General features: G+C 41.2%; 1 protein-coding gene across 4 annotated transcripts; it reads left to right on the forward strand.

Annotated features, from left to right (window-relative positions):
• Window positions 1–23035: 23035 nt before the first annotated feature.
• On the forward strand, window positions 23036–94674 carry GK (glycerol kinase; the record flags this gene model as incomplete). 4 transcript variants are annotated; one of them, XM_081115401.1, is made up of 20 exons in its annotated part: window positions 23037–23220; window positions 34387–34460; window positions 37022–37128; window positions 43106–43183; window positions 53907–53980; window positions 56603–56740; window positions 61477–61586; window positions 62052–62118; window positions 65718–65753; window positions 66130–66197; window positions 74198–74240; window positions 74676–74756; window positions 82947–83025; window positions 84062–84158; window positions 84979–85063; window positions 85584–85704; window positions 85828–85971; window positions 88836–88916; window positions 90739–90825; window positions 92655–93891. In XM_081115401.1, exons 1-20 carry the CDS (start codon window positions 23143–23145, stop codon window positions 92663–92665), a joined length of 1659 nt encoding a protein of 552 aa, XP_080971527.1. In that variant the 5' UTR covers window positions 23037–23142. The 4 variants fall into 4 exon arrangements, with proteins under 4 accessions (XP_080971528.1, XP_080971527.1, XP_080971529.1 ...); XM_081115403.1 differs by lacking the exon at window positions 92655–93891 and adding an exon at window positions 50318–50401 and having other exon boundaries at window positions 90739–90863; XM_081115402.1 differs by lacking the exon at window positions 90739–90825 and having other exon boundaries at window positions 23036–23220; window positions 92655–94674.
• Window positions 94675–144179: the final 49505 nt, after the last annotated feature.

The following is a 144179-nucleotide window of genomic DNA, read 5'->3' on the forward strand; positions in this document are numbered from 1 at the left end:
CCGCCCTTCTCTGCCGCTTCTCTCTGCCTCCACTACCTTGCTCCGTTGCTTCCTTCTACGGTGTCTTCAGTCTTCGCTCCCAGCCAGTATATGCAAATTAGCCGCCATCTTTGTTGGTGATTAATTTGCATATAACTCTGATTAGTCAATGGTGGCCATAGCAAAGGTGCAGTCAATTTGCATCTTTGTCTATTATTAGATAGGATAAGTCATATTTGTATATAATCTAAAAATTAATTTGCAACTGAGAAGTTCTGTGACTTTGAGAAGTCCTTTATCTTGCTGGGCCTCAATTATCAAAATGAAAAGGTTGGGCAAGATAATCTCTAAGAATACATGTAGTTCCAAGTCTACAAGTTGAGTTAAATTTTTTTTTTAAGTATCAAAAGAATCAAAAGGGCCCAGCCAGTGTGCTTCAGTGATTGAGCATTGACCTATGAACCAGGAGGTCATGGTTTGATTTCTAGTCAGGGCACATGCCCAGGTTGCTGGCTGGTCCCCAGTGGTGGGTGTGCAGGAGGCAGCCAATCAATGATTTTCTCTTATTATTGATGTTTCTATCTCTTCCTCTCCCTCCCTCTCTGAAATCAATAAAAATATTTTTTAAAGTATCAAAAGGTATCTACACTAATAAAAGAGAAACATGGTAATTGGCGTACGACCGCTACCCTTCCCATTGGCTAATCAGCGAGATATGCAAATTAACTGTCAGCCAAGATGGCAGCCGGCAGCCAGGCAGCTGAGAACAGGAGGCTTGGGTGCCCCAGCATGAGGAAGCCAAGGTTCCCCGTCTGCAGCTGGGGGGTTCTGAGCTCCTGAAGCAACAACTCCAAAGGTTACAATGTTTCAATTATAGAAGCTAAAAGATGGCGGTTAATTTGCATACTCAGGCTCCAAGCGGAGCGAAGCCAAACAGCCCTGAAGTGGCAGGGCAGAGAGGCCTCAGGGCCCCGGGATCAGCGGAGCAGTCAGGCCTCCCGCCCGGGATCAGCGGAGCCATGAGTCCTCCTGGCCCCGTCATCAGCAGAGCTGAGAGGCGACCCAGCCCCACGATCAGCGGAGTCGAGAGGCCTCCCAGCCCCGGTTATCAGAGGAGCCGAGAGGCCTCAGGACCCTGGGATCAGCGGAGCCAAGAGGCGTCCTGGCCCCTGGATCAGTGGAGCAGCGAGGCCTCCCAGCACCGGGATCAGTGTGACAGGGGGCAGCGACCAAACCCCTGATCGCCCTGTGGGCTCTGGGTGTGACAGGGGGCAGCGCCCCAACCCCCTGATTGGCCCTGCTCTGTGTGTGAGGGGGGCAGTGCCCCAACCCCCTGATTGGCCCTGCTCTGTGCGTGACAGGGGGTGGCGCCGCAACCTCCCTATCGACCCTGCCTTGAGTGTGACAGGGGGCGGTGCCCCAACTCCCCAATCGGCTCTGCTCTGAGCCCGACCAGGGGCTGCACCTAGGGATTGGGCCTGCCCTCTGCCACCCGGGAGCAGGCCTAAGTCAGCAGGTTGTTATCTCCCGAGGGGTCCCAGACTGCGAGAGGGCACAGGCCGGGCTGAAGGACCTCCTCTCCCTACCCCGAGTGCACAAATTTTTGTGCACCGGGCCTCTAGTCTTCTATATATATAAAAGCCAAGCAACCAGAATGGCCAGAATGACCAGAACGATCAGAATGACCGGAACAACTGGTCACTATGATGCACACTGCGGCAGCCAACCAGCCAACCAGCCTGATTGGGACCCTGATTGACCCCCCAACCTCCTGCGGCCCCTCCCCCTGGTTGGTCCAACCCCTGATTACCCCCCACACCATGATAGGGGGCAGGGCCAGCTGGCTAACCACCCATGGCCCCTCCCCCCAGGCGGCCCTGCCCCCAATTAACCCCCATCCTGATCAGGGGCGGGGCCAGCCGGCCAACTGCCCATGACCCCTCCCCCTGCCTGGCCCTGAACCCAATTGGCCCCCACCCCCATTGGGAGTGGGGCCAGCCAGCCAACGTACCATGTCTCCTCCCCCCCACCGACCGGCCCCCATCAGGGCAGGCCAGCCAGACCCCACCCATGCACAAATTCGTGCATCAGGCCTCAAGTCACATATAGTGAATGTTTTAGTCCAGTCAGGCTGCTATAACAAAATCCCATAGACAATAGTCACTTAGGCTTTTATATATGTACTAGAGGCCAGGTGCACAAAAATTTGTGCACTCGGGGGGGGGAGGGTGGGTCCCTCAGCCCGGCCTGTGCCCTCTCGCAGTCTGGGACCCCTTGGGAGATAACAACCTGCTGGCTTAGGCCTGCTCCTGGGTGGCAGAGGGCAGGCCCAATCCCTAGGTGCAGCCCCTGGTCAGGCTCATAGCAGGGCCGATTGGGGAGTTGGGGCACCGCCCCCTGTCATGCACAGAGCAGGATGGATTGGGAGGTTGCGATGCCACCCTCAGTCACGCTCAGGGTAGGGCCGATTGGGGGTTTAGGGCACCGCCCCCTGTCACACTCAAGGCAGGGTCTATGGGGAGGTTGTGGCACCACCCCCTGTCACGCACAGAGCAGGGCCAATCAGGGGGGTGGGGCGCTGCCCCCTGTCATGCACAGAGCAGGGCCCATCAGGGCGGTTGGGGTTCTTTACCCTGTCACGCACAGAGCAGGGTCGATCAGGGGGGTTGGGGAGCTCCCCGCTGTCACGCACAGAGCAGGGTCGATCAGGGGGTTCGGGAGCTCCCCCCTGTCATGCACAGAGCAGGGCCCATCAGGGGGTTGAGGAACTCTCCCCTGTCACTCACAGAGTAGGGCCGATAGGGGAGTTGGGGCACCACCCCCTGTCACACACAGAGCAGGGCCGATCAGGGGGTTGGGGCACCGCCACTCTCACACTCAGGGCAGGGCCGATGGGGAGGTTATGGCTCTACCCTGTCACACACAGAGCAGGGCCTGTGTGTGTGGGGGGGGGTGGGGGGTTGGGGCGCCGCACCCTGTCACACACAGAGCAGGGCTGATCAGGGGTTTGGGGCACCGCACCCTGTCACACACAGAGCTGCAGGGCGATCAGGGGGTTGGAGCGCCTTCCCCTGTCATGAACAGAGCAGGGTGGATAGGGAAGTTGTGGCCCTGCCCCCTGTCACACACGGAGCCACAGGGCAATCAGGGGGTTTGGGCGCTGCCCCCTGTCACGCTGATCCCGGTGCCAGGAGGCCTCTCAGCTCAGCTGATCCTGGTGCTGGGAGGCATATTACCCTTTGAATATATAGGATAGAGGCCTGGTGCATGGGTGGGGCTGGCTGGTTTGCCCTGGAGGGTGTCCTGGATCAGGGTGAGGGTCCCCACTGGGGTGCCTGGCCAGCCTGGGTGAGGGGATGATGGCTGTTTGCAGCTGGTCACACACCCTTCAGGGTGGGGGTCCCCACTGGGGTGTCTGGCCGGTCTGGGTGAGGGGCTGAGGGCTGTTTTCAGGCTGGGGGGTGACTGAAGCTCCCAACCGCTCCTTTTTTTCTTTTTTCTTTTTATTCTGGGCCAGCTTTAGCTCTGGCTCCAGCTCTGAGGCCTCTGCTGCTGAAAGCAGGTATCTGGTTTGTTTGGGTTCTATAATCGAAACAATGTATAACTCCAGCTCTGAGATCCTGGCTCAGCTCGCTGAAAGCAGGTTTCTGGGGTTTTGTTTAGCTTCTATATTTGTTAAAATGTTTCAAACTGCAGGCTCAGAGGCCAGCAAGGCAGGCAGGGAACGTTGGTTTCCTCCGTCACTGAAGCAAGCAAGCCTCATGTTAGTTTCAAGCTGCCTGGCTGCCGGCCGCCGTCTTGGCTGGCAGTTAATTTGCATATTGCCCTGATTAGCCAATGGGAAGGGTAGCAGTCGTACGCTAATTACCATGTTTCTCTTTTATTAGATAGGACTAGAGGCCTGGTGCATGAATTCATGCACCAGTGGGGTCCCTTGGCCTGGCCTGTGGGATTGGGCCAAAACCGGCTCTCCGACATCCCCCAAGGGGTCCCAGATTTCGAGAGGGCACAGGCCAGGCCAAGGGACCCCACTGGTGCACAATCAGGGCCTGGGAGGGACGTGGGAGGTTGGCCAGCCAGGGAGAGACTGTGGGAGGGCTCCAGGGTGTGTCCAGCCCATCTTGCTCAGTCCTGATTGGCCAGACCCCAGCAGCAAGCTAACCTACCAGTTGAAACATCTGCCCCCTGGTGGTCAGTGCACATCATAGCAAGTGGTTCAGCAGTCTTAGCATGTCATTAGCATATTATGCTTTGATTGGTTGAACAGATGACTGGACACTTAGCATATTAGGCTTTTATTATATAGGACTAGAATTTGTGCATGGGTGGGGTCTCTCTGGGTGGCCTGCAGGGATCGGGCAGAAACCCACAGTCCAATGCTGCCTGCAGCTCCTACTTGCCACTACTGCTCATACTGGCTCCACTGTGCCTGTCATGGGCTTGCACTCAATCAGTCCCAGTCGGGAGAGTCTTGCACTGCCCAGCCATGAGCCCTGCATCTGGTGCCCTCCCATGAACCCTGCGTCTGGCACCCTCCCAAGGAGAGTGGCCTGTGGGATCGGGCTGAAACCAGCTCTCCGACATCCCCCAAGGGGTCCTGAATTGTGAGAGGGTGCAGGCCAGGCTGAGGGACCCCACTGGTGCACAATCAGGCCAGGGAGGGACAGCGGGAGGACTCCAGGGCATGTCTGGCCCATCTTGCTCAGTCCCGATCGATTAGCCAGACCCCAGCAGCAAGCTAACCTACTGGTCAGAGCATCTGCCCCCTGGTGGTCAGTGCATGTCATAGCGACTGGTTGACCAGTTCACTGTCTGCCCCCTGGTGGTCAGTGCACATCATAGTGAGCGGTTGAGCAGCCTTAGCGTATCATTAGCATATTACACTTTGATTGGTTGGTTGGTCGTTCTGCCTTTTGGTCTATTTGCATATTACCCTTTTATTGTATAGGACTAGAGGCCCAGTGCATGAATTCGTGCACAGGTTGGGTCTGGCTGGCCCAGCTCTAATCGGGGCGGATTAGGACTGGGCCTGTCAGGGGGAGGGGCCACAGGAGGTTGGCCAGCTGTCCCTACCCCCGTTTGGAGAGGGGGCCCAATTTGGGGTGGGGCCAGCTGGGGGGAGGGGCCATGGGCTGATCAGGGTGGTGGGGGCCCTTTGGGGGCAGGGCCGGCTGAGGGGAGGGGCCTCAGAAGGTTGGCCGCCCAGCTCCACCACCTATTCAGGTGGCGGGGTGATCAGGGGTGGGGCTGGCCAGGGGGCAGGGCCACAGGGGGTTGGCTGGCTGCTCCACCATTGATTGGGGTAAGGGAGGCCAGTGGAAGTGGGGTTGGCCAGGGGGTGGGGCTTCAGGAGGTTGGCTGGAAGGCCCCGCCCCTGATCGGGCCAGTTGGCAGGCCACAGTGGGCATCATAGCAACCGGTCGTTCTGTTGTTATGGCATTCTGGTCACTGGCTCTTTAGATAGATAGATAGGTAGATAGGTAGATAGATAGATAGATAGATAGATAGATAGATAGATAGATAGATATCTCTCTTGCTTACATATTTTAGGTTTAAAATTTCTGTTCCTACATATGAATTACCTTTCTCACTCATTTGTTTTCATTTTATTATTCATTGTTGTGGGAAAACATTGCATTTCTTATTACATCCATTTTACCACAAATATTTTTATTATTTTAATTATCAAGAAATTATCTCTGCTGAAACCAGTTTGGCTCAGTGGATAGAGCGTCGGCCTGCAGACTGAAGGGTCCCGGGTTCGATTTCGGTCAAGGGCATGTACCTTGGTTGCGGGCATATCCCCAGTGGGAGATGTGCAGGAGGCAGCTGATCGATGTTTCTCTCTCATCGATGTTTCTAACTCTCTCCCTTCCTCTCTGTAAAAAATCAATAAAAATATATTTTAAAAAAAAAGAAATTATCTCCTTTCCACAACATATTTAAGATTGATAATTCCACTTTCTTCTAGATTTGGTTGTAGATGGCTTTTAAATTTAACTCTATAACTAATTTGAATTATATTTAGGATGTGATACAATATATTGCTATAAATTTCTTTTTCTCCATATTCATATCTGTTTTCTTTAACACATTTATAAGTGATTCATTTTTATTACTTTATGTCATTTGCTTTATAATATATTATCTTAAAATGTTATTAATCTTTTTTATATCTATTCTACTTCATCATTGTATTTTCTCTACTTATGACAGTACCAGAAAATTGCAACAATCATTTCAAAGCTTGGCAGAGTTAATCCTATGCTGTTACCTTATTTTCTAAAAAATATCACTTGGTTGCATGTTTTTCCATAAAATGTTCACAGATAGTTAGGTTCTGTTAAGTACTCTGTTGAGATTTTAATTGGTAATATATTGAATCTGTAAATTAACTTGTGAAATACCGCCCTTATTATATTGTCTTCCTGAACAGGAACCCAATATTTCTTCTTGTGTCTAGGAATATTGTTTCTGCTGTTAAAGTTGTCGAATCCTCCTTTATAAATTGCAGATGCCCCTCATTGGATTAATACCTAGACCATGTTTTTATTATCCCCTACATTTCTAAAGCTTGGGTGGTCCAGAATTTGTTTTCACCATATAATCACTTAACATTTTGTTGTTTACACAGTCCTTTCCCAACCATTATCTCATTTGAGCCTCACACCAACTCTATGAGACAGGTCAAGTTTCAGGCTTATGACTTCAGAGATGAGCACCTGTAAGAAGTTAGCCCAAGATCACTCAGCCAGTAACTGCTGGAAATAAATCTCAAGCTCTGATCTAAAACACTTTGCACCTTGTGATTGGATTACATAAGAAAACAGTGAAAATGCACATGTTTTTTTTGTTATTGTTCCTTACTATCATCTCCTTCAGAATAAAAATTCATGAAGGGTCACATGGTACAGGAAAACACAAAAATCCTGGCATGGTCAATTATTACCCTTATGCTAATTACCGAGGCTTAAACTCTTTGAGCTTTGTTTTCTTATTTGTAGAATTGGAATACCACCTGTCATGTTTACTTCAAAAGGTTTCAAAGGTAAAATGGCATCATGTATATGAAAATCCCAAAGAAATGTTACCTGGCAAAGTCACCAAATTTCTTGCCCTAGCTGGTTTGGTTCAGTGGATAGAGCTTTGGCCTGAGGACTGAAGGGTCCTGGGTTCGACTCAGGTCAAGGGCACATGCCCAGGTTGCAGGCTCGAACCCCAGTAGGGGGCGTGCAGGAGGCAGCTGATCAATGATTCTCTCTCATCATTCATCTTTCTATCTCTCCCTCTCTCTTCCTCTTTGAAATCAATAAACATATATTTTAAAAAGTTACCAAATTTCTTTTAATTTAATATTTAATGTAGAAAATGAGGAGTGATTTCCAAGGTTTCTTCCAACAAAAATATTCCATCATTCAAGGCTGTTAACTTAGGGGAGCAATTTGCATTTAAGGATCTGAGTCCTACTTGATCATGCATTTTCCACCTTTTACTGAAGGTGGCAGTGCCGGTCTCTGTAGAGACCAGAATTTTTAGACTTCCATCAAGCTTAGGTTTTACAAAATTCTTCTTACCTCTCCTAAATGTCATATATAGCACATGTATATGTTTTAAGTAGAAATGAAATGAAACTTTGTTTCAAATTAAAATATAGTGCTATTCTTTTTTTTTTTTTTTTAATGGTGCACCATTAGGATGCCACTGGTACTGAAGTTACAATTTCACTCTGGTGATTTGTGCAACTTCAAGCCAATCCTTTACACTTGAATGTTATGAAATTCTTGTGGGCTACCATCACTGCATCCACATCAGTTCTTTAAGTGGGTTAGAGGTCCTCTTGCACCTCCCTCTTTTTATTACCTATGGGAATGGCAATGTCAAGCATTGAAAGTAGAGGAGAGTCCATGGGAAGGAATTAAGGCACTCTGATCTACCTGCTAGACATTGGATTTTGTATACTTTACTAAGCGGAATTAGTCTCAGGCAAAAACTGTGAGGGTTATGTCATTTATCCTCCAGCTCCTAACTTTTCTTTTATAACCTCTCCTTGACCTTTTGCCCAGTTCTCTCCTACCAGGAGCCAGATCTGAGAAGCAAAATGTAGAGGAAAGAGCATGGCTTTGGCATGAAAAAACCTATGTTGTCACCCTTACTCTTCTACTTTGGATTTGATTGACTCCAGATTAATCATTAAACCCTGAGCCTGGGTTTCCTCATTTATAAATTGGGATTAATAATAGCTTATTGAAGGTTGTGAGAATATTTAACTAATAGGAAAGTATTCATGTAATATATACATTTAGGTTATTAATTTACCAAGATCTAAATATAAACATTTAATGTGTTGCTCCTTACAACAATTTGTGAATAATCCTAAGGTCTTTGCTTATGCATATGACTCTGCTAGAATGACTTCTTCCCATTACCCTCAGGATCTTGACTCTAAAAGGCTGGTTAAGATACCTCCTTCTTGGCCCTGGCCAGGTAGCTCAGTTGGTTAGTGTGCTGACCCAATATGCCAAGGTTGTAGGTTTGATCCCTGGTCAGGGCACATACAAGAATGAACCAATGAACACATAAACAAGTGGAACAAAATTTCAATGTTTCCCTCTCTCTAACATCAATTTTTTATAAAGCTTTCCATTCTTAGAGGCTCCAACAGTACTTATGCTTACTTCTGTATCATCTTTACCACATGTTACAATCCCCATTTACCTGTTTCCAGCTCCCTTTGCAGGGGTGGGCAAACTTTTTGACTCGAGGGCCACAATGGATTCTTAAACTGGACCGGAGGGCCAGAACAAAAGCATGGATGGAGTGTTTGTGTAAACTAATATAAATTCAAAGTAAACATCATTACATAAAAGGGTACGGTCTTTTTTTTTTTTTTTTTTTTTTTTTAGTTTTATTCATTTCAAACGGGCCAGATCCAGCCCGCGGGCCATAGTTTGCCCACGGTTGCTTTAGAGTCTAAACCAGTGGTTCTCAACCTTCTGGCCCTTTAAATACAGTTCCTCATGTGATCCAACCATAAAATTATTTTCGTTGCTACTTCATCACTGTAATGTTGCTACTGTTATGAATCGTAATGTAAATATCTGATATGCAGGATGGTCTTAGGTGACCCCTGTGAAAGGGTCATTCGACTGCCAAAGGGGTCGCGACCCCCAGGTTGAGAACCGCTGAACTAGCGTCCTTTGAGGACATACATTTTTATAGGCCTAGATAAAATGTAGGATGTCCAGTAGATAACTAACACAGAGGGAAGAGGAAGGAAAGGGTGGATAAAACAAGTACAGTGGGGCCTTGACTTACAAGTGTCCCGACTAACGAGTTTTTTGAGATACTAGCTGTTTCTCGGCCGATTTTTTGCATTGAGTTGATAGAGTAATTTGAGTTAACGAGCTCCTTAATGAGAAACTTAACAAGCTCGGTCTTGGAACGAATTAAACTCGTAAGTCAAGGCCCCACTGTACAGGTAAAATTAAAATACAAAGCAGACGATGAGATGGCCTATGGATGTTAAAGTAGGAACAAGTCATATTTGCTTAAGTAATCCACTTCATGGAAAAAGTGGAATTGAAGATTGGGTTGAAGGATAAGACTAATTTGAGCTCTAACCAGTTTGGTTCAGTGTATAGAGTGTCGGCCTGCGGACTGAAGGGTCCTAGGTTCGATTCCAGTCAAGGGCATGTACCTGGGTTGCGGGCACATCCCCAGTAGAGGGTGTGCAGGAGGCAGCTGAATTGATGTTTCTCTCTCATCAATGTTTTGAACTCTCTATCCCTCTCCCTTTCTCTCTGTAAAAAAACAATAAAATATATATTTTTTAAAAAGACTAATTTGATAGGCAAAAATTGAAAAGACATCATCTTAGGTGGTGGGAACAGCACAAAGATACAGAATAGGGAAAGAATGGGATGACTTTGGGGAATGGAAAGTACGGTCATTGGCAATAGGTAGAGTACAGATGGGGAAGTTGTGGGGTATGAAGCTGGAAAGGTAAACAGGAGCTTACTCTGAATTCAGAGATGAGGAAGTTGAAAGAGTTCCCACTGTTGCTTGGCCTATGTCCATTTCTTCCTCTAAGTGCTTAGAGCAAGCTCCTCCCCCATTTTTCCTAACACTTACAGTCAGGCCACAACCTCCTTTTCTATCATTAGTAGCTAGCTTGCATTAGGAGCCTCTTCTAGGGCTCTCAGAGTAAACCCCTGCTAATGATTCACTTCTATTGCCTCTCCCTCCTACTATCAGTTTACATTTACTGGGTCTTCTGACCTTGTTACCCTGATTTCTACTCCTTAAACAATCAGAATTAACTATGTAGACATGGGCCTCCTCTGAATTTTGTTTTTAAAAATAGTTATATGATTGTGTGGCTCAGTGGTTGAGTGTCGACCTATAGATCAGGAGGTCATGGTTTGATTCCCAGTCAGGGCACATGCCCGGGTTCTGGGCTCAATCCCCTGTGTGGGGTGCGCAGGAGGCAGCCAATCAATGATTCTCTCTCATCATTGATGTTTCTATCTCCCTCTCCCTCTCCCTTCCTCTCTGAAACCAAAAAAATATATTTTAAAAAATAGTTATATAATTTTTCACATGATTCACACACGACAAATTAAGGAAACAGATAAAGTGAAATATGATGAATTGCCAACCGAGTCATTTAGACAAGTGGTATGGTGGGTTAAGGGTGATAGGCAATGGGTTTAGAAGACAGAAAAGGCACAGTGAGCTAGCAGGATTAGTTCATGGTTGTTTTTCTTGCCAGGCCCTGAGTACCTTCAATAAGCTTTCATCTCTGGCCCTAGCCAAGCCTGACCAAAGCAGACCTTCTGGGGCTTGAAGTAGTCTTGTCTATTAGTCTTGGGCCAGTGCTTGCTGTCATGCTAACACCTTGCCTCTGACCTCTTCTGTTGGCCACTTATATGACTGTATATCTGTGTGGCTTTCCTGATGTGCACAGCAACTTTCTCATTCCAGGGAATATAGCTTTGCTCTGAACAACCTGGCTGGCTCTCTCCATTGTTGGGCCATGTTATGGCCTAGAGATTGCAGCTATAGTACCATATTGGACCTCCTGGAATAATAGCATTGATCAAGAGCAAGCCCATATCCATCATGTCCCTTTAAACTCTGCCATTTTGACAGCCTCAGAAGCCATTCCTATAGACAAGTTAGTTCCTGTAGGCCTGGACCCAGCTCTTTAACATTAGTCAACAACACTACCATCTCTGCTCATCCAAAAATGAGCATATCAAAGACATGAAAAGAGGAAAGTGTACTAGCTTGCATTACTGGCCCCAATTCTTCAGCCCTACCCACAGATAGACACTTGTCATGGTCTCATCATGGGTCTCTGCTTATGTCATAGCTACTATTGCTCCCTGAGGCAAAACAAGTCACCCGGTCAAGTTTAGACTAAGAAAGGTCTGGATACAAGGAGGAGTGAACACATTGGAAGCCATTATTGCAACAATATACCAAAAGCTACAATGGACAGGGTGGGAGAAAGGAGCACAGGTAAAGAAGAACCTGTGAGCAAAGGCCAAATGTCAGGGCAGTGGTATTTTTAAGGGAGTGAGTCTAAGAAAACCTTTACTTTGCTATGACTTGACCTACATACCCTTGGAAGACTACAGACTTTAATTCAGAGACTTGTGACTCTAAAGCCATAGAAATACTTATCTAAATAGTTATGAAACATACAATAAGTATCTGTAGTATTTTCACTCTCTTTGGAACATATAATCTGCCTTTCCTCTTTTAGAAAAAAGAATTTCAGTAGAATTAGCAGGGGGGAAAGTAACACAAGAATGAAAATGAAGTCTTTCCTGAATGTATTCCTCATAACAAGCTCTCATATACTTGATAGCAGAAAAGGTTCCCAAATATAAATGTAATTATAGGAGAAAAAATTATTCTGCTGCAAAACATTTCACTGGGCGTGCCACAGAAGGCACCAAACCCTTACTTGAAATGCAGCCTGTTCCTTTAAGCTTCATAACCACAGAGCTGTGAATCATAAGTTAAAAGTGATCACTCTGTTCCCTTTTCCTGAACACATGTGCCAGTCTGGGTGTACATATTGGAGAGACTGGCAGATTAGAGATCTCCAAAGATCACAGCAATATGGACTTGATCAGACCTGTGGGATATGCAGGCATCCCAAAGAGTCTAGGCATAGGCACTACATCAGATCCAATTCTCTTTAATAGGCAGAGAGATCATATCACCCCATTCAGAAGAAGATGGAGCCATGAGAGGAGAGTCAGACAAACTTATGGTTTCTTCATTGTACAAACACTAATTTACCAATAGAAGTTATTTCCCCTTTAACAAGGTTCCTCTTGCTGTGTTGCCTAACTGCCAACCAACGATTATGACACCACCTTCATTTCCAGGCAGCAGACAGATATAAACTACAAAGAAAAAAATTTCCATTTGTAGACTGTAGTGTCATTAACCAGCAATTAGGGAAAAGGGCATGAAGGGGAGTAGAGAATTAAGGTATATTTGAAAATGTTAGTACAAAGTGTACTTGAGATCTTCCTGAAGAGCAGGAATTTGGGGGGCAACTGTTTTAAAAAGGAGAAAAAACCTCTGATCTCCATAGTTAGTGCTTTCATACTATGCCAATATTTGACAAAATATTTTCAATAGACTTAACTTTTCAAAATTGTTAAATTCATAAGCTTATTTAAATACAACTAAAAATAATCCTAATAATTTGATCATAATGCAAGGAAATATAACAATAAAAGCAATGTGGCCAAAAGTAAAGGAAGTCAAGGCCACAGAATTGAAATGGCAATGGTGTTGTAATGTAGCCCGCGAATCACACAAGGACGCCTCAAGAAGTTGAATTAAAGAGTCACATTTATTGCAAATCCTAGACTATGAGGGGGCATTTCACTCTCCCACGTCTCATAGTGCCCACCCCAGCACCAACACCAGATTTATTTCTTTTATTTTTTTAATTAAATATTTATTGTTCAGATTATTACAGTTGTTCCTCTTTTCCCCCCATAGCTCTCCTCCACCCAGTTCCCACTTAACCATCTGCCCTTACCCCTCCCACTATCCTCATCCATAGGTGTACGATTTTTGTCCAGTCTCTTCCTGCACCCCCACACCCCTTTCCCCCCAAGAATTGTCAGTCCACTCCCTTTCCATGCCCCTGGTTCTATTATATTCCCCAGTTTACTCTGTTCATCAGATTTTTTATTCACTTGATTTTTAGATTCACTTGTTGATACATATGTATTTGCTGTTCATAATTTTTATCTTTACCTTTCTCTTCTTCTTCCTCTTCTTCATATTTTTTGGATGTTTTTTTCTTTTTGCTTTTCTGGTTGGGTATTTTTTGTTTCTTTGTATTTCAAATCTTTGACTTGATTCTTGGAATCCTCTTGTCTGCTGTTGTATCTCTGTATATTATTCTTTATTTCAGTCAGTGTATGCTTAATTTCTAGTTGGTCTTTTTTCATATCCTCCAGGGTCTCACTAAATTTATCAGTGGTTTCTAGAAAATTCTTGAGAAACCTTATAACCGTGGTTTTGAACTCTATATCCAGTCGTTTGCTTTTCTCCATTTCTGTCATTTGTGACCTATTTCTTTGTCTCCACATTTTTTATGCTTCCCTGTGTTGGTAGAGTGGCTTTGTGTGCTAGGCGTCCTATAGGGCTCAGTGGCTCAGCCTCTCCAATTACCCAAGGTGGATACTCTTGGTGCACCCCTTTGTGGGCTTTGTGAACAGTCTTATTGTAGTTAAGCCTTGATTGTAGTAGGTATCACTGGGAGGAATGGACCTCCAGGCCAATTGGCTGTGAGAATCAGCTGTGTCTACGGTGGGAGAACTTCTGTGCTGAAGACACCCTTCTGGGGCAAGACTTGCTTCAGTGGGGCTTTGGTGCTCACTGAGTCTGCCCCCTGAGTGACTAATCAACTAGCCACCTCCTGCATGTGCCCTGGTCTGGGGGATCAAACCTGCAACCAAAATACGTGCCCTTGACCAGGAATCGAAGGCACGACCCTTTCATTCATGGGCTGATGCTCTAACCACTGAGAAAACTGGCCAGGGCTACTTTGGTTTCATTTTTGTTGGTATCCATATTTTTAAATATATTTTTATTGATTTCAGAGAGGAAGGGAGAGGAAGATAGAGATAGAAACATCAAAGATGAGAGAGAACCATTGATCAGCTGCCTCCTGCACGCCCCCTACTGGGGATTGAGCCCACAACCAAGGCATGTGCCCTTGACTGGAACAGAACCTGGGACCCTTCAGTCCACAGGCCGATGTTCTATCCACTGAGCCAAACTGGCTTGGGCAAGTATCCATATTTTTTATACATCTATATACAGTGGCAAAAGGCAGAAAATAAAAAGAAACATACATCATTGTGTCTCTGCTATTAGCCACTAGAGGCTTAGAGGTGGACATATAAGAAAAGAAAGACAGAACAAACGAGCACACAAAACAGAAAACCTGAGGAAAATAAGAGGAATGTGAGACTGGAAAGCCAAGGGGATGCTGAGGGAAGGAAATAAAAACAGCCATAGACAATGGTCCAGCCTTAAGCACCACTTTGCCAAAATAGCCCAGGAGGAAACCAAGATGGCGGCATAGGTAAACACCGGAGTTTGCTGCCTCGAACAACCACTTCAAAAATACAACTAAAAGAAGGAACGGACATCGCCCAGAATCACAGAAAGGCTGGCTGAGGGGAAATTCCTCAACTAGAAGGAAAGAGAACAGCATACCGAGACTCAGAGGAGTCGCAGTGCGGAAAATACAAAGGTGCGGAGGTGCGCGCGGAGCGGGCTGGTGGCTGAGGGCACGGTTGTCATTTTCAATCGGGAGGGAATCTCAGATTCTGAGCTCCAGTTCTGGGCAAGTCTCTAGGGATCCAGACTCAAACGGGAGAAGTGGGACTATCTGGCTTCGGTCGGAACTCGAAGGCAGCTTTCTCTCCGAGGTTTGCAGCGGTTGCTGGGACTCTGAGAGGCAGAGCCTCTGGGGACGGGACTGAAAGCAGCCATAACTGCTCCCTCCACCTGCTCTGTTGATCCCGTGCAACCCGCCACGCCCAAGCCCTGTGCAGAGCCATTTGCCGGATAGCCTCAGGCAAAGGCTAGATTAGCACCTCCCTAGAGGACAGAAGTTTTCCCACTGCAGACACAGCTGATTCTCACAGCCAGTTGTCCTGGAGGTCAAATCCCCCTAGTATTAACTACAACAATCAAAGCTTAACTACAACAAGACTGCGCACAAAGACCACTAGGGGGTGCACCAAGAAAGCATAAAAAAATGTGGAGACAAAGAAACAGGACAAAACTGTCAATGGAGGATATTGAGTTCAGAACCACATTTTTAAGGTCTCTCAAGAACTGTCTAGAAGCCGCCGATAAACTTATTGAGATCTACAAGAAATCTAATGAAACCCTCGATGTTGTGATAAAGAACCAACTAGAAATTAAGCATACAAGCATACATGGACTGAAATAAAGAATATTATACAGATTCCCAACAGCAGACCAGAGGAGCGCAAGAATCAAGGCAAAGATTTGAAATGCGAAGAAGCAAAAACCACCCAACCAGAAAAGCAAAATGAAAAAAGGATAAAAAAATACGAAGATAGTGTAAGGAGCCTCTGGGACAGCTTCAAGCGTACCAACATTAGAATTATAGGGGTGCCAGAAGATGAGAGAGACCAAGATATTGAAAACCTATTTGAAGAAATAATGACAGAAAACTTCCCCCACCTGGTGAGAGAAAGAGACTTACAGGTCCAGGAAGCGCAGAGAACCCCAAACAAAAGGAATCCAAAGAGGACCACACCATGACACATCATAATTAAAATGCCAAGAGCAAAAGACAAAGAGAGAATCTTAAAAGCAGCAAGAGAAAGAAACTCAGTTACCTACAAGGGAATATCCATACGACTGTCAGCTGAATTCTCAACAGAAACTATGCAGGCCAGAAGGGAGTGGCAAGAAATATTCAAAGTGATGAATGCCAAGAACCTACAACCAAGATTATTTTATCCAGCAAAGCTATCATTCAGAATTGAAGGTCAGATAAAGAGCTTCACAGATAAGGAAAAGCTAAAGGAGTTCATCACCACCAAACCAGTATTATATGAAATGCTGAAAGGTATCCTTTAAGAAGAGGAAGAAGAAGAAAAAGGTAAAGATACAAAGTATGAACAACAAATATGCATCTATCAACAAGTGAATCTAAGAATCAAGTGAATAAATAATCTGATGAACAGAATGAACTGGTGATTATAATGGAATCAGGGACATAGAAAGGGAATGGGCTGACTATTCTTGGGGGGGAAAGGGGTGTGGGAGATGCGGGAAGAGACTGGACAAAAATCGTGCACCTATGGATAAGGACAGTGGGGGGGTAAGGGCAGAGGGTGGGGTGGGAACTGGGTTGAGGGGAGCTATGGGGGGAAAAAAGAGGAACAAATGTAATAATCTGAACAATAAAGATTTAATTAAAAAAAAAAAAGCACCACTTTGCCCTTAACAATATCTCAAGGGCATTTCAGGTATCATCTGGGCCCCAGAACCTTAAAAAACCTCTCAACTTGCATCAGTTTCAAGTTTCCAAACATGTTTGCAAAGTGAGAAAAACCTCTGTATGCTCATACTTTGATTTTTCCCAAAAGAACCAATGTCTTCATTGTAACCAAACATGACCAAGAATCAAACTCTGTGAGAAACAGAGATCACACCAAAATGTACACATCATGTCATTTATCTGTTGCTGCATAACAAACCACTCTGAAACCAAGTGGCCAGAAACAACAATTTCTTATTTATCATGACTCTGTAGACAAGCTGGGCTCAGCTGAGTGGTTTTTATGCATGCTAGGTGATACTGGCTTAGGTCACTCATTCAACTAAGTTATTGGTTTAGCAGTTACAATCAGCTGGTGTTGGTCAGCTAGGTTTCCTTAAACCAGTGGTCGCCACCTTTCACACCTTACGGACCACTGGGCTAGAGTGCTCCTCCACATAGCTTCTTATTTGCTAGTAGATTAAATTGGCTTTTTTAAAGCAGGGCAGCTGGCAGCTAGGTTCCAAGAGGGAGAGACCCACTTCTGTACATGCAGGTATCAATTTTCTGCTTGCATCATGTTTGCTAACATCCTATTGGCTATACAGGTCACAAGCCCAGTCTTCTCTGCGCCTGTGAAGGGACAGAAATGAGTTGTGACTAATAAGAGTGGTTGAGACTAGACCAGGTAGAGCAATTACAAGGAGATGGGAATGTGTGCAAGGTAATGAATGGATTTTGTCTGCTTATCAAGAGAAATGTTACTGTTTTGTACCAAAAGTATTCATATGGGCAGCCTTTGACACAATGTATTTCAAAAATCAGTTTATATTTTGAAATGGTTTTTACAGCTTAGACTTTGTAGGTACTGCCCTACTGTTGACAGTTTTATGCCTTTATTTTGTATCCAGCAGCAAAACCTACAATAAAACTTGAAAACAATAAAACATGCGTGTGGTTACAACACAAGGACATTATTACCAGAAGGCCTAATTCATCAGGAGCCACCTATGTAACAGTCTATCACATTCATTCATTCATTCATTCATTCATTCATTCATCCAACATTACTTATATAACACCCAGACCCTAGGGTTATAATAATGATCAGGACATCTTTGTCATCAAGGAACCTAGCTCTTTCATTTGAGGGGACGGGGTAGGGAGAAGGTAGCAGGGATTTGTATCCTTAACAAGTACCCTAGGCCAGTGGTAGGCAAACCGCGGCTCGCGAGCCACATGCGGCTCTTTGGCCCCTTGAGTGTGGCTCTTCCACAAAATACCATGTGCGGGCGCGCACGTGCAGTGCAATTGAAACTTTGTGGCCCATGTGCAGAAGTCGGTTTTCGGCCTGGGTGAGTCTATTTTGAAGAAGTGCAGTTAGAAGTGGGGGGCGGGATATGCAGCTCAGGGGAGGTGCGCGGGATTCATGCAGGAGTTGAGGATGGGAGAGTTGGAAGGGGTCGACCTCAGCGAACGTACCTCAATCAGACTGAGGACGTTTTTAGCAAAGGCCAGCTTAGGAGTACCCTAATTAAGTTAATAACAATGTACCTACCTGTATAGTTTAAGTTTAAAAAATTTGGCTCTCAAAAGAAATTTCAATTGTTGTACTGTTGATATTTGGCTCTGTTGTCTAATGAGTTTGCCGACCACTGTCTGCCCTAGGCGATTCTGACATAATGTTTGAGAGTCTCTGCCTTAAGCCTTTCTCTATCAATATTCTAAATAGATTACTTGTTAGCAGAGAAATAAGTTTTGTGACAAAAGAGTACTAACACAAATCATAACACAGATTTCTCTAACCACGCAGTTTTGTCAACTCCTAAAAAATAGGGCCCTAGCTGGTTTGGCTCAGTGGATAGAGCATCAGCCTGAGGACTAAAGGGTCCTGGGTTGGACTCTAGCCAAGGGCATGTGGCGGGGGAGATGGAGGGATTTGCAGGCTCGGTCCTCAGTAGGGGGCGTGCAGGATGCAGCCAATCAATGATTTTTCTCTCATCATTGATGTTTCAATCTCTCTCTCCCTCTCCCTTTCTCTCTGAAATCAATAAAAAAAATTTTTTAAAGAGTAGCACCCTTGAAGCTTATACTGTGGTTTTTGTTTTTTTTTAATAGAGATTCCAGCTCAATGGTTCTCCAAGTGCAGTCCCGGTAACAGCAGTATCAGTATCACTTGGGAACTTGTTAGAAATGAAAATTCTCAGCTCTCACATACTAAACCAAAAGTTCTGGCGTTGGGGCCCAGCAACCTGGGCTTTAACAAGTCCTCTAGGTAGTTCTGATGTAGGTAAAGTTAGGGAATCATTGCTGTATTCTAACTCTATTACAAGTGCAACATTACATAAAGTGACACATAATTTTAGGTCGGTACACTGAGATTTTTAACATACATGTGAGTAAATTCTCCAGTTTGCATGCAAGGAGGGGAAAGCTCCCAATTTGGCTATTTTTATCAACTATATTTAAATTCTTTAATCTTCTTTAGCCCCCTCTGCTAACTTAGGCAAATCACTTCTTTTTTAAAAAATATATTTTATTGATTTTTTACAGAGAGGAAGGGAGAAGAATAGAGAGTTAGAAACATCCATGAGAAAGAAACGTCGATCAGCTGCCTCCTGCACACCTCCCCACTGGGGATGTGCCCACAACCAAGGTACATGCCCTTGACCAGAATCGAACCTGGGACCTTTCAGTCCACAGGCCGATACTCTATCCACTGAGCCAAACCGGTTAGGGAAAGCAAATCACTTCTTATGTCTGCCTAAATCATCCCAGTCCCATAAAATAAAGGAGTGCCTGTACTTTTTATTGCAATCCTTTCCAGCACTAACTTTTTGTTATGCTTTCACATCAATATGAATCCATAGCCAAGTTGTCATTAGAATAGCAAGGAGATATTAAGGAAAGGCTAATTTTCTAAATAGACTGGACTAGAAAGAATAAATCAGGCATATATAAGACCAAGAAGCGCTAGTGGACCAAAAAAAAATTCTCTAAAGATTCTCTAGGGAAATGTAGTCTTCTTGCTTATATAAATTCTGTGTAAATTAACAAAGAACAGGTAAAGCCAGAGGATAAATAATAAATGAAGATTAACATTGATTTCTTGAGCTTTGGGTGACTCAAACTGCTTAAATCATTTGCATGAAAGACCTCGGGTCTTCACCACTGAGTTTCTTTGGTGAAAACAAATTTGCCAGTGAGACTGCATCTTGCCTTTCGTGATTAACCATGCTGCTTGTAGAATGCTTTCACAGGCGTTAAGTCACTTGCCTCACATTAACCCATCCACATCAGTGACATTTTCCCTATTTTACAAATGAGCAAAAGGAAGCCATGGGAGGAAATTAGTTACTTAAGGTCAGGAAGATCAAGTGTTGAATGACAGGACAAAGATCAGATCAATGTCCTTAGCTTTCCAATCCAGTGTTTCTTCCACTGCTTTGCCTTCAGATCTTAGGTGGGTGGCGGGGAGATCAAGGTGGACCAGCATCCTACTTTCTTCCTTCTTATTCATTTTCCTTCCTAATTCTCCTCAGCTTCCATTCCCTCAAGCTGCTGTAAAAGGGCACTAGGCTTGATGTCAGGAGATTGAAATTCTAGTCCCGGTTCTGCCACAGAAGGAAGGAATGAGAAGGAGCAGACAAATGAGAATAATTCCAAAAGAAAAAGAGGAAATAGGTCTATGAGAGTCAGAGTAAACATTTAGGGTGTGAAGTTAAGATAGGCTGAGTTAGACTCTTCCCTTTGACCTTCCCTGAACTCTGAAAGAAAGCTGAGGCGGTGTGATTCCCGAAAGCTCAATATTTTGACCTCTCAATTTTGTTTTGGTCAAAGAAATGAAGATGTGGAATACAGACTGTTGTGGGATCATAGGATCAATATATTTGTGCATCTCTCGAGTACATCTAGCCCTACTTATTCTGAAATGTCTGAATTCTGATTCCACTCTACTGCCAAACAAATAATTTGCTCTCTTGCTAGAATCTGAGAGTCAAAAGTGTGTGAAAGTTCAAATATGGTCAGGAATTTTTTTAAATGAATCAATGTGGCAAAATTGGTGGCTTTCTCTTCACTGCCTGCTAAAGTCTCAGAAATCCTTATCTATCTATATCATTCAGTTACTGCCTTTCACGGTGTTTAGAGGCATGCTAGCCTAGTTCCTTTATATTTGCCTATATGCCTGTCTGTCTTTTCCTCTTCCAGGAAATTCAGAAAAAAATGATTCATCTGCATTCCTGTCCTAACACACACCAGCTTATCAGCAGTTATCAAGTCCAGCATCGATTTCTGAACAGAGTATAGAAAAAGTTATTTGCAGAGCAAATGTGGTAAAACTATAAACACAGAAATGGACAAGTGAGGTAGTGTAGAGTGAAGCTAGAAGGGAAAAAGGCAGAGCTGATATTTCAGAACACTGAAAGATTAGGGAAAGGGATTAAAAAAAGTGAGAGAGTGGGAACAGTAGACTGCTTTAGAAATTCATAGAGAGCATGGTGGTTTACAAAATCAGTTCAGTGGTTTTCAACCAGCATTTTTTAAAAAAATGCTATGCAGTAAAAAGGGGGAAAGTAATTTAAAAAACATAAAAGCTATGTGATAGAATAAAATAATGCGGAATGCACAGCATGGAAGGATAAATATTGTTTTGGAAACATTTTGCAATATATGTAAATAAAAAGGTTCAGAACAGTCTTCCTCAAGGTATGCCACGTGGCATGTACATGATTTTTTAAATTTTTTAAAATTTTCTTTTTATTTAGGTATAGTTGGTATACAATATTAGTTTCAGGTGTAGAATATAGTGATTTGACAATATGATCACCACACCAAGTCTAGTAATCATCTATCACTGTGCAAATTTATCACAATGTTATTGACTACATTTCTCTTCATCCTTTTCACCCATCCCTCCACCCCGCCATCACCCTCCCCTCTGGCAACCATCAACATGATCTCTGTTTCTATGAGTCTGTTTTTGGTTTGTTTGTTCATTTGTGTGTTTTTTTGTTTTGTGTTTAGATTCCACATATATAAGTGAAACCATATGGTAGTTGTCTTTTTGTGACATGTGAATTATTTTTGGCTGAAGGCAATGGAGACCCTGCCAGTTCAGGAGAAACTTTTACCTCTCCCTTAAAGAATTCAAATTGGGGGTCTTGCCCATTATGACTTATCAGAAATATAACCTATGATCTATCTATAGAGAAGGGCGAACTTTGCCCTCCTTCTGAAGCCTCAAGCACCTTACCTCATCCTTTGCTCAAAATGCCATAGATATCTCATTTTTCCTTTGTGTCTCTGAACCTCTCATGTATGTGGGATCTAGGACTCGCTCATGTGGAGTTACTATTAATACGTATGTAATGAAATGTAGTTATTTTCTCTTGCTTATCTGTCTCATGTGGATTTAATTATTAGAGTAGCTGAAAGAACCTAGAAGGGTAGAGAAGTTTCTTTCCTGTCCACATAAAAATATACATAATGTATTTTTATAAATGTAACTGTAATACATATTATCAACAAATGAATGTGGTCACACATGCCTGGGTCTGTTTTTGTAAACCATTTCCTGCGGTGGGTCTTGGTCCAAAGTTTGAAAGCCCCTGAAACACAGGACTGGAAAGAATCCTGGCAAGGTAAATTCAAGGTCAAACGCGAAAGCCCCTTTACTCTCCATTGGCCGCCCAGAGAAGTAAAGGAAGAGGAAATGGTGTGTGAGGGAGGGGGCACCTGAGTGAGGTCAAGCGACAAGGAAGGGCGCATCCGGACAGGGAGGTGCTTTCTGCCCGGGTAGTCAATTGAGGGAGGTTAATTTTGAGCGCTTCCTTTAAATGCTAAAGCGAAAGGACTTCCGCGTTCCTTGACCCTGAAAAGCCTACAAGGTGAGGGATTCTCCTTGCTTCTGGAGGTGACACTGCTTGAGGGTCATTCCTGTCGATTATTATTATTTTCCAGGGCGAGCAGCGGAGAGGGTGGGCGGAGCATGGGAAGCGCGGGAAGGCCGGGTCGGTCCAAAGAGCGATTTACCTCGTACTCTGCCCGGCCCTTCCGAGGAACACGCAGTTCTGCACTTTGGGACCATCCACAGGCAGTAAACCCACGGCTCCCAGGGCGCGGGTGGGGTTGTGCCCTTGCCTCGGGCCAGTGGCCCTCCCTGCCAATGGGCGGCACCGGCCTCCGCCCCCCGGCCCTGCTGCAGGTTGGCTCGGGCGCTGGATTGACGGGCCCCACGTGATCCACCGCGCGGGCCACCGCCCCCGCCGTTCCCAGGCCCCGCCCCGTGACGTCACTGAGTCCTCAGTCCGGACGTTCCGCGCCTTCTGCGCTCGCCGATTGGCTGGCCCGGCAGACAGCGCCCCTCCCGCCACGCCCCCGGAGTCCTGGGGAACGCTGTTGGGGCGGGCGCGGGCCGGAGGGGCGGAGTGAGCAGGCTCCACGCGCGTAAAGGGGCTGCCTGGTGCCGGGTCTGGTCGATTTGCGGTCACACGCCGCCTCGCCCTCCGGACTGGGTTCTGCGCCTCCTCCGCTGGCCCCCGTCACCCGGGAAACCAGTCGCGACCTCCAGCAGACCCGAAGCTGGTTTCATGGCAGCCGCGAAGAAAGCAGTTTTGGGGCCGTTGGTTGGGGCAGTGGACCAGGGCACCAGCTCGACGCGCTTTTTGGTGAGCCCCGGGGTGACATTTAAGGAGCTGAGCCGGCGCGGGAGCCCCGGGATGCCTGCATTGGTTGTAGCGTCCTCATCCCGGGGCTCCCGGCCTCTTGGCAAGGGAAGGAGGCCAAGGCCCCCTAAGCAGGACCTGCCACGCTGTAGCTGTCCCACGCGGACTTGGGGGACCTCGGCCTCTCGAGACCCTGGTGGCCGAACTGAGCAGCCCCGGCCTCGGTGCTGGAGCCGGGTCACCTCCTAATGGGGCAACTCCTCCAAAGGGATCTAGGAATTGCTGAGCATCCGTGCGGAGCTGCCCGCTTGCAGCCAGGGACAGGTGGTCACATGGACCGCTGCTGCGGTCTTCCCCGGAGCATTTGGCCTGTGGGGCGCAGGACGTCCTTGGATGGGGGGAAAGCTGTGTCACGGCTGTGATAGCCTAACACAACGTCCTTTGGAGCAGTAGAATAAATATAGTATTAGCGATGATGCGTTGTCATCCTCTCCCACAGAAATTGTAGAAGGTACAATGCTCCGGGGGTGGGGTGGGGGGCGCAGAACATATTCGGAAAAATACAGTACTCTGTCTTTATCAATCGGAGACTCGCAAATTTCAGTTCTGATACTTTGCCTGTTACAGCCACTTCATGCTTCACAGCTTAAAGTGACAGGGAAATTCTGTTTCTCTTTTTATTTACTGTAACAGAGTGCTATTCAAGTGACTATTCCGCTAGGAATCTTGCTCTTAAAGTGATTTAGTACTGAGTTCAGTGAGATAATTTTAAAATAATTTAAATAAATGGTTGTTGGTTAAGAGCCCATGAATGCTTCAATGGATATTTGACTAACCTGGAAAGTTGATGTAAATATTTAATGATTATTTAGCTCCATCTTCACTACTTTACCTCAAATCATTTTTCATGCACCTTTTTTACTATACTATACATTATACATACAGTGTATATGTTGTTCCAAACTTCTGTTTAGCTGACCACTGACTAAAACCTTCACATGTGCCTTCATTTTGATACTCCTCTCGTGTCTACACTGGAAAGCTTTCAGTGCAATTTTAGTTTGAATCTTATTTCATGACTTACCCTAGTTTGTGCTGCCAAGGCATAGTTCTACAGTCTCTTACATTGTTTATCTTTTGATCACCCAGGGCAGGTTTCACTTTGTCTTATTTGCATAAATGTTTATATAGTAACCCTGAATCATAAGTAAGAAAGTCTGCCCAACTGGACTTGATTAATATATAAAATATATAATCATCAACTGTGTATTTAATCCTTACCTGAGGATATTTTTTCCATAGATTTCCACATCCCCACCACCAGAGAGGGGAAAGAAGGGAGCGGAGGGGGGGGGGTTAGAGAGAGAGGAGAGAGAGAAACATCAATGTGAGAGAGACATTCATTGGTTGCCTCCTGCATGTGCCCCTGGGGGACAAACCTGCAACCAAGGTGTGCCCTTTGGCTGGAACTGAACCCTAACCTTTTGGTCTGCGTGCCAACGCTCTAACCACTGAGCAAACTGTCCAGGGCCATCATTGTGTATTTAAAATGAAGAAAGACCATTAAGACACACATACTGAGTCATTTGTGGGTTGAGCTTTGAAGCCATACTCAAGGACTGCCCACACAAAATGCCTGCAGGGGCCAGGCAGGTAGAGGTTGGAGGGCTGACTGGAGAGAGCAGACCCAGGCCAAGGGGTTAGTCTATAGTTGCCAAACAGGAACCCAAGCCCAGTGTCGCCAGGTCTTCAGACTCTCAAAGAAAAGGTGGTCATCTCGAGTTTTCAGTGTAATCTTCCTATGGAATGTTGGCAACTAGTTCATAAAGCACCGTGGGGGCTAAATAAACATGGGTGATTGCTTTTAAAGGCCATTGTCTTCCATGAATGCTTTTTAGAAGACAGCCTGACTATGCTTATCTTCCTTTGGACTCTTTGCTCTTGCTTTCCCTGTAGCCCAGCGATCTTTATCTACTGCAGTTTGTTCCTGGTCCCTCGGATTCTGCTGCCCAAGAGACATCTTTCTGCACTGGTGGGGAAGGAATACGTCAACTTCATATTCTCACAATCAGCTGTTCAGTATGTGACATGAACAACATGAGCCTTCGAAAGTCAGTTTCTGTTTATTGGGCTCTGTGTGGCATGATCTCAATTAACAAGCTAAGGTGCAAATTCAGGAGATACCCATCCTGCTTATAGTATGATGTGTGAAAGTGGACCAATAATGTTTTATGATTCCTGAGAAACAACTAAGAAAGAATTCTTCAGAGGTAGATAGAGGACTTAGAGATCCTGTGCAAAGTCAAAGACGGGGATGGTTATAAGGAAAGAGCTTGTTAAACCACTCCCTGCCAAATGCAGATAATAGATTTGCTGAATAAGTGCTTCAATCACAAGGTGATTCCCAGGAGTTCCAGTCATACTGTTCCATGTTGTAATTATGACTCAAAAATAATTGCTTAGTTTCTCACAAAGATTTCAGTGGATAAGAACTGTCATAAGGAAGCTTATAAAGTTAAAGGTATTTAAATAATTTCCCGGACATTTTTCATTCAATTTGCATATCCAGTTCAACTTTCACAAGACCAATAACCTGCTAGTGATGTTAACTCATGGTCTTTCATGCCATGGAAATGTCTCCTTCCCCATTCTCTATACCTTCTTAAAATTCTACTCTGCCTCCAAATTGTGGCTCAACTGCCTGCCATCCCTTAGATCGGTGGTTCTCAACCTGTGGGTCGCGACCCTTTCACAGGGGTCGCCTAAGACCATCGGAAAACACATATATAATTACATATTTTTTTGTGATTAATCACTATGCTTTAATTATGTTCAATTTGTAACAATGAAAATACATCCTGCATATGAGATGTTTACATTACGATTCATAACAGTAGCAAAATTACAGTTATGAAGTAGCAATGAAAATAATTTTATAGTTGGGGGTCACCACAACATGAGGAACTGTATTAAAGGGTCGCGGCATTAGGAAGGTTGAGAACCACTGGTCTAGAGGGAACACTTTATACAGATTAACCTTTAATAAGTCAGCTGAATTTTAATTCTGGTTATCGTTTTTACCTAGTCAAAAAAATCTTTAAACTCCTATGTTTGATTACTGAATTTCTTTTATTTTAGTAGTAGATCTGCAATTTTAAAATATATTCTTTTCTTCCTCCAGTTATCAAAAGAATTACTCTTGGCAACCTATGAATGAATGTGCTTTGTACTAAAGGAAAAATTTCCATCTTGTCCCATAGGAAAGCGAACTGCATTGGCACATGGTTACTCAGATTGCCGAATAACAACTTCTTGGAAAGATAATTACTGTAACAGGTTTTAAGGAGGGGCCATTTCTTTATAAGACAAAAGTTGCAGCTTAAACAGTCAACTTCTCTCATTGGGTAACCTCGTTTTCCCCCCATTAAGTTGAATGTTAAAGAAAAAACAAAGGCTTAGAATGTGTTGTGATTTGAAATGTGTCCAGTACTTTATAGATGACTTTTCCAGCATTATCTCATTTAATCTTTATAACAACTGTGATGCTGGTAGTATTAGTAAGCTTCTTCCCACAGGTAATTAGACCAAGCTGGCGATGGTGCCCAAGGTTGCAGAGTAACTGGTGGAACTAGGATTCAAGTCCAGGTCTGTAGTACTCAGAAGCCTGTCCTCCTAACTCCTGCCTTGGCTCCCTGGCTGCCTGGAGTATGTTGAAGGGAAGATGAAGGGCTGGAAAAGGCCACATACCCACCTGTCACTCAAGTGTCAGTTCTGATTATGATCATAAATGAATCTTCATCAAAAAAATATACTTAGAGCTTAGTTTTGCAATATCTTAAAAATTTTGCCTTTGAGTAAGTACTCCTGATTTGACCATCTTGTGACTCTCTGGGTCCTGGGCTGGGCTCGGGTGTAGTCACTGTGGATAATGGTTGCGTAACCATTTAGTTCCAATAGCCAGCATCTGCGAAGAATGACTAGAATTGTAGTTCCATGCTTGTTTTGGCAGGAAACACTGCCCTGGCCCCAGTTGTCTCATTATACTTAGAGACCTCATAGGGCTCAAGGATGTATTTCCGCCTTCTTTCTTTCATTTATTTATTCAATACATATTTATTAAGCACCCGTTAGGGGCCAGAGACTAATGAACAGTAAATTTGGTAAAAAACTAATTTGATTCACAGCAGGAATGAGGCCACTCTTGTGATAACTAGAGCAGTGATTCTTTTGTGGGATTCTCCCCCTCCCCCCCACTAAGTTGGTTTGCTTTCTCACCCATCACATTATACAAATGGCAAAAACATGTTCTCACCAGAGAGCTGCCACCCTCTTTTGTCCTCTTGTCTCTCACAAACAGAAGTGTCAGGAGCTTTCAATTTTGAGCTCCTTCAGGGACAGAATGGTGTATTTTATTCCTCCCCAAAGCCTAATACAGCATCTGGCATGTGGTCGGTGCTCATCACGTGAACAGACCTCAGCAGAGGGTCCTACAGGGCTCCATGGTGTTGATTAGAACTGGTTTGGAAGACGAGGAAGGAAAACCTTGTGGGGGTCTTGGAAAGAGGGAAATTTGGCAACTGTAGATGTATTAGATGTCTGTATAAGCTATTTGATACAATTTCATTTTGAAGAAAAATATAGTGCTGTTTGCTATGTTCTGTGGGCTTGTTGGAATATGCCATTATGCCTTTTGTGAAATTTGCAATGTAACATATTTTTATCTTCAGTCATTCACATTTATGTAGTAGAGTGTCCTAGAGAGGAACTTTACATTCCTGAGAATTGTCTTATCACATAGTAGAGTTGAGTGTGGCATAAAAGAGTAGGCTGATGGGGAAATGAATGTGCATGTTTATGATGGGAATGGCTGACATTTTACAGTGAGCGAGGCGGGCCTAAAGGACAGTTACTGGGTAAGGACAGCATTTTGTGTCTCCACTACTCATCTAAGACAGAGAAGAAATGTGTTGTTTCAGAAAGTTCTTTTTAATAAGAATAACTTTGCTTCTTTCTTTAACAGTGTCTCAGTATTTTATCATATTTGGAAATGATCTGCATATTCAGTGAATTTAACTTCACTCATCATTAAACTTGGCAAAACTCTAAGGTTTCAAGTTACCAAAAGATTTTGGGAAACTAAGTAAACTTACCATAAAACGTAACTATTGCTGAGTTTACTAAGAAACTTTGTAGCCCATCTACATCTATTTGTTTGACTTGTTCTCAAAAATTATCTTTATTTATTTATTTTTTTAATATATTTTTTTAATTGATTTTTTACAGAGAGGAAGGGAGAGAGATAGAGAGTTAGAAACATCGATGAGAGAGAAACATCGATCAGCTGCCTCCTGCACATCTCCTACTGGGGATGTGCCCGCAACCCAGGTACATGCCCTTGACCAGAATCGAACCTGGGACCTTTCAGTCCGCAGGCCGACGCTCTATCCACTGAGCCAAAACGGTTTCGGCATGGTAACAAATTTTGTGACAGAGAACACATGGACTTATTGGACCAATAAGCCTAGGTAGAATAAAAGTATTATACTTAAAAATGATACTCTAAGGGCATGACTATTCAACCAAACCAAACTCAAACCAGATTTCATATAAAATATTTTCTCACCCTAGCCAGTGTGGCTCAGTTGGTTGGAGCATCGTCCATATACCAACCAGAAGGTTTATGGGTTTGATTCTTGGCCAAGGTACATGCCTAGGTTCGGGTTCAATCCCTGGTCCGGGCTGTACTGGAAGCAACCAATTGATGTTTCTCTCTCACATCAATGTTTTCTCCCTCCCCTCTCTAAAATCAATAAGCCTATCCTTGGGTGAGTATTAAAAAATACATATGCATATTTTTCTTGTATCACATGATTCTGAAATAGCATTTGGATTAGTTTTCTATTTTTGAGAATTTTTAATATAAGCATTTAATTTCTTTAAGCCAATTAACTCTTTATAAACCAATTCTAGTAATATTCGCTCAGAGGTAGACATACATACACTAATACTAGATGTTACCAGAGACCTGATAGGTTTTCTTTTTAAATTTTAGTCATAAATAAAAGTTTAGCCATGAGACAGGTAAAATAAGGCAAAAACCCCACTCATTTATAGCAGTTGTGAGACCAGACAAGCAGTGCGTGTGGGCTGCCTGTCACTACTTGAGCCAGTTAAGCAGATACAGGATTGAATCATATATGAGCATTTATTCCAATAATCCCGGCAGTGTTGGAGAGCAGCAGGTCATCCACAAAAATCTGCTCTGCACCCCACCATGAGTCAGCCGCTTATGTGAGGTAGGAGGACAAAGTTTACTTGGGGAAGTAGGCAAAAGGAATAAGAATGGGTATAATGGTTACAGATTACAGGCAATGTGGGCTGGGGGGTTGCAAAGGGCAATGACAAGATTAATCTTTCCATGATCATAGGCAGTTCTTGGATGTGAATAGACTTCATTCCAAGGTTAACTTCCTTGTCCTGGGGCATACTACTCTCAGGTTAGAATGTGCTTTCTCTAATCAGAACGGAATAATCCCGGTTAACAGAGCATGATTAAAATTTCTTATAACTACAGCCAACAATCACGGTTAACAGATCATGATTCATATTTCTGCCCCAACAGTTGGAATAAGTTTATTTGTTCAGATTTTTTCTTATTAATATTTGTGGAGAAGATGATTAAGATTTGTATTTGTTCTTGGCAGGGAGCCTTGGAGCCAGAGTAGCAGTTTGGGCTTTAAAAATCAAACACATAAATAACCGTCATTTGTCTTTTTATTTTGATGGTAAAAATAGGTGGGCTCTGAACTACTTCTTGAGTTGCATTTCTGGTTTCACAAAGATTTGTAAGATATGGACAACTGCTCTCTATTCCCCCAAGAATTTGTAAGTCAAGTGACATCATAGGTTGACCTACTGGCCCAACTACATCATTCCACATTTGCTGCTTTCCCTCTGGATGCATAATTTATTTTACCTTGGGGGAGGAGGCTTTCTACAAATTTTATTAGGCTCTGAATCTTTAGCTCCTAATTTTGCCAAGTTTCTGATTCAAAGTTATTAAGTCCTCTCAACTATGTTGTCAGGTTTCCGGTAGGAGAAACAGTGAGAAATTTTAAAGTGCCAGTTCAGATGCTACAAGTTCCTTTAGGATCCTTAGAGCTGTTTTGATTTTTAAAGTCATTTGTCTCAGAAACTTCTGCATATCAATCAAAGCGCGAGATTCCTTGTCCCTGGGAGGTTTGGAATCCTCCTTCTTAAGGGGGATGGGGGGGGGGTGCCTTGAGATCAACTTAAAGGTCTCCCTTTAAGTTTTAAATTGTTTTGGCTAGGTTGTTCCATTTTATTTAAAAAGGCAAAAGAGGAAGGACCAAAAATGTTTGTACATATAACTTAACTAGCTAGAGTTCCCAAGGAAGGAACTTTTGGGGATCTTTTAGAGCAGTGGTTCTCAACCTTGGCTGCACATTAGAATCACCTGGGAATCTTTTTAAAATCCTGATTTCTGGGCCTCATCCTCCGGAAATTCTGTTTCTTTGTTATGGGGTGGGGCCACAACATTAGCAACAAAGAAACAATTTCCGGAGGATGAGGCCCAGAAATCAGGATTTTAAAAAGATTCCCAGGTGATTCTAATGTGCAGCCAAGGTTGAGAACCACTGTTTTAGAGGGTGAAGATCCATGTTCAAGATAAATCCCCCTAAAAGCTGTCAGGGGACCCCAAAAAGACAAAAGAAATGATAATAAAAGCCCCAGGTAGTTTGACTGCAGGGATCAAAAAGCCTACCCTTAGATGAGAGGAAAATTCTTGTTTTTGTGTTTTACATGGACATTAACAGCTTTAGCTAAGCCTTGGGTCTGTTGGAGCCAGACTAATACCTAAGGGGGATGTGCCTCTGGGGTGGGGATTGTGTGCCATTTTACAGCATTCCTGGATGCAGGGAAATTTTTTCTGATGTTGGTGAGTGACCTGAAGTCAACCTAGGTCCTAACCAGTTCTGTGGCCAGACTTCAAAGACTTGATACTAAAAAAATGTAAAAGCTCCCATTAATAATGTTTGTCTTGATCACATATTGAAATGATAATTTTATATTGGCTTTAAATGTTATTAAAATTAATTACACCTGTTTCTTCTTACTGTCTTTTTTTGAAAAAAGTTTATAATTGGTTTTAGAGAGAGAGAGGAAGGGAAAGGGAGAGAAACAACGATGCCAGGGAAAACATTGATCGGGTACCTGCCACAAGCGCCCCTACTGGGGGTAGAACTCACAACCTGGGTATGTGCCCTGACCGGAACTCGAACCAGGGACAACTGAGCCATACCAGCTAGGGCTCTTTTTACTGTTTTTTTTTTTTTTTTTTTATGAGAACATTTAAAATTACATATGTGGCTTGTATTGTATTGCTATTGGATGGTGTTGTACTAAGAAAGTCACAGAGTCTAAAAACATTAAATCTAAAAAGTGTTGACAAGTTTGGGAGTGGTGCACAGGGTCAAGTCCTAAACAGCTAAAGGTGGTGTCTGTTAGGTCGAGGCCAGAATGGTGAGGGATTACGAATTTACTCGATCATCTGCACACCAGGGGGCTGAGCCTGGATGGCTCCAGCCCCCAATGACTGGGAGTCAGCAGCTTTTAAAGGACTTTTGGTGGGCTTTTTCTGGGCGGAGACTTCTTTATGCATACCTGGAGGGAGATAATGGAATGTAGTCACAGCAAATAAAATGTAGTCTCAGCAAAGGGAAGGGAATGTCCATAGTGAAATGACCTGAAAAGTTCCTGGGGGACGGGTATCAATTCAATTACTTGATCAGAGGTGTTCTGAAGAAGTAGGAAGGTCCAGGCTCTTTCCTGTTATACCCAAACCAGAGGCCTGATGCATGAGATTCGTGCATGGGGGGGGGGGGGGCTCAGCCTGGCTGGCACCCTCTCCAATCCTGGACCCCTCCGGGGATGTCCGACTGCCGGTTTAGGCCCTATCCTGAGAAATCAGGCCTAAACCATCAGCCAGACATCCCTCTCAAAATCCAGGACCGCTGCTTCCTAACCTGCCTGCTGTCCTGATCCCCCTAACTGCTTTCCCCTTCCTGCCTGATCATCCCTAACTACCTCTCCTTGGGCCCCCCACCATGTCTTTGTCCCAAAGGTAGTCCGGAAGATATTTGGTCTAATTAGCATATTACCCTTTTATTAGTATAGATGCTGTGTGATCAGATGGCATCATGCTCCATGTAGCAAATAGAATTTACCCAAATCTCTGCCTATTTCAAAGGTCTGTAAATCCATTTTTATTGTGAGGGTCCTGAAGCTAGCCTAGTTAAAACTAGGTGATGGAAGAAGGGTCGCACTCCATTCATAGCTCCAGGTCTGCTATTGAGGTTTTTCTAAATCCAGCTTGCAAAAAAGGGACATCTTGTTATGATATCAGTCATTTGGGGATTTGAGAGTAGACCCTGGGAGCAGCAATAATATGAATAAAAGAACACAACTGTGGTTTCCTATTAGAGTTTAGGCCACATAACCGTTTCTCAATGATAATTCTTCTCCAAATAAGTACCTTATAGACCAGCGGTTATGTTCAATTTGTAACAATGAAAATACATCCTGCATATCATATGTTTACATTACCATTCATAACAGTAGCAAAATTAGTTATGAAGTAGCAACGAAAACAATTTTATGGTTGGGGGTCACCACAACATGAGGAACTGTATTAAAGGGTTGCGGCATTAGGAAGGTTGAGAACCACTGTGATAGACCATATTTTTTCAGACATGCAACACATTTATTGAGCATTAAAACTGTCAGAAAAAAAGTTAAAAAAAATAATACTCTGTCAGGCACTAGTCCAGGCCCTAGAGATGCTTCAGCAAATAAAATAGGACCAATGGAGCAGGCATCCTAAAGATACTCTAATGCTAAGTTGTGAATTACATGGGCTTCTGCCAAGTACCCTTTACTTATGATGTGTTAAGTTAACCTTTGACTTGTAAGATATTTTATCTTCTCAAAGGGCTTGAGAATTTGCCTTCTTGCTTTCATTATGTTTATCACTTCCTCCCAAAAAGGAGGTGTATGTGTGGTGGGAAGGGAGTGGAGCAGCAATTCGCCGTGTATTTTCTCTTATTTCTTTCTGTTTCTGAGTTTTCATTGAGCAGATAATCTTTTCCCACAGGAAACCTAGGCATGGAAACACTTCTTCCCTAATTGGATAGGACTCCACTGCTGCAATTACAGTGATTTGGGAAGTTAACTTTAATGAAACTACGAATCTTTACTCTAAAAGACTAAGTACTTTGGTACTCAAGTATAGGTACTCCCAGGTGAAAACAATATACAGTTGACTCCTGAACAACACGGATTTATTTTAAAGTGGCAGAAGTTCAGTTAACCTGTGTTGTTCAATGGTCAACTCTGTGGTTGAGAATCCAACTATGTGGGCGTAGTTATACGTGGATTTCCCACTGCACGGGGAGGAGGGGTATTATTCATGGGTCAACAGCAGATGAAAAAAGTTTGCTAAGTTTTTTTTAAGTATTTCAGTAGTATTAAATTTGTGGAAGATTGTAAAGCCCTTTGTCAGTTTTCATCCCTTGGGTTTTACTGTTTTATATCAAGGGTCAGCAATTCATGACAAGTATATCACAGAGAGCCCTCAGCTGGTTGCCAGGATACACTTCTCCTATTTGTCTATTATAAGAGCTAGATGCATTTGCTGCACTTCCCTTCAAAAGAATTCCCACAGTATGCTTCCCTGCTTAGGCATCTGTGACTCTTTCTGTCTCCACATCCCAGATGGATGCTAAATGGACCATTTACACCATCACTATCAGCGTTTTGCCAGCTCTTTTATTCTTGGTTTTCTTATTCTCAAGAAAAATCTACGCTATTAATTGGTCGGCTCCTACATCTGGAGCCATTTTTGCTTTTAAAAAATAATTGCCTCTTTAGCTTTATCTTCAATAGTTTTTTATTTATATAAAGGGAAGTTATTTCTGAAGCTACCTTATAACTCTTATGTTTCTATCTGAAGAGAAAGTAGGACATCTTATGGTATTTCATCTGATTGGGCTTTTTCTATCCGTAAATAAGAACTTCAGTTGCTGAATAACTTTAACACCTTTGCTCTTTGCCTGCATTTTGAACACAATATTGCAATATATTTTTCAGGTTTTCAATTCAAAAACAGCTGAACTACTTAGTCATCATCAAGTGGAAATAAAACAAGAGTTTCCAAGAGAAGGGTATGTTTCCTAATTTAATATGTAAACATATATCGCATTTCTTGGGCCATCTCACCCCATCTGCCCAGGGGCTTTTTAAAGTAAACTTGACCAAACACCTTCCTAAGAAGACTTGAGAGATGAGATAGGTATTAGTCAGGAAAATGAACAAAAACGTGGTAGCTCAGCAAAATATCTGGGTACTTGATGGCTTAGGAATTCAGTGACAGAAAAGAAGTGGATGATAAAGTAATAAAGCAATGATGTATTAAATATCAGAAATCCTACATTAATTTTGAAGTCATTTAATTCTGGGTCTGCATCATTGCCCAACCGCTGTTTGCTCATTAGAGTGTATGTGTTTTTTTAAATAAAGATATGTTTTTCTAAAAAGCACTCACATATCTAATACTAAAATTGTCCTTTTTTACAGTAATGTTCATATGTAGTAATTGTGATTAAATAGAATGTCGAGTATATTAAACAGCCATTTTCAACCGGCGTGCTGCAAGAATTTTTAAAACATGAAATACCTGACTATTTAGTCAATGGCACTGACCTCTTTTCCCTTAGATTGTCAAATTAAAAAATGACAACAACCAACACAATAAATGAATCAAAATCATACCTAATTTTTTTTCTCAGATTGGCAAAAAATATTTATTGGCGTGCTGCAGAATTTTAGTAATTAGTTTATGTGTGCCATGAGATGAAAAAGGTTGAAAATTGCTGGTTTAAAATTTTATGATATGTATGATACAGCCACTTTGAAAAACTGTGTGGCAGTTTCTTATAAAATTAACCATACTTCTGTAGCATTGCAACCTTAGGAGGATTTAATCCAAGAGCAATGAAAGCATATGTTTAAAGAAAGACTTATAGATGAATGCTTATAGCAGCTTTATTCATAATAACCCAAATTGGAAGCAACCCAAATGTCTGTCATCAGTAGAATTGGTAACAATGAAATACTGTTCAGCACTTTTTAAGCAGTGATCTGATACATGCTACAGCATAGATAAATCTTGTTGATATCATGGAAAGTGGAAAAGGTTGTACATGAAAGAATGCATGCAGCATGGCTATATCTAAAATTCAAGAGGCTAAAGTAATTTAGAATGACAAATCTAAAAATTTGTTGCCCATGGAGTATGTGATTGACATAAGAGAGCCATGAAAGAATTTCTAGAATGATGGAAACTTTCCATATTTTGACTGGTGTGTTGGTTAGATGAGTTGTATACATTTGTTAAAACTCAACCAATTGTGCACTTTAGATCTGTTCATTTCACGATAAAGTTTCCTTCAATTTAAGAAAGATAAAAGATTGGTGTCCTACCAAATTTTATAATTTCTTTCTATGAATTCTTTCTGTTTTAAAGAATTCCTTTGTTTCGTAATAAAAGCTATTGATATGTTAGCTGCACTAGAGTGACTCTCCACAGGCCCGATCCCAGTACGATTTGGAGAGAGGATACATGTGTCTTGGAGGGATGAAAATTAGAAATATGTTGAGAGATTGGGTTTCTGGAAAAAGAGTTTAGAGACAGAACTCAAAGCTCAGGGAAGCTAGGCCGGCCTGAGGGAGGCAGAGAAGAAAGGCATTTGGAACTCTCTTGCTACTTGCAGATCCTAGGGTAGTATTCTTGTAACTTGTGTCATTTCTGCTTTTGGGGTTTCCTCAATCACCATTGTTTCTCCCAGGTTTCTCTGCCTCATCATTTATTATGAGCCTTTCGGCTTTCCGAGGCCCTGGTTCCTTACCAAAATTGCACTGGGATTGGGTCTGAAAATTGGGTCTGACCAATTGCTTGTCTACTTGACATAGGTATTAGAACACATTTCCAATTTTCCCTAAGTACTAACAAAACATTTTGAGGGAAAAAATGGCAAAATAGATTAGTATACTTATTTGACTTTTCAGAATTCCTTTTAATAGGTAGGTAGATATCAGTCTACTTAGAAATAACTAAGAAAAGAAAGAAATAGTGACTAATGAAACATGCAGATAGCTTTATCAATTTGTCAAATCCACAGGATATAAAGAATTGGGGAACTAATTTCTGACTGGATTTGAAGAAATAATTTTAAAATAGGTAGAATATTTGTTATTTTGTGACCTGTCATTACTTGCTTCCTTTCAAATGATTGATTACTATATGAAGAATAATCAAAATGCAAATGAATATATGCAATAGAAAGCAAGTCAGCAATTGGCAGGGTAGGAAGGAGGGATTTCAAAGGGGCATGAGGCAACTTTCGAGCATGATGAATATGTTAATTATTGGATGTGGTGGTGGTTGTGATGGTTTCATGGGTATTTGCATATGCCCATGGTACATATGAAATATCCACAGCTTACTGTATCAATTATAGCTCAATAAACTTTTTACATTAAAAAAAAGGTAAGGGAAGTAAAATAAGCTTTTCTTTAAATCATTTCTTTAGAGTATTGAATATGCTTTGCTTTGCTCATTTGATTTTAATTTATGCAACAGCCACACTGTCTTAAGTGAACATTTCTAGAGATATAAATGTATTGCTTTCTTGTGGACTAACCAAATGCATTCTTTTGTTCAAAGATGGGTGGAACAAGACCCTAAGGAAATTCTGATGTCTGTCTATGAGTGTATAGAGAAAACATGTGAGAAACTTGAACAACTCAATATTGACATTTCCAACATAAAAGGTATTTTTAATAGAATATTTTTCTCCATGGTATGATTATCTCAATAAAATCTATTAATTAATTCATTTCATTTATTCGGTGCATAATTGAGTACCTATCCAGTGCCAAGCAGGTCCCTGTTCTCATGAAGCTTTTATTTGTGGGGGGAGGGAGGTTTTGACATCAACAATAAGAGCAAATACAAGCTAATTTCAATATTGATAAGTTCCATGCAGAAAATGAAACTGTTCTATGGTAGGGTGTGCCTAGAGAGGCTTTCTTTAGATTGCATGGCCAGAGAAGGCCTCTTTGAGGAGATGACACTGTTACCGAGGTCTCAAAGGCCAAAAGGGGCCAGCCATGCAACTATTTGGGGGAAGAGTAGTTGAGGAAAAGGAAGCAGCACATGCAAACGTCCTGAGGTAGGAATAAGCTTGTGGCACATTGCTGGATCAAAAAGAAAGCCAGAATGTCAAAAGTGGAGTAAAAGATGGGTGAGGGGTGAGGGTGGGTATATAGGTAAGAGGTTTCAATAGCAGTTGAAACCAGTCCGTAGGCCGACACTCTGTCCACTGAACCAAACCGGCTAGGGCTTGGATGTTATTCTTAGGATCACAGAGAGCCATGAAAAGGTTTCAAGGGATGACAGGATCTGACTTGCGGTTTAAAGACAACTTCCTGACTGCTCTGTGAAGCCGTGTGGAGAGTGGATAGTAGAGGCCTACGTTGGATACAGGGAGACCACAGTAGAGCTTGCTGTGGAAGTTTTGAGAGAAAGGATGATGGCAATGAGGGTGGGGAGAACGGGCCAGAACTTCTTGATGGATTGGCTGTCAGAGTAGTAAAGAGAGGATGGGGAAGATGGGTCAAAGATGATGCTTGGGTTTTTGCTAGAGCTTTTAGATAGATAGGGATGCCATTTCCTGAGGAGAAAGACTAGAATGAGGAGCAATAGGAGGGAGGGGAGGTTGTTTGAAATAAAAACACTTTGCTTGTAAAATCTCCCTAAAAATAATGGTTTGAGTGTATTAGGCTATTACAGATCTCTTTAATTCCTAGTAGTTTTAATAGAAAAACTACCTGTTTGGCTTTGCATCATTTATACAGTGAGAACAAAAATAACCCAGTCATCCAAAATTGAGAAAGTAGTGTAAAGGGTAGAGCATAATGTGGTAATCGCCATATCTTTGTAGTTTAAACTTTTCAAGTTCATCATCCAAGGGCTGTTTTTTTCTTCATCAACTCAAGGTGGATGAAACCATCAATTGGTGATGGCAGTGTCTTGAGATTCACATTATCATTCTTGGCACTGAGATTTACCAGCTTTCCTGAGATGAAACTTTGATTTTTTTTCAGACTTTCCCTTATTGGTATATTTTTAAAACTCACTAAAAAAGACAAACATAATCAAACCATTCATTCAGCAAACCTATGGAGTGCCTACTGTGTGCTGGGTGTGCTAGGGAAACAATGGAACACAAATAGTGTTGTGCAGCTAACCGTCAAGTGGAGGAAACATGTGAATCCAATAATCAATAATTATAAATTAATGGAAAGTTGTAACAATAAGATAGTTATGTCTGTTATTGTAGACTATTAAAGAGAAACAAACACCCTAGTGTAGATTTGCTATTTTGTTAAAATATATTTTAATGATTTCAGAGAGAAAGGGAGAGGGACAGAGAAATGGAAACATCAGTGAAGAGAGAGAATCATTGATCGGCTGCCTCCTGCACGCCTCACACTGGGAAGGAGCCCACAACCAGGCATATGCCCTAACTGGGACCTCCTGGTTCATAGGTCGATGCTCAACCACTGAGCCATGCTGGCCAGGTGACATTTTTTTAATATCTTACCCTCATTTTATCCCTCTAAGTGGCAGTGTTTCAGACTTTTTGGAGTTGGATTCATTAAGTTTCAGATGAGTTGTGCATCGAAGTGATTGTTGGTCATTTCCTTGAATTGTTCTCACAGCTTTCATAGTCTAAACAGGGCGAACATATAAGAGGCATTCAGCAGCACACTCTGATGTCAAAACATTCAAAGTCACCTAGGTGGCCATGCATTGGATACAGATTCCAGGGCGATTGGCCATGGTTTTGACAACATTGTACCTCCTTTAAAGGTAAGGTAGGCAACTTATTGGCCCCCTGTTTTTTGTTTTTATTATTATTTATTTTGTTGATCCTCACTTGAGGATATTTTCCCATTAAATTTTAGAGAGAGAAAAGGAGGAAGACAGATAGAAAAACATCGTTGTGAGAGAAATACAGTGATTGGTTGCTTCCTGCATGCACCCTGACCAGGGCCAGTGATCGAGCCTGCACCCTAGGTACATGCCCTTGACTGGAATCATACCTGCAACCCTTCAGTCTGCAGGCCGACACTCTATCCACTGAGCCAAATCAGCTAGGTCTTCCTGGCCTTCTGTACCCACTCAGGTACCATTCCCTTTTCTCTTGTTTGTGGTGTATGTGAAAATGACATACAACTCCAATCCAAGTGACTTGTCTTTCACTTGCAGTAACTGATCTGGAAGAACACTGAACATGCTTCTATCTGCTCTACACTCCTGTCTGGCCAGTGAGAAACCCATAGCTGAGCCAAAGTGACCCAGCACTTTGTTCTCAGCACTATCAGCCTATGGCCAAGGAAGAGAATGTCCCACAAGCCCCTCCATACCAAGCCAGTTATGCTCAATGCCCCACCCCCACCCCTGCCAGATAATTTATTAATTGGCTCTGCCAAGGACCAAGCTTTTGCTTGCCTATATAGAACAGTACATCACAGAATGCTAATGCTATAGGATCTTCGGTTACTAAGACCTAGCTGCAAATGAGGGAAAGGGACTTATTGCAGGTCATGTGGCTGTGCAGTGGTTAGATGACATTAAATCACAGCTCCCCTGTCTCACGGTCCCATGCTTTCTTTCCTGAGCCACACTGATAACCTCACAAACTTTGTTTTATTTTTTAAATATATTTTTATTTCAGAGAGGAAGGAAGAGAGAGAAACATCAATGATGAAAATCATTGATCAGCTGCCTTCTGCATGCCCCCTACTGGGGATTGAGCCCACAACCTGGGCATGTGCCCTGATCAGGAATCGAACCGTGACCGCCTGGTTCACAGGTCAACTCTCAACCACTGAGCCACGCTGGCTGGGTATGAGAAGCTATTTCACTGGACTTTGTAAGAAAAACAATTTCACTTGGCACAAAGGAATTAAGATAGAGGGAAAAGGAGTGGTCAGGGAGGAACCTGTGACCAACGAATCAAATGGAAATAGCTCCAGATTACATTCTGAATCCTAGTTAGAATGAGCCAATAAAGGTAATATGAGGGACACAGAATAGTGACTTATGGATTGTGGCTAAGGGAGCAGCCAGCCTGTAGTGGGGAGCAGTGGGAGATTTTAGTAGACCATGAATTCATTCCTAGCCACCATTGTAAAGTTGTCACATTCACAGTAGTACGCTTTAGCCACCTGTGACTGAGGTCCCACTGAGGTCTCTAGCCTCTGTTGTGCCCATAGTACTATCAGGGAATTCATTCCTCCTTTTCCTAGTCCCCATTCTCTGTAACTCTTAATCCACTCGCCTCAATAATGATGATGATGAATAGTAGCAGTAAGTAACATTTATTGAGTGCTTACTATGTGCCAGGCACTGTTTTAACATGCAAATCCTGTAAAGTGGGAACTGTTATGCCCATTTAACAGAAGATAAAACAGACCCAGGGTCCCCCTGCTAGGAAGCAGAGGAATTAGAATTTCAACCCGAGCATTCTGGCTTCAGAGCCTGAGCTCTACTGAATAGTGCCCCAAACTTGTGATACAGCTTTTTCTAGGTCCCATTTGAGCAAATAACCGTAGCCTTCTGCCCTACTTGAGGCTCCTCCCTCCACCTGTGTATTAATCTCATCCCCTCCTGTCATTAAGAGGATCAGAACTATGTCCCATTGATTCCCAGCCTTGCTCCTCCTGCTCCCCATTCTCCTTTCTCTCTTATTTAAAATATATTTTTATTGATTTCAGAGAGGAAGGGAGAGGGAGAGATAGAAACATCAATGATGAGAGAGAATCATTCGTTGCCTCCTGCATGTCCCATGCCCCCTACTGGGGATAGAGCCCACAACCCAGGCATGTGCCCTTGACTGGAATCGAACCTGGGAGTCTTCAGTCCGCAGGCCAATGCTCTATCCACTGAGCCAAACCAGCTAGGGCCGTTCTCCTTTCTCTTAAGTCTTGTAAACATTTGTGCTTTCTAGTTTTTTTTAAAAAAACACCCCAAATCTCTTCCTTCCTTGGAGTAGACTCTCATTCATCTTTGTCCCTTTAGAAAAGGTTCAATAAAGTAAATCATTGGATAAAGATTATTTAGAACAGGGAGCCGCTGGTCCCCCTCAGCTCTGTGTTGTTCAGAATGTTCCTATTGTGTTTTATTCTGGATGGACAATTTGAGTAATACAGATCATTGTATGTTCCTGGAAGAGGAGGAATATTCCATATAGAGGTAGGGCAGTGTAAGGAAATTGGGTTGTTTAGACTAGACGGGAAGAGAAGATTTGAGGGACAAAGTAGCTGCTTCAAGTATGAAAGAACGACATGGAAGAAAGATTAACCTAATTCTGTATATCTCCAAAGAATATTGCTAAGACCTAAAAGTGGAAGCTACAAAGAAAATGATTTGATTTTTTAATAGCAAAGCTATGCAGTAGACATATTCTGCCTGGAGAAGAGGTAGTATCTTGTCACTAGACGTGCTGTCTGAATGGTCACATGATAGGTGATTCTATAAATTGCCTTTAAGGTCTGTCCTTATCTTAAATTCTGGAAGAGCTTGGTACATATAATACACACACACACACACACACACACACACATATATATATACACACACACACAGTGGGGCCTTGACTTACGAGTTTAATTCGTTCCAAGACCGAGCTCGTTAAGGAGCTCGTTAACTCAAATTACTTTGTCAACTCAATGCAAAAAATCGGCTGAGAGACAGCTGGTATCTCAAAAAACTCGTTAGTCGGGACACTCGTAAGTCAAGGCCCCACTGTATATATATTTAGCCCAGTGAGTTCAACCTGGGCTGTACAGTAGAATCACCTGGGAAATTTTAAGAAAAAATATTAATGCTCAGATTCCCCCCTAGGTCAGTTAAATCAGAGTGTTTGGGCCAGGGTCTGAGCATTGGTATTTTTTAAAAGCTTTGCAGCCGATTCCAATGTACAATCAAATCTGAGAACCTCTGATTTAGCTGAATTGAAAAAGATGGTATGGATTTGTATTTTACTTATAGTAACTTACTGTAATTATAGCACTTGAGTTGTAACTATAGGTCAGTATAATGTAAATGCCATTTCATAGTGTATTTATGCTGATTAAAATTCATATAGCCCATATTATATTATTAAAAGACAGAAATAAAAATGAATTACAAACTAACCATAATGTGCATTTGCCCAGCATGAGGGATCTTATCTGTGGCTATTTTCTTAAAATGTAGGTGTGTGTACACACACACGCACACGGAAATTTCTTGTACCAGTTAGTAAATAAACGAATGAGGTGATTGTTGGTCTCCTTAGAATAATAAATTGGGTATTGTAAATTTGGAAAGGTACTGCATTCCCTTTTTAAGGCAACCTGGAAGCCTTTCATTTGGATATTGATCTGGGGTTCATGTCATCTTGTGCTGGGAATGAAGCAGGAAGCAGTCTGTAGCAATAAAAAGAAACACTTGACATTGGGTGTTCACTTTTCCTGGGGCCACTTAAAGAAAATAAATTCAGTACCACTACAAATGTTCCAGATATTTTTGTTGTTGTTGTTCCAGATATTTTTTTAATTGTTATGTTTAGTTGTGGCTGTAAAAAGAGAGAGAGAGAGAGAGAGAGAGAGAGAGAGAGAGAGAGAGAGAATGATTCTAAAGTTGTTTTCTTCTTGTTTAATTTCTGTTCCCTTCTGTTTAACTTTCTCTTTAAAGCTATTGGTGTCAGTAACCAGAGGGAAACCACTGTAGTCTGGGACAAGATAACTGGAGAGCCTCTCTACAATGCTGTAGGTAAGCTGTTGTGCATGGATGTCAAATGCAAGGCCTTTCTCCACTTGCAAATGTTGTCATACTAAACTATCTGGCTAAAAAAAAGCATGTGGTCATGATTCCTATAATTGGATGGGATGGGCAGAAGAGTCCTCTAAGAAAATTATTGTGAGATATATACACCATTTTTAGCTATTTATTCACATCTTGAATTAACTCTTTCCCCATTTTCTGATTATTTGTATTATACAAATGGGTTGATGTTGCCAGGACTGTTTTATAATCCCTGCTGTTTCTGACACCTAAAAGACATCTCCACTCCTTCTCCTTCCCTAAAACATCAAAATTACAAGTGTTCATAGTTATATCCCTATAAAGCATTTGTGTACTTGGGTCTTCCCACCTAGAGGAATTTCAATAGATTTTTCTGAGGTTATGAAAATCAAAATTTTAGCTCACTTTGCTACAAACTAGGCTATTTCAGTAGGAGTTCAAAAACTCAAATCTCAAGTAATCATTAGATATCACATCTCATTAAATGTAAATGACCATGAGTATATTTTGTCATCACTCTTAGCACATGACAATGGAGCACTGAATGATTATGTCACTTGCTAAAAGGAAAATTTCTTTCTAAATATATAATCACTAAAAGGCATCATTCTGTCACAAATAGCAAAGCACACTTTTTGTCAATCAAATACCAAGGTGTGGGGTGGGGAATGGAGGCAAAAATTGTCAGAGATGGGATGATTTCTAGAGTGAGCTATTTTTACTTTACAGTGACTTTAGTAATATAGTTACTTTAGCATTAATTGGAAGAAAGTGATAAAAAATATACTAAAAAGTTGCCTTGTGAAGAGTCGCATGAATCCTTTGGAAATAATTTTTTTATTAAAAAGTAAGGCATTTAACATTATTGTGTTATAAGAAAGCATTTAGTATGTCTTCTGTGTTTATGATTTTTTAAAAAGACTCAAAAACTCTCCAAGAATTGCAGCTAAAGATCCTATTACTCAAAAGTACATCTTTTACATCTTTATTTTGTCCTTATTCTCATTCAGAATATAAGTAAAGCAGGATATTACCATTTCAATGGCTAGTACCTAAGAGAGTATTTTTTCACAGATCAAGTTTAGACAACTTCTTGAACTAGTTAGGGTTTTTCTTTTTTTGTTCTCCTAGTGAAAGGAAGTGGCTACTCAAAGGAGCCAGAATGTTCCTGTTAAACTCTAAACTTGAATTGTAAAAGTGCAACTTTGGACTTTGAGTTGTCATTTTTAAATAATGCAACTAGGTTAGTTGAAGTTATGCTTATAGTGAAGGATTTCCAGTAAATATTTTACCAGAAAAACTTCCTGTTTGTGATGTGCTTGTTTACTCATTTCCTTGTCTTCTACCTGTGTCCCTCTGCACCCCTCCCCCATTCTCTGTGCTTTAGAGGATTAATTCCAACCATACCTATGGAATATGAAGATCTTTTTCTCTATATTGAACCAAATGCATGTTTTGAGGACTTTTTGCATGTTTAGTACTATCCTGGGTATGTTACACAGGACAGGACTTATTGGCTGTTTTTGTAAGCACTTTAGAATCTAGTTTTGAAAGAGACTAACAAAATTAGGGAATAGTTGATATATTGTGTATTGCTAAGTTGAAGAGGAATTAGAGCAAGTACAGGTTAGTATGGATTTTGAATTTTTGGCATCTCTTGGGGGAAGGATGAACTCCATTTTAGGCCTGGATGAATGTATTGGGTTACATTAGGAAAAGGGAGAATTGAAGGATAGTGTAAACAAGCTATGAAGGTGAAAATATGTATATTTATTTCACCAAAGAGTGAAGACACTCATCAAATTTGAGCCTAGAGTGGCTTATTTAAGCGTTTTAATAGAACTAGCAGTGATAATAATGTTCAATAAGTGCTAACTGCTATTACTGTTGATTAGGGATTGTGCTAAACACTTTACCCATATTATTTAATCTCGGTGTTCCTGAAATAGATTTTACTAGCCTCATTTTCTAAATTAATTATGGAAAAGCTATATAACTTATCCAATGCTGTGTAGCTATAAGTAGAGGTAAAGCCAGTTTGAAGATAAACCTCTCTAACCCCAAAGCCTGTGTTCTAATTTTGATAGATAGGGATTGATGAAGATAGAGCCTGAAAACCATGCCCTGGGCAACATGGGGCAAAATGGGACAAAAGTGGTGGAATGGGTTATTTCAAATGCACCTGTCTGCTGAGAACATCTAGAGAAGTGGAACCAAAGAAAACCCCCAAAAACCCAATTATCTGAAGGACTGGATGGCTACCAAGGCAGTGAGGAATTGTGGGACCAATATCCAGGGGAGAAGGAAAGCCCAGAGAGATGGGCCTGGCATTTGATGTCCCTAGAGATAACTGTCAATTCAGAAAGGAATATCTGAGGGCTAAGCAGCATTGTCATAGGTTATGAAGACAGAGAGACAAAGGATGGAGTCAGAAGCTGCCAGTGGTGGGGTAAATATTGGTAAGATCACAAACTTTTGATTGGGACTGTGGAGGGTCAATCCTAGGAGTAAAGTGAACTGAAAATAAACCACAATCTTCACAGAAATTGAAGCCCAGATTCAGATAACTTTAAACCCTGATTAGATTAAGATGTTTTGAGGTTGCTAATGCTCCTCATCTAACTTCTTTTCAGAGTGTTCATATACAATTTCTAGTTTTCTATAAAAGAATAGTCAAGCTTACAAAACAACACATGACTAAAAACAGAGGCAAGTGACATTAGAAACAGACCCATAGGAAATCCTGATATTGGAGTTACCAGGCTTTAAAATAATTGTGATTACCTGGCTGGTGTGGTTCAGTGGATTGAGCCTCATCCCAGGCACCAAGAGGTTACCATTTTGATTTTTGGTCAGGGCACACGCCCGGGTTTCAGCTTGATCCCCAGTAGGGGCCGTGCAGGAGGCTACCAATCATGTTTCTCTTTCGTTGATGTTTCTAGCTCTCCCTCTCTATTCCTTTCTCTCTAAAAAATCAAAACATTTTTTAAAGTAAAATAATCGTGATCAGCATGTTCAAGCAATTCATTGACAAGATGGATGACCTTAGCAAAAAATTAGAAATTTAAAAGTGGAAATTCTAGATAGTAGTGAACCATAAGAGGGATCAGAAGTAAACAGATAGACAAAGGTTTAGAAAATACAGAAGAAGAAAAAACTAAGAGAAATATGGAATAATGCAAGAAGGTTCAATGCATTTGTAATTGGAGTCCCAGAAGAAATGGAAGAGAGATATTAAAGTTTCTGAAAAGAGATGAAAGATATCAAGTCACAGATTCAAGCAGCACTTTGATCCCCAGGGGAAGATGAATACAGAAAGCCATACATAAACATATGCTGAGACCTAAAGATAAAATGACAAATTTTAAAGTAAGCAGAAGTAGGAGAATTTCCAGGTACTGTTAGTTGGACATGAAATATACTTGCTGAAGAAACTGAAGACTGAGAAAGGTTATTTGTTTTTGCTTGCAATAAAGGTGTGTTTGTATACTGACATCTTTTATATCAGATACAATGATAGGCATATAAAAAAGTTCAAATGGGTCCATTGAGGCATGGATGGCCCATGTTAGTAGTTTTTTTTTTTTTTTTTTAAATATATTTTATTGATTTTTTACAGAGAGGAAGGGAGAGAGATAGAGAGTTAGAAACATCGATGAGAGAGAAACATCGATCAGCTGCCTCCTGCACATCTCCCACTGGGGATGTGCCCGCAACCCAGGTACATGCCCTTGACCAGAATCGAACCTGGGACCTTTCAGTCCGCAGGCCGACGCTCTATCCACTGAGCCAAACCGGTTTCGGCCATGTTAGTAGTTTTGTATACTTTTAGAACTTGTGTGTTAATTTTCTGACCATGGTAAACATTGGTGTGGTATCTAACATGAAGAAGTGTCACTTTGCATCACTGCTTCCAGTCACCATGCCATGATGCAACCGTTTACTATTATGGCCTCACAGGTAGATTGTAGGAGCTTTGTGGCCTGGGATCTAAATCAGGCCTTTCGCTGCTCTCATCTGTCTTCACTTATCCTTGTCCCTCTGGTACTTTTCTCTCTCCCTCTAAGCATTATTCTTTCATCAATATTCTTTTCCAAAGAGTCCCCACCAACCCACTCCCTGCTATTTTTCTAGGCCCTTTTCTTCTAAAATCAACTTTATAGTGGTCTATATACCTTGGTATCTAAATATTATTGACAGAAGGTTTGGGTTTATATATACACCACAGGCTAAACTGATAAAGACAAAACTACCCAATTGATTCCAGTGTAGAGTGGGGGAAGTCTGGAAACAATGAAATGTAGTGTGTTAATATGCACATTTCACTGATGCCACCAGTGAAATGTTCTGGCCTAACTAGGATAGAACATAGTAAGGACTAATATTCAGGGAGGCAAGAGCCATTGATTTAAGACCTTCCATGTATTAAAGAGAACCATCAACAAAAATATTTGTCTCTGAAATAATTTTCCTTATTTAAATTGTATTGTGAACAATTTTTCCTAAGATGTTGGATTCAAAGTTCCCTATGACACACAACTTTTTAGGCAGAGTGTGCAATTTTAAACATTGCTCATCCTTTTTGCCTTTTTAAATTTTTACATATTGGCTAACCCTGGGCCAATTATTAAACCTGTGTAATCATCTATTGAGATCAGAAAGAACCTTGAGCTTATTTTTTTAGTCTTTTCTGGACTGAGTTATGTTTCAAAGTATCAGCACGAAAGAAAACCATAGATGGCAAACAACTAAAACTCCTAAGTACGCTTGGCCTTAAACAACAAAAGTGTGGTTTTATTTTGTTTTGCAGAATTTTTACTTTTGTAAAATCTAGAATAGCCAGCTTTATCAAGATCCACCTATTTTTCATTATTTCAAGTCTTTTATGACAGTTCATTGAATGCCTTATGTCTCCTTCAATTCTGGGTGAAGGAATACTGCCATATTTTGCAATGACTGAATTCTTTAACTCTGGGCAGTTTACATTTAAAGTAACTGAATTAAAATAATACTGAATATAAACTGTAATTGGAAAATAAAATTTAGTCCATTGGGCGTGGCTCTGGTTGAGTGTCAACCTATGAACCAGGAGGTCATGGCTTGATTTCCGGTCATAGCAAATGCCCAGGTTGCAGGTGAGGTTTAATTCTGGATTCAGACTCTGGGTTCAAATGGTGACTTTTCCACTCACTACCATTCTGTGCCTGTTTCCTCGGGAGCTAAACTAGAGAAATTAAAAGTGTTTATAATAGGTTTGAAGTAAAGATCAGTGCCTTAGTACATGTAGGGTATGTAAAACAGTGTGGCTGACTAGATGGCCACTCATCTGAATTGGCTGATAGCTTTTCTAATTCAGGAATGCCAGATGAAAAGATTGATTTATACATGACAGGTGTCAGGGGAAATGCAGAGCCTACCTGGGGTCACACACTTGTCTCAGTCATTGGCATTTATACACCTAACACTGAAATAGGTTTCAGCCCCCCACATTCTGGCATATACATAGATGTATTTTAATTCATCCCCTCCCCCAATCCATTTGAAACTTTGGCCTCACCTGATTTCTGAAAAATGTAATCAGGGACAGTCATCAGTATAATCTCTTCTTTGCAAATGACCTTTTACCCAGCTTAATTAATAGCTTACCTTTTGGCAAGTGGTAACACATAGCAAATAAATCTGGTTTACTATTGTGTCTCTTGTGGGGGAAACTCAATAACCCTTTGTGTAGCTGTTAGCAATCCTTGCTTAGGGTGTGTTCCATAACCTGGATCCTCCCATATTCATCTCACTTCCTGTCAGGCCACTAGCTCCTCATAACAAACCATGTCAGAGGAGATGTATTATTTGCCTTTGCTTCTAGTCAACAAAATAATTTAGATTATCTCTAGTGTATTTTTTTCCGTTAGGTACTTTTCCTTTCTACTGTTATGGCTAACTCAAAATAACACAAATTTCTAAATATTCTCAAAATAACTTTTTCCTTCGTGCTGTTACTACATCACTAAACTAACCCTGGTCCATGGGCACTGAGGCAACTGCATTTCTCTTCACTCTTAAAACTCTTAAAACTTTGTTTTTCAGCACAAACCAAATTTATCAGATATACTGGAAGTGGCTTTATTTGATATAAATGAAAGTTTCAGATCATCCAAGTTTTTTTTTTTATTACTTTGATGGTCTGAACCATTTAAATCCAATTTACTTGGTCTAAAGCAGTGGTTCTCAACCTTCCTAATGCTGTGACCCTTTAATACAGTTCCTCATGTGGTGACCTCCAATTTCATTGTTACAAATTGAACATAATTAAAGCATAGTGATTAATCACAAAAACAATATGTAATTATATGTGTTTTCCGATGGTCTTAGGCGACCGCTGTGAAAGGGTCGTTCGACCCCCAAAGGATTCGCGACCCGCAGGTTGAGAACCGCTGGTCTAAAGGGAAATGGCCTCTAGAAGCAGTGTGTATAATATTCCAGACCCCCTAGTGTCTATTTTTCTTATTTTCAAAAAAATCACTTTGGAACTTGGCTATTTCCTGTTCCCTCTGAACATGCTGTTTCTTTTTGTGGTGATGGCCTTCACCTCCTGCCACTGTAGCAGGGAAGTGCTTTCTTGGGGACCTGCCTTCCCAAAGGGGCCCCTTCATCCCTTCCTGTGGATGGTCCCCACACAGATCATGACACTTCCTGAGCATCCCTTCCTAACATTCCCTGTGGGTGTGCTCGCTCACTATATCACGCAGCCTTTCCCTTTCAGTGGTTGGGTGAGCAGCCAGTAACCAACTGAGCCACTTTTCCAACTAGGTCACAAATATGTGGCCAGGTAGGAAAGAGTCATCCTGAGCAAAATACAGGTCTACACCTGGTCTTGTTCCGATGGAAATGCCATTGAACCAGAGACTCTGACTAGACTGCTTTTGTTCACCTTCTACCCCATGTCTCTTCTTTTTCTGCACTCACATGTGTAGAAAAACGTTCATTCTGATGAACTTGCCCAAGTGAATGAGCTACCATTCCTTAAGTGGTCAACAAGAGAACACAGACTTTGAATCTGGCCATCTCTAGCATGAATTGCCATTATTTCTCCTAATGCTCCAGCCGCTCCAGTTTCTCCTGGCCCTTCAGATCCAGTTGCCGTTGTTCCCTCTGGCTCTTCAGTTCCAGCTGCTGGCCCTTCCTCAGGTATTGGTGCACTGGCTGTTGCTCACTTCCCGGCCTTCCAACTCAGGCATACTGGGGGAAATTGACCACTGCCGCTGGACCTGGATCTGGCACTTCTTCTGATCATTCTCAGAAATTACCTCCACAAGGGGCTTAGACTTCCAGCTTGGGGTCTTCTCTTCGGCTTTGGGTCCTTTACTCTGCAAATCTAATTCTGCCATCTTAGCTTCTTTAATGAGTTCTAATTTTTGTGTGTTCTTAATTTAATTAATTTTGAGCATTTGTGAATTGCTTGGTAGTATACCGGCCACTGACATTTTCTTTTCTCTTTGGCAGTCTTACTAATTCATTGTATGTATTCTAATTGTCTTAAGCTTGTGGGCCATAAAAAACACACAAAGGAAATATTTGGCCAGCCCTCTGTGATCATGGAATAATGGAACGAGAGGGATTTTAGAGAGCATCTAGTTCAACTGCCTTATTTTATATTTAGGAAATCCAGGTCACATAGCTTCTTGGTGGCAAAGCCAGAAGACATAGAACTTTGATCTCCTGATTTCACACCCAGTGTTTTGACTCTTTGAAGGTGGGGGGACAGGGAGTACATTCTGTGGATACTTCAAGCTTTCAAATGTAAAGTGCCCAGTTACTTAAGTGTTCCTTGTCAAGGAGCACCAGAGTCACAGAGCCACTGGGACTCAGGGAATTGCCTGATCATCATTACCTGTCTTAGTTTTGTTTTTTAATAAATGACTGAAACAAATCCAGTATGCTAAAGAACATGCCCTAGAGAAGAGGTTCTCAAGTTCTAGTATAATACTGAAGAACATGGGATGTGGTTTTTTAAAAATATATTTTTATTGATTTCAGAGAGGAAGGGACAGGGAGAGAGAGATAGAAACATCAATGATGAGAGAATCATTGATCAGCTGCCTCCTGCATGCCTCCTACTGGGGACCGAGCCTGAAACCGGGCTTGTGCCCAGATCGGGAATTGAACCATAACCTCCTGGTTCATAGGTTGATGCTCAACCACTGAACCACACTGGCCGGGCGAACCTGGGATGTTTATAACAAAAGTAGAAACACTCAGGCCTTCTTTGCCTAGACCTGCAACCAGAATCCTGCAAGGTGGGGCCTCATATGTGTGATTTCCAAGTTTTCCAGGTGGTTCTGGTGTGCTTTCTGAGTCTAGCAGTGTTTCTTAAAAGAAGTATATTTCTGTGCCCCCTTCCCAGACCTATTATCCTAGAATTTCTGGGTATTGGGGTCATCTTTAAGCTCCCTAGTGATTGTTATATCCATTAAAATATAGAAGAATGCTGATCTAGAAGTCTTTGAATCATTCAACAAAAGGCCCAGAGCAATGGCTTTCATTTCTCTTGTTCATTTCCCTTGGCAAGAAATATATTTTGCATCATGATTCAGCAAACCCACAGAACTAAAACGAAAGTTTCACAAGTCAATACTTATCCTACCAAGTTCAGTGAGCTCTGATATTTTCAACTCTAATCCATCCTATTTCATTATTTAAAGTAGGTCATCCAAACTCATTAAATTGCTTTTAAACCCCTAACCCACTGTAGCTTAAAAAACTGAGGGTCAAGGTATTAATTCTAACTCACAGATTTAATACTTTTCCCTCAAATTGCTCTACTTTTCCCAATTACTCCTGTTGAGCCATTAATACCTGCTTGCCCCATGAGGAAAATCCACTTTTGTCACAGTCATACAATACTTCTACTGTGTAAAAAGTGGACTGCCCTTGTTCCCTGGCACATGGGACATCTTGCCAACTCCATGCTGCTGCTGCTAATGGCTGTATTAATCACAGTGCAAGTAATAGAAAACTCAGCCACACTAAAAGAAAAAAAAAACTTAATTATTTTGCTCAGGGAACCAGCAATCCAAGGGTAGCTTAGTTCAGGTGCTGATTTATTCCAGACTCAGTCACCTGGATCCCCATAAGTCTCTTCCTGGGATGGCTCCAGATGTGGCCGATTAAATTCTCTCTTCGTGTGGGCTGCCGGCCCCAGCCACACACTGCCAATCTGAGCTCAGAAGAGGGACTCCTGCATACTGAGCACAAATCTCAGTTGGGCTGATTAGACCACATGCTCTCTCCTGAACCAACCACTGGGGTCAGGACAGATAACTGGAGCTGAAGGTGGGGTAGAATCTCAGGCAAACCACATGGCTGAGGATGAGAGAAGGGTGATTGCCTAAAGAGAATTGGAGATACTTCTCCCAGAAGCAAGATGAATGGACGCTGGGCAGCAAATGCAGATGTCATCTGTAGGCCGTGCATGTCCATGGTTTCCTGTTTGCCTCCCGTTTCCTTGGTTGTGATGAGCCTTTTCTTGATGTATTTCATACCTGTGGAAACCAGTAGAGTGTCCTGAAGTTCCTGGTTTAAATCTCATGTACAGTAGCCACTGTCAAAATCTAGCACAGACAGCACTCAAGGGAAATGACAGTTTAAGTCATTAGAAATAATTGATTAAAATTCACTACCGGAATTTCACTGGTTTTTAAATGAAGAGAAGGAAGGAATATAGTCACAGGTGACCCAAACTAGACAATAACTGTCAGAATTCGAAGGTGTAGTGGACCAGCCTGTATAATCTTCCCTTGTGTCCTTTAAATAGACTATGGGAGTAATCTGAGCACAATAAGTACCTAAAAATACCTAGTAACCACTAACACATTAAAAGTTAATAAAAGTTAAGTACAAAACTTAAATCTCTCAAATCTCAGCTGATCCTATTGGTTACCTTTCACAATTGCTGTATGTACCATTTAATGCTTTCTCTTTCTCAAGCCTTTTGTCATGAAGCAGAACAGAAATGCTTTCTAATAGGAGATCAGAAAGTGAACAATAGTTATTTAGTTAAAAATAATGTTGTTCTGTTAAAATGGAGATTTTTTTTTTTTTTTTACAATCCAGCATGGACAAAGAATGGTGAAATAATTATCTTAATGATTCCAGGTTCTTGTCTACTTTGAAAGAATTTAATGTAAATAAGAATTTCATACATAAGAGAATGAACCTTATTTTTCCCTCGATAATAGTATCAGGTTCTCTACTTTGTAACAAATTGTTCCGAAGTTTTCAAACATACGTGCTTTATACACGGTATGGTGATCCTGGGCCGTGCATTCTGCCTTGGCAGCTAGCCTGCTTAGCATTTAGATGTTCTCTGCACTCATGTATGCTTAGAGAATCTATATCCAAAACATTTTTGGTTTTTTATTCTATAAAATGGATACAAAATAAGCAAAGAGCACCCTAAGGTTTGTATTTTTCTCCTAACTGGGTTTGTGATTTTGCATAATTAAATTCTCCCTCTTAAATTTATCCTCTAACAATATGCCCATTCATTTCTAATTTTCTAATTTCTGTCTTTTGAAAGCTATAGCATTTTAATTGCTTATGGAAACTAATCAGTCTCCTATCCTTGACAGTGATTAAGAACTGATTTGTTTTTAATGAAGTTTTTCATGTATATTAATTTTTTTATCTATAGTGTGGCTTGATCTAAGAACCCAGTCTACCGTTGAGAATCTTAGTAAAAGAATTCCAGGAAATAACTTTCTCAAGGTAAGAGATCTCTTCAAAAGTATACTATAAGAATGCTCATTTAAAAATGAGAGATTTCGCCAGAAGGACTATTTGGGCCTTACATCTGACTGCACCATAGTTATTTGACACAATTTATAGAGTATTGCTCTGCAGATAAATGAGGACAAATCAAGTCATTTCTGTCTTCCTTGCCCTGTGATTGATTGGAGCAATGATATTCCAAGATTGGTTGGCTGGAGGGGATTATAAAGTACCCCTGTGGTTTAAGCCATATTACCCAGGGGGTGCTTCCTGTCATTGAACCCTGCCTTTCAAATCCATCCCTCTTGTTTTCTACTATCCATCAAAGAAAGTTCTGGGCGCTTTTGAGTGTTTAGGCATCTGGATTCAGAGAGAAAAAGTAGAAGACCATTTTATTGACCTCTTTTTTTATTGATTTTAGAGAGAGAAATTGATTTTAAGGGAGGGAGGGAAGAGAGAGAGAGAGAGAGAGAGAGAGAGAGAGAGAGAGAGAGAGAAAGAGAAACATCTATGTGAGAAAGAAACATTGATGGCCTCCTGTACATGCCCGAACCGGTAATCAAACCCGGCACCTTTTGGTGTACTGGACAAAGCTCCAACCAACTGAACCACACTGGCCAGGGCCATTTTATTGACCTTTTTTTAAGCTAAATATTTTTTAATTGATTTTTAGAGAGAAAGGAAGGGAGAGGAATAGAGCAATAGAAACATCGATAGGCTGCCTCCTGCATACCCCTTATTGGGGATTAAGCACAAAACCCAGGCATGTGCCCTGACAGGGAATCAAACTGGTGACCTCTTGGTTCATGGGTCGTATCTCAATCACTGAGCCACACCAGCTGGGCTATTGACCCCTTTATTGAACACTTCCACTCTCTTCATATGAATATGGCTAATAAAAAATTGCCTAGTTTCCAGTCCTTATGTTGATCTCTCTTCAGGTAACTGAAGGGAGAGAGAATTTTTGAAACAGGCAATTTGTTAGCAAGGTCAAGATCAAATTCCCCTAGTATTCAAAAGGAAGTTCTGTTTTTTATTTATCCCCTTTATATTTTTCCTTATGACAACTTCCTGTGGTTCTTGGTTTTGAAACTGATGTTCGAATCCTATTAATTACAGGATGCATGGAACGGACTGACAGCTCTCAGGGGGTGGCGGGGGGGGGGGGGACCGGATTAAAGAAGATGAAGGGATTAGAGAAAGAACATATGCATAGCCCATAGACACAGATCACAGTGTGGTAATGGCCAGAGGGAAAGGCGGGTGAGGGAAAGATGGGTGGAGGTGGGCAAAGAGAGGGGAAATGGGGATATCTGTAATAGTGTCAACAATAAAAATAAAAGTTTTTAAAAATTCTATTAATTACAGCAGTTTAACAAACCATTCTCTGCCCCCACCCACCCAAATAACTTCTGGCTACTCCTGAATATACCCTTACCATTTTCTATTTTGTTCTCTTTCTCACCCTGTCCAATCTTCACCCTTATATCCAGCTACATTTTGCTCCCAGGGATGCATGTTTTTCTCTCTAATGCTATTTTAGGCAATTTTTACACTTTCTACCTATGTAATGAAAATGAGATAATGCATAGTACCTGCACACCCCTTATTGGTTTTAGTTTTGTGGGAGAATAATCCCATAAATTATTTCTTTTCATAATGTTTGATCATTTATCTATTTTTTTCTAAGGAAGCTAGAAGCCCTAAGTTAGGATTCTTAACTTACAGGTTGCATTAAAGTATTAAATCCTTTGATTTGAATTTCCTTACCAAACATACCCATAGGAGATAAGAAGGAAAAAATATCACTTTTTGTAGTTGGGTGATGAATGAGAAGACCTGGATGGGGAGGGAAAAGATAGTTGGCATTATTTTGATGTGTGTATTTTCTTAACCACTAATAAAAATTTTGGTATTTAATATGCAAACAAAAATAAGAGTTGGACGTGATCCATTCTCAAGATTAAGCCATATGTGTTTTATTATTACACTTTAACCTTTATTGGAGTCACCCTCCCTTTGTTTAATTTATTCGCTAATCTAGGCAACTACTTCCTTCCATAGAGCAGCTCTGTTTTGCTTTAATCTGTGTGTCTTTGAGCTCTACTTTATTCTCCACTAATTTTATACTCTATTATTTGAATATGAATGTGTGTAAATATATATTTATAATATACAAATATATACATAAGCATAATATGAAGTCCTGTGTTTTAGAACAAATTTTTCTGGTTTTGGTAATTAGTTTATAATTTGATATACAGTACCCTATGATATACAGTACCCTATGATTACCAATAGATTAAAGATCACTTTCAAGGAATATAAAATAAAAAGCAGAGCTTTGGACTAGGTTAATACTAAGTCATCACAAAAGTCTAGATTACAGGGTGTCGTATTATTTCATTTTTTCTTTACCTTGCTACGTGGATGCTCTTTGAACTGCAAATGTATCACTCTGACCTTTGTTCATGAGTATGCTTTCCTGTGCCATAACACCATGCATGGAGTTGCCTATTTAGGGCAACTGAATATTTTGTGATTTGTGGGGGTTTTGGGTTTGGTGTTTTGTTTCATTTTATTTTAAACTGTTATGGATTTAATTTGCAATTCTTTTAGTCCAAGACAGGCCTTCCACTTAGCACTTACTTCAGTGCTGTGAAAGTTCGTTGGCTTCTCGACAATGTGAAAGAAGTTCAAAGGGCTGTTGAAGAAGATAGAGCTCTTTTTGGGACTATTGATTCATGGCTCATTTGGGTATGTTTAAATAGATGCATGTATGGAAAAAATTTTAAAGACCTTTTTTTTAAACTGCCTTGCCTACTATCTGTTTTCTCCTAAGAGTTCAAACTTTTCTGTTGTCAGCATTATTCAGAAAAGTCACTGAAGAAATAGCAAAACATTTCAGCCTTCATTCAAGAGGCATTTTTGCCTACTTCATCTCCCGCCCCCCCCTTGCGTTATATCAGTAAAAATGGAGGATGATTACCCAAACATCTCATCTGTTATCTTTAGAATAAGTAATTTAGGTAATTAGTAATCAGTAATTTAGGTATCCTTTTTCTCTTGTCTATCATAAAGTTTTCCACTAGGCACTTCTTAGAAGAAATAATTATTTAACATAATATAACGCCTATGTCTGGGATTTGTCCAGGCCCTGGTCAGGGCTTCTGCAGGAGGCAACCCATCAATGTGATTCTCTCACATCAATGTTTCTCTCTGTCTTTTATCATTTGCTTTCAACGTTACACAGCTGTCTGTCTTTTATTTAAGTAAGTGGTAATATGAAAAATCATAGTGGAAATTTCTGATATATAATCTTTTTGCCTAAGCTGAACATGGATAAATAGAAGCTAACATTACAAACATTTTCCAGATATATCTTTAAAGTACATGATCTCTCTCTCTCGTTCTCTCTCATTTTTATTATTATAAGTATTTTCAAATATACCATAAAGTAGAAGGAATAGTATAACAAACCTCTACAACAGTAAGCCAGCTATGGCCAGTCTTGTTTCAATTATATTCACATATTCTTTCCCCCACAGGTAATTGTAAAATAATTGTAAAGTAAATCCCAGACATACAATTTTATTTGTAAATACTTCAGTATTCCCTAGCCAGTTTGTTCAGTGTATAGAACATTGGCCTGGGGACTGAAGGGTCCCGGGTTCGATTCCAGTCAAGGGCACATACCTTGGTTGCAAGCTCCTCCGCAGTCCAGGCCCTGGTCAGGGCTTCTGCAGGAGGCAACCCATCAATGTGATTCTCTCACATCAATGTTTCTCTCTGTCTTTCCCCTCTCTCCTCCACTCTCCCGAAAAATCAATGGAAAAATATCCCCGGGTGAGGATTAACACAAAAAAATAAATAAAAATTCAGTATATTTTTAATCCTCCTGAAGATATTTTTCCTCCATTGACTTTAGACAGACTGGGAGGGAGGGGGAGAGACAGAGAGAGAGAAAAACATCCCCCACACGCCCCCCAATTGGGGCCAGGGATCGAACCTGCCACCAAGCTACGTTCCCTTGGCTAGAATTGAAACCCAGACCCTTGAGTCCAAGGGCTGATGCTCCAACTACTGAGCCAAACCAGCTAGGGCCACTTCAGTATTTTTCAATGTTCAGGGAGCTTCAAGGGAATATTGTCCTTATTCATACTAGCCAGATCCTCACAGCTGGTCTTGAAAACCACTACACTGTTCGAAAGATCACTTTACACACACACACACACACACACACACACACCCTGTGTTAGCAGGATATGCTTTGTGCTCATGGCCAGCAGTTTTCACATGTGTCAGTCACAGTTGAAATAGTTCTGACAGTTTGACAATGGCCTGGAAGCAGAGTAAGGCACAATTTGGGAACTGGGAACTGCAGGGCACTTAAGGAAGCATATCCCCCACCGTGATGTCTTTCTCCACTTTTATTCTTTTCTTTCTCTTTTTATTTATTTATTTATTTTTGGGGGGGGCGTTAATCCTCACTCGACATTTTTCCATTACTTTTTAGAGAGAGTGGAAAGGAGGGGGAGAGACACATCAGTTGGTTGCTTCCTGCATGTGCCCCCACCAGGGCCAGAGATCAAGCCTGCAACTGCAATCAAACCAGAGACACTTCAGTCCGGGGGCTGACACTCTAACCACTGAGCCAGCCAAACTGGCTAGAGTCTATTATTCCTTTTTTAAAAATATATTTTTATTGATTTGGGAGAGGGAGAGAGAAAAGCATCAATGATGAGAGAGAACCATTAATTGACTGCCTCCTGCATGCCCCCACTGGGGATCGAGCCCCCAACCTGGGCATGTGCCCGTGACCAGAATCTAACCTGGGACCCTTCAGTCCACAGGCTGATGCTCTATTCACTGAGCCAAACAAGCTAGGGCTATTATTCCTTTCTTACCTCATTGCTTCCACATAAAAGAAAGCATCTATATAATAAAGAGCCAGGGTCCTAACGACTGCTGGCTCAACCAGACTGGAAGTCAGTGCTGGCTTGCCATGGCAACCCAGCACCAACTGGGGCTGCTGCGAGTGCCTGGACCCAGCACTGACTGCCTAGGGGGCTGCAGATCAGGCCCGGAGTGGGGCCTGCAGAGAAAGGGTCAGGGTCTGATCTGTAGCCTCTGTGGCAGCCATTGATCAGAACTTGCCTCTTTCTCTCCCATCCTGGCCAACAACCATACCTCCATTTCTCTCCAGGCCTCCAACCAGGCTGCTGATCAGCCCCACCTTTCTGATCAGGCCCCAAGTTGATAGGCCCAGAGATGCTGACTGGCATAGAAACTGACCAATCAGAACCAAATCTGGTGAATATAAGGAGCCAATGGCTTCCTAGGAGGCGGAGCTTTTGATGCTGACTGGCACTGAAACTGACCAATCGGAACCAAATTGGCCGGTAAAGGAGGGTAGTTGGGGGTGAGATCAGGCCTGCAGGGGAGGGCCATTGGGAGCAAGATCAGGCTGGCAGAGGAGGGCAGTTAGGGGCGAGATCAGGCCAGCAGGGTAGGGCAGTTGGTGGCGAGATCAGGCAGGCAGAGGCAGTTGAGGGTGAGAGGCCAGCAGGGGAGAGCAGTTAGGAATGATCAGGCAGGCAGGCAGAGGCAGTTAGGGGCAATCAGGCAGGCAGGCAGGCAGAGGGGTTAGGGCAGGGGTGGGCAAACTTTTTGACTTGAGGGCCACAATGGGTTCTTAAACTGGACTGGAGGGCCGGAACAAAAGCATGGATGGAGTGTTTGTGTGAACTAATATAAATTCAAAGTAAACATCATTACATAGAAGGGTACGGTCTTTTTTTTTTTTTTTAGTTTTATTCATTTCAAATGGGCCGGATCCGGCCCATGGGCCGTAGTTTGCCCACGGCTGGGTTAGGGGCAATCAAGCAGGCAGGCAGAGGGGTTAGGGGCAATCAGGCAGGCAGGCAGGTGAGTGGTTAAGAGCCAGCGGTCCCGGATTGTGAGAGGGGTGTCTGACTGCCGGTTTAAGCCCGATCCCCTGAGGGGTCCCCAATTGGAGTGGGTGCAGACTGGGCTGAAGGAATCCACCCCCCCCCCCGTGCATGAATTATGTGCACTGGGCCTCTAGTCAATAATAATAATAATAATAATAATAATAATAATAATAATGATAAACATTTACAATCATTTTTAAAAACTAAGAAAAATAATAAAGCATCAGTGCTTTCCATTCCAGGCCAAGGGTATTAACATTTGAGTTTAAAACCTTCAAGATATGTGGTTGTATCAGTGCAAGCACAGCCTGATGAGAATTGTTCCAAAACAAACCAAAAAGAATAGCAGCAGCACAGGGTTTAGTCAGATCCTGAAGAGGCAGACATTTCAATGTATTTCACTTTGCCAGATTTAGTAAGACACTGCATTTTCCAAAGATAAATGGGTGAAGACAAAACTGATTTTTTTTTATCAATTAACTAGTACTGTGCTAATATGGTAGCCACTTGCCCTGAAATGTGGCTAGTCTGAATTGAGATGTGCTGTGAGTGTAAAATACACATTGGATTTCAAAGAGTTAGTATCCAAAAAAGGGTAACATATGCCCAGCTGGTGTGGTTCAGTGGTTGAGCATCTGCCTATGAACCAAGAGGTCCCAGTTCAATTCCGGATCTGGGCACATGCCTGGGTTTTGAGCTTGATTCTGTAAGGAGGCAGCCAATCAATGATTCTCTCTTATTATTGATGTTTTTCTCTCCCTTTCTCTTCCTCTATGATGAAATCAATAAAAATATATTTAAAAAATAAAAAATCTATAATAATAAAAGCATAATATGCTAATTAGACTGGACAACCTTCCGGATGAAGCTGGGGCTGCGAGGGAAGCCCGAGCCCCAAGTTCCTGCTGGTGGCTGGAGGGAGGTTGGGGCCGGCAGCAAGGGGGGAGGAAGGCCTACTTTTGCACAAATTTCGTGCATTGGGCCTCTAGTAAAATAAATAAAAATTTAAAAAGGGGCCCTAACTGGTTTGGCTCAGTAGATAGAGCATCGGCCTACAGACTCAAGGGTCCCAGGTTCAATTCCAGTCAAGGGCATGTACTTTGGTTGCGGACACACCCTGGTGGGGAGTATGCAGGAGGCAGCTGATCGATGTTTCTCTCTCATTGATGTTTCTAATTCTCCCTCTCCCTTCCTCTCTGTAAAAAATCAATAAAATATATTTTTTAAAAAGGGGGGTAAAATGTCTCAGTAATAATTTTTTTATGTTGAAAGGATATTTGGATATATTGGGTTAAAAATATGTAGTATTAAAATTAATTTCACCTGTTTATGCTTTTTAAGTGTAGCTGCTAGAATAATTTAAATTACAAATGTAGCTCACGTTATATTTCTATTGGACATTGCTGAAAACTAGAAAATTAAGGAGTTAAAATGTGTCATTCTGCTTTATATGCTCTGCTGCTGATTATGGCCCTTAACAAAATGTAAATTAAATTGCAGATAAGTACAAATTTAACATGTCCTTTTTATTCTGTCTAGTGTCTGACAGGAGGAACCAATGGAGGTGTCCACTGTACAGATGTAACAAATGCAAGTAGGACAATGCTTTTCAACATTCATTCTTTGGAATGGGATAAAGAGCTCTGCGAGTGAGTGTGTTTTCCCCTAAGATAGTTTTCCAAACATGTTACATATTTATAAACTTATTATTTTCCAACTAAACTTTCAATGTTGGTATTTCAAGTACAACATGTACCATAGACTTGCTGTGTAGTCTTTTAAAAGAGACTATTGTTGCATGTACAATAAACATGCCATATTAAGTAATTGCCTTGATTATTCTCCAAGGAAGATTGGGTTCTTTTAGAAAAGTACTTCGGTTTCTGTGTACTTTTTATTTTTTATTAATTGGCTTGGATAAAATAGAATGTTAAATATCTAATCATGCAACTATGTTCTGCTGGTTTATTTGTTAGTATTTCATTTTATACTCAAATACAGTCACTAATTTTTACTTACATTTTTACCTTTAAATGCATATTAATGTTTCCAGATATTTATTTAAAACAGTGTTAAATACCCAGTCTTATCTTATTGTTGTTTTTTTCTTTCAGATTTTTTGAAATTCCAATGAAAATTCTTCCAAATGTCCGGAGTTCTTCTGAAATCTATGGCTTAATGGTAAATATAAATTTCCATTTTCAAAACTGTACTATTCAGAATTTAAAAGTCAATTGTGTAACATTTGATAGTTTGAGGGTTGTGACTTCTCTCTGAACGTGGGTAGTACGTACCTTAAAATTTTAGTATTTAAATGGTTTTATAACTGAAAATTATCAATTCCTTACCAATTCATTTTATATTTTATAAACTTGTATTGGGTTTTCTTTGAGTATTATACTTTTGAAGTATTACTGGGATCTTCTAACTACAGAGGGTGGCATGGAAATATTTGATCTATTTTATTCTTTTAATCCAAATAACTGTTTAGTAGTTGTGGTGTCTGCTTTTAATTTATAGGAAGGTCTCTTCACATTTTAGTGGTGGTCTTTTTTTCTCTTGAATCTCTTCTTTTTCAATTTATTTTTTATTTAAATATAGTAGGTATACAATCTCTTTTAATGGCCAAACCATGTTTTAGATTACATTCTTTGTCAGCCTAAGCAAAACTTTAGCAAAGAAACTGAAAGCAAAAAGAGTCTGTTTCTGATATGTGATGGCTAATTAAACTGTGTTCCATAATGGACATTTTTCCTTTTGCTTTCATTGAAACTCAGAGAAAAAGTAGTTTCAGCAAAAAAAAATGCGCTTAGCATCATTGAGTATCTCTGATTACACATCAGGGATGAAAAGCTCTAGGAGGATTCGAACTGATGTTTGAACACAGAAATCTGGAATTTATGCTAAAAATTAAGAATACATCTAAGAAAAATTGCAAAAAATAGACATGACAAATATTAGAAACTCTTTTTTGTAGTTTTAATAATAATTGAGTTGAATAAGTGCTCTGGATAAAGCTTGAGCAAGAATTTTTAAATGTTTCATTCATAAAAAGCCTTTTACAGCAATATGCGGTTTTTTAAATATAAATTTTATTGATTTCAGAGAGGGAGAGAGCAATAGAAACATCAATGATGAGATAATCATTGATCAGCTGCCTCCTGCATGCCCCACACTGGGGATCGAGCCGCAACCCTGACCAGGAATTGAACTGGTGACCTCCTGATTCATAGGTCGATGCTCAACCACTGAGCCATGCAGGTTGGGCCAACGTGCATTTTTTAAAGGATTAGTCACTGCTTGTCTATAGTAAAAATGCTTTGATGCTTTTATAGCTGTCTACAAAGTGACTTGAGTCAGTGGGGAAAAAATTATTCTTGAGAAACCGTTGCAGAGGAAGGTTGGAAAAAACAAACAAACGTTTAACTGGCCTAGTTTTCTCTTGCATTTAAAATATTATGCTTCTGTCCCCCTTTTTCCCCCTTTGCTGACTATAGAAAATCTCTCATAGCCTGGTGAGTAGGTTTCCCACCAATTATTCTACCCATTCATTCGGAAAAGATACAGTGCACTTCCATTTAGTTTTAAACAAACGGAAGTCCATTTACTAAGCAGAGATATCTAGAATCATGACTTCAAATTATTATAAGCTCTAGTCAAGCTTTAGATTTTTAAAAAATTTTCAATCTTATTTGTTTGTTTTTAAGTTTTCCATAAGACTGGAAGTAATGTTTCAAAGTAAAAGACATGGGTAGTTTCCTGGCATAAGAAATTCTGATGGCCTCCATTACAAAGTACAGTTGTGATGTGCTTTGGCTTTAGCGTAATAGGTAAATTAGATGTGGTTTTTAAATGTCCTAAACATCTACCTTGTCCAACCTTTCAGACCAGTTAGTTGGAAATGCACTGTCGCTTTTTCTGCATGCTTCACCAGAGGATGTTCCCAGAAATCTTCCAGAAACACCTCCCTGCGAAGAAAAAGGAACTCTTTCTCTGCCTGACCTCACATAGTAGATCCTGCTGGTAGTTTGATAATAATATAAGCAATAGTTTGATAATAATATAAGCAAAAGCTTCTTTTACTATTTAAATATATTAAGATATATAGCCTCTAGGTTTCCTACTGGTTCACTTTTAGCCTTTTATGAAATTTACTCTTCATTTAATATCCAGCTTCAATAAATAAAAAATAGCAGGTCTTGAATTAATAGGAAAGCATGGCAGAACTAGAATATACACTCTCTGAGGATGTTTTCTAGTCTGTAAACCAAGCATGTCAAACTCAAAGGCTAACACGGGCCAGATAAACAAGGTTTAAGTTTATGTGGGCTGCAAAAAAAACAAAAGCTTCAATTTTCATAGAAACGTAGGTTTATTTCAGTAGAGACATGCTGAATACAAAGAGCTGAAATAAATGAGTCATCATTAACATAAACTAATGGAACATTTTAATAATTTTTTTCTTGAACATTAATTTACCAGACACTGAATAACTGCTCAAGTTAATAAGTGTGACGCAAATAAACCTATTTTTCTTCTCCGAAAGCAAAGTGTTTCCTGTTGTGCACACCAAAAAAGTTAGTACTAGACTAATGATGTGGCAACTGCCTGCTAAAATATTCGCTGCTAGTATTAGTGGAGAGAAATGGTGCGCCTGCGTGTAAGGCGCGTAAGGGAAATGAATGCAACAGGATTACAGTAATCATTCATTGTAGTTCGTTATTAATAATTATGTATAATAGGATATTATAAAAATTAAGTTATGAAATTTTTATTAAAACGTTTCTTACATACCGTTATATTGACTGGGCCACAAAAATATTCATTGTGGGCCGCATGTGGCCTGTAGGCCACGAGATTGACATGCTTATAGAGGGTTTCCACATATTATGCTATTTCCTTATCATCAGAGCCACATGAGGTGGCTTCTGTTCATACCCTCACTCTAACAGATAGGGGGCCCAAGGTTCCCCAGAGGCCAGGAAACTGGCCTACAAATGGTAGACTAAGGGGTGAGTCCAAGCTTTTGTTTGGTACACTTCCTACTATATCACACCTACCTCAGGGAACACATTCCTTTCCTTAATACTAGTACAGATTGCTTTGTGTTAGTGCGTCAGCCATTTAAATCTTGTTTTTATTCCTGGAATGCTGGCTATGCTTGATCAAAATAAAAACCACTGCTCAAGATATAAATTATCTCTTGCTTATCTAAACTTAAAGGAATGATGTTGGCTATGAACAAGTAATACCCAATACCTGAACAGTGTTGGTAAAATGCAGCCTTCCAAAATAAATAGTGCTCGCTTCGGCAGCACATATACAAAATAAATAAGTTCTGTGCTGGTTTCATAGCTATTAATATGTTCATTTAAAAGAATGCGTTAGTCTTTTGTTAGTAATGGCGATAATAGCAAAGAGCTAATGATTTTCAGTGTTCATGTAGCCCAGGCCCTATTTTGTAGATAAATAAGTCGAGGCACAGAGAAGTTTCAGCGGCCTGCTCAATGGCTTAATACTAACTAGCCAGGAGTAGAGCCCACGTCTCCTGAGTCTCAGTCCAGTGCTTCATGTCCATTCTCCAATGCCGTGTCTCTTGTCATTTTAGGACTATGTCTCATGTCTATCTCTGAACCACTCATGTAGTTGAAACACTTGCTTTGTCTTGTCTGCCCCACATGCTCTGGCATGTCACTGTTCATGTTCATTCCCATTGCAGTTATGTTAGTAGAGCCAACAGTTTGTGATTTACTCATAATCCGTTTTTAAATTTTTAATAGAAAGCTGGGGCCTTGGAAGGTGTGCCAATATCTGGGGTAAGTTTCACTGCCTAACATCTTCCTGCTGCCTCCCCACCCTCACCCCTTCCTTCTTAAGGCTTTCCTGTAATATCTTAATCTATCTGCCCCTTCCTAAACTGTGAGAATGAAGTAAGAGCAGCAAAATCAACTAATTCTTGTTCTCATGTGGGTCAAGAATCTTTTGAATAAATTAATTTTTACGGTCCCTTCCTATACCTATTGTCTCATAGGAGTATTAACACATGAGAAAATGGCCAACTGAAGGCAATGCAAAAGCACAAATCAGTTCATTCCTTGATAAATAAAAAAATAAAGATAAATTCTATGGCTCTTATAAAAAGGAAATTAATGATATTGTCTTAGTGTCCTTTATTGTCATTTACACTTTCAGTGTTTGGGGGACCAGTCTGCTGCATTGGTGGGACAAATGTGTTTCCGAGATGGCCAAGCCAAAAATACGTGAGTAAGAAACAGACCTGGGAACCAATGGTGTTTTGTTTTTCCCTTTGGTGCTTTGAATGAGGAAAAGCTTTTGATGTTTATCCAAGCTGAAAACTAATAGCTTAAGAATTCCAATAGGAATATGTAAATTTTTGCCATTTGTTGTTTTTGTTTTTTTTAATTCTCACCCGAGTATATTTTTCCATCGATTTTCAGAGAGAGTGGAAGAAAGGGAAAGACAGAGAGAAATATCGATGTGAGAGAAACACATCGATTGGTTACAACCAAGATACTTGCCGTGAGTCGGAATCGAACCCAGGACCCTTCAGTCCGCAGGTCGACACTCTATCCACTGAGGGCCATTTGTTTTTCTTTACCTCCTTCAAATAAAATATACTGCGCCTTATGTAAACACATTGGTGAGGCTTGTGAAGACCTTAATTTATAACATTCAATTTCATTTCCAATCCAGAAACTAAATTTTGGTTTACAGTGTCCGTGACTCTTTTGGAGAGGTTGGCAGGGAGGTCTGAGCAGAGGCGAGGAAGAGCCATGTTTTAAACTACAATTTTCAACATTGTTCCTGCCCTAGACTTTCTCTCTATAACCAGAAAGTCACATTTTTGTGGAACTTTCAATGCTATTCTCCTGGCACTGCGTTCTCTCCATTATCTGGAGTTTTACCTTTGACAAGAGGCAGAAGGAACGATAGAAGTAGAGATTTGGTGCATTTTTCTCCTGATGTCATCTCCTTACTACTCACACACATAGATTCCAACAAGCCTCATATCTAAGAGTAATAAGATTACTCCCACTTTAGGATGAGGAAACAGATGTTCCGAGAGGTTAAGCTAGTTAGTGACAGAAGCGATCGTTGCACCCAGATGCATCTGATTTGACTTTGCCAGGCTCTTAACTCTCTACACTTTATTGTCCCCGGCGTCATAAAGATTTCCATAGGTCTGGCCAGAGACTATCTACATTTAATTGTTCTTTTCTTGAGAATTTCCTAAATCTCGCGGCAATGTTTAACTTTAGTGATTAAGTTCGTCTTTTGTGACTACTGGAATGTTTAACATTTTAGATGACATGTTCTTGTTGTCTAGCGTGTCAGCAGTCCTCATGCAAGAGTGTGAGAGGTTTTTGGGGGTGGGGAGGGGAAATAATGAAAATTCTTTGCAGGTCATGATATCCTGGGCTTGATCAGCATGGGTCTGGAAACATATTCTTTGAATTCTGGGTTTCAGGCAGCTGAATCAGGAGTCAAGAAAAATGATAGAAACCTGGGCTCTTCTCCCCCCCCCCCCCCACACACACACCCCTTCTTTCCTCTGTGACAGGAACACTAATGCTAGTAAATCAGATGCTATCTCCCTTTGTCAAGTACTTAACATAATACCCAATAAAATTGCTTGGTTTTCTTCTTCCTGTTCCCCTCCCCCTTAAACATTATCAGACAAGCCCTGAAAATGATGTTTAACTAAGAACAACTAGTTGAGTACCTCTGCAGCCACTGCAGTTTGGAAAAGGGGAATAGCAAATTAGAATATCTTTGGGCACATATTTCTCTTCCTGGGGGCAGGGGAAGAACACAAATATACAGTTAATCATATTATAAATGAGAACTTCAGTGCATAAGAAACTTTGAAGTATGGCTGTTGCGTTCCAAAGGGAGGGGAGAAAACTCACAAAAGATTATGTTATCAGTAAGATGTTTTTATTTTTTATTTGTTTTTGATGGGACCATCTATCTTTTTAAAAATCTTTATTGTTCAAAGTATTACATTGTCCCCATTTTCCCCCCATTGACCCTTTCTAGCCCCACCCCAGGCTTTCACTCTATTGTCTGTGTTCATGGTTATGCATATAAGCATACAAGTTCTTTGGTTTATCTCTTCCCACCCCACCCCCCCGCCTTCCCTCTAAGATTCCAGTCTGTTCCATCTTCTACATCTCTGGATCTATCAATAAGATGTTTTGAGGAATGGGCGATATTGGCAGGTGCATGGAACACTGAACAAAATACAAAATGGGGAAATGGAACACTTTATTTAGAGACTACAGAACATGCAGGTTGAGAAGTAGTAGAAAATAAGGCCAGGATCATGTTGTGAAGCCCTACATTCCAGACTGAGGAGTTTTTTTTGTTTTGTTTTTTTCTCCCCTATTTTTAAACAAGAGAACACATCTATTTTACTTATTTACTTTTCAGTAAGTTGAAATCCTTGAGGGGGACAGCATCACACGGATTCTGTGTCCAGTGGCCTTAGCAGGAAGGTTGCTTCAGAATTTGGCATGAACCATGCCTCTGTTTCCATGAGCACAAATTACCTTTCCCCTGATGACTCTGGTTTGGTTCACTTTGCCACCAGTAGTCACTGTGTTGCTCTTTGCTTAGTACACATAAGCACTTCTCTTGCCCAGATAGAATTCTGTTTCATCTCAAGTATAAACACCATCCATTTTAAGAAGATCTGTGTGCTCCCTCTGGTTCCGGAGACTCCATTATAGCCAGAAAAAAATGGCCTTGGACCATAGCCTTCCACACATATTTGTCCTTATAGAAGTCCTGTTCCCAGCAGCCTCCACTGGCTCCAAGATGGTGGAAAGAGCCTGAGGACATTTTTCTTGATAGGCAATGGGGCGTTTCTTTTTTTTAATAAATATATTTTTATTGATTTCAAAGAGGAAGGGAAAGGGAGATATAGAAGCACCAATGATGAGAGAGAATTATTGATGGTCTGCCTCCTGCAATGCCCCACACGGAATCAAGCCCGCCACCCAGGCATGTGCCCTGACCAGGAATAGAACCCTGACCTCCTGGTTCATAGGTCGATGCTCAACCACTGAGCCATGCTGGTCAGGCAGCAGTGGGGCTTTTTTGAAGGTTTGTGATGACTGAAGGTGATGAGAGATGACTAGAGCTGTTTGCTTAATAATATGGCAGTCCTAGGTCGAAGTGAGGAGACACTAGAGCAGTGGTTCTCAACCTGTGGGTCGCGACCCCTTTGGAGGATTGAACGACCCTTTCACAGGGGTCGCCTAAGACCATCGGAAAACACATATATAATTACATATTGTTTTTGTGATTAATCACTATGCTTTAATTATGTTTGTAACAATGAAATTGGGGGTCACCATAACATGAGGAACTGTATTAAAGGGTCTCGGCATTAGGAAGGTTGAGAACCACTGCACTAGAGGCAAAAAGGCCATGGAGAAGGCCAGTACGGTATACTCATAAGAAGGGCAAGGACTAAGAAGGTTGGGGACAGAGCAAAGAGTAGCAGGTGAATGTACATGGCACCCCAGAGGAACAAAATACAGGAAGTATGGAATTTAGTCACCTGTCCCAGTAGTTGGGCTTAGCCAAAGTAAGGAATGGGTCCAAGTAGAGGAATTTCTGTTTGGGAAATGTTTGTGATACTGGTAGGCTATATATTGCACATATTTGGAAATGTGGAATGAGTTTAGTATGGAAATGTGGAATGAGTTTAGTATAGAAGTAGAGATTTTGAATTTCCTCGGTTTAGAAGTGATTTTTTGAAACAATAGGAAGAGATGAAATTACCAAGAAAAAAATACACAGGTAGAGGAGATACTTAGAAGTAAGACAAAGAGAGAGTATTCAGGAAAAAAAATACAATGTAGTTATTCATTTATGTGGAAATCCAGGGTAGAGATATTTAAGAGGGAGGCTTGGTCAATAGTGTAAAAAAACTAGAAAAATATCATGGAGGTTGAGAATGAGAACAGACCATTGTACATAGAAATTAGGTCTTCAGTGGGACCTCCAAGAATGAAGCTTTAGTAGAGTGCTCAAGATGGAAGCCAGGTTGCAAATGGTCAAATATATGTTGTGGGCAGGTAAAAAAATAGAGACAACAAGACAGAATGTGCTTTGCAAAAGTCCAACCATCCAGGAATGGTGAATGAAGTAGGCAGTTTGTTAGGTTAACAAGATCATACCAAGTTTGAAGAATTTTGTTGGTGTTTTTATTTTTTAAAAAAATATATTTTATTGATTTTAGAGAGGAAGGGAGAGGGAGAGAGCTAGAAACATCATTGATGAGAGAGAATCATCAATCGGCTGCCTTCTGCATGCCTCACACTGGGGATCAAGCCTGAAACCTGGGCATGTGCCCTAACCAGGAATTGAACCACGACCTCCTGGTTCATAGGTCCACACTCACCACGGAGTCACACTGGCCAGGCTTGTTGTGTTTTTAGTCACTGCAAGACCAGAGGATGTTTCTTTGGAGTCTGAGCAGAGAACAGATGGAGGTTGTAAAATAAACAGGAGATAAGTGATTGATGAGCAGAACAAACTCCTAAGAAGTTGGAGAGATTGGGACTGGGAATTTAGTTAATCTTTCTGAAACTCAGCAGGGAACCTGTGACAGTCAGCTCAGAATTCAGTGGAAAGCCCATCTCTGTTTCTGGGTGGAAGACCAGATTATGGGTGATGCTGATTTTTCTTTATTTGTATTTTTAAGGGTTTTTTTTTAAATGAACATGAATTATTTGACCATGAATTTTTCTTTAAGAAAAAGAACCTAAGATAGATACCCCCTCTCCCCAGAGGCTCTAAGGGTAATAAATGAGGCCTTTTACCTCCTTCACAGCTTCGGCCAGGGCCACTCCCCGTCCCACAGTGCACCATCTTTGGCACACTTCTCCATGAAGGATAGCAAGCAACCTTTACCTTCACAGAAGTTAGGAAGGGCAGGCATCTTTTTGTGATGTTTGAACACAGGACAATCTTGAGGAAGACCACATAAATGCTGAAAGCACCATATCTGTTGGATGACTCGGAAGAAAGAATAATAAAATTTAAGAGGAAAATAATTGCCCGTGTACTGCTTTGAAATCTGTGGTCTCAATGTAGCAAGGGAGTCTCTTCATACATTGCTAATGCTCATTAATTACTTAGTAAGTGTACTAACTTAAGGATTCACTTTTACTAAGTGCTTCGAGCCTTCACATCAATTTTGTACTTTTGAGACTTGTACACCAGCGTTCATAGGAACAATGTTTATATGAGTGCTAAATTGATGTAGATTTCTCCTTTAAAAGTGTGAAACATCATAAATTTTCATTTTTATGAATATTTATTAAAATGTAGAACTTCGGATATATAGCCTTTTCAGTGTTGTAGAAGAAAAAGGTATAAGTGATTTAGGTGTTTAACTTGTAGATGTATTACTACTGTACTTAATGTTATTTGATTGGTGTCTTTAAAAACATAGATATTCATTAATCCCATGCTCCCTGAAAGTGTCAGCTGTGCATCAAGCAGGCTGAGAATATGTTGCGTGTCCCCAAAAAATGTATATACACTTAACAACTGATAGCTCAATTGATGTTTCTTCCCTTTCAAATTTAACCCATTGGGATTAATAATTATTCAAAGTGTGGCCCTAGCCGGTTTCACTTAGTGGGTAGAGTGTCAGCCTGTGGACTGAGGGGCCCCAGGTTCAATTTTGGTCAAGGGCACATGCCCAGGTTGTGGGGCATGCAGGAGGCAGCCAATCAGTGATTTTCTCTCATCATTGATGTTTCTATCTCTCCCTCTCCCTTCCTTTCTGAAATCAATAAAAATATATTGAAAAATAAACAAAATTAATTAATAACAAAAAAATAATATTCAATGTGCATATACATTTGGGGGGCACCCTGTATTTGGGTGAAAAGAGACAGAATGTCTTGGGCTAATTCATATGTGTGTGTGTGTGTATGTGTGTGTGTGTGTGTGTGTGTGTGTGTATATATATATATATATATATATATATATATATATATATTTACTCCCTTTAGAGAGTAAGGGAGAGAGACAGAACAAGAGAGACAGAAACATCTAGATATATAAAAGGCTAATATGCTTTGTGTCCATCCGGGTAATGACATCACGTAACAACACCTGTCTTCCTCTCCCTAGCAACTAGCCTCCTTGTAGTTTCTTCAGCCCAGGAACATGACTTGCTTTATAGCCAGGTGGAAACATTTACACTTTAACCAAATGTCTGTGAAGCATTTTCCCATGCCTCATCTCATTTGATCCTTACAGAAGTCCTGGAGTAGGTAGATAGGAGACTCGGTGGAATCCTATTTTCTTTTCATTAGCCAGAAAACGGAGATTTAGAAAGCTTAGAAACTTGACCCAACTTAAAAGAAGTAAGAAATGGTGGACCTTGATAATGACTTCAGGTTTTCTCACTGCACAGAATATAGTCACACACTGCTGCAGTTAAATATTTTACCCTTTGTTCTCCCTTCGTGATGTACAATAATAATCTGCTTCATGTTGATATTTACTACTGTGTTGCTGACAATTACCTGAAAGAGACGTTGGGGTGCTTCGCTGGGCTGGAAAAGGTTTTGCTAAATCAGAAAGCAGGTCTAATTAAGCAAATTTATTCTATATCTATAAAAGGCTAAGTTGACTTGTGCATGCACGATACATATAAAGCTCTTGCTGGCACCAATCACACGCATGAGTTTTGATCTGTCATTGTTGATCGTGAATTTGGTTGACACTTCTATTATAGAGAAAGGGCAAATAACGATATTAAAATATTTCTTCTAATCAATTTCCTTTCAATGTGCATGAATTTGTACACCAGGCCACTAGTCAATGATAAAAGAGAATCATGAATTGGCTACCTCCTGCACACACCCTACTGGGTAGAGAGCCCACAACCCAGGCATGTGCTTCAACCAGGAATTGAACTGTGACCTCCTAGTTCATAAATTGATGATCAACCACTGAGCCATGCCGGCCAGTTTGTGCTAATTCTTATTCAGAACAATGGTACCTGGAAAAATGTTGATGGGGACAAAATTGCCCTCGGTTTCTGTTTGCAGCGGGTGGGGTCTGTTGACATCGTGCTGACTGGATAAACTACTGCTGAGATCCCTCTGTGACAGAGCAGAGCAGCCGGGCCCGTGGGGAGGGAATCCTGAGCCCAAGCAGGACAGTTTGTGGAAAGCCAAGGGTGACAATCACAGCCAACTCAGTTAAAACTGTTGCCCTGTGCCCCTTACTGGTATCAGTTTATGCTGCTTATCTGCCCGGCACAAGTCAAAACTACTCACGTCCACATGCCAGACTTGTTGCATAGTCCAAAGCTTATGCTGATAAAGCTGCCACAGGATAAATTCAGTTCTTCCATGGCAGCCCTGTTGCATCTTGGCCCTGACTCTCCCGGCGGCTGTTAGAATGCACAGTCTTGCAGAGGGAACAGAAAAGCTAGGCCTGAGTAGCCTTTCCCTGTATGCCACTCCTGTCCCCACAGTCCAGCTACACTTTTCCATACTCTGCACTTGGACTTCTCTTTGTGCCAGAAGAGAGCGGTGTTACTGTTTGTGACTGTTCTAATTATGGAGCTAAGCTGGCCTGCCCCATTGATGAATGGCCCTTAATCACAATGCTTCAGTCCACATGGATGAGTAGCAATGTCACTGTGACTAAAAGTAGAATTAGTTGTAATTCAGTGATATTTTATAAACAGCCTTGGGCTATGACTGACTAAGTACCGGATGCCATTCCTGCCTTTTTCCATTAAGATTACACTAGGCACATTTTCTTCTAGACTGACCTTTAAAACATGTTTCCAAAAGGAGTATGTGATATTTGTTAGCTGTTGGAACTCTTCTAGTTTATTTCTTCTAAAACTTTATTTTTTTAATGTATTTTTATTGATTTCAGAGAAGAAGGGAGAGGGAGAGAAAGATAGAAACATCAATGATGAGAAAGAATCATTGATCAGCTCTCTCCTGCATGCCCCACAATGGGGATCGAGGCCCCAACCCGAGCATGTGCCCTGGAATCGAACCGTGACTTCCTGATTCATAGGTCAATCAATGCTCAACCATTGAGCCATGCCAGCTGGGCCTAAAACTTTAATATAATGACTTTTATTGTACTAAGTATCAATTTGAGTAATTTGTATTATTAGTATTTCACTGCTTACTTTTAATAAAATTGTCATACTGTTTATTCTTCCCAACAATTATAGGTATGGAACAGGCTGCTTCTTACTATGTAATACAGGCCGTAAGGTGGGTGTTTTTTGTCCTTTTTTTTCAAATTAAAAGATTGAGCATCATTTACCCTTAAGTTACTTTTAAGCTTCAGCTTTTACTTAATCTTTATCAGGGTTTAATTAAGAACTCAATGATGAATATCACTAAATTTGAATGTTTCGAATAAGAACCATTCTAAGTTATTTGAATTTTATATTTTTTTATTGTGTTGGGGGGATATGTACATTGGGACCTTGTTAGATTCTTAATGCAAACCTAATTTGGAACAAGAGATAAACTTTTTGTACTGTTTAAGTGTATTGCTCCTAATACTGGAATTTTGACTAAGATTGATTTATTTTTAAATTGTTATATTTATTGAATTATTTTGTACCTAGGTTATTTTAGCTTTACAAAATAAGCTATCTTTTCGTTTTCCTGAATACTGAAGTCTTTTTCTCTTTCCTATAGTGTGTATTTTCTGAACATGGCCTTCTGACCACAGTGGCTTACAAACTCGGTAGAGATAAACCCGTATATTATGCACTGGAAGTAAGTATTTTTCAGTCAATATGGATACTATGACACACAATCAAAACTAAGAAAATTGCAGTGTTTTCTAATACCTTTTGTGGTAATTCTTAATATATAGGACTGAAAAACTCTGTTTTCTTCTTGACATTTGGTTGAGTGGAAGGAACCTGGGACAGAACTGGGAGTCAGGACTCCCAGGAGACCTTGAGTATATTGGTTCCTCAGTTCTATTGCCAATTAATTGTGGGACCTTAACCACATTGCTATTATTTAGCTGCTTCACAATGTAAGATTTTTCTACTTCTAAAATATAATGAGGCATTGATTTGCTCTAATATTTCTTTCAGCTTGAGTATTCTGGGTTTGTTTGTTTTTTAAATATATTTTTGAGGGGGGGAGAGAGAGAGAGAGAGAGAAAGAGAGAGAGAGAGAAACATCAATGATGAGAAAGAATCATTGATTGGCTGCTTCCTGAACACCCCACACTGGGGATTGAGCCTGCAAGCTGGGCATGTGCCCTGACCAGGAATCGAACCAGGACCTCCTGATTCATAGGTCGATGCTCAACCACTGAGCTATGCCGGCTGAGTGAAAATTCTTTTTTTTTTAATATATTTTATTGATTTTTTTTTACAGAGAGAAAGGGAGAGGGATAGAGAGTTAGAAATATTGATGAGAGAGAAACATTGATCAGCTGCCTCCTGCACACTCGCTACTGGGGATGTACCCGCAACCAAGGTACTTGCCCTTGACCGGAATCGAGCCTGGGACCCTTCAGTCTGCAGGCCGACGCTCTATCCGCTGAGCCAAACCAGTTAGGGCTGAAAATTATTTTTTTATGACTACTGTGCCCCAGTGTTTCAAAGAGAAATACTGGGTAAAAAAGGCAGAGCAGCTTTTCTTCATGTGTCTCTCCATAAAAATACTTTGTGTCACATTTTGATGTGGGAAATGAAGTGAGAAGATTTATGCCATATTTCACTGAAAGCATTTGTTTCAAAACATGTTTGTAGATTCTAGTAGGAATGTCAGCCTAAGTCTATAGGGCTTTATGGTAGGTTTGTATTAAAAACCTTAGAAACATTTACTTCAAAACTCAAAGAAGCAGTACCCTTTGTAAAATCAGATACATTTCTGCCTGGCCAGTGTGGCTCAGTGGTTGAGCATTGACCTATGAACCAGGAGGTTGCATGTGCCCGGGTTGCATGCTCTATCTCCAGTGGGGGGCGTGCAGGAGGCAGCCGATCAGTGATCCTCTCTCATCATTAATGTTTCTCCCTTCCTTTCTGAAATCAATAAAAAAATATATTTTTTAAAAATCAGATACATTTCTCTTTTTTTAAATCATCACCCAAGGATATTTTTTCCATTGCTTTCTAGAGAGAGTTGGGGGGATAGGGAGAGGGAAGAGGTGGGAATAGAGAGAGAAACATTGATGTGATGTGAGGGAGACAAATTGACTAGTTGCCTCCTACACGTGCCCCACCTGGGGCTAGGGAACTTGCAACCAAGGTAAGTACCCTTGACCGGGAACTGAACCCGAGACCCTTCAGTCCACAGGCTGACGGTCTAACCAGCCAGGGCAATGCAATTCTTAAAAATACTTCTTTACAGCCGTAACCGGTTTGGCTCAGTGGATAGAGCGTCGGCCTGCGGACTAAAAGGTCCGGGGTTCGATTCTGGTCAAGGGCATGTACCTTGGTTGCGGGCACATCTCCAGTAGGGAATGTGCAGGAGGCAGCTGATCGATGTTTCTCTCTCATCGATGTTTCTAACTCTCTATCTCTCTCCCTTCCTCTCTGTAAAAAATCAATAAAATATATTTTAAAAAAAGATACTTCTTTACAATTAATTTTAAATGCTCCCTTTTATTACACAAATATATTGTATGATCTGAAAAGTTATTGGGCCTTGTTTCCTGGAGTATCTATCTATCTATATAAAAGCCTAAGTGACTGGATGGTAGCTATGATGCACACTGACAACCAGGGGGCAGACGCTCAACACAGGAGCTGCCGAGCTGTGGTGACTTGGCAGCTACAGTTCTTGGGTGACGCACCCGGAACCAGAGAGGAGGGAGCCCGATTCCTGGGTGTGTCACCCAAGAACTGCCCTCTCACACTCCATGACCCCTCGGGGGATGTCAGAGAGCTGATTTCAGCCAAGGGACCCCATCGGTGCACGTAAATTGGGCCTCTAGTCTAATAATTTGGTCAAAAGTATTAGATTTGATTTTAGTTAAAACATTTTTTTAGTTGTTAAGCCTAGAGCATGTGGGGTTTTAGTTTATTTCAGTTATTTCTTGCCCTCCCCCTATATAAGTACTGTAACCTCTGCCCCAACCTCTTTTCTGTGGATAATAGGAGCATTTGTGAAACACTTGTTCTGTGTATTCAAGATATCCTAATACTTCTCAGAACATAAACTCTTACAAGCCCTCTCTCCCTTTGTTTCCACTATGGAAAGCTCAGTGGATAGAGCATTGGCCTGTGGACTGAAGGGTCCCAGGTTCGATTCCGGTCAGGGGCGCATACCTTGTTTGCAGGCTCCTCCTTGGCCCGGGTCCTGGTCAGGGCTCATGCAGGAGGCAACCAATCGATGTGTTTCTCTCACATTGATGTTTCTCTCTATCTTTCCCTCTCTCTTTCGCTCTCCTTAAAAATCAATGGAAAAATATCCTCGGGTGAAGATTTAAAAAAAAAAACTTCCTCAGGTCACATGATTTCTAAATTCTTTTTAGTTCTGGGCTGCCTTCATTGCATGCATTCCATTTTGCCACTGTCTTCCAGAACAGAATAGAATATTCCATATGCAACCTTATGTGTATTCGAGAGAGTGATTTGGGCATCTCTGACCATAAACACTACTTTGGCTGCTCTAGCCTGAGAGTTCATTAATTTGATCTGATAACCTCATCATATCCTTGGCTCCAGGAGCTCATGCTAAAATATCTAGTGCTTTTCCAAATGAGTCATTGTCAAGACAAGTCCTGCTCCATTCTGTACTTGCACAGATCTTTTGTTCCTCTAAATTCTGGTCTACGTTTTCCTTTTAAATTTCATGATAGTGATTTCAGCCTATGCCAGCCAACACAGACTCTATTCTGTTACTCTTCCAGTTTTGGCTCATCTGGAGGCTTAATAAGCATATGCTCTCTGATTTTGTTTCAATTCATGTAACTTTGTTTAGATTCATAAAATTTTAAAGCAGAGAGGGATAATAGATTAGGTGACAACAGGCTTTGCTACACCCTCCTCTCCCTTGTTTTACACACATGAGGAATCTGAGAGTAGACAAGTGAAATTGGAGTCACTTGGCCAAGGTAACTTTTGACAGCCAGTAAGTAGCTGATCCAGGAGGCAAATATCCAGGTTATTGGGCTTCAAAGTCTAGATGGATAAGCCACCCCACTGTGCCTTCTCCTTCCTTGTAAATCTGGATATTCAGGACTCCAGTCTCCCAAGTCCAGTATTTTTTGTTTGTTCATTTGTTTTTTATTTACTGAGAGCAAAAGAGGAAGAGAGAGATATGAGACAGAGAGAGAGACATCAATTTGTTGTTCCACTTTTTTATGCATTCATTGGTTGCTTCTTGTATGTGCCCTAACCGGCCATTGAACCCACAACCTTAGCATGTAAATGATCAAACAATTTTTTAAAAATTAAATCAAACATGCCGTAACCGGTTTGGCTCAGTGGATGGAGCATCGGCCTGTGGACTCAAGGGTCCCAGGTTCAATTCTGGTCAAGGGCATGTACCTTGGTTGTGGGCACATCCCCAGTAGGGAGTGCGCAGGAGGCAGCTGATCCATGTTTCTCTCTCATCAATGTTTCTAACTCTCTATCCCTCTTCCTTCCTCTCTGTAAAAAAAAAAGTCAGCCAAAACCGGTTTGGCTCAGTGGATAGAGCGTCGGCCTGCGGACTGAAAGGTCCCAGGTTCGATTCCGGTCAAGGGCATGTACCTGGGTTGCGGGCACATTCCCATTGGGAGATGTGCAGGAGGCAGCTGATCAATGTTTCTCTCTCATCGATGTTTCTGGCTCTCTATCCCTCTCCCTTCCTCTCTGTGAAAAATCAATAAAATATATTTTAAAAAAAAGTCAAAATGTAAAAAAAAAAATTAAATCAAACAAACAAACTAACAAAAAGGCAGGGATTAAAGCTAGATTGTTAAAACTTTTTCTAACAAATAAGTTCCTGCTTATTGCACTTGGTCATACTGCTTCCTTTTTTCTGTAAGTGCTCACAAAGCGTATATTCAATACTCATTTTTTAATTTGACAGATTATTGTTAGGCTTGGCAATTTTAGGTATTAAAACTTTACTTTCGTCCTGGCCGGTTTGGCTCAGTGAATAGAGCATTGGCCAGCAGACTGAACAGTCCCAGGTTCGATTTCAGTCAAGGGCGCAATGCCTGGGTTGTGGGCTTGGTCCTCAGTAGGAGACGTGCAGGAGGCAGCTGATAAATGATTCTATCTCATCATTGATGTTTCTATATCTCTCTCCCTCGCCCTTCCTCTCTGAAATCAATAAAAATATATATTTTTAAAAAGGATATTTTAAAAAAATATTTTTCCCTTTATTGAATAAGATATTACAAATGTGCCCTTATCCCCCCCAACGTCCCCTCATCCCCCCAATTCTGCCCTCACCCTCACCCCCTGTTGTCCACATCCGTCACTTATTCTTATATGCATGCATACAAGTCCTTTGGTTGATCTTTCCCCCTCACCCCCACCCTCCCCTGCCTTCCCTCTGAGTTTTGAGCATCTGATGGATGCTCTGTCTCTACATCTGTTTTTGTTCATCAGTTTATGTTGTTCATTATAATCCACAAATGAGTGAGAACATGCTATAGTTATCTTTCTCTGACTGACTTATTTCACTTAGCATAATGCTCTCCAGCTCCATCCATGCTGTTGCAAATGGTAGGAGTTCCTTCCTTTTTACAGCTGCATAGTATTCCATTGTGTAGATGAGCCAACGTTTATTAATCCACTCATCTGCTGATGGGTACTTAGGCTGATTCCAAATCTTAGCTATTGTACATTGTGCTGCTATGAACATAGGGATGCATATACCCTTTCTGATTGGTGTTTCTGGTTTCTTGGGATATAGTCCTAGAAGTGGGATCACTGGGTCAAATGGAAAAAAAGGATAGATGATTACTATTATTAAAAAATTAAAAATTAAAAAAAAACCTTTGCCGAACCGGTTTGGCTCAGTGGATAGAACGTCGGCCTGCGGACTCAAGGGTCCCGGGTTTGATTCCGGTCAAGGGCATGTACCTTGTTTGCGGGCACATCCCCACTGGGGGGCGTGCAGAAGGCAGCTGATCTCTCTCTCTCATCGATGTTTCTGGCTCTCTATCCCTCTCCTTTCTTCTCTGTAAAAAATCAATAAAATATATTTAAAAAAGAAAAAGTTTTTTTTAAAAACAAACAAAAAAAACTCCTTTACTTTCTATCCCTTTTAAAAACTGAAACTAACCTGACTCTTAATGATTTTAAAAAAAAGGAAGAAAAACAACAATAAAAAGCCTCACTAAAAAAAAAACAAAAAAACTTCCAAACCGGTTTGGCTCAGTGGATAGAGCATCGGCCTGTGGACTGAAGGGTCCCAGGTTCGATTCCGGTCAAGGGCATGTATGTTGGTTGCGGGCACATCCCCACTGGGGAGCGTGCAGGAGGCAACTGATCAATCTCTCTCGTCGATGTTTCTAACTCTCTATCCCTCTCCCTTCTTCTCTGTAAAAAAATCTATAAAATATTAAAAAAAAAAAGAACTGAAACTAGCTAGCCATCGTAGTTTTTAGTCTTCTTTTATTTCCCTGTGATTTGGAAGCTACAAAATGCATTTCTAATATTTTGTTTTGTTTTGTTTTTCTTTTGTAGTACTTTTAAATTTTAAGGTATTACTTAATGACACATTTTCCTAAGTGTTTTCAGTTGTTGAGTATTTTGAACCTCCTGGCCATTTGAGGACCCCACCACCTTCACCAGCAATCATGCTGTTGTGCTTAGTTTTCATTTCCCCTTTTTCTTGAACATGCAATAATTGGTCCTATTTTCTTTTCAGTGGATAGTAAATCGTATTTATGAGTCTGGGTTGGTAAACCTGTTTCTTTTGCCCTCTAAACAGAGAGAAACATTCACTTGAGAGAAACACATCAATTGGTTGCCTCCTGCAGGAGCCCTGACCAGGGCCCAGGCCAGGAAGGAGCCTGCAACCAAGGTACATGCCCTTGATTGGAATCGAACCCGGGACCCTTTGGTCTGCAGGCTGATGCTCTATCTACTGAGCCGAACTGGCTAGGGCCAGTATGTACTTTTTTTTTTTAATATATTTTATTGATTTTTCACAGAGAGGAAGGGAGAGAGATAGAGAGTCAGAAACATCGATGAGAGAGAAACATCGATCAGCTGCCTCCTACACATCTCCTACTGGGGATGTGCCCGCAACCCAGGTACATGCCCTTGACCGGAATCGAACCTGGGACCTTTCAGTCCGCAGGCCGACGCTCTATCCACTGAGCCAAACCGGTCTCGGCCCAGTATGTACTTTTTGATCTGGCTTGTTTCATTGAACTTTTGTGTTTGTGAGATTCATCCATATTGTTAAATAGAACTATTGTTTCATTCTTTTTTTATTACCACATGAAAATACCACCAGCAGCGTCTGGGAACACTAATTTACTCATCATCTCTATTCTACAGTTTGTTCCATCTATTACATTTTTAAATTTCACTCAGTAATTTCATTTCTTCATTTGTTATTTTTATTTCTCTTTTGGTTCCTAATTTTATTAAATTTTTAATGGAAATCATATTTTTTCACTTTATTACTTTTAGCACATACTTATTTTAAAGTCTTTGTCAGACTGGAGTGAATTCTATTCCAGCTGTTAGGTTTTGTTGACTGATGTCTTAATAGATTTCTTGTATTTTGGAATTTTCACTTCCTGTTTCTTCTATGAATCAGTAGCCTTAGGCAACAAGTGGACAGTTGCTTGTTTGCAGGCGTTCCTACACTGGTAGGAGAGCGCCACCTAGCCCCTGGCTTCAAGCACTGAAGCTGATTCTATTCCTTGTCTTTTATACCAAGCATTTTGGGTCCCTTTCCTCCAGAGGAACCAATTTTCAGCCACCACTCCTGCTCCCAGACATACAGAGAAATGAATCAGAATCCATCATGCTGTGGCTTCAAGTCGTGCATTTCTGTTTCTGTCCACATCTTTTCTATATATGAGTCAGCGTGTGTTATTTCAGTTTTCTCTTGTTACATTTTGCCTGTGATCCTGTGTTTACACATCCTCCTGGCGTGTGATTCATCTGGGCCTGACATGGTTCCCATTTTCACTCTCCGTGAAAAGGAATTGGGTCACATGACCCTTCACTTGCTCTAAGACTTTAAACGCGTATTTAACTGCTTAAATTTGTCACGCTGTTTCTAGTTGGAAATTTTTTCTTAGTGGTGGAAAAGACAAGTGAAATAGGACAGTTGAGTGTTTCTGCTTTCCTTGTGCTGTCTATTAATAGCATATTATCTTCCAGAAGTTGTGTTTTCCTCCCTTGTTCATCTGTTTATAAATATTACTTCACAAAACAGAATCCTTTTGGGGGCTTTAATCTGATTATGAACTAGAGCTTATTTAGGATCTGTGCCTTCTGTGTGCTGTATTCTGTCACTAGGATATAAATACCCTGAAGCCAGGCTACTTGTCTTTTTCATCACGCCACCTCAGCCAGCTGACATGTAGTAGAAGTAGACACTCAATAAATATTGTTTACATTACCAAATCCTATGTTATGCCATTTTTTTCTGTTTAAATATGAGCTTCAAAGGGGGTTTCCTGTATCCCCCACCTTGGTTTATTTAAATGTCCTTTCTCCCATCTCTTCTTTTGCACAATTTATGATTATAGTGTTAAGATTTTAGAGTTGTTATCCCTCTTGAGCCAGCTATCCTATTTTAGGTATGAGCCTATGCATTAGTTAACGATTGCTGTATAATATCACCACAAATGTCAGTGGCTTAAACCGTGCCCATGTATTTATTATCTCACAATTCCCTTGGGTCAGGAGTTCCAAAGCTGAATTTTTTTAAATTTTATTCATCTGGTAGTGTCATACACAGAGAATATGCACAGTAAAATTTTTTATAGTGATAGCATATACTTCTCTTGGATTCCTTTTTTTTTTTCCATAGGGTTCTGTAGCTATAGCCGGTGCTGTCATTCGCTGGCTAAGAGACAATCTTGGAATTATAAACAGCTCAGACGAAATTGGTGAGTATGTTCTAACAAAGGGTTAGAAGCTGAATAACAAAAATGTTAAATATTTTATCTTTGCAATCTGTTAGTATTTGTGCTTTTACCCTATGTGTGATATTAACATATATGGATCCCTATTATTAGTTTCATTTATACATAAAAGACTAGTTTGTGAAGATTTGTAAAACAATGAATTAACATATTTAGAGTTGGTTATTATTAAACTGGCAAAGTAGGGCATAAAATTTAATCAAGTGTAAAATCGAACACCAAAAATTTGCCAGAACCTTCAGGGGAAGTAGTCCAGTTAAATTTATTTGATGAGAAAGAGCTTTAACTCTTGGATTAGAGTGAGAATTAAAACTCTAGTAACTATAATTAACTCCATTAATTAAGTATTAATGTGACTATTTTCGATTTATGGATAATTATTATTTTTAAAAAATATTTTATTGATTTCAAAGAGGAAGGGAGAGAGAGATAGAATGATGAGAGAGAATCATTGACCAGCTGCCTCCTACATGCCCCCTACTGGGGATCAAGCCTGCAACCCCTGCATGTGCCCTTGACCAGAACCTTGACCAGGACAGCACTATATCCACTGAGCAAAACCGGCTAGGGCTATAGATAATTATTTTGAACTCACCTACCCACACTTTCATCTAACTTGTTTAATTTTGCCCGAAGTGAGATCATCAGAAACACATATTTGATTATGGATGCATTGGAGGCCACTTCTTCTTTTTCCAGTCAACAACCTTAAAAATAGTGGAAATGAGCTGAAGTACCTTAACGAAACGAATCCAGTTCTTTTATTTTGGGGGGCTAGGTTACATTTTAGTTGTGGTATTCAATGTGGAGCAATTTATTTTGGTTCCTTCTAGCATACTGCTATAATTAGGAACATTTTATGGTACTAATGAATATTTATGGTACTAGTGACTAGGAAACAAAAAGTCCTGTCCTCCTAATTTTTTAATGGATGTGTTTACTGACTAAAGTAAATAGAATATATTAGAGTGACTTTTATTTTTCTTTTCTTTAATGTTAGAAAAACTTGCAAAAGAAGTAGGTACTTCTTATGGCTGCTATTTCGTCCCAGCGTTTTCAGGGTTATATGCACCTTACTGGGAGCCCAGTGCAAGAGGGTAAGAATTTAAAATAAGGTATGCTTTTGTGGGTTTAATATTAGTCAAGAGTTTCCTACCTATTTTCAAATTATTTTGAATTATCTGACAATAAGCCCCCACCATGTTGATATGTTATTAGTGTTATTACCTTTTTTTATTATTGACTTTAGAGAGGGAAAGGGAGAGAGAGATAGAAACATCAATGATGTGAGAGAATCGATGATCGGCTGCCTCCTGCACACCCCACACTGAGGATCAAGCCTGCAACCCAGGCATGTGCCCTGCACTAGAATCGAACCTGGGACCCTTCAGTCCGCAGGCTGTAGCTCTATTCATTGAGCCAAACCAGTGAGGGCTTATTATTTTTTATCTTCAAGGCATCTGCAAGTTCTGTATCCAAGGGATATCATCTCGATAAATGTTGATTTGGTTTTATGTTTTTGTCACCTATTTATATGGATCATGAACTTTTTCATATGTGGGTGCAGGATTTTGGACCACATTGACTTTCTAAGCTACTTAATGTTTATGTCCAGTGTTGGTTTTAATTTATATATTAAATTGGGGTGACATTGGTCAACATGAATATATAGGTCTCAGGTGTGGGTTTCTGTGTCACAAGATCTGTATATTGCACCCTGTGCCCACCAACCAAAGTCAAATCTTCTCCTGTCACCTCATATTAGGAGCCCTTCTCCCCCCCACCTCTGTTGTTGTTTTTAATTTCTATTTTTCCCCCTGCACATTCCTAACAAATTCAGCCTTTCTGTATTCAGGATATTTCAGACTGATGACTCATTTCTTATCACTCTAATCTTAAAAATCTTTGTGTTTTTAGGATCATCTGTGGGCTCACTCAGTTCACCAATAAATGCCATATTGCTTTTGCTGCATTAGAAGCTGTTTGTTTCCAAACCCGAGAGGTAATAAATATGGGCTTATTTTCTTATGCTTAATCTGCTTTTATCATTCTTAAACAAATTACATATGCGTGTCAGAAATTTTGTGAATTTTTAAATACTTATTAAATACTTAATCAAAAATTAAACCTGCCTAAACACTAATGTAATGAATGTAAGTTTTTGTTCTTTTTGCCAGCTGGCATTACCTTCTGAGTTCCTGTCATCTGCCAGGCACTGGGCATTTTAGGATTGGGGGGATGCTCAGTGGGACACATTGGGCAAAGGGAATAGCACTAACAGTCATTGAGGCGGGAAACCTGGGCATAAAATAGAGTTTTTTGGTTTGAATGAGTACAGACGTGTAGGGAGAGAAAAGGTTGGTTGTGACCAGACCAAAGAGGGCTTAGAAGACCATAATAAGAGTCTAAATTTTATTCTATAGGCTTTGGGAAGCTCTTGAGCATTTTTTTGGATAGAAAATCGACATTTTTAGGGATGTTATTATAAAGTGGTTTATGTTCATTACGTTGGTTTATTTCAGATTCTGGATGCCATGAACCGTGACTGTGGAATTCCACTCAGTCATCTGCAGGTAGATGGAGGAATGACCAACAATAAAATTCTTATGCAGCTACAAGCAGACATTCTGTATATCCCAGTAGGTTAGTAAACCTTCATTCCTTTACATTATGAGACTAATGTTTCTTTTGGAGGAGCTGGTGTTTAGGCATCTGTAAGAAATACAAAGTTGTTGATGTTACTTTTGATGTCCTTTGTCCTCTCAGTGAAGCCTTCCATGCCAGAAACCACTGCCCTGGGAGCTGCCATGGCAGCAGGGGCTGCAGAAGGAGTTGGTGTTTGGAGTCTGGAACCTGAGGATCTGTCAGCTGTCACAGTGGAGCGGTTTGAACCCCAGATCAATGCTGAGGGTACATTTGAAAAAATGAAACTTTTCATGGTGTACTGTGAACAGAGAGCTTGCCTTTCTGTGTATTCATAAGTTAAGGGACTAAGGACAATAACAAATGCTACTGCTTCAAGTTTGGCTTCTAAGCGTATTGGGTTTAACTGAATGAGTGTGCATGAGAGAAATCGTTTCTTATTAAAAAAAAAAATCTAGCCCAGCTGGTGTGGCTCAGTGGTGTTGAGCTTCAAGCTATGAACCAGGAGGTCACAGTTCAATTCCTGGTCAGGGCTCATGTGCGGATTACAGACTCAGTCCCCAGTGGGAGGCGTGCAAGAGGCAATGATTCTCATCATTGATGTTTCTATCATTCTCTTCCTCTCCTTTCCTCTCTCATCATTGATGTTTCTATCATTCTCTTCCTCTCCTTTCCTCTCTGAAATCAATAAAAATATCTAAAAATATATATATAAAATCACATTTTTACTCTTCACATTTTTACAGTTCTTTTGTATAGAAGGATAACACTACCACACCATCAGTTCTAGCTTGTTCGAATAGCCTTTTTTATGAAAGGGAGAAGGCGATCTATCAGCCACCCACCCCTAATGTGTACACAGGATCATCTTTGGTGCCAATAGCCCAGTTTTAGGACATGATTAGCCAAGCTATATGATATTCTGGTAACTGTTAAGCACTGCAGGGTTAGCCAGACAAAAGCAGTAACAGTTTAAATAAATGAGCATTAAATATCTTATTCACTTTCTTTTTTTAATTTCTTTATTGATTTCAGAGAGGAACGGAGAAGGAGAGAGATAGAAACATCAACGATGAGAGAGAATCATTGATCGGCTGCCTCCTGCGCACCCCCTACTGGGGATTGAGCCCGCAACCCAGGCATGTGCCCTTGGCTGGAATCGAACCTGGGACCCTTCAGTCCGCAGGCTGACTATCCACTGAGCCAAGCCATCTAGGGCTCTTATTCACTTTCTAACAAACTAAACTAAGGCCCAAGTTCTGAATGACACCTTTATTAAAATAGTATAGTGATTCATCTCTTAAATTGAAACAAATTTTAGTACAATAATAAGCTTTCATATATATATTGAATTTGGTTTTATAACTTAAAAAAAAACCTAAGTGGGCCCAGCCGGCATGGCTTAGTGCCGTGGTCGGCAAACCGCGGCTCGTGAGCCACATGCAGCTCTTTGGCCCCTTGAGTGTGGCTCTTCCACAAAATACCACATGCGGGCACGCACATACAGTGCGATTGAAACTTCGTGGCCCATGCGCAGAAGTTGGTATTTTGTGAAAGAGCCAGTATTTTGTGGAAGAGCCACACTCAAGGGGCCAAAGAGCCTCATGTGTCTCGTGAGCCACAGTTTGCCGGCCACTGGAGTGGTTGAGCATCAACCTCTGAACCAGGAGGTCATGGTTCGATTCCCCAGTCAAGGCATATGCCAAGGTTGCAGGCTCGATCCCCAGTGTGGGGCATGCAGGAGGCAGCCAATCAATGATTCTCTCTCATCATTGATGTTTCTATCTCCCTCTCCCTCTCCCTTCCTCTCTGAAATCAATATATATATTTGAAAACCTATGCATAAAAATACCATCAAAGTGAATTTTGAGCTATTGGGAAATAAGCTCTAAATTTATTTTAATTTTCTAGAAGACTATGTCAGTGCTTTTTAATTTCATTCACTCTTTTCCGTATACAAGAAAATGGACTGTGATGCTAATTATTTTAAAGTCAAGCAGTATGCCATGTACCATGATATAGAAATGTGTTACAAAATCTGATATTCTATCTGTAAATAATTTTTCACTTTTGCAATATTGGATAAAATATGAAGTTGAAAAATTTTTTACACTTCTGAAAAAAAATCAACTTTTTAATAAGCAAATAATGTTCACAGCAAGTATATGGTCTTGAGATGCTAATCCCACTCTTAAATCTAGGAAGTGTTTTGTGCAAAGAGTTGAGGATCACTGTTTTCCTGAAAAGAACTATCTTTGCAATTTTTAAGGCCTTACCCCAGAGTTGATCAATTATGTCTGTTGTCCTTGCCTTCATCAGTCCCTCTGGTCTTCCCACAACATGCACATGCACACATGCATGCGTGTGTACATGCACACTCACAAATGGGCAACTAGATGCAGATAGTTTATTTTGTATTTGTTTTGTTTTTAAAAATATATATATTTTAAAAGATTTTTTTTTAATTTTTTTATAGAGAAGAGGGGAGAGGGATAGAGAGTTAGAAACATCAGTGAGAGAGAAACATTGATCAGCTGCCTCCTGCACACCCCCTACTGGGGTTGTGGGGTACCCACAACCAAGGTACATGCCCTTGACCGAAATCAAACCTGGGACCTTTCAATCCTCAGGCCGACGCTCTATCCACTGAGCCAAACCGGTTAGGGCTTTAAATATATTTTTATTGATTTCAGAGAGTAAGGGAGAGGGAGAGAGAGAGAGAGAAACTGCAATGAAGAGAGAGAATCATTGATCGGCTGCCTCCTGCACGCCCCCTACTGGGGATCAAGCCCACAGCCCAGGCATGTGCCCAGACTAGGAATCAAACTGATCTCCTGGTTTATAGGTCAATGCTCAACCACTGTACAACACCGGCCGGGCAATAGTTCATTCTTACAGCAAATATTTGTTTAGAGCTTACAAATGGCCTAGTCTCAGCAGGCCACCTGTCTCCCAGTCGCTGACCATCACTATCAACCGTACTCTCAAATCGGAGTCCTGGTAAAGTCCCACATTAGTTTAATATGTGTAACAATTTGTCAAGGATTCTGAGTGAACATAAGTATAGTGCTTAAAACATCTCAGTAAATAGCCTTTCATGTGTGTGTGTTGTTCCTATCTTCTATTTCTAGAAAGCGAAATTCGTTTTTCTACCTGGAAGAAAGCTGTGATGAAGTCAATGGGCTGGGTTACAGCTGAGTCTTCGGAAAGTGGTAACTATGTTTTTATTATTATTGCCACTTTGTCTCACTATGTTTTAAATAGCTTATTTAAGCATCTGACTATTTATACTTAGCAAAGCTGTATTACCATATATCTAGAGCTTCTAACATTCTGAAAACACTTTAAGTTCTAAACATAGTGTAAATTATCAGGTTGCTGTGCACACATCCTGCCATCTTATTAGTTTATTTCTAGTACTTTGATTTATTGCTTTGTTTTCTAAAAGTAAAATTATTTCTAGTTCCTACTTGTTTTTCTAGTTTCTCCTTAATGAAAAAACAATCAACTACAATCTTTGTTGTTGTTTTTTTCTCCTAATGTCTTACTTTACCTTTTTGGGGGGCCGTCTTCATGACCTGAACTAATAATCGCTTAGGTAGGAAAATATTCAGTTGAAGTAGTAAACCATCTATATATATAAAAGCCCAGCCATCAGAACGGCAGAATGAATGGTGGCTATGACACGCACTTTGGCAGCCAACCAGCCTGCTCCAGGCCCCGATTGGCCCCTCCCCAGCCGACCAAGCCCCCAATCAGCCCCCAACACCCAAATCAGGGGTGGGCCGGCCGCCAACTGCCTGTGGCCCCTCCCCCCAGCAGCCTAGCCCAATGGGCCCCCATCCGAGTGGGCCAGCCGGACCCCACCTGTGCACGAATTCGTGCACCAGGCTTCTAGTTTAGTTATAAACAGCCTTAAGCTTCCTTTAATATGCCTGTGCTATTTAAACAGCCTTAAACAGGCCTTTAATATAACAATATTTTTTTATTTGCTAAATATAAGATTTGGAACGTAATGAAATTTATTTACAGAAGCATATACTTTGCTGAAGAAGAGTTTATAAGTGAAATATAACCTGCCTTCCAAACCAAAGTAGGTATAGAACCACTTTTTTCCCCACCTCCACCCCTACAACCACTTTTATTTATTTGTTTTTTGTTGATTTGAGAGAGAGAGAGAAACATCAATTTCTTGTTCTACTTATGCATTTATTGCTTGCTTCTTATATGTGCCCTGACCGGGGATCAAACCTGTAACCTTGGTGCTCTAAAAACTGAGCTACCTGGCCAGGGCCAAAACCACTTTTAAAGTATCTGGGTTTTAGGAGAAGCTTCTGGAACTGTCCACTACCACGGATCACTATGATCTGTATTTTTAGTCTTGGATGTTCCTACTTGAAGATTTGCTTTTTCTCCTAAGTAAGTGTAATACCCTTTTTTCTCCAATCTTTTATTTTCAGTTAGAAAACATCAAAATAATCATGTTCTCAGACAATTTTTTAGAATGTACATTAATACAATTTAGTTTTCAAATGAGAGTAATATTAACAGTCAGGTGCATTTACTTATATGCCGAATTCTATTTTTTTTTAAATAAAAGAAAACAAAACCAATAGGGTTTGAGATTTATTTATAGTAGATTAATATAATTTTTCTGATAGCCAAAGCATCTATAATTTGAATTTGGGGGGAATTGGATTGCTTATTTTGTAACTTTTGGGGAAGAAAGCTAAAATCAACAGCCTCCCAAAAAGTTCTCCATTGACTTTCTCTGGCTTTGCCAGTGGAAGGCATATGGTCTACATTATGTTCTTGGCTACTTGTGGCATGCTCTCTGTATTGTCTGTTAATTGTTACAAGCTTTAATATTGATTATATTTTTGAAGTAATAACTCTTTGCTAGCTTTTATGAATATACTATTTTTATAACTTATTTTGTTTTGCTATCATGTGATTCTTAACACAAATATTGTAATTATGTGTCTCTCTTTTGGTTTGCTTGACGGGAAATCCCTTCTACTTGGATGACCACAGGTGACCCTAGTATCTTCTGTAGTCTACCCCTGGGCTTTTTTATAATGAGTAGCATGATAATGTTTATCGGAGCAAGGTACATCTCAGGTCAGTTACTCTTTAAATTAGACAATTTTATTAGTTAGCGTTAATATGTTTGTATATAACACAGCAGAAAGTTTTCAGTGTTTTTCATTCTTCCTATGCTTAGGAACCTGGATTTTCCATTAAGGGTCTAACTAGACTAATTAATATTTTGTGGCAGTCAAAATTAAGGACTGAGGCATTGTGTTGTCAACTATAGCAATGAGCAGAAGTGAAAGTACTACTTTTAATGCTAAATGACAGGACTTTCAGAATATTAGCAGAGTATCTGTAAAACCAAAACTGGGGAAAATGTATAGTCACTTTTGCTTTAGTTTAAAAAAATACATTTTTTGAACTGAAGTTTTAAAAATTATTGCTTAAATAAATGGGTTGAATTAAAACTGAATTATTATTTTTACACCTTAACTTTTACTGAATATTTTTATGGAAGTAAAATTGTTCAGCATGTGATGAAATAAATTGTGTAACCTATATTCATTTAAAGATAACCATCATTTTGGAAGCCATTCCTCATGATAGTTCAATTTTTCTTCAAATTAATCACTTAAATTGAAACAGCTTGTTCCATACGTTGCCAAGAAAGTGAAGCATTTTAAAAGTCTTCATGATTAGAGAAAGAGTTCAATTATTTCTCTTAATTAATTAGATGATGACCTAGTTTTAAAATTTAAGCTTTATTGATATGGGGGAAACATCTGTTTGTAGAAATCTGATAAGCCTTAATTTAGCTTGCCATCATCAGTTTAGTGCTATAAATAAATATGGAATGAAAATTATTTATATCAGAACATTAGATTACTTTTTTATTAATCATAAAATATGGGTTACTTGCATGAGAGTTTAAAACTAAGATTGCCTTTTTCTGTATTCTTCACATATGGGATGAATTTGTTCGAATCTTTTGTTTCCATAATAACAATACCTTATGTACCTTATGTTTGCATTAGTGCTTTATACCTTACAGAGGTCTTCTGTACATAAACATCTTTTTTTAAAATATATTTTATTGATTTTTTACAGAGAGGAAGGGAGAGGGATAGAGAGTTAGAAACATCGATGAGAGAGAAACATCAATCAGCTGCCCCCAGCACACCCCCCACTGAGGATGTGCCGGCAACCCAGGTACATGCCCTTGACCGGAATCGAACCTGGGACCCTTGAGTCCGCAGGCTGACGCTCTATCCACTAAGCCAAACCGGTTAGGGCTGTATATCTACATCTTGACTGAATTAGCAGATATCTATTTTCTTGGTGTAAGACGCAAATATTCCTCAGAAGAACTATAATTTAAATTTGTAACGAAATGTATATGCTGTTTGGGGGAAAGTTCTATAATTTTTTCAGTATCCTGCTATATTTTTGGCTGCGTAATGATCATCTGGAAAAGGAAAGAAAAGAACATTGCAACTAAAAGTTTTCATTGATTTTCTTTTCCCCCTGTTTCCCCTTTGGTACCATGACAGGATGGAAAGGGCTGCTGTCTATGAAAATTGAGCCATGTAGCATATCTCTAAGCTAAAGGTTACATTAAGTTTCCAAATTCCTAGGCTTCCAAAATGAATATGGTAACATCTTTAGGTTCTCTGTTGGTAACATAGGCTGAGATTTGATAACAGTGGAATTGTTTGCCTTGGTAAACATTTAGCAATAGTGTTAATATTTGCTAATTCTGGAATTGGCCGTTATATTTGCTGCATTTTTAACTGTGAAGCAATTTTTAGAAACCATATGGAATTTCTAACTCTATAAATGATTAAATAGTCCTCATTGCTTTAACTCCTGAATTGCATGTATGTTATTACTGACATGGTTTTTGTCCCCCATTTTAGGTATCCTATAAATAATAGAACTCATGGATTCCAATGGTGCGAGCTCTTTACCTAACAAGAGACTCCAGCGATTCTCTTACTCTGATGACACTATTCATAGACTCTGATTTTATTTATAAGCCATTTGCTGCATGACCCTCGAAGTTGACCTGTGGCTCGAAATAAAGAAAATGCAGCAGAAAGAATGCTATAGAAACATGGGTGTGTTTTTTAACATCAATCATAAGATTGGACCAGCCACCTTTGGAGCTGACCCCTCCTTTGCCATCACTTCCTGCCCCATTTCCTCTAAGATGTAGGAAGAATCCAGATCCTGTCCATTGGCAGCTTTCCTCAAGCACAGTCAGATGCTGGTGGGCCAGGATTTGATTCTCTGCACTACACACACTTGGTCAAGGGGTTATTGCTAACTGGCTAAAATGAGCGACTTTGTGTTTCTTTTTAGCAGAACCCCGAAGTTCTCTTTTCTGTATATGCAGGAAGCCCACAGAATCTTCACTGATTGTTTAAGTGGAATTCTCTACTAAATCCTTAAAATGAAAATTTAGTATTCTCGTAGCTTAGCTATTTTTCTGAAAAGTATTTGCCAAAATCAAAATTCTTCAGCCATTTTACATGGTATCACTAATTATACTGCATTGCTGTCTGGATCTTATAGGGAAGGACACTTTTTTTCTTTTTTTTCCCCATCTCTCCTTTTTATATTTTTTACTTTATATGTATAACATACATGCCTATATATTTTATATACTGAGGGTAGCCCATTTATAAACTAAGAGTACATTTTACATGGCCTCACTAATTACACTGAATTTGTGTCCGGATCTTGTAGAAAAGAACACTTTTTTCTTTTTATATTTCTTACTTTGTATGTAGTACATACATGCCTATATATTTTATATACTAAAGGTAGCCCATTTATAAATTAAAAGCACATTGTATTCAGTAGGTTATAATGGGGCTGGTCTTAAGTGGACCACTATGTGTATAAATATTTTGGGGAAAACAGCTGTATATGTTATGGGGCAGCAGTTATACATATTATTTACCAGGAGAAACTTTTTCTTAAAGAGCCAACATTTGAAATTTAAAGTATGTGTTCTATGTCAATAAAAGAAAATAGACTTTATTGTGACTTCAACTATGTTTCTTATACCTTACATTTTTATTTAAAATTTTTAGCCGGATATATGCTAAAGAGAGAAAACTGTGGAATACTATAGTAAATACTGTTTTCAAACACAAGTACTAGTCCATATGAAGTTATTTTCATTTAACGTAATCTTAAACATATTTGGGATCCTTTTGAGGGGATGTCAAAAAAGGTTAGAACTTTAAGTTAAAAAACACACACCGTTAGAAATAAAGCCAAGATCACTTTCCACCCAAATATGTTATTAATTGCTGATAAGCAATTATAATTTCTATTTGGGATGACAATTACCTCTGCTTACTGTCAAAACTTTAAAAGGTTTACTATTAGAAATGGCTTCCAATGAAACCAAGAATTTCTCAAAATATTTAGTATTGCGTGTGCCTAATGTAGCTTCTTAATGTCAATTTTAAAAACATCCTAAAATTAATTGCTGTTTACTGCAAGTAAGAATATACTGCCTCCTAATTATTTTATTCAATCAGTGCTGAAAATGGAAAAATATTTATATGTTAATATGAAAAGTTTTGTTTGGAATCAATGCTAACTTGAATTTGCAGTGCTCGTTGTGCTGTTTCTAAATTGTTGAATCTGCTGGGTTTTTATTGATGCTGCTGCCACTTTCGTGACATAAATATTAAAGAAAGGTACTGTGAAATTACTACTTTGTGGCAGGGTACTTTTAAACATACTGATGTTTCTACAAAGGTAGTTTCAGTTCATTGTAAATAATTGTGAAAATCACTGTTCAGATAACATTAAGATTACATTAATTTTCTATAAATGGCGATATTTGTAAATGTTTGAAATTGTACACATTGATATTTCATGATAAATGTGCTTAAAATAAATTGACCCCTCATTCTTACTTGCATTTCTCATTTGCAGTCTATAACTTAGTTCTAAATCAAATGAAAAAAGATGTTTAGGAAATGAGAAACTCGGCTATTAGCACTTGATCAGGCACATTCTGCAGAAAGAACCAACAGTCGAGGAAGTCGTTTCTGGAATGATGAGCACCTCAATCATCCTATTACAAAAGACTACACTGTCTATCCAGAAAATACCGCAGCAAGGTTAGCAGCCTTTATCAATAAGGGTCTCTCATTGACTGACCATGACTTCCTAGTTTCATTCTATTGCTTATTTTTCTCTACCTGCATTAGTTGGTGGAGTCAAGTATACCATTACTCCCTCAACTCAATACCCCACACCTTAATCTTTTTTTCTCTAACTGATGGGTAAAATAATGGATCTTTGCTTCTGAATTTTTTAGTGTGTTTCTTTTGAAGTGCCCAAAGCTCAGTTCTTTGGTTTATAGGTGTTTGATATCACGCAGAAATGAAAAATGATACCTATTTAGAAGAAATCACCAAATGAAAGATGTCATAGCAAAGAAACAACATTGGCGGTAGAGTAGGTGGTATTTACTTCAGAGTGTCTACCTAATAGTACAACAATTATTTTTATAGCTTTAATGAGGTATAATTGATATATAGAAAACTGGACATATTTCATGCATGTAATTTGATGAGTTTGGACCTATGCATACACTTATCATACCGTCACCACAATCAAGGTAATAAATCTTTCCTTCACCTCCAAAACTTTCCTTGTGTCCTTTTGCTGTGTGTGTGTGGTAAGAATGCTTCATACAAGATCTGCCCTGTTAAATTTTTAAGTGCACAGTATGGTGTACGAAGAGCTCCTTAAAGCCATTGGAAAACTCAGCATAATGTACTCTAGTTCTATCCATAAATTGTGGTACAACCACAAAATAGAAAATGTAGCTTCAGAAAGAATGAGGATACTGTCTAGAAACATGGAAACATCCAGGAAAAGAGGAAAAGCAAGGTGCAGAGGATTGCATGTATTACCTTTCCATTTAAAAAAGATGGCTAGGATCTTTGCCCATGCTGGAAGAACATAGCAGAAGCTGTTAATAGTGTTGACTTGTGTTACATGCCCTTGCGTCCCGCTCCAATTCCTGGCCACCCTGTGAATGATGTCTGCAATGTCCTGTCCTCAACAGCCCTGCTCAGCTCCTGAAGACTCATTCCTATGACATTTTTTCTTTATTGATTAAGGTATTACATATCTGTCCTTACCCACCCACCCCCCCACACTCATGCCCTCACCCCCCTGTTGTCTGTGTCCATTGGTTAGGCTTATATGTGTGCATACAAGCCCTTTGGTTGATCTCCCCCCCTTATCCCCACCCTCCCCTGCCTTCCCTCTGAGGTTTGACGGCCTGATCGATGCTTCTCTGTCTCTGGATCTGTTTTTGTTCATCAATTTATGTTGTTCATTATATTCTCCAAATGAGTGAGATCATGTGATATTTTTATTTCTCCAATTGACTTATTTCTCTTAGCATAATGCTCTCCAGGTCCATCCATGCTGTTGCAAATCCTATGACTTATTTTATGGACCCAATCCATCTCATATTTGGTCTTCTTGTTCTGCTGCCTTTTATTTTTCCCAGCATTATTGTCTTTTCCCAAGGACCCTTCACATGATTTGCCCGAAGTAGGACAGCTTCAGGTTTGTCATTTTTTGCCTCCCACAATGTTTCAGGCTTGATTTGCTCTAGTTCCCACTTGTTTATCTTTCTGGTGGTCCAGGGTACCCATAGAGATCTCCAATGCTATCTTTAAAATGAATCATTTTTTTCCTACCCTATTCCCAGATATTTTTCTTAGTAAATTCCGTCAAACATTTAAGGATGAAATAATACAAGTAATCTGCAATCTTTTTCAGAAAATATAAGATAGTAGCATGCTTAATTCTTTTAGTGAGGCCAGCATTACCCTAAGCCCAAAGCCAAGTAAATATATTACTAGAAAAGTATAGACAAATATTTCTCATGTACATATATTTTTAAATCCTTAAAATAATAGCAAAAATCCAGCAGTATATAAGAAGACTAATGCCTCATTATGAAGTGGGGCTAATTTCCAGAATTTACAAATCAACACTGATAAATCAATTAGTGTACTTCATCATATAATAGACTGAATTAAAAATGATCATATCAATGGATGTAGAAAAATATTAAAAAATTTTATTACCCATTTATGTTAAAATCTGAAAATTAGGATTAGAAGGGAATTTCCTTAACCTGATACAGGGTACATAAGAAAACAGCTAATATTATGCCTAATGATGAAAGAGTGAATGCTTTCCTCCTAAGATTGGAAACACCAAGGATGTCTTATTACTCCTATTCAGTGTTGTAATGGAAGTCCTATCTTGTGCAAGACTACTTTGGAATTAAGAAATCCAAATTAATTTTATCTAAGAGAAGCAATGATTTTTTTTTTTGCATTGTACTATTAGCGAGAAATATAACTGTAGATGTATAGATGCTAAGGCATAGTTAAGCATTGCCTTGCTTCCAAAACTTCTTGGAGCTCTGCTGTAGAAAGACATTTACAAAGTTTTTATCCAGCCCGGCCAGTGTGGCTTAGTGGTTGAACCAGGAGGTCGCCTTTAAATTCCTGGTCAGGCAACAATAGGCAGCGTGCAGGAGGCAGCCAATCAATGATTCTATCTCTCCCTCATCCTCTGTGAAATCAATAAAAATATATTTTTGAAATCAAAAAGTTTTAATCCAAAACAGTAAGATGCTAACTTGCAATTATGTGAATGGTCTCAGAGATATACTGTTCCTTTCTCTGCCTTAAGGTTTCTAGGTTAAGGAATAATGAGTTCTGTTCCTAAAATTGCTTTTAGTGGCGCTAATTTTAGTCCCCTTGGGGAAGGTATTGGAGAAAGGAAGGTAGAGTTTGTCTTACATGCTTTAGTGATCAATTGACTTTAGTATATCCAAATGAACTTAGCCATTTTAACTTAATGTGCTTAAAGATTTTCTGAGATCAAAAGGGAAAAGGGATTAAAATTCAATTCCAACATCAAATATTTGGCTACTAAAGTAAAATATACTTAGGTTGTTAGCTTTATGTAAATACCTTCTCAAAACAATAACAAAAAGTTAAGTTAGTGACTTTTTTAGCGTCAAATTTTCAGTTTAGGGTAGTTGTAGTTTTTGATAGCTAGGGATATCGGTTATCTACTGTTGCATAGGACACTACCCCAAAACTTCATGGATTTACACCATAACCATTTTATTGGTCACAATTCTGTGACCATCAATTTGGTCTGAGCTCAGTGAGGGCAGTTCTGTTGGTCTTGTCTGGGTCACTCGTGGGCATACTGTCAGATGACAAGTTGGCTGGGGGCTGGCTGGCCCCAGTTGACCTCACTTAACCATCTGGCAGTTAGTCGAGGCTGCTGGCCTAAGCACCTAAGTTGTTTTCCATCTTGCCTAGCCAGCAGGGTAGCTCAAACTTTTCCCCATGGTTCCAACAGGGCAAAGTGGAAGTTGTAAGGCCTCTTGAGGCCTTGGCTTTGGCAGTTCCACAATGTCACTTCCATTGCTCTCTGTTGGTCAGAGCAAATCATAAGGCTGGCCTAGATTCAAGGGAAGGGAACACTGACTCTACCACTTCATAGGAAAAACTGAAGATAGTCTATGGAATATTTATCTATCATACTAGCTTATTTAGATAAACTCGCTCATTCAAAAATGTCAAAATAGCCCTGCTGGTGTGGCTCAGTGGTTGAGCCTTAACCTATGAACCAGGAGGTCACGGTTGGATTCCTAGTCAGGGCATGTGCCTGGGTTGCAGGCTCAATCCCCAGTGTGGGGCGTGCTGGAGGCAGCCAATTAATGACTCTTTCTCATCATTGATGTCTATCTCTCCTTTCCTCTCTGAAATAAAAGTATTTTTTTTAAAAAAAACCAAAATGTCAAAATAGTAGCCCTGGCTGGTATGACTGGATTGGGCCGGTGCACCCAAGGTTTGCTGGTTCAATTCCCAGTCAGGGCACATGCCCTGGTTGTGGCTCAATCCCTAGTCCCCTGCAGGAGGTGATGCTCAGAGGTGGCAATCAATGTTTCTCCTCCCCCCTCTCTCTTCCTCTCTCTCTAAAAATCAATTTAAAAAATCTTTACCTTAAAAGTATTGAAAAGCTGAAAAGACAGTAGTGAACCCCCAGGCTAATTTTTAATTTGGAAATGATAGCCCGTAATCAGAGATATCCTATATAATAAAAGGCTAATATGCAAATTGACCAAACGGCAGAATGACTGTTCGCTATGACACGCACTGACCACCAGGGGGCAGACACTCAATTCAGGAGCTGCCCCATAGTGATCAGCGCACTCCCACAGGGGGAGCACAGCTCAGCCAGAAGCCCTGAGTCAGGCTTATGGTTGGGGAGCGCAGTGGTGGTGGCAGGAGCCTCTCCCACCTCTGTGGTAGTGCTAAGGATGCCCGTGGGGAGCGGGCCTAAGCCATCAGTAGGACATCCCCCAAGGGCTCCTGGACTGCAAGAGGGTGCAGGCCAGGCTGAATGATGCGCCCCCCCCCCCCACCACCACCCAGTGCACAAATTTCGTGCAGTGGGCCTCTAGTAAGCTATAAGAGCACCAAAGTTGAATAAGCTTCACACTTGGAATCCAGAAGTCCAGAATTAGGGCTCATTCAAAATAAAGGAAGTCTTATACAAATTTCTCCAGCATTACAGGAGGATCCAAAAAGACTATACCTCCAGGATAAGGACAGGATCTACTCCCTCACCCCCTATCCCAGGAGACTACAGAGAAGGCTGCCTTGACTCTGAGTGAAAGCTAGAGAAGAAAGAAAAAGTGATGATCTTGAGCTCTGCCTGGGTTTGACAGTCATTAGTTTTGTGGCCTTGGTCTAGTTGTTTAATTTGCTTGCATCATTCCGTCATCTAGAAAATAAAGATAAGAATCTCCACCTTTTAAGAGTTGTGAGGGTTAAGGGAAACAATACAAATTTCTTAGAATAGGTGTCATGAGCAATTGCTCAATAAATATTATTTAATAGTTAGGAAAATAGTCATGATAAGATAAGGTGTTACAAAAGCAAGAGGGTTGCCTGGCTGGGCTGGTGTGGCTTAGTGATTGTCAACCCATGAACCAGCAGGTCACTGTTAGATTCCCGGTCAGGGCACACGCCTGGGTTGTGGGCTCGATCCCTGGTCAATGATTCTCTCTCATCATTGATGTTTCTATCTCTCTCCCTCTCTCTCTTTGAAATAAAAAAGAAAAAGGCCTTAGCCGGTTTGGCTCAATAGATCGTCAACCTGCTGACTGAAGGGTTCTGAGTTCAATTTTGTTCAAGGACACGTACCTCAGTTGCAGGCTGGATCCCTGGCACATTTGGGAGGCAACCAATTGATGTGTGTCACATTGATGTTTCTCTTTCTGTCTCCCCCTCTCTTCTATTGTTTCTAAAAATCAGTGGAAAAATATCCTCCTGTGAGGATTAACAATAAATAAATAAAAATTTTAAAAAGGAAGAGAGAGGGTCTACTGGTGTTTTTCTTTTTCCTTCTGGATCCTCCTGGTCCTTTCATGCCCTATGCCCAGGTCGAAATGTCAAATGCCCACAGAGGCCAGACAAGAAATGTAAAGAGGTGAGAGAGAAAGTAAACAGGGAGAGCCCTAGCCGGTTTGGCTCAGTGGATAGAGAGTCAGCCTGCGGACTGAAGGGTCCCGGGTTTGATTCTGGTCAAGGCCACATGCCCGGGTTGTGGGTTGGGTCCCCAGTAAGAGGTGTGCAGGAGACAGCCCATCAATGATTCTCATCATTGATGTTTCCATCTTCCTCTCTCCTCTGAAATCAAAAATATATTAGAAAGAAAACAGGGAGAGACAGACTCTGTAGCAAACAGACCACATGCCCTGTGTGAATGGGGATTATTGCCATAGGAGAATGCAAGCCCCTGCTACAATATCTTAATTAGCACAATCCTACTCATATAAAGTAAACATTTGGGAAATAAGAATAGACTAAATTAAATTCAGAAGCTCTTGGGAGGCAGGTTACCAAAGTATAAAAAACACTGCATGTCCTTGAGAAGGAGGAGCCAGAATTTTAATCTAAATCTGTCTTCAGGGGGAAATGCCTGCAAAGTTTAATATAAAATATTGACCCTCTGGTTTATAAAATGTTGCTCATGTGAGGTGATAGTTAGGCAATAATAATAATAATAATATTTATTGAGTTGTTGCTATATATCCAGCTTAACTGCTTTACATACTTTCTCATACATTATCACATTTAATTCTCAGAAATACTCTTTAAATTAGTTGATAATATTTCCACTCTGCCTAGATAATTTATTTAGCTATTACAGTAGGGTTTTTTTGTGTGGTTTTTTTTTTGTGTTTTTTTTTTATGAGGATTTATTTTATTTATTTTATTTTTTTTTTAATTTATTGCTTAAAGTATTACAAAGGGTATTACATATGTGTCCATTTTATCCCCCTGCCCTAGACAGTCCCCTAGCCTCCCCAATCCCCCAATGTCTTATGTCCACTGGTTATGCTTATATGCATGCATACAAGTCCTTTAGTTGATCTCTTACCCCACTACCTCCTGCCCCCCAACCCTCCCCGGCCTTCCCGCTGCAGTTTGACAATCTGTTTGAGGCAGCTCTGCCTCTGTATCTATTATTGTTCAAAAGTTTATAATGGTCTCTATTATCCATGAATGAGTATTTAGCTATTACAGTAAGTTTTGTTTCTGCTGTGTTTTTTTCCCTTTTAACCCTTTGAGGGGGAGAAAGAGATAAATGCTTCTAAGGGCACTGAGTGAGGAAAAAAGGAGACAGAGCACGGAGTTTCCACCACAGGCGACACTCAGGTTCTTCTCCCTACAGAGACTTGGCAAGGGAGCCTCAGAGGCCTCTCAGGTGAACAGGAGCAGACGATGGAGTGGTTCGTACTCAAAATTGATTTCAGAGAGGAAGGGAGAAGAAGAGAGAGAGGAGAGAGAGAGAGAGAGAGAGAGAGAGAGAGAGAGAGAGAGAGAGAGAGAAACATCAATGATGAGAGAGAATCATTGATGGACTGCCTCCTGCACAACCCCTACTGAGGATCAAGCCTGCAACCCAGACATGTGCCCTTGACCAGAATCGAACTCAGGACCCTTCAGTCCCCAGGCCGATGCTCTATCCACTGAGCCAAACTGGCTAGTACCCAAAGCCAATGTTCTTAACCAAACTTCTTAGCATCCTTGACTCTCTTCTGATCATGATTAACTATCGTTCTACCAGGTGCATTTCTGGGGCCAAAAGCTGAATAATGTACACTTCTAGAAATGGTAGTGGGCCCAGCTGGTGTGGCTCAGTGGTTGAGCTTTGACCTATGAAGCAGGAGGTCATGGTTCTAATCCCAGTCAGGGCATATGCTGGGGTTGCGGGCTGGATCCCATTGTGGGACGTGCAGGAGGCAGCTGATCAATGATTTTCTCTCTTCTTTGATGCTTCTATCTCTCCCTCTCCCTCTCGGAAATTAATAAAAAATATATTTTAAAAAGATGGTAGTGGAATAGTAGTGACGTGGAATTCAGCCACCTACCCTGCAGTCCTACGGTGTTAGCTTTGATTCCACATTCTAGTGTATGATATAGACTTGCTCCCTAGAAGTGTGGCCCACTTTCACTCAAAGTTGCTATGATGACTATTTGCAGATGTATTTACTTTCAAGCCTTTATTTTCTACTTCAGTAACCTCTGCCATTCATATTTATTATTAATCCATAAAGCATACATAATTATACCTAAGTAGGGGACTCTAAATTAGCAAATTCCTATCCCATCAACCACAGAAGATTTATCCGTTCTAGGAGTAATTAATCTTTTTCATCACTGATTCTCTGGAGGGATTTCAGAACTTTTTTTCATGGCCATTGCTTCTCCGATAACTGGCAAAGTAGCCTGAGCAGCCTTTGAAAGTGCTGGATGTTTGATAAATGTCTAGAGCTTTCATTTAAAGTTGAGGACAGAAGGTAATTCTTCCTCTGTGAATAATAACACCAGAAAAGGAAAGAGCGTCTTCATATACTTAAGACAAAAAGGGCACAGTGAGTGATACACTTGATAACTTAGTTTAGTGAAGAAATTTCTTTCCCATCTGTTCTGGCAACTGACAAGTATAGAAGTAATAGACAAACTAAAATGTCTCTGTTAATTTCATAAATAAAATGGATAAAAGAAAAGGCATCTCGCCCTAGCTGGTTTGGCTCAGTGGATAAAGCATTGGCCTATGGACTGAAGGGTCACAGGTTCGATTCCAGCCAAGGGCACATGCCTGGATTGCAGGCTCGATCACCACTAGGGGGCATGCAGGAGGCAGCCAATCAATGATTCTCTCTCATCATTGATGTTTCTATCTCTCCCTCTCCCTTCATCTCTGAAATCAATTATATATATATATGAAATATAAGTCATTGAAAATCCTTATTAGCTAACCCCATACAGATAAAGGACAGTGAGAAACACAGGGAGCTGACCCAGGTTCGCCTTAGATTAGCAGACTCCCCAGCTGCCCCACAGACATGTAAGCAAAATCAACATTTATTGTTGTATCCACAGAAATGTGTTTTGTCATTCCATACCAATAGCTGATTGATATATCATAGTGTCTGTTAGAAAGGACATGTTTTAAAATGGAAAGTTTACATAAGCAAATGTATAGTGATCCATGAAGTACTTGAAGTCAAATACAAGATATTTGAAGCCAAAAAAGATTTCAAAATTTCCTCATTAGATGCACCAAAAAGAAATCACAAGAAGTTATCTTGCAGTGGCCGGAGAGCTGGCTTGGGAATTGATGCATCAAAACCATGGCAGTTCACGCCTTGGCCGGTTCTGCTCAATGGATAGAGCATCTGCCTGCAGGGTCCTGCAATTGATTCTGGTCAAGGGCATCTACTTCAGTTGCAGGCTGGATCCCTGGCTCTGGCCGGGGAACATGGGGGAGGCAACCAATTGATGTGTCTGGCATCAGTGTTTCTCTCTCTGTGTCTCTCCCCTTCCCTTCCACTTTCTCTAAAAGTCAATGGAAAATTATCCTCACATAAGGATTAACAATATCCTATATAATAGAAGGGTAATATGCAAATTGACCCTAATGGCTGAACGACCAGGAACAACTGGTCGCTATGATGTGCACTGACCACCAGGGGGCAGACACTCAACGCAGGAGCTGCTCCCTGGTGGTCAGTGTGTTCCCACAGGGGGAGCTCTGCTCAGCCACAAGCTGGGCTGATGGCTGTGAGTTCAGCAGTGGTGCCCACATCCTCAGCAGTGCTAAGGATGTCTGACTGCCAGCTTAGGCCCGATCCCTCGGGGATCGAGCCAAAGCTGGCAAGTGGACATCCCCCAAGGGGTCCTAGACTGCGAGAGGGTGCAGGCCAGGCTGAGGGACCCCCCCCAAGTGCACAAATTTTTGTTCACCCCGTCTCTAATATATATATATATATTGGTTCAGAAGGACAGCCAAGGCCTGAGATGAGCATCAATTAACTATGCTCTGGTCTTAACCACTGAAAACATACATTATGTCACTACAGCTAGACACTAGGTCAGGAACACTAGGTCAAGCCCAGCCAGCATGGCTCAGTGGTTGAGCATCGACCTATAAACCAGGAGGTCACTGTTCGATTCCAAAGTTGGAGCACATGCCCAGGTTGTGGGCTCCATCCCCAGTGTGCAGGAGGCAGTCAATCAATGATTCTCTCTCATCATTGATATTTCTATCTCTCTATCCCTCTCCCTTCCTCTCTAAAATCAATAAGAATCTATTTCTGAAAGAAAGAACACTAGGTCGAATAGTGGTTGTGCCTAGATAATAATCTATTGTGTCTATATAAGGTAAATCAATCCCTGAGATCATAGGAAATCTGTTAGGGGCAGAAATAGAATATTGGGGACTAGCTACAGTTATAAGAAATATTAATCATGCTCTGTTAACTGTGATTGTTCTGTTCTGATTAGAGAAAGCACATTTTAACCTGGCTGAGAGTTGTATGCACTGGGAACTAACATCCGAATCAGTCCATCCTAATTCCCAAGAACTGCCTATCATTATGGAAAGATTTACAACCCAGTGGCTGAAACAATCTAGTCCTAGAGGCAACCTCCCTTTGCAACCCCCAGCCCATATTGCCTGTAATCTGATCCTGGAAGTGCCCAGAGGCACCAGTCCTCTGGATCTCCCTCACCCCCCAGCCTGCATTGCCTGTAACCTGTAACCATCATACTTTGCCTACTTCCCCATGCCTGTAATTCTTATTCTCCCAGGTAATCTTTGCCTTCTACCCCATATAAGCAGCTGGCTTATGGTTGGGGGTGGGGCAGAGCAAATTTTCATACATGACCTGCTGCACTCCCATACTGCCAGTATTATTGGAATAAATGCTCATATATGATTTAAACCTGTCTCTGCTGAATTGACTCAAGTAGTGACAGTGGCCCGGACCTATTGGCTGTCCAGTTACAAATCCACCCCCGAGTTTTGAAGTCACTCATAGTTAAAACAATTTAACCATGTGTGGCAGGTTGTTTCAGTAATTGTCCCCAATTTGGTCAGAGCTCTCTATATCCATGGTCCTGAGAGATCCTCTTGTGCAATGACAGGGAGAGACAATGTGACTTGCTTTGTCCAATGAGACAACAGTAAATGAGGTGCAAGCAATAGCTTGAAAAGTGATAGCACTTAGGGAATTGCTACTCTTGTTATTCTCTGGAGCCCTGAGACCACCAGGTAAAGGAGTCAGGCTTGCCCCAGCAGGTTTTGCTCAGTGGTTAGAGCATTGGCCTGCGGACTGAAGGTTCAATTCAGGTCAAGGGTTACAGGCTTGATCCCCAGTAGGGGGCGTGCAGGAGGCAGTCGATCAATGATTCTCTCATTATTGATGTTTCTATCTCTCCCTTCCGCTCTGAAATAAAAAAATATTTTTAAAAAAGTCAGCCTTATCCAGTGGAGATGAGATCACGTGGAACAATCAATAAGTTCTCAGCTGAGGGTTTTTAGGCAGCAGAACAGACAGCTGACGAGTGTGAGCCCACAGGCTAGAAGCAGAGGAACCACCTTACACAGTAAATCATTGTTGTTTTAAGCCATTGCATTTTCGGAGTGGTTTACAGCATGGTAAAAGCGAACTGATAGACCATGTGAACAGCCTCATGGATTGCTTTTGCAATTCTTATCCAAAAGAAAGTGTGCCTTGTTTCCACCTCTAACTAGTTGGTAATGTGATATTGTGATTTGTAATAAGAAATATATATTTGGTCTTTGTCCCAGTTCCTGGCACAGGGCTCCTAAAACCCTTGGAATTTCCTGTGTTGAGAGCCTTAAAGGTGTCTTTTGTAATGTTAATGAGGTGACTTTAGGAAAGTCCCTAGGTCTGGTAGGGATGGGGGCTGGTTGCCAGGGAAACCAACCACATGATTAGAGGGTTGGAACTTTCAGTCCCACTCCCAAATCTTTGGGATGGGAAAGGGCTGGAGGTTGAATCAATCACTAATGGCTAATGACTTAAGCACTCTTGCCTGGGTAAGGAGGCCTCTATAAAACCCCAAACGGAGGGGATTTGGAGAGCTTGTGAGTTGGTGAACAAACGTGTGGAGGTGCACAGAGAATGCTGCTTCGAGAGCTTGGCAGCCCCGTGCCCTTTCCCCAGGCCTTGATCTACTCATCTCCTCCATCTGGCTGTTCCCGAGTTACATCTTTTTATAATACACCGGTGATCTAGTAAGTAAAATGTTTCTCTGTGCCCTGTGGCCACTCTAACAAGTCAATTGAACATTGAGGAGGGAGTCTTGGGAACCTCTGAGCTAAAGCTGGTGGGTCCAAAGCATAGTAACAACTTGGACTTGTGATTGGCGTCTGGAGTGGGGGCAAGGGGGCATTCTTGTAGGACTGAACCCCTAACCTGCGGGATCTGTCGCTATCTCCAGGTAGATAGTATCAGAATTGAGTTAAATTGTGCCCAGCTGGTGTAGGAGATAACTGTATGGTGGTGGAGGAAAACCCACACCTTGGAATTGTGTAGAAACCGTACTAAAGGTATTATTGAACCATTTGGGGACCTAGAAGTCAAGTCAATTTTGATACCTCCTTCTCTCTCAGCCTGCATATACCCATCACCAAAGTCTGTTTTTACCTCCTGTAAATCTGAAATTCATCTCCTGGACCAAATAGGGAATCATCCTGCCCATCTCCCTGCATTCACCCTGGTCCCACTCGGATCTGTACCCCAATGTAACAACAATCATTTTAAAAACCAATCTGGCTATGTCTCCCCTCTCACTTAAAACCCTTCACTCACTTTCATTTATCCCCTGTATTTCCCATGACCTACAGTCCCTCACAGTTTGAGCCACCCCCACCCCCCACTGCCAGTCTCATCTCCACAACTTCCCATATTTGTGTCTGCCCCAGCCCTTCCTTTTGTTCTGCTAATGGGCATTGGCAAGCGCTCCTCCTGTTGGAGCCTTTCAGTGTGCTGTTGCCCCTACTCTTGCCCCTGCCCCCCACTGACTCTATCCAACCTTCTCGTCTTACCTTAGGCATCACATACTTAGGGGAGCCTTTTTCTGGGCCCCGAGTGCAGGTTATATTCTTTTTCTTTATTGTACTTCTCTCTTATTTCATTTGTGATTGAATATACTCATGTTTGTGTGATTTTAAGGTTAATGTCTATATTACAAACTACACTATAAACTCCAGAAAGTAAAGAATGCCAAGCTTTGCTCACCCTGGGACCTCTAATGTCTAGCATACTGCCTGGCACAGAACTGATAGTACATACATTTGTTGACTGAATGGATGTGTGGATGAAAAGGGGCCATGTGCTAACCTGACTAGCTCAGGGAAGGCCTGTGAGGTGCCCTTGCAAACTTGGAGACCTAAAGTTACCACAAAAGGTGGTCTGAAATTAAAGCTTTAATTAAAACACAGTCTATGGTGGGTAGTCATGTCCTAAGCTGGTATCTTCCCTGAAAAAGATAAACTTTGATATTTACTGAGCCTATAGTCTTTTTGAATCTACCATAAACATACCTTTGGAATGTCAGGGTAACTTGTAACTTCCCTTTTTCCAGACCCCTCAGGGCACAACAAATGGGCGCCAGGGTACAGACCACAAAATTCCCTCATTGTTAATTGCTGACGGCTAGCTATCCCGTACCCACCTAAGTAAAAGAAGCACGTATCTATCATTTTACTTTTTATTCAATCACAGAGGTTTTTCCCACTTTGCTTTCTCCCACCGCCCTAACCTATCACCACTGGATTCCATCTGACCCACTTATGCCTCATTCTTTAATTGTAATTTAAAAACAAGGTAAACAACTGTGATTCTCTGGAGCACTATCTTAATACGCTGAGATTCTGCTCCCAGTCAATGGCAATTGTCAACAGTTTGGCTCAAATAAACTCACAAAAATTCTTTACAGGTTTGAATGTTTCTTATGTTAAACGAGTTTGATATACAGAGCTACACTTGCACTTGTCATATATAAAATATACTCAATAGATAGTTGCTGAATGAATAGGGAATGAATGAATAAGCCCGAGTTAGAAAGAGGATAGCAATAGGAAAAGCCATATGTTACATAGCCTTGTATTCCTTGCACATAAGAAGCTAGTTGTTTTGTTGATGGTTTCTTTTGCTGTGCAGAAGCTTTTTATTTTGATGTAGTCCCATTTGTGCACTGCTGGTGGGAATGCAGACTGGTGCAGCCACTATGGAAGACAGTATGGAATTTCCTTAAAAAACTGAAAATGGAACTCCCATTTGACCCTGTGATCCCCCTTCTAGGAATATATCCCAAGAAACCAGAAACACCAATCAGAAAGGATATATGCACCCCTATGTTCATAGCAGCACAATTCACCATAGCTAAGATCTGGAAACAGCCTAAGTGCCCATCAGTAGATGAATGGATTAGAAAACTGTGGTACATCTACACGATGGAATACTATGCTGCTCTACAAAGGAAGGAACTCTTACCATTTGCAACAGCATGGATGGAATTGCAGAGCATTATGCTAAGTGAAATAAGCCAGTCAATGAAGGAAAAATACCACATGATCTCACTCATTCATGGATAATAGAGACCATTATAAACTTTTGAACAATAATAGATACAGAGGCAGAGCTGCCTCAAACAGATTGTCAAACTGCAGCGGGAAGGCCGGGGAGGGTTGGGGGGCAGGAGGTAGGGGGGTAAGAGATCAACTAAAGGACTTGTATGCATGCATATAAGCATAACCAGTGGACATAAGACATTGGGGTATTGGGGAGGCTAGGGGACTGTCTAGGGCGGGGGGATAAAATGGACACATATGTAATACTCTTTGTAATACTTTAAGCAATAAATTAAAAAAAAAACAAACTCTTCCCCAAAGGGGGAAAAAAAAAGACTAAAAAAAAAAAAAGAAGCTAGGTACTTTTTGAATGTATGAATAATCTATTTTTTTTAAATATATTTTTATTGATTTCAGAGAGGAAGGGAGAGGGAGAGGGAGATAGAAACATTAATGATGAGAGAGAATCACTGATTCACTGCCTTCTGCATACCCCCTATTGGGGATGAAGCCTGCAACCCAGGCATATGCCCTTGACCGGAATCGAACCCGGGATCCCTCAGTCCGCAGGCCCACACTCTATCCACTAAGCCAAATTGGCCAGGGCTGAATAATCTAATTTGAGGATTTTGAATGGATAAATAAGAATATGGACAAAAAAAGAACAAGAATTTGTTTCCTTTATATTTGAATGAATCAATTAAATGATCTTTTGTGTAGTCATGGAACTAATTTGTAAACAAAATAAATTTAAATGGGTACTTCTCTGGATGTAGATCTATAAATAATTGTGCAATTCTATGGGAAAACATCTTGCGATCATAATTACTTAACATTTTTATAGTCTACAAGATGAATTCTCTTGGTTTGTAGAACACTAAACTTTACCAGTTAAAAAAAAAAAAAATCCCACTAGAATAATGAGCATCAAGTCAACTTTTTTTTAAATTAAATCTTTATTGTTCAGATTATTACAATTCCTCTTTTTTCCCCCCATAGCTCCCCTCCACCCGGTTCCCACCCCACCCTCTGCCCTTACCCCCTCCTCCCATTGTCCTCCTCCATAGGTGTATGATTTTTGTCCAGTCTCTTCCTGCACCCCCCCACACCCCTTTCACCCCTGAGAATAGTCAGTCCACTCCCTTTCTATGCCCCTGATTCTATTATATTCACCAGTTTATTCTGTTCATCAGATTATTTATTCACTTGATTTTTAGATTCACTTGTTGATAGATGTGTCTTTGTTGTTCATAATTTGTATCTTTACCTTTTTCTTCTTCTTCCTCTTCTTAAAGGATACCTTTCAACATTTCATATAATCCTGGTTTGGTGGTGATGAACTCCTTTAGCTTTTTCTTATCTGTGAAGCTCTTTATCTGACCTTCTATTCTGAATGATAGCTTTGCTGGGTAAAGTAATCTTGGTTGTAGGTTCTTGGCATTCATCACTTTGAATATTTCTTGCCACTCCCTTCTGGCCTGCAAAGTTTCTGTTGAGAAATCAGCTGACAGTCGTATAGGTACTCCCTTGTAGGTAACTGCCTTTCTTTCTCTTGCTGCTTTTAAGATTTTCTCTTTGTCTTTTGCTCTTGGCATTTTAATTATGATGTGTCTTGGTGTGGTCCTCTTTGGGTTCCTTTTGTTTGGGGTTCTCTGCGCTTCCTGGACTTGTAAGTCTATTTCTTTCACCAGGTGGGGGAAGTTTTCTGTCATTATTTCTTCAAATAGGTTTTCAATATCTTGCTTTTTCTCTTCTTCTGACACCCCTATAATTCATATGTTGGTATGCTTGAAGCTGTCCCAGAGGCTCCTTACACTATCTTCGTATTTTTTTATCCTTTTTTCATTTTGCTTTTCTGGTTGGGTGTTTTTTGCTTCTTCATATTTCAAATCGTTGACTTGATTCTTGCGATCCTCAACTCTGCTGTTGGGAGTCTGTATAATATCCTCTATTTCAGTCAGTGTATGCTTAATTTCCAGTTGGTCCTTTATCATAACCTCAAGGGTCTGACTAGATTTCTTGAGGATCTCACTACATTTATCAGCGGTCTCACTAGTCTTCTTGAGGGTCTTACTAAATTTATCAGTGGTTTCTAGAAGGTTCTTGAAAAACCTTAATAGTGTGGTTTTGAACTCTATATCCAGTAGTTTGCTTTCCTCCATTTCTGTCATTTGTGTCCTGTTTCTTTGTCTCTGCATTTTTTATGCTTCCCTGTGTTGATAGAGTGGCTTTGTATTTTTTATGCTTCCCTGTGTTGATAGAGTGGCTTTGTGAGCTAGGTGTCCTGTAGGGCCCAGTGGTTCAGCCTCCCCAATTACCTGAAGAGGACACTCTTGGTGCACCCCCTTGTGGTCTTTGTGCACAGTATTGTTGTAGTTAAGCCTTGATTGTTGTAGGTATCACTGGGAGGAATTGACCCCCAGGCCAATTGGCTGTGAGAATCAGCTGTGTGTACGGTGGGAGAATTTCTGTGCTGGAGACACCCTTCTGGGGCAAGACTTGCTTCAGTGGGGCTTTGGTGCTCACTGAGTCTGCCCCCTGAGTGTGTCCCTTTTGAATCTGAAGAGCTGTAATCTGGGTGGTCCCACTCTGACCACTGGGTATACTGGCTCTTGGATCTCTAAGGAGGTGCTAATTTAGCCTCTTCCTGAGGCTACCCAGCTGGAGCTATGGAGAGATCTGCAGATTCCTCTTCTTTGTTTGGGGTTTGGAGGTGCCCAGATGAGGCCCAGCTGTGAAGCAATGCAAGCTGCTGTGGGGCCTTGGGCCTTTTGGATGTTCTGGGTCTCTCTGACCCAGCTGAAGTTTGTTAGGTAATTTTAGATTGCAAAGGGTCAGGCCCTTTCATATGCAAAAGCCTCTGCACACAGGTTTGGTGGGGCAGGGTCTCAGGGAATCAACAGGGTGGAGCAAACAGCTATGGCTGATCCTCAGCCCTACCCGGAGAAGCCTGGGGTCTCAGTGCCCTGTGGTAATTGCTGCAAGCATCTCTGAGAGAAAGCTGCCCTCGAGTTCTGCCAGATGCCAGACAGTTCAGTTTCTCCCCATATGAGTCTGGGTCCCCAGAGACTTGCCCGGAACTGGAGTTCAGAGCAGAAGGGAGCTTGAGACTCCCTCCTGATTGAAAAAAACAACCGTGTCCTCAGTTGCCAGCCCTTTCCGCTTGCAGCTCCGTACCTCTGTACTTTACTTCGGTACCTCCTCTGAGTCTCAGTGTGCTTTTCTCTTTCCTTCTAGTTGTAGAATTTCCACTCATCCAGCCTTCCTGTAGTTCTGGATGATGTCCGTTTTGTCTTTTAGTTGTATTTTTGAAGTTGTTGTGGGAGGCAGCAATTTCCGGTGTTTACCTATGCCGCCATCTTGGTTTCTCCTGAACTTTTTTTTTTTTTTTATAATTTATTTATTTTTTTAAAAATATATTTTATTGATTTTTTTACAGAGAGGAAGGGAGAGGGATAGAGAGCCAGAAACATCAATGAGAGAAAAACATTGATCATCCGCCTCCTGCACATCTCCTACAGGGGATGTGCCCACAACCCAGGTACATGCCCTTGACCAGAATTGAACCTGGGACCTTTCAGTCCGCAGGCCGACACTCTATCCACTGAGCCAAACTGGTTTCGGCTATAATTTATTTTTATTGATTTCAGAGAGGTAGGGAGAGATAGAAACATCAATGATGACAGAGAATCATTGATTGGCTGCTTCCTGCACATCCCCTGCTGGGGATTGATCCCACAACACAGGCATGTGCCCTTGGATCAAAATGGAAACTGGGACCCTTTAGTCCACAGGCTGATGCTCTATCCACAGAGCCAAACCAGCCAGGCTGAAGTCAACTTTCTTAAACATAAATAGAAATCAAAACAGAACATATTATCCTGTCCCCTGATCATCCTTCTTAACCTTCTTTAAATCTTCCTCATCTCTCAAATGTACACAAATGTTATATATATATATACTTTATTGATTTCAGAGAGTAACCAAGAGGGAGAGAGAGAAACATCAATGATGAAAGAGAATCATTGATTGGCTGCCTCCTGCATGCCCCACACTGGGGATTGAATCTGCAACTGGGCATGTGCCCTGACAGGGAATTGAACTGTGACCTCCTGATTCATAGGTCAACATTCAACCACTGAACCATGCTGGCCTGGATATATATATATTAATATGGACATCACCTGGGCCACAGAAAATCCACCCCCAAGTTGCAAAGTAATTCAGATGTGACACAATGAAACCAACTCTCCCAGTCTTGTGGCTCTGAGTTATCTAAACATGAACCTTGATATGTCATTCCACTACTTAAAAGCCTTCAAGATTTGCCCTGGCCGGTTTGGCTCAGTGGATAGAGCATTGGCCTGTGGACTGAAGGGTCCCAGGTTTGAATCCGGTCAAGGGCACATGCCCGGGTTGTGGGCTCGATCTCTGGTTGGAAACGTGCAGGAGGAGACAGCTGATCAATGATTCTCTCTCATCATTGATGTTTCTGTCTCTCTCTCCCCCTCTCCCCTCCTCTCTGAAATCAATAAAAATATATTTTAAAAAAAACCTTCAAGATTCAATTACCAGTTTGGCTCAGTGGATAGAGCGTCGGCCTGCGGACTAAAAGGTCCCAGGTTCAATTCCGGTCAAGGGCATGTACCTGGGTTGCGGGCACATCCCCAGTGGGAGATGTGCTGGAGGCAGCTGATCGATGTTTCTCTCTCATCGATGTTTCTGGCTCTCTATCCCTCTCCCTTCCTCTCTGTGAAAAATCAATAAAAATATATTTAAAAAAAAAAGATTCAATTGCAGCCTTGAGGAAGGCACCCTCAGCTCAGGGATCAGGGGCTCGATAAGGAGGTCTCTCAGAAGAGAAGTCAAGATTTATTCAGTGGTTTGGTCAGATCCGTGTCTTTGATTGGTTCAGGGAAAGGCTCAGTGTCCATCAAATTACATATGTTTCTGTAGAGTCTAATCTAGGTACAGTTTTTTCACCTTATTTTGAAAATTTGAAAAGAGTCTCAACTATGGAAACATGGATTGGGGATTTTTTTGCCACACAGGACCCTGACCGAGAGTTAGGCATAAGGAAGGAGAGGTGTGGGCAGTCATTTCTCCTTGTTGGATTCCTTTGCCTTGCAGACTCAGCATCTTAATGCCTGCTCTGGTTAGGATGCAGTCCCCTTCACATTGTTAAACAGTGATAAATAGGGCCAGATGCTTTGCATTAAAAGGACATTTTAGTTAATGTTCCTTGAGGAAAAGCAATAGTAACCAGTGTTGCCCATTTGTCTGGTCATTCTGGGCTCCAGATGGCCTCATCAGTACTTGAGGAAATAGGAATGTTTTATTGAGCTGGAAGATTAAGTAATATGTGTTGAGCCACTTCAACCACTTTGGGAGGGGTTTTAAATGTGAGCCTACAGCATTTCTGGTAAGGTGCACACCAAGTGCGACAGAGCAATCAAAACCGCTCTCTCTTACAACAGGATGAGTGAGCTGTTACTGTCTTTTCCACAAACAACATTTTATAGAACTGTCCCTCCTTGCTTACTAGCAGAAAAGCACTTTGGAGCATTACTAGCTAAATTTACAAAGGAACTAGTTATATGTACCGAGCCAGCTCAGCCAAGGGTTCGAAAGCCTGAGTGAAGGAGGAAAGGATGAAGAAATGACAAAGAGAATAAGCTGGGTCTAGGTGGATCTTCTGTGCCTGGCTAAGGCCACAGAGAGAGATCCAGAGGAAAGCTGAGCCTTTATTTTATAGCCAGAGGTAAACAAGGTAGTGATCACCATAGTTACAATGTTCTTGTGAATTTCACTTGTTTTGGCAGCACTTGCTGCACCTCCCACAGCCCATTAACTACCAAGGAAGGATCTAGAGAGCATCATAATGTCTAGCCTAATTATGCTAAGAGGACTGTGCCCTCTAAACTGGGACTTGTTTGTGGCTTTGCCAACAGATCAGTCCGAGGCTTAACCCTATAGCCACGCCCTACAGTTATATAGTGTGTCTTTTAAAAATATATATATTTTTATTGATTTCAGAGAGGAAGGGTGGGGGAGAGAGAGATAGAAATATCCATGATGAAAGAATCATGTTGGATCGGCTGTCTCCTGCAATCACTGGGGATCGAGCCCACAACCCGGGCATGTGCCCTTGACCAGAATGGAACCTGGGACTTTTCAGTTCGCAGGCCAACGCCCTATCCACTGAGCCAAACCAGCTAGGGCTATAGTGTGTCTTTGAAATAATTAAATATCCTATCCAAAGTCTTTGAAAATGGGATTTTACCCTGTTAAAATTCCAGTAGAAGATTGCTTTGAAGTCACTGTTAATTTATAAACTTAAAATATATTTATTGTAAAGTTTGCCTGATTAGTTATGGAACTGTTGTGCCAGTGAGATATGATTATAAACATTATCCCACATTAACACTTTTTTTAAAATACATTTTATTGATTTTTTACAGAGAGGAAGGGAGAGAGATAGAGAGTTAGAAACATCGATGAGAGAGAAACATCGATCAGCTGCCTCCTGCACATCTCCCACTGGGGATGTGCCCGCAACCCAGGTCATGCCCTTGATCGGAATCGAACCTGGGACTCCTCAGTCCGCAGGCCGACGCTCTATCCACTGAGCCAAACCGGTTTCGGCATTTAACACTTTTTAAAATGTTTTGTGTTGATTTTCGAGAGAGAGGGAGAAAGAGAAATATCAAATCAGTTGCCTCTGCACTGACCCTGATCAGGGGCAAAACTTGCAAATCTGGCATGTGCCCTGATGGGGAATTGAATCAGGAACCTTTTTTTTTTGATATGTTTTTATTGATTTCTTAGAGAAAGAGATAGAAACATCAATGATGAGAGAGAATCATTGATTGACAGCCTCCTGCATGACCCCCCCTCCCCCTGGGGATCAAGTCCACAACCTGGGCATGTGCTCTCAACCAGAATTGAACCTGGGACCCTTCAGTCCGCAGGCCAACGTTCTATCCACTGAGCCAAATTAGCTAGGGCTGAACCAGGGTCCTTTTGGTGAACAGGACGTCACTCAGCCAACTGAGTCACACTGGCCAAGGCTCATTGTACACATCTTTTACTTCCTTGGTTAAATCTATTCCTAAGTATTGTTTTTGAAGCTATTTTGAATGGGATAGTTTCCTTTATTTCGTTTCCAGATGTTTTGTTAGGGTAGAGAAACACAACTGATTACTGTGTGCAGATTTTTATTTTTTGCTTTTTATTTGATGATTTTATTCACTTGGAAATATGATTTAGTATCTTCAAGTAAGATTGATGAGTGTGTGAAGATTAAGGAGAAAAAAATAGGAAAACAAAATTACTGGAGAAAGTCAAAACTATTAGGGACAGTTTGGATGCAGGTGAGGAGTAGGCAGAGCCTTGGAGTTCATCAGTTTTGTGCTGTTCTCTAACTGGGTTACTTCAAAATTTCTATATTCTCATTCATTCTGTCTTTTTATAATATATATATATATATATATATATATATATATATATGACATATTTATTGATTTCAGAGAGAAAGGGTGAGGAAGGGAGATAGAAACATCATTGATGAGAGAGAATCATTTGATCGGCTGTCTCCTGCCCCCCACTGGGGATCTAGCCCACAACCCAGGCATATGCCCTTGACTGGAATCAAACCCAGGACCCCTCATTCCACAGGCCAATGCCCTATCCACCGAGCTAAATATATTTCATTGTCTTTTATTTGCTCTTCTGTACTGCAGATGCACTGTATTGCATTTAAAAAGTTTTTTTTACTCATTGATTTCTTTAGCTCCAGAAGTTTTGCTTTTTTTAAAAAAAAAAATTCTATCTCTTTGGTAAATTTCTCATTTTGAACATGTATTTTTGTGTGTGTTATCACTGAATTGTCTGTAGTTTCTTGTAGTTCCTTGAGTTTCTTCAAAACAGCTCTTTTAAATTCTTTACTAGCTAGATAGCAAAATTTTGTTCTTTTCAACGGTTATTGACGAATTCTTCTTTTGGTGATGACATGTTTCCTTGCTTTTTCATGTTTTTTATAGTGTTGTGTCACTGCTTTCACACTTGAAGCTGCAGATACCGCCTTAAATCTTTGTGAGTTGCCTTTATGTAGTTGGGGAATTCTACTCACTGGCATTGCTCTTTTCTGGGGTTTTCTCTGCTTTTGTGTGAGGACTCCAGCTCCACTCTTCTTGCTCCCTCTTGTGGCAGAATTCTTAATTAAACATGTCTTTTCTGGTTCTTACAACTTAGCAGGCTGGCTGCTAAAAACCTCTTTTGTTTTCCAGAAGGTGGTGCTACAGTTCAAGTTTGTGGTTTCTCCCTTGCCCATAGACCCCATTTCCTGAGCACACTCCTTATCTACCAGATCTTGCTCTGACTGCTGCTCTAGCTGCTTGCCCTCTCTGCACAGGAAGCCAGCAGCAGAGTGCGGGGAGGTGTTTGTTTAGCACTCAGGGTAGGGGGTGCCAGCAGAGCTTCTCTGGATGTGGTACCCCCCAGAGGCTCTTGGTTGGACTTCCTCCTGAGTGTAGCCAGCAGAATGGTGTCCCTTTAATGAGTTTTTTTATTTTTATTTTTAAAATATATTTTATTGAGTTTTTACAGAGAGGAAGGGAGGGGGATAGAGAGTTAGAAACATCAATGAGAGAGAAACATTGATCAGCTGCCTCCTGCACACCCCCTGCTAGGGATGTGCCTGCAACCAACGTACATGCCCTTAACCAGAATTGAACGGGAGACCCTTCAGTCTGCAGGCCGATGCTCCATCCCCTGAACCAAACCAGTCAGGGCCCTTTAATGAGTTTTTTAAAAAATATATTTTTATTATTTTCAGAGAGGAAGGGAGAGGAAAGAGAGAGAGAGAAACATCAATGATGAGAGATAATCATTGATTGGCTGCCTCCTGCACACCCGACATGGGATTGAGCCCATAACCCGGGCATGTGCCCTGACCAGGAATCAAGCCTGACCTCCTGATCTCAACCACTGAGCCACACCGGCTGGGCTCTTTAATGCAGTTTTATGCTCTGATCTTTCCTTCGCTACACTCCCGGTCATGGAGATCCCATTGCTGTACTCTAGGTGCTGCTTCAGCTGCATCCTGTACCACCGGAGCAGCTGGGCACTCACTCACTGCTCTCCTTTTCTACTTACTAGTAGAATTTAAGAGCTTAGAATTTAAGAGAGGTTGGTACCACCTGATAGTATAGCCCTGTGCAGTGTTGCCTTAAGCGAGACATAGTCCTGGTAAAGTTCTTACAATCTCTCATGTGTCCAAACTTGTACCGTATATATATTTTTGCTCCAGTGGCATGGTGGACTCTCCCCTTTGAAAGCTGGGCTTCTGTAATTTCTCTCTTTTTCATGGGAATTTTCCCAGGCCAGCACTCTCCAGTTTTTTTCTCAACTAAAGAGAGGGGTTAGGGCAGGTTTGCACAGGTGGGCAAGAATCTTCCCGGGTCCTTGGTGTATGGGTGTTGGACCCCACAACTCCTACAAAAATGCATTTGTTCAGGGATAGATGTCCAATTCTTTTTTAAAATACATATTTTTATTGATTTCAGAGAGGAAGGGAGAGAGAAAGAGAGAGAGAGAGAGAAAGAGAGAGAGAGAGAGAGAGAGAGAGAGACATCAATGATGAGAGAATCATTGATCAGCTGCTTCCTGCACGCCCCCTACTGGGAATCAAACTCTCAACTCATGCATATTCCCTGACTGGGAATAGAACTGTGATCTCCTGGTTCATAGGCTGATGCTCAACCACTGAACCACACTGGCTGGGCTCAGATATATTAATATTTTAAGGATTTTATCACTGCATTTCTGTAAGCATGAATACTGCTGTTATTAAATGGAAATGCACTCCTTTCTTTCCAAATAATGATTTGGAAAAAATATTATAATGGTGAGGACAGCTATTGGCTGGTACACTATCTTCTGTGGCCAGAATTCCAGAGTACTGTTTAAAGTACTTCATGAATATGTTAATAGTTCACAATTATGTCAAGTGGGGCTATTCATAGATCAAACTACCTTAGGGGGGAAGAGGTGCAGCAGAAATTTATCATCTCATACACACATGATTCATGAACACAAAGGTATCAGTAATGCTCACCCCCCCCAACACACACACACACACACACACACACTCACTCACTCACTCACTCACACTCACATTCACACTCACACAGACTATATTAATTCTTCTTCTCTGCCTGGTGATCTCATTTTCTCCCACTGCAGAGAGAATTCTCCACAGAGACTACCTGGCCTGCCACATGGAAGCCCTGGGTACTCTTCTCGACTGTGTTCTGACTGAGGAAAAAAAAATTCCTCTGTAGCTGCAATCCAGAATAGTCTGGGAAGAACTTAACTTTGGCCCTGCTGGGGCCATTCACCCACCACTCAGGCTACTAATTATGGATAAGGAAAAGGGGGTAGTCCCTGAGCCCGGCCTGTGCCCTCTTGCAATCTGGGACCCGTTGGGGGATGTCTACCTGCCAGCTTAGGCCTCATCCCCCTGAGGATCAGGCCTAAGCCAGCAGTCAGACATCTATCTCTCTTGCAGTCTGGTGCTCTCGCAGTCCAGGACCCCTCGCTCCTTACCATCCGCCTGCAGCAGAGGTGGGAGAGGCTCCTGCCACTGCTGCTGCACTCGCCAGCCGTGAGTCCAGCTTCTGGCTGAGTGGCGCTCCCCTTGTGTGAGCACACTGACCACCAGGGGGCAGCTCCTGCATTGAGCATCTGTCCCCTGGTGGTCAGTGTACGTCATAGCAACCGGTTATTCCACCATTGGGTCAGTTTGCATATTAGGGTTTTATTATATAGGATCATTATACTATTTTTCATACAAACAACTGTAAACCTACTTTTGCCCCACCCTGTATCTTTTCAAGTTAGTGATTTCATTTTATTTGGATGTATACTCAGAAATGGAATTGCTGCATCATGTGATAGTTGTATTTTAATTTTTTTTGGAATTTTTAATTTTTTGAGGAACCTCTGAACTGTTTTCTACAGTGTTCTGACTGGGAATTGAACTGGTGACCTCTTGGTTCATGGGTTGATGCTCAGCCACTGAGCCATGCTGCCTGGGCAGAAGTATTTTTATTATGAAAGTATATGCCTAACCTGGCCCCCCCCAGCCAAATAATTCCAAACAGTTGGCCAAAAGAAAAATAAAGGATTTTTTTCTAAAATTAATTCTTTTTTTTCTTTTTTTTTTATTGTTTTATTGCTTAAAGTATTACAAAGGGTATTACATATGTGTCCTTTTTTTCCCTGCCCTTGCTAAAATTAATTCTTGTCTATGATCCTACCCCTTTGGCTATAGGGACTCTCTGAACCTATCCTATCTAATAGTAGACAAACATGGTAATTGACCATACCTTTGCTACGCCTCCCATTGGCTAATCAGCATGATATGCAAATTAACCCAACCAAGATGGCGGCCGGCAGTCAAGCAGCTGAAGCGAGCAGGAGGCTTGCTTGCTTCAGTGATGGAGAAAGCCAAGGTTCCCCGCCTGCAGGCGGCCCGGCTCTGAGCTCTGAAAGCAACAAAGTTTCAATTATAGAAGCTAAACAAACCCCAGATACCTGCTTTCAGCAGGCCGTGGCCACAGAGCTGGACCCGGCTCTTAGCTCCAGTGACGGCAACAAAGTTTCAATTATAGTAGGTAAAAAAATCCCAGAATAAAAAAGAAAAAAGAAAAAAAGGAGAGGCTGGGAGCTTCAGTCACTGGCCAGCCTGAAAACGGCCCTCAGCCCCTCACCCAGACTAGCCAGGCACCCCAGTGGGGACCCCCACCCTAAAGGGGGTGTGGCCAGCCTGAAAACAGCCATCAGCCCCTCATCGAGGCTGGCCAGGCACGCCAGTGGGGACCTCCACCCTGAAGGGGGTGTGACCAGCTGCAAACAGCTATCAGCCCCTCACCCAGGCTGGCCAGGCACCCAAGTAGGACACCCACCCTGATCCAGGACACCCTTCAGGGCAAACCAGCCGGCCCCCACCCGTGCACCAGGCCTCTATCCTTTATAGGAAAAGGGTAATATGCAAACTGACCCTAACAGCAGAAAGACTGGGAATGACTGGTCACTATGACACACACTGACCACCAGGGGGCAGACGCTCAATGCAGGAGCTGCCCCCTGGTCGTCAGTGCACTCCCACAGGGGGAGCTCTACTCAGCCACAAGCCAGGCTGACTGCTGCCAGTACACAGCGGTGGTGGTGGGAGCCTCTCCTGCCTCCTCAGCAGCGCTAAGGATGTCTGACTGCAGCTTAGGCCTGCTCCCCGCTGGCAAGTGGACATCCCCCGAGGGCTCCCAGGCTGCCAGAGGGATGTCTGATTGCCATCTTAGGTCCAATCCCCCGGGGAGCAGGCCTAAGCCAGCAGGTGGTCATCCCCCGAGGTGTCCCAGACTGCGAGAGGGCACAGGCCGGGCTGAGGGCCCGCCCCCCAGTGCACAAATTTTTGTGCACCGGGCCTCTAGTCCTATATAATAAAAGACTAATATGCTAATTGTCCCCTCGACTGGGAGTTTGACTGGGAGTTCGACCAGGGGATGGGGCCAGCTGGCCAACCGCCCATGTCCTCTCCCCCCGGCCAGCCTGACCTGATTGGTACCAAAATGGGCAGGCCAGCTGGACCCCACCCATGCACGAATTCATGCACTGGGCCTCTAGTTCCATCATAATTGTGATGCTGAAACTGAGTAGTCCTAGCTCACTTTGTTACCTTTGAAAATGCATTCCAAAAAGATGCATATCCTGTCTAATAAATAGGGAATATGCTAATTGACCCTCACACTGTTGCAAAGATGGCAGCCCCCACAGCCTATAAGGAGGGAATATGCTAATTGACTGTCCCACCCTCAACGATGGCAGCACCCACATCCACAAAATGGCGGCGCCCAGTCCCCTCAGTCTTGCCATGCGCCTGCCTCCGGAGTCTCCCAGTCCCCTCAGTCTCCCTAGGGCCAGCCCAAGGTGCAGGCAAGCCTCAGATGGCAGTTGCCCAGCCATCCAGGGTCAGCCCGAGGTGCAGGCAAGCCACTGGCCCCAGGTGCAGACAAGTCTCGGATGGCGGCTTCCCAGCCACCCAGAGCTGCCCGAGGCTTGTGCTGCCGGCAGTGGCAGCAGCAGAAGTGTGATGGGGTGTCACCTTCCCCTGATTACCGGGTCACCTCCCGCCCCTGATGGCTCCCGGACTATGAGAGGGGGCAGGCAAGTCTGAGGGATCCCCCCTCCAGTGAATGAATTTTTATGCACTGAGCCTCTAGTCTATATATAAAAGCCTAAGCAACCGAACGACCGGTTGCCTGGTCGACCAGACGCTATGATGTACACTGACCACCGGAGGCAGACACTCAATGCAGGAGCTGCCCCCTGGTGGTCAGTGTGCTCCCACAGGGGGAGTGCTTCTCAGTGGACTGGCGGATGTCAGACACCAGGCAAACAGCTGGCAAGTGCAGCTGCAGAGGCATGAGCCTCTCCCACTTCCACAGCAGCACTACCTAGTGGCAGTGGCTACCGAGTGGCGGCTTCAGGTGTAGTGGGGCTGGGATGAGTGGGAGTGGTGTGGTGCACAGCCTGGGCTCAGGCTCATTCCTGGCCGCCTGCCGCTTCACGCACTACTACATCAACATCCCCCAAGGGGTCCCAGATTGCAAGAGGGTGAAGGCCAGGCTGAGGGACCCCACTGGTGCACAAATCCATGCACTAGGCCCCTAGTTTACATATATAGATGTAGAAAGATGACCTAAACCTTCATGATGGGAAGTTAGAATTCATTTACTAGTCCTTCCTCCTCCTCCCCTCCTTCCCTCTTTCCTTTCATTAACTTAGTGAGAAACATAATGCCTCTGAAACCATCCTATTTAGATTAGTGGCAGGTCACTAAGTCAATGATGGATTTGTCATTAAGGTAAAGTTCTTTCTATTTGCCAATGTTACTTTTTTAACCATGTGTAAAGGCTCAATAATGAAGTAGAAATCTGGTAAATTGAAACAATTTAAACTGCATTCATGTGGTTCATGCGTATTTGTAACAATTTTGAATGGGAAAGACCCCAAGGACATACCAATACACTTGTTGAAAGTTCAACGAGAAAGTCAGTGGGAAATTGGTCAAGGAAGCCAAGAGTTGAATAAGGAGCACATGAAAAACCAGAAGCTGCTGAAAGAGTAGAATATAGTCTGTGTAACAACAAAACCTCTTTTAAAAAGTGAAGTTGCCTTTCACTCTTGTGTGGAAGAGGTACTCTTGGCACAAGGCCCTTGTAATGAGTCAAGTAAAGGAAATGTTTTTGATTATATGAGGATTTTTTTAAAGAAAGAAAATAAAGCATATTTACTTAAAACTTGTCAGTAGTTGTTAGTTTTATGGCTGTAACTTTTTATTTGCTGCCAAACAAGCAAGTGAATGTTTTCTGTGTTCTGGAGATCTCCCAACCACCATTCCTTGTGCCCTATTAACAAAAATTAAATGGTATATCAGTTAAATTGTTTTTTCTTTCAACACACAAAAGCTTTGTTTTTTAGACATGCCTCCATTGATTTTCGTAGAGAGAGAGAGGAAGGGAGAGGGTGAAAGCAAAACATCAATGTGAGAGCAAAACATCGATCCTCCCCTCCCCGACCTCCCTACGTGCCCAGACTAGGGATCAAACCTACAACCCGGGCATGTGCCCTTGAAACTAGACAACAAATGGGTCTGGGCTGCCTGTCACTACTTGAGCCAATTAAGCAGAGACAGGGTTGAATCATAAGAGTGTTTATTCCAATAATACCGGCAGTATGGGAGAGCAGCAGGTCATCTATGAAAATCTGTTCTGCCCCCCACCATGAGCCAGCTGTTTATGTGGGGTAGAAGGACAAAGATTACATGGGGGAGTAGGCAAAAGGAATAAGAATGGTAAAATGGTTACAGATTACAGGCAATGTGGGATGGGGGTTGCAAAGGGCAACAAGGTTGTTAATCTTTCCATGATTATAGGCAGTTCTCCAGTAAGGAGAATGGACCACATTTTGAGGTTAACTCCCAGGTCCAGGTCATACAACTCCTAGCCATGTCAGAATGTGCTTTCTTTATTTTATTTTATTTTTTAAAAATACATTTTATTGATTTTTTACAGAGAGGAAGGGAAAGAGATAGAGAGTTAGAAACATTGATGGGAGAGAAACATCGATCAGCCGCCTCCTGCACATCTCCTACTGGGGATGTGCCCGCAACCCAGGTACATGCCCTTGACCGGAATCGAACCTGGGACCTTTCAGTCCGCAGGCCGATGCTCTATCCACTGAGCCAAACCTGTTTCGGCAGAATGTGCTTTCTTTTTTTTTTTAATATTTTTTATTGATTAAGATATTACATATGTGTACCCTCTACCCCCCCCCCACTCATCCCCTCACCTCCCCCCCCCCCGTTGTCCATGTCCATTGGTTAGGCCTATATGCTTGCATATAAGTCCTTTGGTTGATCTTTCCCCCTTACCCCCACCCTCCCCTACCTTCCCTCCAAGGCCCGACAGTCCAATCAATGCCTCTCCGTCTCTGGATCAGTCCTTGTTCATCAGTTTATGTTATTCATTATATTCCACAAATGAGTGAGATCCTGTGGTATTTATCCGCTCTCCAGTTCCATCCATGCTGTGGCAAATGGTAAGAGTTCCTTTTTCTTCTTCCTCTTCTTAAAGAATACCTTTCAGCATTTCATATAATGCTGGTTTGGTGGTGATGAACTCCTTTAGCTTTTTCTTATCCGTGAAGCTCTTTATCTGACCTTCCATTCTGAATGATAGCTTTGCTGGATAAAGTAATCTTGGTTGCAGGTTCTTGCTATTCATCTCTTTGAATATTTCTTGCCACTCTCTTCTGGCCTGCATGGTTTCTGTTGAGAAATCAGCTGACAGTCGGATGGGTACTCCCTTGTAGGTAACTGACTGTCTTTCTCTTGCTGCTTTTAAGATTCTCTCCTTATCTTTTGCTCTTGGCATTTTAATTATGATGTGTCTTGGTGTGGTCCTCTTTGGATTCCTTTTGTTTGGGGTTCTCTGCGCTTCCTGGACTTGTAGGTCCATTTCTTTCACCAGGTGGGGGAAGTTTTCTGTCATTATTTCTTCAAAAAGGTTTTCAATATCTTGCCCTCTCTCTCCTTCTGGTACACCTATAATTCTGATGTTGGTACGCTTGAAGTTGTCCCAGAAGTTCCTTACACTATCTTCATATTTTTTGAATCTCTTTTCTTTTTTCTTTTTCGGTTGGGTATTTTTTGTTTCTTTGTATTTCAAATCTTTGACTTGATTCTTGGGATCCTCTTGTCTGCTGTTGGATCTCTGTAAATTATTCTTTATTTCAGTCAGTGTATGCTTAATTTCTAGTTGGTCCTTTTTCATGTCCTCCATGGTCTCACTATACTCCTTGAGGGATTCATTAAATTTATTGGCGGTTTCCATAAAATTCTTGACAAACCTTATAAACGTGGCCTTGAACTCTATATCCAGTCTTTTGCTTTCCTCCGTTTCTGCCATTTGTGACCTGTTTCTTTGTCTCCGCATTTTGGCTGCTTCCCTGTGTTGATAGAGTGGCCCTGCGCGCCAGGTGTCCTGAAGGGCCCAGTGGCTCAGCCTCCCCAGTTACCTGGGGTGGACACTCTTGATGCACTCTTGGTGCCTTGGTTGTTGTAGGATCACTGGAAGGAATTGACCTCCAGGCCAATTGGCTGTGGGATTCAGCTGTGTCTGAAGTGGGAGAATGGTCCCCCTCTGACCACTGGGTACAGTGGCTCCTGGATCTAAGGAGGTGCTAATTCAGCCCCTGCCTGAGGCCACACAGCAGGAGCCACGAAGAGGCTCAGCTGTGAAGCAATGCAAGCCACTGCGGGGCCTTGGGCCTTCTCTTGGAAGTTCCGGGTCTGCTTGGCTGGGCTGTAGTTAGGTACATTCACATGCAAAAGCCTCTGCCGCAGCCTGGGTGGGGCGGGGTCTCAGGGAGTCAAAGGGCGGAGAAAGCAGTTATGGTGATTCTCCGCGCCCAGAGTCGCGCGTCTCAGTGTCCTGGTAACGGCTGCAAGCACCTCTGAGGGAAAGCCGCCCTCAAGTTCGCCCGCTGCCGCCTGATAGACCAGCCTCTCCCCGTATGAGTCCTGGGTCCCCAGAGACTTCCCGGAACCAGAGTTCAGAGCAGTCGGGAGCTTGTGATTCAAAAAGACAGCCGCGTCCTCAGGTGCCACCCCCTTTCCGCGCGTGCGAGCCGCCTCCGTACCTCTGCACTTCACCTCTGCAGCTCCTCTGGCTCTCAGCGTGCTTTTCTTTTCTTCTAGTTGTAGAAATTACACTCAGCCAGCGTTCCTGTTGTTCTGGACGATGTTTGCTCCGTCCGTTGGGATATTTTTCAATTGTTGTGTGAGGCGACTATTTCCCTGGTGTTTATCTATGCCGCCATCTTAGTTCAGTCGTCTTTTTTTCGAAAGCTCTCCCTTAATTGCACAAGTGAGCGCCTGCCTTTGCCTGCTCTCAGGCCTGATTGGAGCCAGGGCTGGGGGTCTCGGCCGGGCATAGCATGGCGTGGTGGAGCAGGGAGGCCCCGTCCTGCGCCGGGTTTGTTGGCAGAGGGATGAAACTTGGCTGTGGAAGGGAGATAAGCTGAGGGGGAGGGATCAGAATGTGCTTTCTTTAATCAGAGGGGGAAAAAAAATAATCACGGTTAACAGAGCATGGTTAATATTTCTTGTAACTATCGCTAGTCCCCACTATTCTATTTCTGCCTCTAATACCCTGATTTTACCTTTGGTTGTAAACTATTAACAAGATTGAAATCTATAGAAAACAAGGCTGAAGAGGAATCTGATGAGATGTTAAGAGTGGTTCTCTCTTAGGAATGGCATTTTATTATTTATTTATTTATTTATTTTTTAAATATATTTTATTGATTTTTTACAGAGAGGAAGGGAGAGGGATAGAGAGTTAGAAACATCGATGAGAGAGAAACATCGATCAGCTGCCTCCTGCACACTCCCCACTGGGGATGTGCCCGCAACCAAGGTACATGCCCTTGACCGGAATTGAACCTGGAACCCTTGAGTCCGCAGGCCGATGCTCTATCCACTGAGCCAAACCGGTTATGACAGGAATGGCATTTTAGTTAATTTTACTTTAATCTTCATATTTCCCTATATTTTTCTACCCTGAAGATATACTTCAAAATCAGGAGAAACACATACATTGAAATGGAAAACATCTCTGACAAAGGCCATGTCAGAACTAGTCCTTTTCTCAGGGCAATTATTTCATTTATATAAACAGCACATGTTTACTGACATCCTTTGTTTATCTTTATAGCCTCCACAGTTCCTTGTAAGGTAGTATAACAAAGGATTTAAGTGTAAGGTACAATGCTAAGCACTGCAAGTGATACAAAGAATTAATATGTCAATACATATGAAGAATTACACATTATTTATCTTGCCCTGCCAGCATGGCTCAGTGGTAGAGCGTCGACCTATGAACCAGAAGGTCATGATTTGATTCCTGGTCAGGGCACATGCCTGGGTTGTGGGTTCAATCCCCAGTAGGGGGCGTGCAGGAGGCAGCTGATCAATGATCCTCATCATTGATGTTTCTATCTCTCGATCTCTTTCTCTTTCTTTATGAAATAAATATATATTAAAAATTATCTTTACTAAGACTTTGTGATATAAATAGTAACTGCATTTTACAGATTAAAGAGGTGAAAACTCAGTGGGGTAAGTGACTTGCCGATTGTCACATAACCAGGAAGTGTCTGGGCTAGACTGTTGCAGTAGTGGTCCCCAAAGAAGTACATCTTGTATACACACACTTTTGTCCACACTGACCGTAGGCCATGTGACCTGCTGTATCCAATGGGATATTAGCAAAGAAGTGCAAAAGCCCTGTGAGAGGTAGAATTTGGGCTTGAAGATCATGGTTGAATAAGCTTGATCAACACACTAAGAACGCATTTGATTCAATAGAAAACCAAACGTATAGATTTCTAAGCCAAACTGTAGTAAGATGGCTCAAAAAACAAGCAATCAGAAGAAAAGAGATGGGGGATCATTGCAGCCACTTAGGGAAGAATCAAGATGATGGCCACAGTGATGGAAAGGATGCAACAGATTCAAAAGCTGAATTGTCAGGACTAAGGAGATGTAGGGTGAAATCAAGGAAGAAATATGGGTGACTAACATTTTGAAAAGTGTATGAAAGGGGAAGTAATTTTTGGTGTCTGCTGTGTGCCACGCACTTCACACTCCATGTCTCCTTTAATTTTGATACCAATCCTAAATGAGGTGAATATTATTCTTCCCATTGTACAAAAGAGAAAACCCAAGCTTGAGATAGTTTGAAAAATGTGCCCCGTTTCAAGTCAGAATTTGAACCCAAACCTGTGTAACGTCTGGTTGGGTGGGGGGATGGTGGCATCCTGAACATGAGACAGCGTAGAGGGAAGAGTTGAGGTGAAGTTGAAGTCTACTGCATCCGAGGCATGGGCTAGCATTCAGGTGTGAATGTTCAGCCACCAGAAGGAACAAGCACTCCTGAGGGTTTTGGGAGAGGCCAGAAGCCAGGAAGCAAATTGGGGCCAGTTGCACATGACTTGCCTTACACAATATCCTCATACATACAATGATGTATTCTTTTGTTTAAACACATTAAAATTTAATTCTAAGTAAAACTATGCATATCAGTTTAGGGAAGTCATCCAAAAATTGCATCTAAGCCAACCAAGTCAGATGTGAGTTCGTTCTTTCTGACTCAAAACTAATGCCTGTTAGTTGAAGCATTTATTTTATTTATTTTTAATAAATATATTTTATTGATTTTTTACAGAGAGTAAGGGAGAGAGAGAGAGTTAAAAACATTGACCAGCTGCCTCCCGCACACCCCCCGCTGGGGATGTACCTGCAACCAAGGTACATGCCCTTTACCGGAATCGAACCTGGGACCCTTCAGTATGCAGGCTGATGCTCCATCCACTGAGCCAAACCAGTCAGGGCAGTTGAAGCATTTTTTAAAAAATCTTTATTGTTGAAAGTATTACATATGTACCCCCATTGACCCCTTCTAGGCCAGCCACCCCCATCCCCTGCCATACGCCTTCACCATCCTTTTGTCTGTGTCCATGGGTTATGCATATATGCACACAAGGTTTTTGGTGGATTACCTCCCACACACCCACCCTCCCCCACCTTCCCTCCGAGATTTCATACTCAGTTCCATGCTTCCATGTCTCTGGATCCACTCCGTTCATCAGTTTATTTTGTTAATTTGATTTCACATATGAGTCAGATCATGTGATACTTGTCTTTCTCTGGCTGACTTATTTCACTTAGCATGATACTCTCCAGGTCCCGCTGTGCCAGTGGTTCTCAACCTTGGCTGCACATTAGGATCACCTGGGAATCTTTTTAAAATCCTGATTTCTGGGCCTCATCCTCCGGAAATTCTGTTTCTTTGTTATGGGGTGAATTTAAAAAGATTCCTAGGTGATTCTAATGTGCAGCTAAGATTCAGAACCACTGATTTAGATAGTCTGTTTCTTTGTTACTAATGTTGTGGCCTCACCCTATAACAAAGAAACAGAATTTCTGGAGGATGAGGCCTAGAAATCAGGATTTTAAAAAGATCCCCAGGTGATTCTAATGTGCAGCCAAGGTTGAGAACCACTGCTCTATGCTGTCTCAAAGGGTAAGGGATTCTTCTTTCTTATTGCTGCCTAGTATTCCATTGTGTAAATGTACCACAGCTTTTTATCCATTCATCTACTGATGGGCACTTGGGCTGTTTCCAGATCTTAGCTATTGTAAATTGTGCTGCTATGAATATAGGTGTGTATACATTCTTTCTGATTGGTGTTTTGGGTTTCTTAGGACATATTCCTAGAAGAGGGATTACTAGGTCAAGTTGAAGTATTTTTAAAATATTTTCAAAGCAGCAGTGGCACAAGTAATCAAGATCTTACATTACTGATATTGATTTACTGTCTTCTGAATTTGCAGGGAGCAAAATTGAGAGTCAAATGCAGGTAAACATTTGGAGGACAGGATGAAATAAATAAATTACCTATATTTTGTAGAAACATTCTTCTTTTCCACCTTAGATAAGGAGTTGGCAAACTTTTTTTAAAAAATATATTTCTTTATTGATTTCAGAGAGGAAGGGAGAGGGAGAGAGAGATAGAAACACCAATGATGAGGGAGAATCATTGATCGGCTGCCTCCTGCACACCCCCTACTGGGGATCGATCCTGCAACCCAGGCATGTGCCCTTGAACAGAATCCAACCTGGGACCCTTCAGTCCGCAGGCTGACTCTCTATCCACTGAGCCAAGCTGGCTAGGGCAGGAGTTGGCAAACATTTTCTGTAAAGGCCCAGATAGTAAATATTTTAGACTTTGTGGACTATACAGTTTCCATCACAACTATTGAATTCTGTTGCAACTATTTAATTCAGCACAAATGAGTATGTTGGTGTTCCAATAAAACTTTATATCTGAACAGTGGGCTGTATTTGGCGCACAGGACACATTTAGTTAACCTCAGCCTTAGATTTATGTAAGCTAATAGTGATATATTTTTTATTTAAGTGTATGTTCTAAAACTTTTCTTGGAATGAGTATTTAATGTTTGAAAACATAGTTTACATTATTTATGGATCTGGAATATTAGAGATCATTTTAGTGTGTTTTTTTTTATTACATATGTGTCCATTCCCCCCCCCCCCCCCCCCGCCCTAGACAGTCCCTTGGCCTCCCCTACCCCCCAGTGTCTTATGTCCATTGGTTATGCTTATATGCATGCATACAAGTCCTTTGGTTGATCTCTTACCCCCCTACCTCCTGCCCCCCAACCCTCCCCAGCCTTCCCGCTGCAGTTTGACAATCTGTTTGAGGCAGCTCTGCCTCTGTATCTATTATTGTTCAAAAGTTTATAATGGTCTCTATTATCCATGAATGAGTGAGATCATGTGGTATTTTTCCTTCATTGACTGGCTTATTTCACTTAGCATAATGCTCTCCAGTTCCATCCATGACGTTGCAAATGGTAAGAGTTCCTTCCTTTGTAGAGCAGCATAGTATTCCATCGTGTAGATGTACCACAGTTTTCTAATCCATTCATCTACTGATGGGCACTTAGGCTGTTTCCAGATCTTAGCTATGGTGAATTGTGCTGCTATGAACATAGGGTTGCATATATCCTTTCTGATTGGTGTTTCTGGTTTCTTGGGATATATTCCTAGGAGTGGGATCACAGGGTCAAATGGGAGTTCCATTTGTAGTTTTTTGAGGAAACTCCATACTGTCTTCCATAGTGGCTGCACCAGTCTGCATTCCCACCAGCAGTGCACAAGTGTTCCTTTTTCTCCACATCCTCTCCAGCACTTGTCGCTTGTTGTTTTGTTGATGATAGCCAGTCTGACAGGTGTTGTTTTGATTTGCATCTCTCGGATGATTAGTGACTTTGAGCATGTTTTCATATGTCTCTTGGCTTTCTGAATGTCCTCTTTTGAAAGGTGTCTATTTAGGTCCTTTGCCCATTTTTTGACTGGATTGTTTATCTTCCTTTTGTTAAGTTGTATGAGTTCCCTATAAATTTTGGAGATTAGGCCCTTATCAGATATGACATTGGCAAATATGTTTTCCCACGCAGTGGGTTTTCTCGTTGTTTTGTTGATGGTTTCTTTTGCTGTGCAGAAGCTTTTTATTTTGATGTAGTCCCATTTGTTCATTTTCTCTTTAGTTTCAAGTGCCCTAGGAGCTGTATCAGTGAAGAAATTGCTTCAGCATATGTCTGAGATTTTGTTGCCTTTGGATTTTTCTAGAATTTTTATGGTTTCCTGTCATACATTTAAGTCCTTTATCCATTTTGAGTTTATTTTTGTGTATGGTGTAAGTTGGTGGTCTAGTTTCATTTTCTTGCATATATCTGTCCAGTTTTCCCAATACCATTTATTGAAGAGACTATCTTGGCTCCATTGTATGTTCTTGCCTCCTTTGTCCAATATTAATTGAGCATATTGGTTCGGGCCGATTTCTGGGCTCTCTATTCTATTCCATTGATCTACATGCCTATTCTTGTGCCAGTACCAGGCAGTTTTGAGAACAGCGGCTTTGTAATACAACTTGATATCTGGTATTGAGATCCCACCTACTTTGTTCTTTTTCAGGATTGCTGCAGGTATTCAGGGTCTTTTTTTATTCCAGATGAATTTTTGGAGAGTTCGTTCTAGATCTATGAAGTATGCCATTGGTATTTTAATGGGAAGTGCGTTGCATTTATAGATTGCTTTGGGTAGTATGGACATTTTAATGATGTTGATTCTACCAATCCATGAACACGGTATGTTCTTCCATCTGTTTATGTCTTCCTCTATATCTTTTTTCAACGTCCTGTAGTTTTCTGAGTAGAGGTCTTTTACCTCTTCAGTTAAGTTTATTCCGAGGTAGCTTAATTTTTTTGGTGCGATGGTAAACGGGATTGTTTTTATAATCTCTCTTTCTGAAAGTTCACTATAGGTGTATAGAAATGCCTCAGATTTCTTGGGGTTAATTTTGTATCCTGCTACATTTCCAAATTCATGTATTAAGTCTAGTAGCTTTTTGATAGAGTCTCTAGGGTTTTGTATGTATAATATCATGTCGTCTGCAAATAAGGACAGTTTTACTTCCTTTTTTCCAATTTGGATGCCTTTTATTTCTTCTTGTTGCCTAATTGCAATGGCTAACACTTCCAGTACTATGTTGAACAGGAGTGGTGAGAGGGGGCATCCCTGTCTTGTTCCTGTTCTTAGGGGAAATGGTGTTAGTTTTTGTCCATTGAGTATGAGTTGGCTGTGGGCCTGTCATATATGGCTTTTATTATGTTGTGGTATGATCCTTCTACTCCCGCTTTCCTGAGAGTTTTTATCAAAAATGGGTGTTGAATTTTGTCAAATGCTTTTTCTGCATCAATTGATTTGACCATGTGGTTTTTTTCTCTCAATTTGTTTATGTGATGTATCACGTTTATTGATTTGCGGATATTGTACCATCCTTGCATTCCTGGGATAAATCCTACTTGGTCATGGTGTATGATCTTTCTGATGTACTGCTGGATCCGATTTACTAAGATTTTGTTGAGGATTTTGGCATCTATGTTCATGAGGGATATTGGCCTGTAATTCTCTTTCATTGTGTTGTCTTTATCTGGTTTTGGTATTAGGGTGATGCTGGCTTCATAGAATGAGCTGGGAAGTGTTCCTTCCTCTTGAATTTTTTGTAGTAGTCTGAGGAGGATAGGTTTTAGTTCTTCCTTGAATGTTTGGTAAAACTCCCCTGTGAAGCCGTCTGGTCCTGGGCTTTTGTTTGATGGAAGCTTTTTGATGATTGCTTCAATTTCTTCCATAGTTATTGGCCTATTGAGATTTTTAGATTCTTCCTGATTGAGTTTTGGAATGTTGTATTTTTCTAGGAATTTGTCCATTTCCTCCAGGTTGTCTAGTTTGTTGGAGTAGAGCTGTCCATAGTATTTTTTAACAATCATTTGTATTTCTGTGGGGTCTGTTGTTATTTCGCCTCTATCGTTTCTGATTTTGTTTATTTGGGTCCTCTCTCTTCGCTTCTTGGTGAGTCTGGCTAGAGGTTTGTCAATCTTGTTTATCCTTTCAAAGAACCAGCTCTTGGTTTCATTGATTTTCTGTATTGTTTTTTTGGTCTCTATGTCATTTATTTCTGCTCTAATCTTTATTATCTCCTTCCTTCTGCTCACTCTGGGGTTTTCTTGTTGCTCTCTTTCTAATTCTTTGAGTTGTAGAGTTAGATGATTTACTACCATTTTTTCTTGTTTTTTGAGATAGGCCTGTAGAGCTATAAACTTCCCTCCTGGACTGCTTTCATTGTGTCCCATAGGTTTTGGATTGTTGTGTTTTCATTGTCATTAGTTTCCAGGATGTTTTTAATTTCTTCTTTGATCTCATTGTAACCCACTCAATATTTAATAGCATGCTATTCAGCTTCCAGGTGTTTGAGTATTTTGGGTTGTTTTTATTGTAGTTTATTTCTAATATTATGCCATCGTGGTCTGCGAAGATGCTTTTTATGATTTCAATCTTCTTGAATTTGGGGATACTTTGCTTGTGACCCAATATATGGTCTATTTTTGAATATGTCTTATGAGCACATGAGTAGAATGTATATTCCCTGGCTTTGGGGTGAAGTGTTCTGAAGATGTCTATTAAGTCCATCTGATCTAGTGAGTCATTTAGGATTGCTGTATCTTTGCTGATTGTTTGTCTAGAGGACTTATCCAGTGCTGTCAGTGGTGTATTAAAGTCCCCTACTATGATTGTATTGTTGTCAATCTCTCCTTTGATATCTTCCAGGAGTTTTTTTTATGAATTTGGGTGCTCCTGCATTGGGTGCATATATGTTTATCAGGGTTATATCTTCTTGTTGTATTGATCCCTTTAGTATTATGAAGTGGCCTTCCTTATCTCTTGTTATGGCCTTCACTTTGAGGTCTATTTTGTCCGATATAAGTATTGCTACCGCAGCTTTCTTTTCATTTCCATTTGCCTGAAAGATATTTTTCCATCCTTTCACTTTCAGTCTGTGTGAGTCCCCTCTAATGAGGTGGGTTTCTTGTAGACAGCAGATGTATGGGTCATGTTTTTTTATCCATTCAGCTACTTGATGTCTTTTGGTTGGAGCATTTAGTCCGTTTACGTTTAAAGTTATTATTGAAAGGTACTTGTTTGTAGCCATTTCTTTTTTTGTGTGGCTGTTTTCTTTCTGAGCTTTTTATTTCTTCTTTTTATACCAGTCCCTTTAGCATTTCTTGCATTGCTGGCTTGGTGGTGATAAACTCCCTTAGCCTTTTTTTTTGTCTCCGAAGCTTCTTATTTCCCCTTCAAGTTTGAATGATAGCCTTGCTGGATAGAGTATTCTTGGATTCAGTCCTTTGCTTTGCATCACTTTGTAAATTTCCGTCCATTCTTTTCTGGCCTGATGTGTTTCTGTTGAGAAATCATTTGATAATCTAATGGGAGATCCCTTGTATGTAACTTTCCGTCTCTCTCTTGCAGCCTGTAAGATTCTCTCTTTGTCCTGAACATTTGCCATGTTAATTATGATGTGTCTTGGTGTGGGTCTTTTCGGGTTCACCTTGTTTGGGACTCTCCGGGCTTGTGTGACTTTTTTCTTCCCCACCTCAGGGAAGTTTTCTGATATTGTTTCTTCAAATAGGTTTTCTAATCCTTGTTCCTCTTTCTGTTGTTCTGGCACCCCTATTATTCGTATGTTGTTTCATTTCATGTTGTCCCAAAGCTCCCTTAGGCTCTCCTCCTGTCTTTTAATTTTTTTCTCCAATTGCAGTACATTTTGGGTGTGTTTTGCTTCCTTGTCTTCTAATTTACTAATTCGGTCCTCCGCTTCTCCTAGTCTACTGTTGATACTTTCAATCGTGTTTTTTATTGCAGCTATATCACACTTCATTTCTTCTTGAGTCTTAAGTTGTTGATTTTTTCATCTGTTTCTTCTTGCTTCTTGCATAGGTAGTTGACTTTTTCAACTGTTTCTTCTTGCTTCTTGTAGAAGTTATTGATTTTTTCCTCCATCCGGTTTATGCACTCTAGGACCCTTATTCTGAATTCTTTTTCTGTCATGTTGCATGCCTCTGTATTACTTAGCTGCTTTTCTGGAGAGTCCTCCTTCTCTTTCCTTTGGGGGTTTCTTTGTCTACCCATGTTTGATCTCACTGACATATCTAGACGTTGAGTCATTCAGTGGCTGCTCCCTGGGTGGCAGTGACTCCTTGGGCTTTGGTTGTTCTTCGGGCGGTTGCGGTAGCAGATGCTCCTCAGTTGGTAGCAGCTCCTCTGGTGGGTGCTGTTCACAGCTGTGGTGGCTCTTCTGGCTGGTAGGGGGAGGCTTCACATACAGCTGCTATTCCTCAGCAGAGGGTGTGGTGCTCAGGAGGCTGCTGTTGCTTGGATCTGCTGCGTTGATTTAAAGGCACAAAATACAACACAACAAGGCACCACATACCAGGCACTAAACACAAATATATTCACGACATTAATAACCCCAAATAAAGGTGACCACCCGAATTAAGAGAATTAGGGGATAAGGAAGAAGGAAGAGAAAAAGATAAAAGAGAAAAAAGAAAAGAAACATAGGGACCAAAAAAAGGAGTGCAAAAATGAAATTGGGAAAAAGGAGGGGGGAAAATAAAAGCGAGAAAAGAAAAGAAAAAAAAGAAAAAAAAGAGCGAAAAGAGAGAATGATGTGGAAGAGGGGAAGAGACTTTTTATATGCGGAGAATACTCCTGTAGAACCACCACTAATCCCAACAAATTCCAGCAACAGCTCCCTGGAGATGGATGCAAACTAGAAACAACTAATAATATAACGATGAAAATAGAATGGAGGACACTAATCCAAAAATAAAATAAAGAAAAAATAAAATGGCACTTTAAAAAATGGTAAAATGGTAGCAGTAATAATACTGGTTAAAAATAAGAAGGTAGTAATTAAAAGGGTAAAATCAGGTCATGGAAAAAGAAGAGAGAAAAAAAAGAAAAAAAAGAAAGAAAAAAGAAAAAGAAAAAAATAATGGTTTCTTAGTTTAAAGGTGAAAAAAGAAAAAAAAATTTGCAGTAGTGAAGGTCCTTTGGTTCTTCTATTCTTCAGTCTGGCTCGCCTTTAGTCCTGCCAGGTGTTCAGGAGAGTTTTGAGTTTCCCTGCGATACACTGTTCCTCTGTGTTGTAAACCACAGTCCTTATTTTAAAGCAGGTCCTATTTGTTTCCCAGACTGCCTTATATTGTGTTTAGCAAAGAGTCAGTTTGTGGCTCAGCCTCTGGGTGGCAGTGTTCTGGGGTTGGCCTCTGAGGCTATATGGCTTCTCTATCGCATTTAAAACTGATTTGGAGAGGTCAACTACCCAGAGCTGGTTCCTTAATAGTTACCCGCTCTGTGTTCCATTTTAGTTTTAAAAAAATATTTTTATTGATTTCAGAGAGGAAGGGAGAGGGAGAGAGAGATAGAAACATCACAGATGAGAGAGAATCATTGATCGGCTGCCTCCACACTCCACATTGAGGATCGAGTCCACAACCCGGGCATGTGCCCTGACTGGGAATCGAACTCTGACCTCTTGTTCTTAGGTCGATGCTCAACCACTGAGCCATGCCAACCAGGCAAATTTTTTTTTAAGCAGTGTCATTTTATATTTGATGAAAAGCAAACAGTTCAGTTCTAATTAGGCCAAACAGAACACTTCTAGTTTGCCTGAAAAAAAAAAAAGTGAGTTGCTGTGACAACCTGAAAAACAAATACACACAGATTCTACCAGAAACATTTAGAAGCGATTTGCTAATTAGAGTTTAATCAATTTAGAATAAGTATTTTTCATTAGGCGTTTTATTTCTTTTCTTTTCACTATTAAGTAAAACTACTCTTGTACTATGTAATATAAAACATTTGAGACCAAATATTTAGGGAAGATTTCCATTTATGTAGTTAATGGGCCAAAGAGGATTTTAGAAAACTAGGGACAAATCTGAACGCTAGAGGAAAATGAAACAGAATCTGATAACCTGGGTCATTAATGGGACAGATGGCAATGTTAGGAAATTAGAATATAAAAATAGTGTTATGAAGCGGTTGCTTACTATTGAATTAATGACAATATGGTATCTTGGCATCATTTTATAATTTTTAATTATAAGAAGTTAATGAAATAGAGACCCAAAATATAAAAACTAAGAAAAAAAGGTAACAAGTTCATGATATAAGTAGGAGTGACAAGTTAAATGTTTGTTTTTATCTAAAGAATAAATTATTTTTTATTTTAGTGGAGAAAGAATTTTTTTTTTTGGTGAATTATTCTAAGCAGTCTATCTTTCAAAAAAGGACGCAATTTATGATAATAATAAATTGTTGCCTGTTTTAAATATTTTGATTTTGGTGTTTTATATTTTCTATATACCAAAAATTATTTTGGATATTCATCTCCCATATCATTTGCATTATTATAGCGTGTCTCACTTTCAATTCACGTAACGAACAAAAGTTATGATGCACTAACAGTTTCATTGACCCTGATATTTAATCCTATAGTTGTTGGTCCCTGGATTTACATGAAAGGTTTCTATTTCAAAATTGAGAATATGACTTTTTAAAAAATGTAACCTCTAAATGTCATGAGACAATTGTAGATTCACATGCAGTTGTAGGAACTAATACAGAAAGAGCCCATGTAGCCTTTTCCTAGTTTCTTCCTGTCTTGCAAAGCTATAGTATATACAAGTATATCATAATTGTGTCACATTGCTACAATCAATATATAACATTCCCAGTATCGCAGGGATCCCTTTTATAATTCTACCCATTCCCTCCCATCCTCACCCCTCCTAACACCTCTGAGCACTATTTAAACCATGTACATATATTTAATGAAACAAGTACCTATTTTTTATGTTTGTAAAAATTGATTCTTAGAGAGAGAGGAAGGGAGAGGGATAGAGAGATAGAAACTTTGATGAGAGAGAAACGCCATCGATTGGCTCTCTCCTGCATGCCCCTCCTGGGGATTTAGCCCAAAACCCAAGTATGTGCCCTGACTGGGAATTGAACCATGACCTCCTGGTTCATGGGTGGATGCTCAACCACTGAACAACACCTGCTGGGCCAACTATCTTTCCTATTTAATGAAACAAGTATCTTTTCTTTTCTTTTTTATTTTATTTTATTTTTGATTTTTAAAAAATTCTTTATTGTTTAATGTATTACATGAGTCTCCTTTTCCCCCCATTGACCTCTCACTCACCACCCTCTCACCCCCCCACCCCTCCACTGTCTGTGTCCATTGGTTTTACTCATATGCATGCATACAAGTCCTTTGGTTGATCACTTACCCCCTCACCCCTGCCTTCCCTCATAGGTTGTACAGTCTGTTTGATGCTTCTATGTCTCTGGTTCTATTTTTGTTCACCAATGTATGTTGTTCATTATATTCCACTGGCTTATTTCGCTTAGCATAATGCTCTCCAGTTCCATCCATGCTGTTGCAAATGGTAAGAATTCCTTCTTTTTTACAGCAGCGTAGAAACAAGTATCTTTTCAAATGTGTGGACCTACAATAAAATAAATATAAGGGATCCTTTTTTTCCCCTCCCTTATTATTAGTGAGTAAACTTGTTAGAAAGTCTAATTCTTCTTAAAAAGATCATGTAAATGGCAAACATTCATGTCTTGAGCAAGGGCTACTGGGGCTTACTGCTTTATTTTTTTAAGTGTTTTTTTGGGAATAATTTTAGATTTACACAAAAGTTGTAAAGATAGTACAGAGTTCCCATATATCATGCATGTATTACCCCTAATGTGTCCCCTGCCCTCCCTTTGGGGAAAAGCTATAAAACTGAGACAGTTTTAAGTCAAATATCCAACATAAGAACAGTCTGCATGTTTTCAGCTCATCTTCCTTTAAAACTGTGGTTGCCCTTCTCCTGTAAGATAAACATAACAGTTGGAAACATTACTTAGCAGAAGCTGATTTAGATTACATTAAAGCCATGCAAAGGACACTACAGCTTTGGTTTTATAAGACAGACTTCAAGCATCTACTTTACCAATATTTTTTTCAATTGCAGTATACATTCAATATTCTGTATTAGTTTCAGATGTATGGCTTCCCCTAATGTTAACATCTTAATAGCTATAATACATTTGTAAAAACTAAGCGATGCATATTAGTACATTATTATTTACTAAACTCCAGACTTTATTTGAAGTTCAGCAGTTCTTTCACTAATTTCTTTTTTCTGTTCCAGAATCCAATTGAGGATACCACAGTATATTTAATTGTGGCATTATTTTAATTATAAAAATTTTTCCAGCCCTAGCTGGTTTGGCCCATTGGATAGAGTGTCGGCCTGTGGACTCAGGGGTCCTGGGTTCGATTCCAGTCAAGGGCATATGCCTGGGTTGTGGGTTCGATCCCCAGTGGGGGGTGTGCAAGAGGCAGCCAATCAATGATTCTCTCTCATCATTGATGTTTCTTTTTAAAAAAAAATATATTTTATTGATTTTTTACAGAGAGGAAGGGAGGAGAGGGATAGAGAGTTAGAAACATCGATGAGAGAGAAACATCAATCAGCTGCTTCCTGCACACTCCCCACTGGGGATGTGCCCAAAACCAAGGTACATGCCCTTGACCGGAATCGAACCTGGGACCCTTCAGTCCGCAGGCCGACACTCTATCCACTGAGCCAAACCAGTCAGGGCTCATCATTGATGTTTCTGTCTCTCACTCCCTCTCCCCTCCTCTCTGAAATCAATAAAAACATATTTAAAAAAAAATTCATCCAGTGTGTTTGACAATCACAACAAAATTATATAGCAAGTCTATTCTGATCTTAAAATATGTAAATGTTAACATGATATGCAAATCTAGACATTTAGTAGATAATATTGGTTTAACATTTTCCCAGGAAAATCTGCCCTAGTACCCAGAGGAAATATTGAACCAATAAACTGAGGGGCCATTATGTATTTCAAACTGCTTAGGGAATTGTGTTCATATTGTTTGATGGTTATTTGCTTGAGAGAGACTTAGAACTGGGATATTTTTAAAAAGAAAAGTTGAAGTTTCACAAAAACAAGTGCTTTTGTCCTTCAGCTTATTCCCACTTTCCGGGTGGTGGAAATAGCATATGATAATTATTTCAGTAGAAGTTTTCTTTCAAATGTATTCATTATTTATTTAATTCAACCTTCTTTTTTTAAATGATAGACACATACTATTTTTAAATATATTTTTCATTGATTTTAGAGAGAGGAAGGAAGAGGGAGAGAGATATAGAAACATCAATGATGAGAGATTATCATTGATCAGTTGCCTCCTGTACACCCCCTACTGGGAATCAAGCCCGCAACCCAGGCATGTGCTCTTGATCAAAATCGAACCCAAGACCCTTCAGTCCACATGCTGACACTCTATCCACTGAGCCAAACCAGCCAGGGCTAATTCAACCTTTTATCAGATATTTGTTGAATGCCTATAATATGCCATGTGGGAGGAAGAAATTTTCCTCTTCCCTCCTAGGTTCTTCTGGGTGGTCTAATAATTCAACCTGCATGAGACAGATTAACAAGAGAAAAGAACCAAATTTAATTACATGCATATATATAGGAATCCCACATATATGAGCGGTTCGGGGACAGAAAGTGAAAATGAGGTATGGTACTAGCCGGTTTGACTATGTGGATAGAGCGTCAGCCTGCGATCTGAAAAGTCCAAGGTTCGATTCCGGTCAAGGGCACATGGCCGGGTTGTGGGCTCGATCCCCAGTGGGGGACTAGCAGGAGGCAGCTGATTTATGGTTCTCTCTCATCATGGATGTTTCTATCTCTCTATCCCTCTTCCTTCCTCTCTGATATTAATAAAAATATATTTTAAAAAAAGAAAATGAGGTATGAAGACACATTCTGAGCTAAGCATGAGGTAAAGCTTCTGGGGCTTCAGAGGGGAGGAAGCTCATTCTCAGGATGGTAAGGAGAGCAGATAGATGCTCAGTAATTGGAAGTTTGCCCAGTCCTATAGAGAGGTCGTAAAAGGTCATCTCTGGTGGTAACTTTTACTATGGGCAAGGTCCCTAATTTACATTTTTCTAGGTAGTCCAAAGGTGGGGGGCAGATATTTCTCTTGAGCTCACAGAGTCACAGTTGCCTTAAGCGCAAAATGATCCACATGCTATTGAATTGTAGAGGTATTTAAAATATATATTTTGGATATTAACTCCTTGTCAGATATATGATTTGCAAATATTTTCTCCCATTTCATAGATTGCCTTTCATTTTGTGGATTGTTCTTTTGCTGTGCAGAAGCTTTTTAGTTTGATGTGGTCCCACTTATTTTGTTGTTGTTGTTTGTTTTTATTTTTTTGCTTTTGTTGCCTTTGCTTTTGGTGTCAAATCCAAAAAATCATCACCATGACCAATGTCAGGGGATTACCACCTATGTTTTCTTCAAGATTTATAGTTTTGTGTCTTATGTACAAGTCTTTAATCCATTAAGAATTAATTTTTGTGTATGGTGTACAGTAGAGGTCCAGTTTTATTTTGTATCTGGTGGTTTAATTTTCCCAAAACATTTATTGAAGAGACTGTTCTTTCTCCATTATATGTTCTTGGCTCCTTTGTGATAAATTAATTGACCATATAGGAGTGGGTTTATTTCTCAGCTCTCTATTTTGCTCCATTGATCTCTGTGTTTGTTCTTATGCCAATACTGAGCTGTTTTTTTTTAAAATAAATCTTTATTGTTCAGATTATTACAGTTGTCCCCCCTTTTTCCCCCCATAGCTCCCCTCCACCCAGTTCCCACCCCACCCTCTGCCCTTACCCGCCCCCCACTGTCCTCATCTATAGGTGTACGATTTTTGTCGCCGGGTCAAAGGTCATACACATGGAAAATGTAGCTATTTCCATCCACAACGTGTCCCTGGGCTTGGAAAAGTCTCTCACAACTTGTTCACGCTCTACTCAGAAAGGGTGCGGAGCGACGTTACGGCTTTTTAAAATAATGTATCCTCCTATGTTTAAAATGAGGATTTCACTACCAAAACTGAGGAGAAAGCAACACTACAGCTGCTCTCGCCCCTCTCGCCCTTCAGGTGATAGTTGTGTGTGGGGCTGCGAGCTGGTTCACGGACCATCGACGAAGCCGTCTGGATGGCTCGTGTGGTTCCGCTGGCTTCCCAGGGGCCGTCACAGCCTCACAGGGGTCATCGCAGCTTCACAGGGGCCATCGCAGCCTCGCAGGGGCCGTCACAGCCTCGCAGGGGCCGTCGCAGCTTCACAGGGGCCGTCGCAGCCTCGCAGGGGCCGTCGCAGCCTCATGAAGCCTCACAGGGGCCGTCACAGCCTCGCAGGGGCTGTCACAGCCTCACATAGCCTCACAGCAGGCGTTGCAGCCTCGCAGGGGGCGTCAGAGCCTCACGCAGCCTCGCAGGGGGTGTCGGAGCCTCGCAGGGGCCGTCGGAGCCTCGCAGGGTCCGTCGCAGCCGCAGGGGGCATCGCAGCCTCACAGGGGCCGTCACAGCCTCACGCAGCCTCACAGGGGGCGCCGCATCCCACATTGGGGGTGAAGGTGCGAGACAGAAGCTCCGCTCGCTGTCTCCTGCTGCTCCCTTGCGTATCACCAATGCTGGAAGTTTCTGAGACCACTCTGCAGGTGCTGAATATCATACTTTAACTGGTCAACACGAAGTTTGGCATTCTGTCTTTTGTTGGGAGGTTTCTTGCTGGACAAAATCTCCAGGCATTCTAGCTGGCTGAATATCTGGTATGCTTGCTTGGATTTCGTTTTCTACTAAGTGCACAGACTGCTTGTCTGCTGTCTCCCAGCGTCCCATGTGAGACTGGATCTGGTGGACCTGCTTGTGGTTTCACTTATTTATGCATTCAATGGTTGATTCTTGTGTGTGCTCTGACCAGGAATTAAACCCGCTATCTTGGCTTATTGGGGCGATGCTCTAATCAACTTTGCTACCAGCCAGGGATACACAGCACAGTGATGGTTTGTACCAAAATTTGGAAACTAGATCGGATCTGAATGTAGCATTTAATGAATCCCTTTGGAGAGCAGGGTTATGGTTGAGGTACCTGAAACAATTTGATTTTTTTTTCAATGGTGTGGTATCTTGTAGATCATATTGCAATTATCAGTTTGCATGTCTGTGTTCTTCTCAATTCTTTTCCTTTAATTTATCAATTATAGTTAACATAAAATATTATTAGTTTCAGGTATATAACATAGTAATTAGACATTTATATAACTTACTGTAAGTCTAGTACCCACCTGAAATCATACATAATTATTAAAGTGACAATTTGATGTCTTTACAAACCATTGATACCATTTAAAAAAACATTTTTATGCCCTATCTGGTTTGGCTCAGTGGATAGAGCATCAGCCTGTGGACTGAAGGGTCCCAGGTTCCATTCTGGTCAAGAGCACATGTCCAGGTTACAGGCTCAATCCCCAGTGTGGGGCATGCAGGAGGCAGCCAATCAAGGATTCTCTTTCATCATTGATGTCTCTATCTCTCTCTCCCTCTCCATTCCTCTCTGAAATCAATAAAAAAATATAAAAAAGCACAAAAAATATTTTTTATTTTGAAATGAGTATGGACTCACAGAAAGTAGCAAAATAGTACCGAGTCCCATGAACCCTTCACCCAGCCTCCCCCCAATGGTGACATATTATATAACTGTAGTGTAATATCATGACATCATTTTATGTTTAGAGTTGAGTCAATATTTGCAGCAGAGAAAACAAACCAATTGTCCAAAATAAATTTTCTCTCAGATGTAATTTCATCTGGCTCTACT

The sequence above is a fragment of the Myotis nattereri genome (genome assembly GCF_964212035.1).
Source record: "Myotis nattereri genome assembly, chromosome: X".
Taxonomy (NCBI): domain Eukaryota; kingdom Metazoa; phylum Chordata; class Mammalia; order Chiroptera; family Vespertilionidae; genus Myotis; species Myotis nattereri.